This window comes from Fringilla coelebs, assembly GCF_963513975.1.
Source record: "Fringilla coelebs genome assembly, chromosome: 2".
NCBI lineage: Eukaryota > Metazoa > Chordata > Aves > Passeriformes > Fringillidae > Fringilla > Fringilla coelebs.
Window position 1 is genome coordinate 92,341,373 of NC_140029.1, and position 129,094 is coordinate 92,470,466.

At 47.1% G+C, this 129,094-nt stretch overlaps 2 protein-coding genes across 2 annotated transcripts; one reads left to right on the forward strand and one right to left on the reverse strand.

The window, feature by feature from the left end:
* Positions 1-34,245: 34,245 nt before the first annotated feature.
* CASQ2 (calsequestrin 2) lies at positions 34,246-69,161 on the forward strand. The gene is made up of 11 exons (XM_084224098.1): positions 34,246-34,687; positions 48,635-48,719; positions 50,151-50,251; positions 52,455-52,566; positions 54,261-54,334; positions 55,106-55,236; positions 59,377-59,422; positions 62,100-62,154; positions 62,794-62,894; positions 63,278-63,352; positions 67,010-69,161. Exons 1-11 carry the CDS (start codon positions 34,454-34,456, stop codon positions 67,217-67,219), a joined length of 1,224 nt encoding a protein of 407 aa, XP_084080224.1. The 5' UTR covers positions 34,246-34,453; the 3' UTR covers positions 67,220-69,161.
* An 11,647-nt stretch (positions 69,162-80,808) lies between these two features.
* Positions 80,809-114,855, reverse strand: VANGL1 (VANGL planar cell polarity protein 1). Its single transcript, XM_084226893.1, has 7 exons — positions 114,609-114,855; positions 112,739-112,865; positions 108,796-109,403; positions 89,558-89,691; positions 86,165-86,297; positions 83,971-84,205; positions 80,809-82,773 (listed from the first exon to the last, which is right to left on the reverse strand). Exons 1-7 carry the CDS (start codon positions 114,689-114,691, stop codon positions 82,513-82,515), a joined length of 1,581 nt encoding a protein of 526 aa, XP_084083019.1. The 5' UTR covers positions 114,692-114,855; the 3' UTR covers positions 80,809-82,512.
* Positions 114,856-129,094: the final 14,239 nt, after the last annotated feature.

A 129,094-nucleotide genomic window follows, 5' to 3' on the forward strand; every position in this document is an offset into this window, starting at 1 on the left:
CACTTAACTAGGAGAGGTTTTTTTTTAAACTTGTTGTTATTCTGATCTATAGTTGAGTCTGAAAAGTACTTTGCAAATCGTTTATAAGGGAAGTAGTTTCTTTGTGTGTGTATATGTGCGTGTGTGTACACATGCATGTGTGTGGGAGTGAGCGTGGGTGTGTATGTGTGTGGTATATTTTTAGGAAAGGACATTTTTTCCTAAAAAAAAAAAGAAAAAAAAAAAGAAAGAAAAGTAAATCCAGGACTGCTTTCCTTTGTGACAACCAAAAAAATTCTATAACCTGAAAATGTTTCATGTTCTTTGCTGTGAATCTCTTAAAACAAGAAGCGCATTTTAGGGACAAAAGAGAAAAAGAAAAAAAAACCACATCTGCTATCCAAAGATTTTAGTCTTTTTCAGGGTTTTTTTGTGTGTCTATGTTGCTTTATATAATGCAATATTTTGTAGTGAAAATAGATAAATCTGGTTTCTATCTGATGCGTTTTTCATATCTCTCATGAATGGTGAGCTGTTTTGCATATAAATAAAAGTATCAAATAAAAGCTGTTTTTTCCTAATTATTTTTCCCTGTTGGTCCTTCTGTAAGACAGACATGAGATGTCCTTATGAATAAGGATTGCAAAGGCTTCTCAAGTCGTGCGTGGGAAGCTTCAACAGGTTACCTGCCTCTTCCTAGGGAGACTCAGACTGCAGTCCCTCCACCACAGCTCCCCTGCTCCAGCTGCTCTCAGCAGGCTGCCCTGCCCAAATGCAAAGGAGACACAGAACCCTTGCTGTCACTTTCTCCCAGTCTCATCATGACTGGCATCTGGTCACATGTTCCAAAGTTCAAGCTGTACAATCCAATCTGATGGTTGTAAGCACCTGTTTTGCTACCTCACTCTTTGAAATGTCTGGCTTTGCCACCCAAATGTATGTGTTGTGTCCTGCCTGAGTGCACTGGGTTTTCTTTCTCTTATTTAAATTCATCTTTGATCTCTCTCTGACCAGGTCTTATTCTACTGAAACCAAGGAAAAATCTTGTGCCCTTTCCCACTTTAGAAAACCTCAACCATAATTTTTCATACAAGGCTTCATTGCCAAATCTTGTAATTCGAAACCTTGAACAGATTACAGACTCAATGGCAGACAGGTTATTACCTGAGTAATGTGAGACTGTCTCATTTATTAAACCCTTTCCTTGTTTCCCACAAGAGGTTAATTTTACCTATAATGTGAATACTGCCATTGACTCTGGTGGCTGCATCATCCATTCTTACTTGCTGGAGAGATAAAACCCTCCCCTCTACCCCATTTTTATGGCTGACACTTTGCACAGCGATTTAATTAAGTGTGGTCTTGACCAGCTGAAAAGCTGCATGCAGAAAACCTGTCAAAGGGACTGTTAATTCCATTTCCTACAAATACATGCTTGCCATGTCCCAAGGGAGCACACACTGGTTTGGTAGTTCAATGCACAGGTTTTCAAATCCTGCATTTCAGGGCCGAAGTAACTCCATCAACTTTGGAGTTGGCTTCCTTTGGGACAGGTTTTTTTCTTAGGTTCAATATCAGGGCGCTGTGTTGAGTTTGATGTAATTGACTGAGTGATATTATAAATCCTGCCATCCAAAAAGCCTTCATGCTACCAGCATTTGGAAGGACTTAGTTAATGAAAAGATAAACATATTATTTCCTTCTTGACCATTGGGTTTTAGGGGGAAAGAGTGCTCTGCAACACCTGAGTGTAAAGTATGATGGCTGCAGTCACTGGCATTTGTAGGTGTCAACTCCACATTCCCCCCGGCCTCACTTCCCCTTCTGGGGGTCTCGCACACATGTCAGAGGCACAGGCTGAGATAATGCTTGAGTCTCAGGTTCCCAGCCACGTGATCCTGTGCCCAAGTGAGAAGCCAGAAAGGCTGCTGTGTTGCGAGCAAAGAAGAGCACAGCATGAAGATGTGTGGGAACAGGCTCAGGAAGTCGGAAAATCTTGTGGGCTGTTCCATTCTTACCATCCCTGAGACAACAGAGAGCCTGACTGCACTCAGACGCAGAGCAGCAAGGGCTTTGCTTTTGGTGGTATCCAAAGGGTCAGATATCAAGTTTAACCTGCAAAAGTGTCAGGGCACTTGACCTGAAGAGATGTGCTTTTCTTCCCAAGTTTTATCTGATGTAAGAAATTGCTTTTTCCTACAAGTCCTGTCTCACTTCCACACACTCAACACCTTGTTTAAATCCTGTCCCCACCATAACATCACCCCAACTACTTCTATTTTTCCTGCTGGCATCAAGAAGGAAGCTCATTCCCATTTAGCAGTTGATGAGTGTTGAAAACAGAATGTAGGTTTTGCTCCCACATTCCACACCTTTTTTTTTTTATTCTTAAGGAGCTGAATAGTATGCACAAGCTACAAGGCCCATGGAAAAAACAAGGCTGCATGGCCAAGTGCTCAGAAGTTGATTTATGAAGAATGGGTAAACAAATTTAGCTCCATCTCATTGCAAGTCTGGGTTAAATAGCAATAAAGTCTAATTATATAATCAAAGTTTGCCTATGTCTATGTTCCCTCAGCAATAAAGGAATGAATGACCTTGAATGACAATACTATAGGAGGAATGGGGTTGGAACTGCTGAATGGAAGTTTATATCACATTCAGTCATTTCAACAATTGGAAGGGAAGAGACACAGTTAATATTTCCTGATATTTTAGCTATATTCAGATACTTTTCTTTCGCAACTGAAGGGGAGCTCATCCTACCAACCACGAAAGAAAGTGCACTTAAAAGGCAGAGAAGGCAGAGCACTACCTCTGGACCTTTAGCTGATTCTAAAAGAGGGACTTTAGGCCTGAGCAGAATACAATATATAAAACATTTAAAACGTTATATAAAACATATCAAACATTGAATGGAAACCTCCAGCATTCACAGAGAGCAAGTAGCTCTAATAGATAAACCTAAAATATCCCAGAACAAGAGATATCCAATGCGTGCTAACATTGGGTTATAACACCTATTAAGACACATTTTCAGGCCTGTATGGACTCACAGGGACATGGTGCAATACACACTCACATGCTTTCATTAGGAAGCAGGGCAGCTAATGCATTCATCTGAACCCTGGGAACAGATCCTGACCCTGATACAGCAAACGAGGACAGACAGCAAGCCAAAAGTAACTCCTCCAAATAAACATAATGGTTTTGACAGGACTGTACAGCTAAGGGGAAACTGTATCTAGTACCATACAGTTTCCTAAGAGATTAAAAGATCTCAAGCAAAAAATATTCCAAAATACAGACTTGAATTTATGCTGCTGTTACATATGCACATACAAAAGGAAGAATTTCTGGGCATAGACCATCACTGTCCAGCAAAGTGCATGGTACTGTGCATTCAGGATCACATTACTCCCCAGCCACAAAGTTGTGTCTTATTGTTTGTGTTAAAAAGTGTTTGAGCCAGGTAGGATATGACCACTGATACTTACAGCAGATAGATTCTGAGGGTCTTGGATGTGATTTGATATCTTTGCTGCATTTCTAGCAAAGGGAATGTGTGTGTGATTGGGAATAGATGGGGGGTGGGGAGTGAAGAGGATGTTGTATATGAAACCCAACAAAGAAATGGATCTTTTCCATTATATAGCTGTGAAGAAATAGCAGAGACATTCTATCTATCTCTTCACATATCTATCCATCTAGCCATCCTGTAACCCAATTAACCCAGTTCTTTTAGGGTGAATAAATGTGTTCTAATATCAGCCATTATTTTTCAGTACTCTCAGTTTATTCTCCAGAGTGGGACAGATCAATAACCACAATAGCAACCGACCCAAAAGGAAAAGGCAATCTCCTGGCGCTTCTTATTTATTTCTTCAGAGCCGATTTCGTTTTTCCTGCCTCTTCCCCTGGTGACGGATTTTGCCTTTCCTGCCCAGAATGGCCGTGTTGTTTTATCCTGAGCTCTATTTGCATGTGAGCTTCAGATTCATCTTTGGCTCCTTGCACGGTTTGGGATGAGACCCTCCTGTCCCCAGAGAGGGGGGCAGGTGTTGCTCCAGTCGAGCGAATGGAACCAAATTACAGGACCGTCTGTCGCCTCCTCTGGGAGCCGGCAGAGGGAGGGGAGGAAGGGGAGGGGAGCGGGATGCCGTACGACAGAAAAGAAAAGCAGAACATCATACTGATGCCGATAAGAGGTTGAAAACACGAGTCACCCCAGCCCACAGCCCCACCCAAAACCATGCAGCAGCCACCTGAAAGAGAAATGTCAGGAGCAGAGACAGAAATAAATTGAGTCACTGGGCTGGAATAGCTCAGGCTCAAAATGAAAGAGAACTCAGACCCTGTCCACTTTCAGACACAAGTGCAGGAACAAAGTTGCTGTTTTTCTCAGCTAATGGCTGTGCTCTTTGATGTCACCTCCTCTGTCCTTTCAGAGTAGGCTCCTCTGCTCACCACTGCTCTCCACCACGTCCTCACAGCCTAGATCTCACAGCAGCTCCCGTGCCCCTCCCTCCAGCTGCTCCTTCTGGCCTTCCCACAGCCACCCTGCCCTTCAAGGTCCCTGAGAGAGGCACAACTGTGCAGAGGCGGTTCTGCTCCTCTGCCACCCCACCAGCCCATGCCCTACAGTGCAGCCAGTCCTTGCTCTCACAGGGAGCTGCTTGGTGCTCCAGCTCAGGGCTGGTGTCTCACTTCTCATCCAGGCAGACTTCTACTCAACTGATCTGAGAGAGGGGATGTTACAGACTTACAGTTCTCAAACCCACTTATTTGCTTAAGGCATTCCTAGCAAATTAATAAAAGACCCCCATCTACCCCACCCCCCACCTTGTGTTTGCTGTTTTTTTTGTCCCAAACTCTCCTAGATATGAGTGCACACACACATTGATGTATGCAACGATTGCTCTCAGAGTGTCTGGGGACAGAGTCACTTGAAAAGCAACAGGTGACAGTCGTTCTGCTGTTCCTCACTAAAACAAGGAGAAGATCAGAGAAGAAATTTGTGAAGAATTCAGAGGAGATTCGATAAAAGACAGGAAAAAAGGTGCCATTCGGAGTACTTAAATCAAAGCAAAAACAGCATGGAGTGAATGAATGGCAGAAGAAGCCAGGTCACATAGGTGGAAGGGCCTCATCAATCAACAACTGGGCATAAAATAAAGGATTTTCCATGAGGGTGGTGGGATGTACATATGAACCTGAGGTCTACACCAGGGCATAACAAGGAACAAAAGGCACCTGAAAAGGTAGGCAGCAAACATAGGAAGGGATGGCAGCAGGAAGCGTGAGAAATGAGAAAGATATGAGCGGCTGGGTAGAGCTGCTGGTATGGGGGGATGGGGGAAGATGCTCCAGCAAAGTCAGAAGGAGCAGCTTGCTTGGGGGTTAAAAACGAGTTCAGTCCAGGAACAGACAGGAGCCAGGCAGGAAGGGAACTGGAAGGAGTTGTTAACTATACATTCAAAACTATTCAGGAGAGATCACCACAACTATAGTCATGGCCAGAGGGATGGACTGGCACAGTAACATTTTTTCAAGGACCAAAAGACAAGGGGTTTGTCATATAACATCTATCCTCCAGAGAAATTCTTTGTCTCCTTGCTCAAAACAATTCTGTGCATAGAAGTGGCAGAAGATTTGCAAACCCTAGGGCTAGAGCTCAGCAAGAAAAAGAAAAGAAAAGAAAAGAAAAGAAAAGAAAAGAAAAGAAAAGAAAAGAAAAGAAAAGAAAAGAAAAGAAAAGAAAAGAAAAGAAAAGAAAAGAAAAGAAAAGAAAAGAAAAGAAAAGAAAAGAAAAGAAAAGAAAAGAAAAGAAAAGAAAAGAAAAGAAAAGAAAAGAAATGCAGAACAGAGCAGAGCAGGAGAAAGCAGAATTCCACTGTGCGCAGTAACAGCATTCAAACACAACTCTATACCACATATCAGACCCAATATTCCCAATACCAAGAGTCTGCTGACCATTTAAGCAGTTTCAAGATTTAAGACAGGCTCCAAGACTATCCCAGAAATGATCCCTACAGGATAGAGCCACAAAGCTGTATTGGACTTTTGTTATTCAAGATAATAAAGACAAGGACTGACCATGAAAAATTGCAGAAGGACTGTGTGAGACTGATAAAATAGCACAAGAAATTCAATCTAAATAAAGTGATAAGGTGATGCATGCAGGGAAGAACATTTCTAACTTCACATATCAGTCCTGAGCCAAGCACAGAAGCAAGATCTTGTAGCTATGATATATTGCTTCATGATAACATCAGCTTGGGTCTTCGTGTCATGGAAAAAGAAAATGAAATGTAAGATATTATTATCACCATTGAGAGAATAGAACAGAACAGGTAGAGAGCAAGGTAGAGAGCATCATTATGCCGTGCATAAAACCAAAGTAAGTCTGTATTCTGAGTTCTATGTGCAGCTCTGGTTCAGTCTCAGTAAGAGCAAAGTAAAAGTCCAAAAGCATCTGAGAATGGCAGCAAGGGTAATACAAAGCATGGAATAGCTTCCATGCAGCAAATGACTAAGTAAAAAGGATTGAGCCAGCAGTGATTGTACAGAAAGCCATCATATCACAGTTAATAAGGGAATGGTGGAGAGGGATCAGTTGTTCCCTGTCTCATCCAATGTAATTTGATAACAGGAGGCATCAAATGAAACTGTTGGATGCCAGGCTCAAAACAAACAAAAGGAGGTGCCTTGTCACACCATGTGCAGTGAAACTGTGGAACTCTTTCCTCAGGATGTTGTGAAAGCAAAAATATTACATAAGTTCAAGGACAGAAGCTCACAAAATAGAAATCTGCTGAGGATTTTTAAATGTGTAGAAGTTCCTCCCAACCCAGTCTCTCCTCAAACCACAAATGGCTGAAGGGCAGCAGAACTTTAGCAGGAAGTATCACATAGACCTCTGCTATTATGATATTCCCCAGGCATCTGCTTTGGCTCCCATTTGCACTGGGATGTTGGGATAGATGGATTTTCAGGTTAGCTCAGTCTCCATCTTCATGATCTGAAGGAAACAGATCTTTGACAGATGCCTTGGTCTCTTTGGACCTGAACACAAAAGCTGTCTACAAAAGCTGTCTGTAAGGTGAGTCCTCAGTGGGCCAATGTGACAAGATAAATGTAATCTTTTACATAGGGAGGGAGGGAGGACTTGTTCCCTGGGACAATAAGCATAACAAATGTGGTTTTTCTGAAAGTCAAAAGGTTGGAGTTTGATGTCAAACACATAAAGGTAAGCTCACAGCAGTTCCATGATCTCAAAGGAGTTACCTATGATTGCCACCAGAGTAACAATCCTAGAAGGATCCTGAAGATAATCATGGTATGGTAGGATGGTCAAATGTAGGATGGGGCCTGCCTTGAATTTGGACCCAATCTCCTTGTCCTGACATATTTTTCAGACTGTACTTTGACAGGACTGCCTTCTGAACATGTAGGTTCTATTAGTCAGGGTCACAGCTTCTTATCTTGCTTGAATTGCCCCAAGAAGATCAAAGCTCTGGAGACCTTAAATAATATTGATCTAGCAAAGTGTTTGAAAGAAGAAAGGACTGCTGAGAGACTTGAAGAGTTTAGATTCAGCCACTGTGTTCATCAGAACCTAGAATTTTGGTATACTTCAGATTCAAACCTCAAAAATGAGGATGAAACAAGGAAAATGAAGGGAAAGTTAAAATTATAACAGAGAGAGGAGGAGTGAAAATAGTGGTTTTCATGAACTATGGGAGTAATGGACAATCATCTTCTAAGCTCATCCCAATGGGGCTTTTTTGTGTGATCAGAGGTGTCTCAGACAAACACCCAGTCTCAGACTCCATAAGCAGTCATTCAGAAAATTCAGTACAGAGCAGCTTAAATCTTGTGGCCAGAGACCACCTCCTGTATGAGGCAGATCTTGCTGACCAGCTAGGAAGGGAGTCTACAAAAGTGGTTTGGGGGCACTCAACCCATTTTCTTGATGGGGACACAGAACACAAAAAGGATCCAGAGATTCAGAAATTATCTTTAAACACTAAAGTCACTTTGCTGTACGTAATCATATGACTGTCTCAAAGACTACACTCTCTAATTCAGGTTCTATCAGAGAAAGTATTGCTTTCAAAGAAAAGTGTCTTTAAAAGCTGTAGAGCAGGCCCCTTGTCTCTGGCAATTCAGTGTTCCCCACACAAGGCTCATCACTGCCTAAGGATTTCTAAGGGAGACCTCCCAGCTTTCTTGACCCATGAAGTATCTCCTGACAGTGTCCAAAGTAAATTAGCACAAAACCTTTCTACGCCATTTGCCTTGTAACAGTATCCAAGATTTGAACTGATTTGAACCTTACTCTGTAAAGGTGAATTTACCTCACTTGACCTTTTCTTGAATCATTCTTAAAGCACCTCTCAATGGTGCATTTACAGTGCGTGCTTGAACTACAGACATTCATAATACCTCCTCTGTATCATTTCAAGACATCCAGGACTCTTGCTACCACACAATTTGTTTCTCAGTAGCATCCAAAAGGTGAAAGCACAACATGAAATGGGATTCAGAGTACATATTTAACAAGCTCCCAGAATACAGAGTGTTGTATGGAGCCAAGGCCAGGGTCAAATCCTGTCAGTCTCACAGGGATTCTAGCACAAGGCTGCATTGTAGAGCCAAAGGGTAGAACCCTTGTGTCCTTTTTTAAACATCCAGATATTGTCAGCAGCCTCTTAAATGCCCCCACCAGAAAGCGAGGTTCAGGTGGGAGCTGACACAGGTTGAACTATTGAGGCAGATCCTAGTGGGATGAATATTTTGAAATCTCAGAATCTGAAACCCAAGGAGCATTAATCACCACTGTCATTCCATGAACCAAGGACCAAATGCATGGTGAAACTTGCACATGGCCTAGCACACAGACTCTCTAGGGTAGGGTTAAACCATGCTGGTGGGATGGCACAGAGAAACCTAGCTAGCATTGCTTGCTAGCATAAACAGGCTGTTATAGCATTCACTGCCTGTCTAGTCAGACAAACCGCATTTAATTACCGTGCGTCCAAGTTACAGTAATCTGGATGCAGATAGATCTGAAGTAAATTGAAAGGAAATGGATTTTACGTTACAATGTAGAAAGGAAAAGCACATTAAGATAAAGATGATTAGGTAGATTGGAAGAGCCTTGTAAAAGATAATTGCATTCAAAACAAGACCATCTTCAGCAGGGGAATTTCTGTCATGTGGAAGTTATACTACTGTCACACTCAAGAGAAGTGTCCACACCAGATTGGCTCCTTCTTCCCTTGCATGGTGACTCCTTGAGTTTCTCTAAGAGTTGCAGCTTCTGGCTTGACTGACACCAGCAAAGCCATTTCTCTAAATCTCTGAATCTCACAGCCAGTCTGGTATTTCTCTGTGTCTCACATCCTCCTGGGAGGCAACATATGCTCCCCTTTTCCACCCTTTACGTGTTTAGACTGTAAATGATCTGTCAGCAGTATAAGGACCTGACCCACACAGCAGGAGAATATGCAACCTGCCCAGTCCCACCCTGTCTGTGAAGCTGACCAGTCTCATCTAGCTTCATCCCACCATGAGAAGTGCCTAAATCCTTGGCTAACACAGGTGCTCTCTCAGTGCCATGAGGTGACAGAGCCACTCTGGTACATGCCTCTGGAGAAACAAGTCCTGCTCTTACTGATTGAAAGTAGTCACATGGGGATTTAATCACTGTGCCCAGCAGTGAAATCTGAAAGAGATAAAAAAGGGAGCTGAGCAGCCTGTATATGAGCATCTGCAGTCAGCCAGTTTGTTAAGGCACTAAATTCATTCACCAAACTAGGAGCCAGCTTTCAAATAGATCAACATCCCAGGCTGTTTTGATCCAGAGCTGTGGGTTACCCTTGCTTTATTGCTGGCCACTGCTTTATGAGAGCAGAAACTGTCTCTAATTATGGAGTGTGAGTAAAAGGTTGCACCCTTCAGCAAGCACTCAGAAGCAAGGAGGTTACCATCATTCTCTCCTGGAGGGACTGGTATAGGATGACCTCAGTCTCCATATGCGCTGCACCACAGCTGATTGTCACAAAAGCCAGTTACTGATGTGCTTCACCATATAATGGGATCCCTGCTTGACATCCCTGCAGCACAGAACTTTGAAAAAATTTCTACAAAAAGCAGAAATATCCAGCGAGCCTCTAGATTAGCTGATTCAACAATGCTGAGTCTATTGTGTCTTAATGTCTCCTTTGAGAGAGCAATGGCACGGCTGGCAAGCAGCAGTAAGTCTCCTTGTTGTGGTCACATAACATCAACTGTCTCCTCTTGATCCTGCTGTCTTTGTCTGAGGCCCTTCCAGAACATAGAGTGCATCAATCCAATTTCATTTTCACTCATTTTCACTTATTTCTTCACTGGATGTATTCACCTGTCTTCCATAGTAGCTGAGCTAAACTCACCATTTGCAACTTTACCTCTGATCATAAGGATGCATAATAACAACTCCTGGGTCCATGAATCACATATTACTTTTTTTTAGCTTGGCTTTTTCTATGTTAGAATCACCAGGGACTCTGATTCTCAGTGTTCTTGTCAGGATTTTTCTTGTTCTTCAGTTTCCTACTGACCATGTGACAACCGACACTGCTGAGGTACTACTCTGAACTGTAGCAGTGCGAATCATCTGTCTGAATTTGGGTCTGTGTCCATCCTCAGTAAGTACTTAAGTACCCAGTCTGATAGATTGTCGAGTACAGATATTTTGGTACCAGATATATTGTATCCAGGAAAAATCACTTCTATACATTTGGAACTCTCTTGCTGGCTGACAGTTACCTGGTTTTGGAATGGGTCCTTTACAGTTTTTTGGAGTCAGCAGAATCTATGGGAGCAGATTTTGCTTCACAGTCTTGTTCACTTCAGCCTCCATAAACCCTAAGCACAGCTGGCACACAACACCTCTGAATTCTCATTTTGAGCATCTCATGATTACTTGACTGATTTCCTTTAGGAATAATGGGAAGAACAACACTTTCAATGTTCTGTAACCTTGCTGCCATCCTCCTGTTTATCAGAGCCGGTACCTGCTGAGGAATTGTCTGTGCTGGGGCCCTGTCCAGGCCTGACATAAACAGCATCTTCCTCAGTGTCTACAGTTTGATTGCTGCAATCATACCCTTAATGGTCAATACAGATCAGCCTAACAACCTTTGCTCTATTTTTTGCTTCTTGTGGTATCACACAAACTAGTATTTTTGTTCGTTTCATTTACAGTAATCTTACTATTTCACTCATGATAATCCTACTATTTCTGTTACTTATCCCTAGATATTTGACAGCTTCATCAGCTTCCTTAATGATACTGACATTCTGATGCCAGCATGAAACTTCTTTGGCTCTTCTCTTTGATTTTTTTTTCAGTTCCTGAACACCTTTGATGTAATTCTTTGAACATATTTATTCTTGCCTACCTGGCTGTATTAACTTGTCTTTCAGGCACACCATTTCAATCATAAGAAAGAGACCATTTTGCTAATTCATCTGGAACCTCTAGCTTTTTCCAAATTTGCTCCTAGTCACCAGTCATGCTATTCATATGATCTTTCCCATATCCAAATACCACCTCTGCAGACCTAAGTATCCTAATATCACTGATCTTGCTGTTATTTTCCTAGGAAGCAGGGTAAGATATGAAACATGACCTGAATGTCAGAAGAAGGAAAGGATGTTTCCTAGAAAGGGTGTTGAACACATTGCCAACAAACTCTCTGTTTTTCTAAAGCCTTGCGCCGGAAGCCTGCTGATACATCACACCCAGGGAATATATTTGAGGATAACAAACAATGATGGCCTGCAGTGAAAAACATTTCCCTTAGTTTATTTGTTTCACATCAGGAACTAATGGAGAATTTTATCTAGTTCATCTATGACAGCAAATAGCTACTTCATTGACTTTTCTCAGTGATTCCTGATGCTCTAAGTCCATTTGGTTACACTTTAAACCATTGGTGAAATGCAAAAGAAACTTTTCTGTGTGTCCCTCTCAGTTGTATTCCCACAGTCTGCACTTGTAGTACCCATCACCAAGGCAATCCCACACAGTTAAGCACATTCCAAGGAAAACACAGCTGAGGGCTGTGCTCTGAGGGGATGGGTCAGGCGCTTCGGTCATACATGTCAAGGATGGACAGGCAGTTCAGCTGTTAAACTCTGACAAAACTCTATTGCAAAGTGCCAATGAGATTTAATCTGGTTTTCTTTGGAGACTCACAATCTGGCCAAACTGGGACAGTTTTTCAGGCTATGACAGAAGTCATATCCCCTGCAGTGGAGCTCCTTTCAAGCCAAATTTCTAATCTCTGCTCCACAGAAACTTTAGATCTTCTCAAAGAAAGGCACTGCTAGTCAATTTTAAACTACACATACATCTGTTTCTTTTTCTCTAGCCTCTTTCCAAGATTAAACTCAGCTCCCTCAACCCAAACCACCAGAGACATCCACCATGGTGTATCTCAGCCTCCACAGTTACATTCATCTGGGTTGTAAGACTCTGGGAACAGACTCTTAAAACCAGCCTTGTAGAAAGCATTGTCAAAACCTCCTTTTTCTTGTTTTCTACCAATAGCTGTAGCAGAAAGCAAATACAAGAGCTGAAAGCAACAACCTATTGATCTGTACCTACTGCAATGCTAAAGACCCTATTTCTGCCACACTCATTTCTCTGTCTTTTCAGTAAGCCAGCTACTACCATGAACCTTTCCTCTTTCAACCTCTGCATGCACCCACCAGCACATTAATCTACAGAAATAATTTCTTGCGGTTTTTTGATGGATGAATTCAGCAGAGGCCTGTCCTGCAATACATCAATGGTACACAGTTAGCCCAGGCTCAAGGGTCTGCTTTCTAATGATAGACATAAGGGCAGCCACAGTGTGCAACCTACGTGTGAGACGGATACCCTTTGAGAAGAAGTGTAGAGATGAGAGAGGATGTGCTGCTCATGTAAATTTTCTACATTAGATTAGCTTCCAGCATCAATGCTAAAAGCAGGTTGCTCCCAATTGTTAGGATTCCAAAGAAAAAGGACACAAAGGAGCAGTGTTAGATGGTCCTATGATCCCTTCACCTTGTTTAATCCCTCCCTGGAGAAGAATAACTGATGACTGCTGAAACCGAGCAGCTCCTGTCTGAAAGGAACATATCCCTCCCTCGTTTGGAGTGGGAGATGTCAACCAAGGGAGGATTTCATCCCTAAGGAAACAGCTCCACCTGTGTGATTGAAACAAGATATGAGACACTTAGAAAGATTTCTAAAGCTTGCATGAGCACAACCACTGCTTGTACTCATTGCTTTTCCAATTTATCTATTTGCATTTCTATTAGTGTGAACAGATCAGATTCACCTTTTTCACTGGTTTTGATACGTTTAATTTCTTCTGGCTCCCTCTCTTTGAGACAGTGCACCCTGGAGTTAAGCACCCACATACACATCAATGAACTTGCTGGATGGGTAGGGGATGATGGACACATTTGGTGGGATTTGTTGTGTGCCACTTCTGAAAACAAGGCAAAGACAGTAACACAGCACTAGAAATCTTACTTGAAATGACTCTTTCTGAAAATCTCGGCCAGGATCAGGTCTTGTGTTTTGCAAAACTCTCCTCTGCCTCCAGACTGATTATGTTACTTCGGTGTATTTATTACAACCTGGGTGCAATCAGTTCTCATGATGAATATCCCTTTAGCCGTCCAATACCAATTACTCATGTGCTACCTGCTCAGTGGAAAAGAACCAGTGAATTTCATTTCTTCACTTGCCAAAGATTTCCCTACCTCCTTTTCCATAGTTACGTTTCTGGAAGCGCTTTTTCTCCTCTTTTATTTTAGTCCTGGGTGTCCCCTGAGCTCGGTGATTGCATTTAAAACAGACACAACGACATTATGAAGCATTAAACTAATGGCATTTGAGACCATTTTTCTCCCGTAAACCATTATGACGTCCCTGGAACGGCTGGCAGAGGGCTGAACACCAGCGCCGCCATTCAGGGCTGCATCCCTCTCTGCCACTCGGTACCCACTCTGGGATTCGAGGTGCCATCTCTTGTGCTTCTCTCGCTGTTACAGCCCCCAAGAAAGCTGTTTTGATCTTCAGATGAGTTGTTTGGCACGACCATAATGACAAATACGTGAATGGGGGGTTAACCATGAATTGCAAAGTACCTATCAAATCCCCAAGGTGGAGAGGAATATATCTTCCTTCACACCCTTTTGATGTATAGTTAATTACACGAATCTGGAACTGTTACCATGTGCAAACAGAGTGAAAATTGACTTTCTAAGCCATCCCTGGCCCCTCTGCATATGTCACTCGCTCTAGCCCAATATCACGCTCTGTCTGTACACACACAAATATATAATCAGTACAGGTTCGGACGCTTTTTTTGGATAATCCAGCATTATAAAACATTAGAGGGAAAGAACGGAATGTAGCATCCTTCAGGCCTGATGCAGCTTTTCTAAAAAAGAAGAAAAAAATCCTTATTTTATATTGGTTGTTCTTTCTCTTGCCTGAATAAAAGCTTTAGCACAGCTTGAAAGGGTTGCATGTGCTGAAATGTAGCCCAAGGATATGTGTTATTATCCATCCCCTCTTGACCAGCAGGGTCTCAGCTCTCTCTCCCTTTCAGCCTTTTGTTTGAACAGATGGGATTGGGGAACGAAGGGAAAGAAAGGCAGTCTGTTCTCATTAACGCTCCCAGTACACAAACACAAACCTGAGCACAGGGGACCTACAGAACAGGACTGCTTCCACTCCACACATATCCACTGAGACCATATGTACCCGCACACAAAGGCAGACAGAAGACCCACATCGAGCCAGCAACTAGGCATTTACCAAAGATGACTCCTCAGCAACTATTTAAAAATTATTTCTTTTAATAGAAGTCCTTATAGGTCATTCATTTTGTTTTTTTCTTTTTCAGCTGCCCAATTTAAAAAATAACCTTCACCGATGCAGTGTTGAGGGTTTTTTTAAAAAAAGATTGTTATTAAATCAGCGTAACACCTGATCTGGGAGCATTGGTTTTGTCTTGGTCTGATATGAGCTGTGTAAAGAGGTTTCAGGCTGAACTTGCCAGACTAAGGACAAGGTTTGTGTAGCTCAGTCTCCTGGCATGGGCCAAGGCTGCCTCATCTGGAAAAGGTGCTCAAAAACCTGCTGTCCTCCATGATGGACTACCTGTTCATTAAGAATATCTCATGAAAACACTGTGGCCAGGGTAGGTTACAAAACTTCAAAGCTGGGTTCTTCCATTTCCCTCATGGCTCTTGCATATTTTTGCATATTTACTGATAGATCACTTGGAAGGCCCACTTAAATAAATACTTGAAGCTTTTTTTGCATTGGGCATAGTCATTGGCCTCAGTGATCTCCTGTCACAGTGAATGCCTTCATGGGCAGTATGTGAGGAAATGTCTCCTTCCAGCAAAGCTTGACTCCTCACTTTGGAAAAGGGCAAGCAGCTCCAAGCTCTGCAGCCTGGTGGCTTACCACCCCATGACAGCTGAACAGAGATCAATGCCTGCAGCCTGTGATAAACTCAAAGCCACTTGAAATAGCAAAGATGGGGAGGTGAGGTAGCTTCCTCAGCACCCCACTGCACACCACACATCCATCACACACAGATGGCTACCGCAGTGTGGCTGACATGTGGCAAATCATTAAGCTGCTGTACTGCAGCCACACACTGGGCTCAAGCCATACTTGGAGCTGCAGCAGAATGGGTCTCTGTCTGAGCATGGCAGGTTCCTCCAGATACAGAGTTTCCTCTGCTCCCCTTTCTGGGTGGTGACTATCACTGCAGTGCAGAAAGCATTTCCGGGCGTCTCGGGTCTCCCTGCTTCTTCCTTCCTCTCCAGGTCAACTCTGTCTCAGCTCTGTTCACCTGCCCTCCCCTGCATTAAACAGGTCAGACCTGAAAGGAAGATGTGCCAGGTGTCCGCAGCTGCTTAACAAGGACCTCCCAGACCAGAAGCATAACAGACACCAAGGTGGCTCTGAAACAAGCACTGGTGAAATTAGTCAGGAGCCAATTCCCCAAATAGGGTCTTTGGTTAAAGCCCCTGACTGATCTTTGTAGTTGATCATATTTCCCAAGGAGCCTCACTACGCCCTAAAGAACACCATATTATTACTTTAGGTGTCTGGTAGCCAAGTGAGTGAAGTTAGAGGATGGCTCTCCAGCTACAGTAGGCTGCAGTGAGCTGGAGACATGGCAGGCTCTTTCCTCAAGTGTAGAATGAAACACCCGTGTATTATGTCCAGCATCAGGTAGATCTATATTTCATTACAGCCCCAGGCATTTGACATGTAGTCTCAAGAAAAGAGAGCTGTCATTTTTTCCCCAGGTATTGTGAGCATAGGGAATGCAGAGCAGAAAATGAAGTGGTTCTCCCCGCAGGGCTGTTTGCAGAAGATCACAGGGGAGCCAAGGCAGAGGAGCATTAGTACCTCTGTTCGCAGGCTCTCACACGCTCTCTGGGCATGCAGAGGCAGGTTTCCACAGCCGCACACCTCCTTTGAACACCACTGCACACACACGTGCTCTGCAGGTTACTGCCCGCAGAAGAGCGGTTGGCAAGGCACCAACCAGCTTTTTTCCATGAACTGTTGCCCAGTTTCCATAAATAACAGCAGCCGGGGGCAGAGCCCAAATGCAGCCCCCTGCTACCCAACCACGGACTGGCACAGAGCAAGCTAAAGGCTTGCAGGCAGCAGGTCCAGGTTGCACGTGAGCTGCACCATGAAGGTGGAGGCCCTGCACCGCACCCCATGGCACAGCACCTCAGGCACAACTGCTCTCAGCAGCTGAAGCATAGCTCATGTCCTGCAGCACTTCAGCACCGTGCAGAGCACAGCTAATGAACCTGGAGGGGCCCACACCAGCAGAAAGCAGGCGTAGCACAGCTCTCCTCAGTGATGGTGGCACAAGTGGCATGGAGCTACTTGTGCCAGCCCTGGCTCCCTACTAAAGGGAGTCAGGGCCAGGACACATTACTTGGAACAAGGCAATGTTCACAAGAAACCCCTAGATCTCTGTAGCACACCTCCCAGTGCTCCCAGCCCAGGACTGCACTTCACATCATCTTTAATTACACTTTAGGCAAGCAATGGTTAGCAGGAGAGACCAAATCACCAACCACCATTTTCAGTAGGCTGTAAGAACAATATTGTTATCTGGAGGTTGACACTTTGCCCATTAGCATGTCTACATGGCATCATTTATCGAAAATAGATTCTATTCCTAAAATCCCATTTAGCCAACCAAGGAACACAGGCCCGCAAGCTCTTCAAAGCAAAGCACTTGAAGTTTGGGCTTGGCAAACATGACACAGCTCAGCAGCATGCACTCTTCTTAGCAAGAAATAGCAATGCTTTCACCCAGACCATTATAACAAACCCATCCCCCCAAACTTAAGAGAAAGATCAACTGAAGTCTAGGAGTATCGAGGTTCCATAGTTTTCCTCTGTGTCTTTAGCACAGGCAATTTAAAAAATTCAACTCTTGTGTTCAACCCATACCAGAAAAGCAGCCTGGAATTTGAAATTACACATTTAGAAAAAACTCTTTGCCAGGAAGTGAGTTTCAGATCAATGAAAACATTTTGCTTCACCCTAAATAAAGCCTAAGCAAGAAGCTGCTTGAAAATCAACTATTAATACAGAACATTTCAATAACCTGGAGATGTTCGACCTTTAAATTACCTATCAGGGCGCAAGTATCTGTGTACAATGAAAAGGGGCTCAGAGCACCACTGCAAAATCAGCAAATGTCTTGGGCTGTGAGTTATCCAGCTTCATCCAGTCTGTGCCATGGAAAGATTGATCAAACTCTGCTCTGTGGATATTTCCAAAATGTCCCAAAGCTACAAAAGTAGGCTTGACAGCGATCCTCCTCCTGGTAGCCAGACCTTTTCCCTACACAGCTGCTCCTAGTCACGCTTGGAAACAGGATACTGACAGACAGCTCTTTGGTCCAATAGAGTTGTCACAACATTGTGTGTGATGTTTTGCTCCACCATGTACTAGAGAGTCTCTTTCAGACCATCTGTGCCTCAGACCACAGGACAGCACTGTGCTACCTGAGCCTGCAGTGTCACAGGAGAGGTCAGCAACCCTGGTGCCACCAGACAAACCACTGCTTGATCTCCATTCTCTGGCACTTGCTTGCATCAGTTCTCAGCAGCTGGATGCACCCAGCTGTTCCCCAAGCTCTCATATTGTCTCAGATTCATGGAACAGTTCACAGAAAAATGGCCAGAGTGCCACCACCAATGGGACTCAGGGAGTTAAATCCCAAATGCCACCTAGACCCATGACCAATGCTACCAGGAGTACTCCTTGGGCCTGTATGATCTTCATTGAAGATAAACCTGTCTATACCCAGCTGAAAAGGCCCAGGGGATTACAAATGAAGGCCAAGGAGAGTGCTGTCACTGTTAGTAATGCTATCCACATTCTAGACTACATCAGGAGGAAAGTGGCCAGCAGATTGAGAGAAATTATCCCAATCTGCTCCTAAGCGCTGGTGAGACTGTGCCTAGGTTCTGTTTGGACCTCCCAGGTTCCAGAGGGATGTTAAAAAACCTGGAAGAATCAATTGAGATGGTGAGGGTCCTGGAGAAAAGGTTTTAGGAACTGGGCTTGTACTCTGGTGAAGAGAAACTACCAGGCAATATAAGAGCAGTCTACACTTATTCCAAATGGAGCCCCAGAGATGATGAAGCCAAACTCTTGTACAGTCCTAGTCACCCACAATGTGTGGAGACAGTGCAGAGAGGCTGAAGGGAGAGCTCAGTGTGACAGCTCCTAAAAACAGGAGGAGCCATTCAGGAGCCAGAGCTGCTGCAGGCAGAATGCAAAGTTTTCCTGGGATCAATAACCAGAGGTCTTAGTTCAAGTCAAGGGTCAAGTGTTTTCATTGAGCTTCAGAAGTTGTGGTAACTCCTCTGTGTAACACACACTGCTCCAACTGTGCAGAGGTGTCTTTAAACTGGTCCTGGCTCTAGGACTTTTTGCATTATGTCCCTCATCTCCCCACATAATTCCTCTCCAAGTGAATGTGGAAACGTGACCATCTTAATTCATCTATGGTGTTTAGACTTGGATCACAACTAATACAAAGGGGCTGGAGACAGCAAGTAAAACACCATCTGTTCATTAGCTTTGAAAATTGCATAAGCCCAAAGCCAAAACTTCACTTCCTCTGAACTCTGTAGAACTGCAGATATGGATGGAGATCTGAATCTTGTGCCTAGCTGATCCAAGTGCTCCTAAGTGGCAAGTGGTGGGGGAGAATGGGATGGCTGCTGGACTGCAACTCCTGGCTGCTGTCAGTTCCCAGTATTTCAATGCTGCCTGGCCTGACACACGCTCTCAGTGAAATAGCTGGAGCTGGGATGCTCAGCTGGAACAGATCAGCCTTGCTGCCTGGACTGGTTTCTACCTGACAGCTCACTCTTGCTCCCAGTTACACACATATCCAAGGCACCCACTGACACATACTGAGGTGCCAAAGAGTGAAAGAAAAGGGAAACTGGGGTGAGTAAGGAGGCTTACTTGAAGACAGGTCCCACTTTGCTCCTTGCTTCAGGACCCAGTAGTCACAAGAACTCAGCTCCCCACCAGCTGGCTCTACATGGTGGCATTCAAGCCCTGCGTGTGAATGTGATTTATGGTCCTCAAGAAAAACTAGGTCCTTTGGTCCCTGACAGTGGGTGCACAGGGAGGACAGCAGAGAGAACAAGCCACCCTTCCTGCTATCCAAAATAAAATCAGAGGGATTGGCAGTGGCAAAACAGGCAGGAGGAGCAGTGGCCCCTCTGTGCTGTCTGGACTATTTCCCAGAAGGGACAGCAAGGCCTGTGTAATCAGGCTCAGCTGGTAATCAGACAAAGTCCAAACTAGCATAAAGACTAAATTATCCCTTAGTCCTTCCAGCTCAGGGGAAAGGATATTGATAGGGGAGGCGAGGATGGCTGCTGGACTGCAGCTGCCAGCAGCAGCCCATGCAGACAGAGAAATATCTCTCTGTCTATATATATACACCTAACCTGCCCCTCGCCCCATTGTCATTTAAATAGCCGGCGCCTGGCGTGCAAAGGGCACATGCAAATCCCAGCGCCCTGCTCAGCCGCGCACCAGCATCGCTGCGGGCACCCCGCGGCCCTCGGGGGGAAATAACACCATCTGTGCCCGCCAGCGCTGCCTGGAGAGCCCGCCGCTCCTCCTGTGCTGTGCGCCCCGACCTGCCCCTCTCTCCGGTGTACAAAGAGGGAGACTGATGCCAGGCTGTCTGAATTGGTATGAAAAGGGGCCCCAGCAGACAAGGCTAAACCGGAGCCCAACTGGCCATGTAGCTTTGTTTCCATCAGTGCTGGAAGAACGTACAAAAAGCATCCCACCGCGGAGAAGGTGGGGGTGTGCCTTAGTTCTGGATTCAGCCTTACGGGAAGGGTTTATCACACCCCTAAAACGCAGCAGACCCATCTTTACCTGTTCAAAAATCACAGCTGCCTAAGTTACATGACCATTTTAAAATCATAAGATTTATATTACATAAATAGACTTTTATGTGTGCATTTGGCTGGGAAAGGGTGAGCTTTTTTACATTTTGGTTTTTGACTCTTTAAAACCCTGCCATACGTCATGGCTTCAAGCTGCCCTCTGCAACTTTGGGGACCAGGGGAGGCCTCAGAATTTGAAAGTGGAAAGCCAAAACCTTGATTTCACTCTAGCAGTTACCTCCAAAGTCCTGTGACTCCCTGCCACTCCTTCGTACATGGCAGACACTCTGTCAGCTGCACAAACACAGTCCATGGGGACCACTCTGGAGCCCAGACCCCTGTATAGGTCCTAGTTAAAACACAGAATTTCATCATATGTAAGGCTGGAAGAGATCTCTGTAGATCATCTGGTGCAACCTCCCCACTCAGGCAGGGTGGAGAGCACACTGGACAGAATCGTGTCCAGATGGTTCTTGAATATTTCCATGGAAGGAGATTACACATCCTCTCTGGGCAACATGTCCAGTACTCAGTAACCTGTACAGTAAAGAAGTTCTTCCTCATGTTCAGGCGGAGCTTCCTGTGTTCCAGTTTCTGCCTGTTGCCCTTTGTCCTGTTGCTGGGCACTACCGACAGGAGTTTGGCTCCATCCTCTTGGCATCCTCCCTTCTATTTGAATACATTGATAAGGTTCTCTCTGTCTTCTCGAGGCTGAACAGGTGCAGCTCCCTCAGCCATTCTTTACAAGGCAGGTGCTCCCAGTCCCTCAATCATCTAATCATCTTTTCCACTGGACCTGCTCCACGACGTCCACATCTCTCTTGTCCTGAGGAGCCCAGAACTGGACAGGGCACTGCAGATGCAGCCTCGCCAGGGCTGAGCAGAGGGGCAGGATCACCCGCCTCGACCTGCTGGCACTGCTCTTCGTAAAGCACGCCAGGATACTCCTGGACTTCCCGGCCATGGGCGCACACTGCCGGCACCATCACCGAAACACGGCGAAGGTGCCCCTAGAGCCGGACCCGTTTTCTGAACGGGGCTGCCGAGGGGTCGGGGAGCACCGAGCGGGCGGGGCAGGCCACGGCACGGCACATGCGGCATCAGGCGCGGGCTGCCCTGCTGTCCCATGGCGGGCTGTCCCTGGTCACTCGGACTGTCCCTGGTCACCCGGACTGTCCCTGGCGCCTCGGGCTGTCCCCGCCGGGCTGTCCCCGGTCACCCAGGCTGTCCGAGCTGTCCCCGTCGGGCTGTCCCCGGTCACCCGGGCTGTCCCCGCCGGGCCGCCCCTCACGCCCCGCGCGCGGCAGCCGGGACGAGGCGGGCGGGGCGCGCGGCGGCACGCGCGGGGCGGCAGCGCCACCTGGCGGATCGCCGTGAGGCGGCGGCCGCGGGCAGGGGAGGCGCGGCGGGCACGGCGGAGGCCGCAAAGGAGCGGGGGGGAAACAGGGACCGGCTGAACGCGAGCATCTAAAGCTGAGGAATAGCCGAGGGTCTCAAAAACACGACACTGGAACAGGTTGCCCAGAGAAGCTGTGGATGCCCCATCTCTGGAAGAGTTCAAAGCCAGGCTGGATGGGGCTCTGAGCAACCTGGTCTAGTAGAAGGTGTCCCTGCTCATGGCAGGGGGTTTGGAACCAGATGGTTTTTAAGGTTCTTTCCAACCCAAACTGCTCTGTGCCTCTGTGATTCTGTTACAGGCCTCTTCCCATCATCAGATTCAGCAACAGTTTGCAGCCATCCCAAGGAGGGAGGCGAGGTCTCCAACTTTCTGCTAACCTTCCACCATATCATCCTACAGTTTGTGATTTTCAGAGCCTTCTGTGGCTTTTCATGACAGGTTTTGTGCTATTACCCAAAAGTTTCCATTCCAGTTTTCAAACAGAGATGCTTTTAGAGAAGCTTTTCTCTCTTCTGTGACTGCAGGTAAAAGCTTGGGCAGAGGCACCTGAAGCTGCCATGCTGGAGAAATACCATGAGCAAGACGCTTCTCAGATCCCCAGAACTAGATGATCTTTAAGGTCCCTTCCAACCCAAAACATTCTGTGGTTCTGTGGTTCTAGGTCACAGTCACCTCCTTTGCCTGTGTTGGAGGAGATAGAAAGATCAGTCCCCGTCTCCTGCCATGCCAGGCTCACCCATACATGTGATACAGGGGCTATGTCCCCCCACCAAGGACACTCAAGAGCCACCAGCTCAATCTGAGGACCTGATCATCCTGCAGTAGCTGTTCTCAGTGTTCTGACAGCTCCTAGCTAAAGCAAAGTCACTTTTGAGCTTCAGAATTTGGCTCTTAATTTAGACCTCAGCATGTAGATTCTGGGTCTGCAAGGAGGGACAGCCTTTATCAGCTACAAAAAGGCTGATCTCCCAGAGACTTTGATAATTAAAACTTATTAATGTGTTTATAGTTGCTAGTTTGTGAGAAACTGTTGATGGCTGGCCATATACTTCTGCGCAGCCCAGCTTCCCCATCACAAATCAGCCACTAGCAGAAAAGAGAGCAGAATCCCATTCCATTAATTGCATCATATCATTTAAGAAGCTTTATCTAGCTAAATCTTGAAGGACCTTCAGGAGTTGGGCTCTGATCCAGGAAAACAGTGACCCACATACTTAACTTCTAGCAGAAGGGCAGACCTAATGGGATGCAAAATTAAGCACAGGCCTAAGTGTTTTTGCTGGGTTCAGGGCCATACAGACTAACACTTCAGAGAAGGTCAACATCTCACAGCCTGTCAGTGTCAGTGGGGAGATAGATGGAGTGCTGCTTCCTAATTTTACTTATGCTAATAAATTCCCCACCTGTGTACAGTAATTTACAGGCCAAAAAAAAAGCCAAGCTACTGACACTGGATAGCTATAAGACAGCAGCTGGTCACAGTGTTTGGTTCACTGGAGTTTAATAAGTGAAATCTCTCAGGGCTGGATAACTCTGGGCAGGTTTGGCCGCTCCTGCAACCTCTTCCTGAGTATCAGGCTCCCCAGGTTTCCTTCAAAATGTTTCCAGTAAAAGTGTGTATGTGTGTGCGTTTGTGCATGCCTGATCCTCAAGCAGCGGTCTCTCAGCTCTCATCTGAGACACAGTTTAGGTACAGGAAGGGAATTTTGGATAAAAATTAAAATATTGTAGTTCAAAATGTCAAAGGGCATATTTTCAGTCCAAACCATTCTGTCGAATTAAAACACACTTTTAAAGTACTTTATCTTGCAGGATCTGTGGTTTCTGCCACACTCTGGAGAGTTTTAGCTCTGTTTTTTTTTTCAATTAGCACTTCAATTAATGTCATGGAAATCCTGCCTGAGATGATTGCTGAGTAGTCCCCTTTTCAGCATGTGCAGTTATTATCCTGACACTGTCAGGATAAATGATGCTGTTCAGCCACATAGTTCTGTATATGATCACAACATGTGGAAGTCAAAAGGACTAACTTCACTCTTACATACTCAGGCTCTTCATCAGATTTGAAAAATTTTAAATTCATCAGTGACTCAGGCCCTGTTCTGATTCATTTAGCTGCCTAAATCTCTCTCTGTGGGTCTGAACTGGACAAATAGCAATCAGAACAAACTCTAGGAGCAGGAAAAAACATCAGGGTTTCACATCTTCATGAAACTAGCCTTAAGTATCTAATTGGCTGTTTAAACCCCAAAAATCTGCTATTTGCAAACTAAATAATGATCCTGAAATGGCTGCAGCTTGAAATTGGTCTTTAAAAGCAGCTAAAAAATTGGTCATAAATCTGCAGGCTTTAACTCTGGCAAAACAGTAATATAAGTAGTGCAGAAAACACCACTCTATGGTGAGGCGGGTATTTGTGGCTTTGTCAAAACATCCCGGACAGCATAATGAAAGCTCTGTAATCCTCCTGGAAATCTTTCCCTCTGTACTGAAGGAAGGAAGGAAGGAAGGAAGGAAGGAAGGAAGGAAGGAAGGAAGGAAGGAAGGAAGGAAGGAAGGAAGGAAGGAAGGAAGGAAGGAAGGAAGGAAGGAAAAGAAAAAACCCAACAAGAAAAATACATTGACCAGGGATGAATGGGTATCAGTTATATTTACTAAAATGAAGCTATCTTGGTTTCCTGCTCAGTCCTTACTGAGTTTGTGCTCAGTAAGGACTGGGCACAAACTGCTGTGCTAGATCATTTTAGATCCTCTTTTTTACATGTGACATTTGCCTGACTGCACTAACTACTCCAGCTCAAATTACTGCATCCCTGCCTTGTATATCCACACCTGCTAATCCAGGGAGCTTTGTAGGAGCTTACTTGCGGCCATCAGCGTGCGGGCACTACACACAGCTGTGACGTGCGGCTCCTGAGAGGTGGAAGAGCCGAGCTGGCAGGGCTGGTTCCTCACCCCATGCATGTGCTCTGAGACACAAGATGATGAGGAACACCATCAGCCTACAGCCTGACTTCTAAAACCTGTCACATCCTACAAGCTGGCTTTTGTCTCCTGCCCATCAAAATACCCCTCAGTCAGGGATCTTCAGCATTCACTAGGACCATGGCACCCAGCAAGGGACCTGTTGAGAGCAATGTCATGGCTTGCTGCCAAGCCATGAGGAATGTCTGAATGTTGGCCACAGGCTGGCATCTGATCTTCTCTTTGGTGCAACTCTATTTGGAGTGTACCATGTGGTACAGCTGGCAGCTCTAAGAGTCACTCTGAAGACATTTTTGATGAACTCAGAGCAGAAGGGACCAAGCTGGAGCCATGCCTTAGTTTTTTGTGATCCTCCTTACCCACAGTACCTACTAAAATGCACCTGAAGAAGAAAACTCTCCACCTGCCTGCAGACAGCCTGTCTCCCACAGTTATGCAGTGGCTCCCACTTTCCCTGGAGCACTAGAGAAAGCCACACATTTCTTGCGTAGAGTTTACACAAGAAACCAGGCACTGTGTCTCCTGTGCACCCTGTTTCCTCATGCCCTTCACCCCCCAGACCATTCTGCCATGCCCCTCAGCCAGCCACCCCCAGGTCTCATCTGCAAAGGGGTGGGAGGCCTCTTGGCAGGCAGGCATGGAAACAGGAGCACAGCCTGTGGAATGACTCCCTGCTCTGGGGGAGAGCTGACCTCTGCAAGCTGACACGCCATGCCGGGGCAAGTGTTATAAATACGAGTGAACCCAGCAGCCCTTTATGGAAACCATGATCCAGGCTGCAGCTCAGGGGTGCTGCCAGGTGGTGCTTAACAAGAAACCTCAGGTTAGAAAGAAAACCCAAACCATGCTCTGGTATAACACCTGCTAGCCCCAGCTTGAAGTGACACAACTACTGCTTTTTCCTCCAGAAAAGCATTGGCTGCATGTTTCTGGGGGTGTTGGGCTTTTTTTCTTTCTTTCTAAGGACAGAGCTGGTGCAGGAGGCTGCTGCTGAGGTATATTCCTTCTAGCAGGGCTCCTCTGAGCATCCAGCCTACCCAGGGGGAGCCTCTGCTTCCCAGCCTCCGCTTCCCAGCCTCCGCTTCCCAGCCTCCCACAGCAGACACAGCCAATGGGTCAGTGCTCTGTCCCAGAATGAAGAGACTCTTCATCAAGGCAAGCCAATGTTTCTTCAAGAGTGGGTGGCCATTTCTAAGGAGGGGGCAAAAAGATTCAGAAGCTGCAAAATATTTCCGCTGCCCAAATGTTTCTGCTACCCACATGAATTGTGGGTAGTGGCTGATTTTCAGTGTGGCAGATGCATTTTTTCAATAAGGCAGAGATTTTTTACAAGCACATGTAGTGATAGGATGAGGGATAATGGTTTTAAACTGAAGGAGAGTAGGTTTAAATTACCTATTAGAAAGAAATCCTTTACTCTGAGGGTAGTGAGGCACTGGGACAGGTTGCCCAGAGAAGCTGTGGATGCCCCATCTCTGGAAGAGTTCAAAGCCAGGCTGGATGAGGCTCTGAGCAACCTGGTCTAGTAGAAGGTTTCCCTGCTCATGGCAGGGGTTTTGGAACCAGATGGTTTTTAAGGTTCTTTCCAACCCAAACTGCTCTATGCCTCTGTGATTCTGTTACAGGCCTCTTCCCACCATCAGATTGAGCAACAGTTTGCAGCCATGCCTAAGGAGGGAGGCAAGGTCTCCAACTTTCTGCTGACCTTCCACCATATCATCCTACAGTTTGTGATTTTCAGAGCCTTCTGTGGCTCTTCATGACAGGTTTCATGCAATTACCCAAATATTTCCAGTTTCACATTTGAACAGAGATGCTTTAATGGAGAAGCTTTTCCCTCTTCTGTGACTGCAGGTAAAAGTTTGAGCAAAGGCACCTGAAGTTGCCAGAGAAAGATGTTTCGAGCAAGACACTTCTCAGATCTCCATATTTCTAGGCTGACTTAAGGATCCAAGAGAAGGAGATACTTGAGTCACTATGTGTGAATTCTTGGGAGCACTGTGTAACTGTACCCAGCTACATACCAATATCCATGGTGAATTTGCTGCCAGTAGGACTTACTCACATGGAAGAATTTGAAAAATTTGCAAAATTTGCCTGGCACCAAAAAAAAAAAGCATGCCCAGAGGATGCATAATGGACTGCCTGGAAGACATCTAGACAGCCTGGAAACTTATTCACCCCAGAAATGCAAGTACCTGATAAATTAACTTTTAGAGAGACTCAGGGCCATCCCGGACAGTATAAAACCCAGTTAGAGGAGAAGAAGAAGATAAAAATGGAGCAGAAATTCAAGAGCAGCAAATCCTCTCTGTCTCCTTACAAAATTAAGGAGCGTGCTAAGCTTGTCTGGCTCATCATTCAAAAGGAATGAGGTTCCTGGTGGCACAGTGAGCTCACCCCAGTGCTTCCCAGCCTGTCAGCTGTGCCCCAACAGGCGTCACTGTCCAGGCAGGGGAGGAGGAAGGTTCTGAGGGGCAGCACAAGAGGCTGAGAGCAGAGGAGAGCTGAGCAGCCACTCCACTGAAACAGGTGTAAATCTGCTGGGAACAGCTCCGTCAGCAGCAGCAGGCGCCACACCACTAAATTAAACACCCCTCCAATCATCAAGATGTCATTAAATATGCTCATGCCCTCATGGCTAGGAGAAACCTGAGGTACAGGTGTCACCCCAGACCTGTCCAGCCCAAATGGGTGTGTGTGCTCCGTGTGGGCTCCATCTTTTAGAGTCTTCCCTGGCAGAGCTGGTAGGAAGCAGTGCCAGTTGTTAATGCGTGCGTGCATGGGTGCGTGCAGACAGACACATGGACACAGGCTCGGACATACCGATCATGGCCAAGGCTGGGCAAGAGTCCAGTGATCCCATCTCCTCCAAGAAAAAGGCAGGGGTCTGATGGAAATGGCTGGGCTGTACGTGCGATAAGATTTTTCAGAAGGGAACATTCTGCGTCAGATTATGTGCTTTATTTCTTTAAGTTATTAATAATTATTAAATTATTATTATATTATTTGTAATTGCTGAGGTCCCTGGGTCAGAGCTCAGTCTGCACCCCAGTTCTTGGGGCACCATCTTTTGGGCCAGACTTTCACACTAGCTCATGACTTGGCTGTGGATCTCTGGGCTTTCACAGAGATCTCAGCACCTCTCGCAGGAACATGCCTGGCCTGGTTTCTGAGCCAGCTCTTCTGAAAACATGGTCAGCAGTAGATACATCTCCTTCTCCAGTTCTCCACAATGCCAAAACTTTCAGGAGCCCAGACCTGACTCAGGCTCCTCGCCTACCTAAAACACTAATCCCTGTGAGTCTGATGTCTAAGCACCTTGCAGCATCATATCATGCCTGGACCATGCCGGCACACTTCACATGGAAAGGTTTTTCCAGAACCCTGTGGGAAGCCTGTCACTGTGGAAAACTTGAACATCCATATCCTATCCACAGCCCCTTCCTGTCCCTCATGAAGCACCCACCCGCAACTTTCCCCTCGAGGGGAGATGCTGCCACTGTCTCAGGGGCAACTGCTTTAACTCCTCAATTGTGATATCTCAGTAGAAGAAAATGGCATTAAACAGGGCAGGGTGAAGTGAAATGGTGTGGTGGTTTTTCTGAAGTAGGGTGCATTGGAGATATCTGGGGAAAAAAAAAGGACCTCTCATCAGTCAGATTAAAATTGCTATGCAGGCATCTGCACTGACAGCAGCATATTTTAGGAGTTTATACATCAAACAAAGGTTGAAGGTCCCAGCACCAGATGCATGCCAGAGCCCTTCTTGCTCCCAGGTCCTGCAGAAGAGAAGATGGAGAGGAGCTCTCGGCAGGCAGCACTGTGGCCTGTTTTGTGCAGCATGACTGGAATAGTTCTGAGTCACAGCTGGAGGGCCCCAACTCATTGTGATTACCAGCAAAGAAAAGATTTTACTAACCAGCCTATGCCTGTCACATACACAAAATTCTCCCATTCTGGTGGTACATGCAGGAAGCCCTCCAGGGAGCCCCTCTACCCATTCCAGAGTGAGTTGCATGTGGACAAATACAACCCTGCTGCCACAGGCTGGCAGAGCTCCCAGCCCAGCTGGGAGGGGTAGGCAGGTCACTGCCTCTGTGTCCCGTTGCAAACTATCTGCCACCTTTTCCAGTCCACCCCATGGGTTCCCCAACCACCACAGCAGGTTGCCCTCAGATGTCCCTTGTCAGACCTCTGCATGAAGCAGCAGCCTCGTCTCCTTCCAGAATTTCTCTTAACGCTTTTCATTTTCAATTAGTTTCTTTCTCTTTCCCTCCCATTTCTATATATGCCAATGGGCACATTTCCATTTGGCCACAGTGATGCCTTAGTTAAATCCTTTCTTGCTGTGTAGAGATTATTAGCTCATTAAGAGGTAACTATCCCAGTCCTTCTGGGACAGTCCCAGTTTTGACCTTCTAAATTACTTTTTGACATGTACGAGTTGCAGGTGCCAGACGAGGTCCTAAAAGCAGAGAGGTGCAATGATCCCCCTAACGAGGCACAGACCAACTTTCCTCTGGGGAGCACAATGCCTAAAAAACACAAGATTTTTTTTGAAATGCCTGTGTGTCTGAGAATCAGTTAGGACTCTTGGATTACCTTCTTGACCTTCCCTTTACAACTTCTATATAATTTCATAGAAGTGCTTTTGGCTGTCCTGTATTTGTCTTTCCTCATCAAAACCAGTGTCCATGAGTCAGAAAGGGTTTATAGCATCTTCTTATCACGCAGGTCCCAAGACACCTCAGTAAAAGTAGTGTCAGGTACTACAAAGATCTCTGGCTTTTTGTAACAGGTGAAAAAGGGAGGGAGTGCCAATGATACAGCTCCTCTGCCTTGTACTTGCCTGCCATCACTGGCATGACTGCATTGGAGTACAAGCAATGTAAAGCACCACAAAGAACTTACCACCTTTCAGGGCTGAAGGGAAGGGAGAGAGAACTATGTTTTATACACTGCAGAGCTTTTCTCAGGATGACAGTCTTCCGCTTGGTCTCTTTAGGAAAGTTCAGTGTGTCTCTGAGGCTCCCACCCTGGTCACAGCAGTACCCTGCAAGCTATTACCCGCTCTGACCTTGCTTGGCTAGCTGGTGGCAAAAAGCATATTTTCTGAATACTCCTATCTTGCAAAACACACAAGGTCTTAGAAGCTTGAAAAGAGATTAGCTAAAGCAGAACCCTAAATCCTGAAGCCCTGGAAAAAAGGCTCACTGAAGCATTTGGATCAGCAGTGGCTGGGGACGTCTTTTACTGTGTGAGACAGAAAGGACAGTGAAGGTGAGAACAGCAGCATGGAGTGCAGCTACAGTGGCCAGGAGGGAGGAACAGCAAGTGTATATCCCTAATTTATTATACAAGCAGGAAAAAAAATCAAGAAGAAGGAGATTTTTATTTGTCCTACATCTACACCCTGCATTTCTGCAAGCCTGAATTGAAGGGATGAGGTTTTATTGTTTTGAGCTCTATTACTGACTACCTATCCTCACCAAATTGGAAGAAATAAAGTAAAATCCTACTTCAATGAATGTCAGGGTTGGTTTTGCAAGCTAAATCCCTGGAGCTAGGATTTTGCTTGATGGATGGACCCTGAAAGCCAACAGCAGTGAATAAACCAACAGCAAGTGTTTCCTCTTAATTACCTCTTTCTTTGCCTCAAGTTTTGGACCAGTTCTGAAGGTTGTTTAAACAATATGAACACCGGTCAGGGTGGACAGGCAGTGAGCCCTACCAGCTCATTCCTCAGAAAGCTTTCAGGGAAACATCTCTGGGACAGTTAGCTGGGGGAAAGCATTGTTCTGGTTTCTTGAGGCAGAGCTAAGAGAAGCAGCAACAGAATGGATGAAGGAGTCAATGGCTAAGTAATCAGAGCTGGGAGGTTGAACCTTGCAGTCAGCTTGTATCAAAGACTAACAGATGCCAGCTTTGCCAGGAAATGAGATATCTGAGCTGAAAGGCAAGTGTCCCGGGATTTAGTTCAGACCATCTTTCCCTCGTGTGACACTGCCCACAGAAACACATGTGTTGAAACCACAGGCAGTTAAGCGGGATCAGGAAGACACTATGCAGGAAGAGAGCACAAAGTATCTGCAGTGAACAGAGGAGTGCAAAATCCGAAGTTTCACAGAGAAGCCTGGGAAATTTCTTTGCTCCTCTTATCCTTCCCTCCTGAGGGGAACTGCTATTGCTCCTACCCTATGAAAGAAGATCTGACATGCACAGAAAACTTATGTCAGTGTCCTGTAGAAATGGGCCTTCAACAAAACTCAGGTTGCCCAAATGCATGGGGTCTGTACACTATACTTTTCTTGACAGTGAGCCTGGCCCAAAATTCCAAATTTAAAACATTATCTGAGAGTGAATGGACACGCTTTGAAATTCCAAGGAGTTTTACTTCAGGGATTGAGATGAGCACATTTCAGTGTGCTGCTGTTAGCACCGAGAGATGATGAAGAGAAAGGCACAACACTTATGGCCTTTGTCAGGTTGTGGGAGCATCTGCTTCAGTCCCAGTTCTGCTATTCCCCAGGGGAAAAAACCAAAGAAATTCTGCTCAGGTTCAAGTGTTTAACGGCTGTTCTGAACATCCCAAAACACATGAATCCAAGCTTTCAGACCTCTATTGGCAGGGCTGCAAGGAGAACATCTGCTTTGACTAAAGTTTATTGGAATTAAGAATTTCGCGTGATTTAGGCAGTTGTTCCGACTTTGAGGAATTCGCCATTACTTCTGCCTTGGTGAACAAGGTGTCTTGAATTTCATATAGATGCGGCTACAGCTAGAAGACCACAGCAAATGTTCGCTAGATTTACCTCTAGCAGCCCCACTGAGGTTCTGACTGGAGACACTAAGAGATGGATTCACTGGTGACCATGACACCCAGGGCTGGTCTGCTAGAAGAATTTCCTTTGATGTAGAGGTGAAGCCTAAAAATCACAAATATTTGCTATTCATGCCACAAGCAGATAAACGAGATTCACATGGGGCTAACGAAGCAACAATTTTTGTGAACAAGAAGCATTTTGTTCCTTTTTTGATAGAAAAAAAAAGAGGAGAAAATGAAAATTGGATTATATCTATTTTTAGGCAGATTAAAAAGTTATTCAGACTAGAGAAAAAGTGCATCAAAAATAGCTTGAGCAATATCAAAGTAGAGCAGTTGCTGAAGATCTACAAGAATAAAGGAGGTCAGGAGCCTCATAAGCCAATTTTTGAAGTAGCTGCGAACATTTCATTTTCACACCCCGTCTAATGTGCTCGTGCTTTAAAACATATTGTGACATCAGTGAAACCTGCTCTTGCACCCCAAATCCATGGGAGTCCTTGAAAGGCAAGCAGCCAGCCTAATGTATGCCCAGTCATCCCACAAACTTGGTTATGTGTTTTACATCCTAAACAGTCAGCATAAACTTAACCAGCCACTGCCACCCACAGTGACACAAGACTTGCGTCTCCCACTAAAAGCAATTCAGACTTATCTCTCCCTCTAAAAATGACTGCCCCTGAAGTCTGCCTCTAAGAAGTGTATTTTGGAGGCTTGTCTCGCTTTGGCTTTTACCCAGATTCCTCAGGCTTTGTCATTAGGACTTTAATTTGACAGCAAATGTTGAACTTCTGAAAAGGCTTTGGAAATAACAGATCAGAAACAGACAGATTTGGAAACTATTACCCAGAGGGTTTCAGTCAATATGTTGTGGGCTGTTCAGGTGGGAAGTGAAAGCTGACATAGAAGTGAGGGATGTGGGGTCCTAAGTCACCCAGGAGACGTGTTTAATCTGCCCAGGAAAGTGTTCTAGTCACTGTCCCTGGGGGTATTTAAAAGACATGTAGATGTGATGCTTAGGGACATGGTTTAGTGGTGGATTTGGCAGTGATTGATTAATGGCTGGACTCAATGATCTTTAGAGTCTTTCACAACCTAAATGATTCTGTGATTCCGTAATTGCTAAGTAATGCTCATCTTTTTCCCCAAATGTTGAAACAATCCCAGAAATACAATTAAATGGAAACAACTGCATTAAGGGATATTGTCTCTTCCCTATTGTGGATGGAGCAAAGCTGTGATGGAGCAGCATGCAAGGAAAAGACCTGATAAGGCCTCTTGTCTGCACATCACTTTGGCAGGGGGAAGGGAGCCGTGCCCCCTGTCAAACTCTTCTCTGCCAGCCCTTCAGCAGGCCTTTTCCAGTGGATCCATGCCAGCCCCAGGGCTGGCCTGTGGCCAGCTGGCCTGCCTCCACCTGCCTGTTGCTGCCAGTCATGGGTCAGAGGTGACACCGTGGTCAGAGGAGGGAAGAGCTGAGGGACTGTGCCTCTGAGCCGCTCTCCCCCAGCAGCGCTGTGCAGGTGATACAGCAAAGCAGCTGCTGGTGCTCAGCTCCCACAGAAGGAGGAACTGGCCACCATCCCTGGGACATGAAGAAGGAGGAATATGCAGGACAGCTTGCTGGGAAATGCAAGAGGGTTTTGTGAAAAACCTGCTCCAGTCCAACAGGCAGGCCCCAGAAAGGGCGGCTGGCGGCGATGGTGCCATCTGACCATCCTCTTGAGGAGAGCCCTGCCTCCTGCCCCAAGACACTGGCTTGGGCACATGCCTCCCACCTGTCAGCCCCCTTAGCACGATAAAGTTTAACCACTCGCCAGAAATGTATGTGGCTTGGGAACTGCTGTGAAAATAGGAGGCTGCAACATAAGCTTCCCTCTGCTTTTGGATTACAGGTCCAAGGGCCAGCAATTCTCCAGCTGCCCCACAAGCAGAGAACCTGCTTCAGAAAGCACCTTGAATGTTAGCTAGCAGCTTCAAATGGTGCTCCAGGCAGGAGAAAGAAATCCCAGGAGTGTTCACCTCCTTTGCTGCTGAGGAAACAGGACTTTTCCTCTAGTGGTGCAGATGAGGCTCTGAAACTGTTTAACCTGAGATCTGTTATCAAAAGCTTAATCACTGTGATGCCCAAAGGAATATAAAGAGAGATACCCTTATTATAAATGGCAGTAAATTTCTTCTATTTTTGTCAATTCCTAGTAGGACAGCCTGTGCCTTGGTTCCCTGTGCGAGTGAAGTCTGTACCTTCTTAAACCCTGCCTGCATATTCCCAGGACCGACATCTTCCACTCCCTCCCTCTTGCCCACTCTGTCTCTCTCAGATGATGCAGAGTGCCAGCAAGTCCCTCAATGGTGTCATATCTGTCCTTTTTATTCATTGCAGGGTTTATTTTTAGCCTGAAACAACTGCTTCCTAAAAATGGAGTTCCTAATGACACGGGAGCTGGACACAGCTATGTAAGGTATCCAGGGCTTGGCCTGACAGCTTCTCCCGTCTGTCTCTCTCTTTGTTGTGAGTACAGGACAGCAAAGTTTGCCGCTCCCCACCAGCCTTGCAGTGTTTGGGCTCAACACTAGGAAAGCAGCAAAGAGAAACTTAAAGAAACTAAGAGAAACTTAGTTCAAATTTTACCTGGACTCCTTGATCTCCCTCTCGTCTCAAATCAAGAAAGAGGGGGACATTAACCCACCCTTTGCTGCACTCCAAGGGTGCCCCTATGAAGGCAATTTGCTGGATCCTGGCAGGTTTTTACCTGCTTTTCTGCTGCAAGGCAGAAGAGGGACTGAACTTCCCTACTTACGATGGGAAAGACCGAGTGATCGACCTGAACGAGAAGAATTACAAGCAGGCACTGAAGAAGTATGACATGCTCTGCCTGCTCTTCCATGAGCCTGTGAGCTCTGACAAGGTCTCCCAGAAGCAGTTCCAGATGACAGAGATGGTCCTGGAGGTAAGTGCCACTGCATGTCCCAGTCAGGGTCAGTACCACAGCACTGCTCAGAGTTGTGGAGAGGAGCCACAGGACAGGAGAGTCAAATGGTCTCATGCAGGGGAGGTTGGGCATCCAAAAGTTTGTTTAGTTGGATTTCAGTTAGCCCCTGCCTGAATTCTGCAAAGCCCAGGAAAAAGACTCTCTTGTGCTCTTCTCAGTTTGTTGGGAAATAGCTTTTCTGGATTGTCTGTCAGAAATTCAGGCAATAGCGAGTAACCTTGTGAACCTCAGAAACATGAACTCAGCTCAGCTCAGCTTTTCCAAATCTCAGCACCTGAGTCCGTAGCTTGAAATTTTTTGATCCTTTCTCATTCTGTGCAAGCCAGTATCCCACTTGTATTCTGGATTGAGTCCCATTTTTTATCCCACTAGCAGCAGTCAGCCAAGAAACCTTATCAAGCTGTGCAGCAAATGGGTGTCCTAGCTCCCCATCTCAAAAGCTCCCTGCTGGTGCAGCATTAAATCCCTTTTTGTTTTCTGACACTTGGTTGCCTGCTTGGAATCAGTCTATAGCTGCTTGTTAATGCAACCATTCTCTTCTGTGCTGGAAAAAGAGTGTTGTTAATTCTTTCGTGAACGAATGATTCATTAATCCTCAGTAAAATAAATCATGGCAAAAGTGACAATGGAGATTTGTAGCATTCTTTCTCGTATTGTAGCTGTAATCCAAGGAATCATACAGCTGCAAGTCTCGATTGTTAGGTGCATGTTTTTTACCAGGAGCTTGCAAATATTCCCTCTTAACTAAAAGACATATTTGAAAAGAAAGCAAATTCAGAATTGCAGAAGAAACACCTCAGCTTTATTTGTCCGATCCAGAGAGAAAATGCATTGCACCCCTGAGAGTGTAGGAAATGTGAATAAGAAAATACGCTTGCTCAAGGAAAGGACCCAAAAAAGTTCAGTGTCAAGTTCAAGGTCTGCTGCCCTCCTCAGCAAGCCTGATGACTGCCAGAAAGAAAGGTCCAAAAACTAACCAGATTTTACTCACCTGTCAGGCAATGGCTACTTTCTGCAGGTGAGTGATCAAATAATATTTGGCAAAGAAAAGAAAAAAGTAATGCTTGAACTCCAGCTGAAATGAGTATTGTTGGTAGTATAATGACATTGTTGTTTAATATGATAGCTATTTTGTGCTTGATAGGTGTCAAACAGTTACTAGATACATATTTATAGAAACCTGACAGAAGCATGTCCCATCCCTGGAAATGTTCAAGACCATATTGAATGGAGTACTGGGCAACTTGGCATAGTGGAAGGTGTCCCTGTCCATGGCAGTGGCTTTGAACTAGATTATCTTTAAGATCCCTTCCAACGAGGCCATTCCATGTTTCCATGATTCTATGGTCTGATGTCTACCATCAGTTTGAGTCCTCATGACACCATCACCCATGCTATCAAGGGTGCAACAGCTGCAATATAATCTGGCCTTAAGCTTTTATTTTTCAGGATTGGATTCAGCCATGAGTACATTAGCTTATGATTCTGGTGATTTATTTGGTTTCCAATTGCTCTCTGCTATGGGCTTCTTATGTGACCTTGGGCAACAGACTGAGGGTTAGACCTGCAGCAGCCTTTACATAATTGTAGTGCTCCAGTCCCGTAGTGCTCAGCTTCCAGCTAATGGTGCCACACACCAACTAGCACTTGTGGCTTTGACCTCAAAATTTCCAAAGCACTTGCAGTGCTGATTCAGTGCATGTATCACAGTTTCAGAACGGTCTCTCCCCTGGACTGGGAACTGCAGCAGCAGCAATCTGACTGCCCAAGCACAAGAGAAATCTGCAGACTGAGCACTTCTTTGCTTCTGTCACCCAGAGGGAATCAGAAGGGGAGAGGGTCTCAGAACACAACAAAGATATATTCTATTCTGGATAGGACACAGGCCAAAATGGTGCTACAGTTCCCAGTTTCTGTATGTATTTAACCATGGGAGCGCTCTGAAAGGAGTGGGCAAGCCAGGTTGTAATCTGCTTCTTCTTGTGAGAACATTCAACTCCCTCAGTTCAAGCCATAAGGTGTTGTACCATAGAGGGCCACTCTTAATTTTCCTTGTCAGAGCTCATTCAGCTGCTGGACTTCACTGCATGTTCACCAGCACAGGGAGAAGGAAAGAAATGTCTGCAGTGGCTCCTTGACTGAGATGTGGAGCTGTTTGCCTGTGAGATGAACTGCCTGGGATCATTATTCCTGGAAGCAGTCAGCAGCTGAACCCAGGTCTCTTGTAATTTGAGCAAGTCTTAGAGTAGTGAGCTGCTCTGTAGGCAGAGGAGCAGTGACAGGGCTCTCCTTCCAGCCAAACCTGAGAAAAGTTCACTCAGGAAGGTTTAACATATCTAATTTCAGTAGAGGGGTCAGGACTTGGAGTGCTGAAGGTCCTTTACACCTGAAATGAAGTATCTAAGAGGTAAATACTCCAGCCCTCACTATTTCCTACCAGATGTCTTGGGAGGTTCCCAGCACAGGGCGCTGCCTGTGATAAGATGCTTCTTTCTAGAGCACCTCATGTTTTTCCATCTAACTTTATTGACAATTTTCCTGCTGTTTCAGATTGAGACATGCTGCTTTCACAGCCTGGCAATACAGTGTGTCTTTAGCCCCTTTCCATACAATGTTATCAGTCTCCATCCTCAGAAATAAAAGTGAGCCTCCATCCAACACACAGGCAGGTGTGGAGCGAAACAAAGGTCTGAGCTGGTGGTTAAGGGCTGTTACATCAGATTGTCTCATAGACATGCATGGGTGGGCACATAGGCTTAAAGAATTTAAGCCCAGAAAACCCCCAAATAGTCTATCCTTTCTACTTCTCTCACATGTGCCTTATAAGAAATGTACAATTCCAAAGATCAAAGGCATGAAGAATTATGTTAGACACCAGAGAAAGAGAGATCCACCATGGCTTCCTTGGAATATGTAGCTCATCAGTAACAAGCTCAGACTGGGACCTCTCCCAGGAGTGAAGAACACGTGAGGCTTTCTCTTAACTGGGTCCTTTGAAATTCCATGGGGGCTCAGCTCATATGGCAACATTTCCTTCTTTCAGGGCACTTCAGCCTTTTCTCTTCCAAGTCTTTGCTCTTCATAAAACTTGCAATAGCTTCATTATGTTTGAGATCACTGACTCTGGAAAGTTTGGTTTAAAAGGGCCAACAGGTAGAATGCTTATTAGGGAAGGCAGCTGATAGGGGAAAGAGAAGAGAATCACAAGGCTCACATTTACTTAAGAAATCAAACTGACAACATGATAGCACATCAGTAAAGTTAAGCACTTATTTAAGGATTTTACTAAACCATAACTACGTACAGCAGACCAAGAAGTGATATAATAAGAAAAATTTCCTTCCAAGAGAAGCATGTAGGACTGACTGACACTGTTGAAAGCTGATGATGCACACCCACTGTCACCAGAAAAGGGATGATGTCATCAAGCTGATATTGCATTTGGCACAGCACATGGGGTGTTCAGCTCCCTGTATCCAGGTATACTGGATCAACAAATTCCCACGCAGCCCAGGGTCACTTTCCAGTTTAGAAGGGGAATGAAGATGACGATCATTATGAAAAGGTCCTAACAGCTCTTACCACCTACACTGCTGGGTGCCACCTGGTCCCAACAGGCTCCAGCAGCAACTGAACCCCTCTGGCAGCAAAAGCAACTCTTTGGACCATTGTCAGTTCATGACAACAGCTCCAGGGGTGGCAGTGCCAGCCCCTCAGGTCCAGATTGGAAAGATGGAGGCTGTTGGTTTGGTCTGTCAGGAAAAATAGCCAAAGGACTGATTTGAGATGCCTACTGCTTTCTGGGTAGGATGGAAAAGAGTTGGGGAAGGACTGTTCTAAGAAACCCTGGGCAGAGATATCATGAGCACAGGCTGTTTCTCAGCTCAGGTTAAAGGTTTCCTTTCCTTTTGTACCTTTCTCCTAAGACTCCACTCTGCACCACTGGCTACTGGAAAGCACCTGCACCTTGAGTAGGGAAAAGCCTCCATACAAGGAAATGCAGAGTTTGATCCAAGCAGTCCCAGAGCTAACAGTAGCCATTCTTACCCTATGGTGATGTTTGCAAGAGCTCTGCATGCTACATGAGGTGAGCACAGTGAAGAAACGAAACAGCCAAGCAATCACAATAATTGTTTAAGAGAGAAGTAAAAGAAAAAGCTACTTGTCCTAAATGGTCTCAACTTTAATGAAGAAAGGTTAAGAGATCAAAGCAGTGAAGCTGAGAAATACTTGTTCTGCTTTTTTTCTCCTCTCTATCTTCTCTACCGTGTTTCACCCTGTCTCCTACCATCACTTCTAAGACCTTCTTCCTTCTCATCTCTGAATGTCCTAAATAGGGAGTTTGGCCTTCCAGTGGGCCAGCCCTTGTCTCTAGGAATCATGTAGCAAGAATAAATGAGCATTGCTGTTAGGGGCTTTCCTTTTGCACTTGAGAAGCTCTCTCCAGCAGCTGAGGGGTTCTCACTATCATAGCAGGCTGCCTGTGATGCACTCTGGTATCCTCTTTCTGCTGAAACTCCCTCAGTCCCAGCTCCCCTGCCATTCTTCCCTTGCCATCTGTGTGCATGTGTAATATCCTTTAAAAAGAGAGGCTCATCAAGCCCAGATAATTTAGTCCCTTCCATGCAACAGTGCCCCAGGACTGAAAGTTCCTGGAGAACTGGCCTAGCACAAGCCAGTCTGATAAGAGGAAAGAGAAGAGGGATGTGGTACTTCCCTCTCCAGATGAGGCCTAGGATGAGTGCAGCCTCTAGCAATAAATGGCAGAACAAAGTGAAACTCCTGAACATATTTGGCCAATTCTGTAACACATGGAAACACAGCCAGTATCTCCCTGTGGTGTGAAAGGGAAAGAACGATTTTGAGTCCAGTAAAAGGCAAAGATCAAACTGTGCGTAAGCTCTACCTTCTTATTCATTTATTTCCAAGTGCTGAAATTACTGCAGCTTCCAGCTCAGGATGGAAAAAGTAGTACAAGATCAGCTGGTTTGGGGGTAGTTTCACTGATATGGTCTTGAATTCTCTTGAGAGCAGATATTTCCATGAGAATTCAGAGCCATGTAATACATAGCAAGAAGTCTCTCTGCTTCTGATGCAACACAGAATAAAGTTTTATCAGTTTAGGTCTGTGTACTTTATCCCAAAAATCCATAGGAACCAGGAGATAAGATTCTACTTTATCCCCATCTCTAGGTATAAAAATATAAAATCTTAAAAATATATAAAATATCAGTAAAAATAGAAATATAAACCCAAGCCCTTTCTTTAAGCACTCTTTTCTGTTTGTTTCACAAAGTCAGATTTCAGACATTTTCTTTGAAAATGGCCATGTTTATAGGACAGTGCCTCAACACAATTCAGTGTCGAGGTATGAGTATAAATATGGATATGCAAGACATGTTCGATGAGTGTCTCAAAAATTCTCCTTTCTCTGGGTCCCTACAGAACAAGTCCTCAAGGTGAGAGATGAGGGACATCTGGCTGGATAGATATGCGTGCAAGAGCCTGTAATGAAAGAGGTGTTTTGGCTTCTATGTCTACAAAAGAAGTGCTTCCACTACAGAGAAGTTAATGTAGAAAATAAGGAAGGGAAGAAGGAAAAGAAAAAAAAAAATGTGCATTGATTACTTCCCATTTGAGGCCATGTAAGTAGGTCTCAACTCAGCAACAGCCAGCGGAGTACTGATTTTTAGCAGTAGCACCCAGGAGGTTTCACTCACTGACATGCCAGTCACAAAAATAGGTTACAGAAAGAAAGCTCCCTGTTTCACAGATGGGCGCACTGACATCTAGGGACAACTGTGTACCTTGATCTTTCTGTGTAAGTGTGGCCAAAATAATTTCCAAGGCTGAATTACCTATTATTGACATGTTTTTTTTCTTTGAAGTCCCTCTGTCAGTTCCAAGTAGTGACTTTGGACAGGCTGCATGAGCAACATCTCTCCTAAAACTGCACTTTCACAGCCATAAATGTGCTTTGAAAGGCACCTTTCTCATCTGCTAAATTATGACTGGGGAGGGCATGGTACCAACATGAGTTCTTCTGACATGAGCAGAAACCAGGTGTATTTGCAGGATCTAAAGAATGCAAATGTCTCCTGGAGATATGGCAGACCCCTGTGGGCTTGGGCTTGCTTTGCTGGCAGAGTACAAGGCCAAGTCTACTCACGTTTTGTGGCCCCTCTTGGCCCTGAAGTGTGGAGCTCTTATCACATCCCAGCTGTTGCAGACAACCTCTGTAGGTATGATAGAATCGTGGAATAATTTAGATTGGAAAACACCTCTAAGATCATTGAGTCCAGCCATTAACCCAGCACAGCCCACCACTAAACCATATTTGAGTGCCACATTTACCCGTCTTTTAATGAATTCCAGGCATGGTGACTCCACCACTATCCAAAGCAGCTATCCCAGGGCTTGACCACCATTTCAACAAAGGAATTTTCCCTAATATCCAATCTAAATTTCCCCTGGTGCAATTTGAGGCCATTCCTATGTAAGACCTTGAGCTGCATGGAGACTCAGAAATTTCTGAGCCACTCCTCCCTTCAGAAATACGATTGAGAAAAAATGTGGAAAAGTCCATCCACTTCCTGCCATGCTAGTCAGGTTCCCCTAAAAGTGCCAGCAAGGGTTCTCAGTGTCTTTCTGCTGGGCTGGTTGTCAGGAGGCAGGGTCTCACTTTTGTAAAATGAGATGCCTTTCATACAAATGCAAAATGGTTTGGATTTGAAGGGACTTTAGAGATTACCTAGTCCCAACCCTCCTGCCATGGGCAGGGACACCTTCTACTAAACGAGGTGTGACTTCCTCTTCAGGGTGGATCATCCCACCACGTTGCTCAATGGCCCCTCCCCTTGAACGCTGCCAGTGATGGGGCATCCACGTTTTCTCTGAGCAACTTGTTCCATTGTCTCACCAGGCTCACAATGGAGAATATTTTCTTGGCCTTATCCTGAGTGAGGGGCCCAAGAAGGGCTAGCTTGAGCTCACACTCAGAGGACATGTGTGGTGTTTGTGGTTACCATTTCAAGTTGTCTGCCCCGGACCCTGACATTTTGCAGGAGCTGACGGCAGGCCGGGGCAGCTGTTGCTCTGTAAAGCAGACTGGGTAGGGGTGGCCATGCCATGCTCGCCCACCCTGACCTTACTCCAGAGCCTTGGTCTGCCAGTGCCTTTCATCTAAAACCAAAGAAATCAAAACCCATGACTGCCCTTCCTTCGTGCCTGAGCTTCATTTGTGGGAAGAATGGAAAGGGGATATGATAATTCCTTTTAAACACCCGGGAGGGAGAAGAGCTATTTAAGCACAAAGCCTAAGGACAAATGGGCTATGAATAAAACAAGTCTGGAACTACAAAGTCCCGAATCACCAGAGGAGGAAGGGGAGAACAGTCCAACGAGTCTTAAATGGACACTGACTGCTTTGTGACAGAGATTGAATGACACAATTCTGAGTGATGACCAAAGATGTCCTTTTGCAGCCTCTGTCCCTAAATAACAGGCAACCAAGCACGAAATCCATGGCCTAGGAAACAAGTGACTTAGCAAGGTCCAAGTTCTCCTTTCTTTTTTTTTTTTTTTTCCTTTGCACATTGGGATTTACCTACATACATGAGAAAGGAAAAAACTCGCCCAAGGAAATGGAGCGAGCAGCAACCAAGAGCTCAGTTCCCAGGCAGTGGCTCCTCCCCTCCCCGGCACCGCGGAGGGTCGGCGCTCCTTCCTGAGCAGTGCTGATGGTGCTCATTCCTGCGTGCTCTCTGACACAGCTCCGGTGAAGGCCAGCTGCTGTACATGATATGTTCTTTTTCTGGGAACCCTGTCCGGCCCTGGCAGGAGACACTGCCATCAGCTAGCAGACCTCTGACACCTCGAACCCAGTGCGAGGAGGGCTGTGTATATTTAAAGCTTTCTTCAGTTCTTATTTCTCTCTGCTCACTCCTTGGGAAAAAGGTCTTTCTTGTCTCAAGGACCACTCTGTTCCCCCAGGGCCCTGCCTTGCTGATCCTTCCTGTGTATGCAGGATGGGAGCTCCCAGCTCTCGCCCACAGCATCCCGGACTCTGGGATTTCAGAGGTGCTGGCTTACACTCACTTGGGTCAGAAACTGGAGAAATCTGGCTTGTTGCTGAGAGCCAGAGGCATAGGAGTGACACGGGCATGTGTAGGTGAACGGGCTTAATACCAAGTGTGCCTCCCTCCTGCAGCGCCCACTAAAAGCACCCAGCTTTCTGCCCTGCATGGGCTTCACAGCAACTTCCAGCCTTCAGTTTCAAAGCGGCTTTTCTGAGGCCAGAAGGAGAACCAGGGAGCAACAGCCTCGCTTTTGTCAAGGACAAGGACAGCCCCCAAACTTCACTGTCAGTCTCTGTTTTGGAAAGGGCAGCTTAGTGGGGTGGCCTCTGCCCAGTCCCCGATGCCTTGGGCAGCACACACACAGAGACACACACACACGTCCCTCTCTGCCCTTGACACGCAAGTTGTGCAGCTGAGTTGCCAGAACATCTGCGATGCCGTACCAGCAGGGACCGGCTGGGAGCAGTGGCAGGTGGCCCCTGCACCCATGGGTGCTCGGTGGCACGGGCACCAGCCTCGGTCCGCTCGCGGCTGGGGAGGCTGTGCTTTGGCTTGCAGCTGGCTAAAATTAGGGATGCCAGGAGCAGATAAAAATACAGCCCTAGCTATGTGAAACCTTTAGAGAGGCAGGCAGAGAGCACGCTGCCGTATGTCTGACCCCTCTGAGCGGCTGCGCAACAATTAATGCTCCAGGGCAGCATTTTTGAAGCATTACCTGTGAAAGCCAGCTCTGAGGGAGTGACCTTTGCATGTTCCATATTTGGGGACTTGCCTTTTAGTCCAAGGAGTAGTGATCTCTAGGAGGGGGGGTTCAGCCTTTGCAAGCAGCTCAGGTGGTGGAAAAGTGTAGTAAGGTGGGACCAACACACTCTCCTTCAGACCCCATTGCCAGCAAAGTGACTTTTCTAGTAGCAGCTGCTCAGCAGGCTTCTGGCCCTGCTCTTTGAGCACCATGGTGCTTCAGGACAGCCTGAACTGTGGAAAAGTCCAAGTTATTACTAGTGTGGTATGCAAGGGGGTGCTAGTGGGGACCGCACCGCATTAGAAAAGAGAAATAATGGCCTCTGTTCTCCAAGAAACTGCCCAATGTCTTAAACAGAGTTGCCAGCTATAGTGTGTAGGTGGGAGTCCTGCGTAAGGATTCAAAACTTCTGGGGGAATACACGAAAAACTTGCCATCTCCTCCTGCTGTTTCTGAAAATAAAAACATAACATTCTGGCATATAAAATCATCATCATTTCATCAACCATGTTCTGACCATCAGCATGAACTGCAGAATTAAAGAGAGTAATAGAGAAGCAGCAGAGGAGTGTAGATTGCTTGAGGGACGTTTCCTCATCATCTCCTCTTGCCCTTCTCTCTGCATTGCTGGAGTTTTGTTATTCCTCCACTGCTAAATAGCAAAACAGAAAGCTCCCCATGGTTAAGAGAAGTGTACTCATGATGGCTTTCAGAGGCACCCAAATGCCCCCAGCCCTTCCTCCCAAGCCTGAGCAGCTGGGGAAGATGAGCCTTATTGTCTGTGGGAGCTCTGGGCAGGTGCTAGAGAAGTGGGAAGAAAATCCAGGCCAGAATGCCATAAGGTCACTTAACAATGAAAACTGACCATGCTGAGGCAGCCACTCCTCCCACCCCCATTTTTAACTCTCTCTGAGGGATTTTTGTCTGCCATTTAGCAGCAAAACTGACAAGTGCAAAGTTTGGCACAATCATTGCTGCCTGCAGCTGGAACAGGAGCATGGTCAGGCAGAGAGTGACATTTCTGCTGCTGTATAACCTGGGATTTCAGAATGACCCTATGGGACTGCTTAAATCTCCCAGAACTTCCCAGCATCACACCTGGGCTCAGATAGGTACAGTGGGTGTGGAGCTGAGATGCTGGGCAGGGAGCTGAGCCTGTATCCATATCCATTATTCTGAGAGCCTGTAACTGCTGACACCATCCAGGATGAGAGGGTTCTTGCACACTTGGTCATACTCAAGCTTCAGTTTGGGCTGGGCCTCTCGCACATCCCAGAGGGCCATTCACCCCCTCACACTCCCCCAAATTCAAGTATGGTTATTGCCTGAGGGATATGGGGGAAAGGAGTAGTGCTGCCAAACTCCCACCTCTTTTTCCCAGTGCTGCACAGGACACAGCCTGGAATCCTATGGGTACAAAGTATGCATTGCAAGGACTTCACGAACATGAGAATAAGGCTGCAAAATGTTTATGGGACATGAACTTACAACCTACTGGGCTCTTTGCTCGTGCTCTCAGCCAGCTCTGCCAGCCCAAAGCTCCTGCTCTGCCTCCTCAGGGACTGCATGATCTGTTATGTCCAGTTCTTCCAGGGCAGTTTCTACCCTCCATGTCACTGTGCAGCTGTTGAAGCTAAATTACGTGCTGTAGAGATAGAGGCTGACACAAAGGCAAGGGCTCTGGCTGGCCAAGACTTCGAGCAATATGAATTTAAAGGCAGGAGGAGGAGGGGCTGTGCTCTTAGATTACAGATGCCTCTGTCCCAAGGTTCTGAGCCAAGAGGATTGTCAAGATTAGAAACATTATCTGCATTCAAATCCCACTAGCATTATGGAATCAGAAAATACTGTAAGGGCATATATAAATGCTTGATACTGTAATCAGTAGGGGGAAATTAGCCATACTGCTGTACCTCTGGCATGCTCCATATTTTGCTGCCTTTTGTGGTTCAAATATAGGTGTGGGAATGTATTGTCATGTATGCAAAGGTTAGACTCGCCTGCTGCAGGGAAAAGCAGAGAAAGCAAGGCCAGGAGCAATGCCCAGCCCCTGCATAGCTTGCACTTGCAAATGCCACCATAAACACCCTGCAAATTCTCCTACCTCCAGGCTCTGCTGCAGTGGGAAGGGCTCCCAGAAGTCTCCCATTGCACAAAGATCTCCCTGTTGTGAGACCCTTCTCTGGAGAGGAGCTCAGGCTGTACTGTTCTCCTCACTGTCTCACTGGCATGAAAGTCCCTGCTGAGGAGGCAGGCTGCCCACTGAGCTCCCAGCTCTGCCCCCTCAGGCACACTCACACACCATACACAAACACTGTCCTGTATGTCCAAACTGTTGCACATCTCTGGGGATGAGCCTCTCCAGAGGAACACCTCCAAACACTCACACCCACCATACAAACACCTCCAGGAGACAGTCTTGCTAGATACAGTCACACAAGCCCTGCCAGATAAACAGGCACACCTCCAGCATTACTGAGACTCTTTTTGATGACTGAGCACTCCCACAGTCTCACACAAAGAGGCTTTCATCACATCATCCACGTTTTCTTGACACTTTTTTCTAGCAAGCTTCCATGCTCACAGCTACAGAACTGCACCCACACCACTCCAAAGAGCTGCCTTGTGTGAGCTGCATGCTGACATACATGACTTTTGATCAATGCCTCCTCTCTTGCACACATCCCTGCTCACATCCAACCACTTGTCTGTAGCAGGTGTTGCAGCTTTTCTGCATATTTCTGACCTTCAAACACTCACAAGAAACCCTAACCACCTCCTGTGTGCAGGAGTCAAGAGCTACTGGGCTTAAACTGCCCTGTGTCTGGCACATGGCTGACATAACTGTAAGTAACTAAATCAAGTATGGGCTGGACTAGACATGACTGAACAAGTCTTCTTCCCTTGGCCATGCTATGTTTTCCTCTGGTCACAGAGCAGCCAGAGTCTCAAGGGTGGTTCTCAGGAAACTCTTGCTGGTGTAGACAACCACCAACAAGCAGGGACGTGCTGACAATGTCCCAGAAAGCTGTTGGTCCTACAGGCTCCATCCTTTTGTCCAGTCAGGACAGATCCCCATAACAGGAAACAGAAAATCTCTTCTCTTACCACCACTCACGAGCAGATGTCCAGAGAGTTCACGAGAGGTGTCCATCTCTAATTGCAAATATAGGGCTCCAGCTGCTCTCAGGTGCTTTAAGGGGAACTGAGCCACCAGATGGGATGCTAAACCAGACCAGTGCCTTATCAGCCTAATCAATGGATGTACAAGTACAAACCAGTGCTCTGCCCCTTTTAGGCAGTGTCCACTGTAAGCACAAGCCCTGAATCTGCAGCCTTACCTTCATTTCAAAGCACTGGCAAAGAGCAGGGAAACAGCACTGACACCCCTGTTTCCTGTGTAACACAGGCACCCCTTTTGCCTCCCGTGGTGGCATTTGCCCCTAAAGACAATAGGGCAGGTGACTGCAGGGGAATCAAAGTTGGAGCAATGTTGTGGTGATCAGTGGAGTCCTTTTCCTCCTGGAGGGCTTTGGGACAGCCCTGAGGACGTGGAATTGGTGGAAGGCAGAAAACAACTGCATTCTCCATCTCTCCCATTTGCTCAAGCAAGGTCTCTGAGCCCTGATCACCAGGCTGCCTGCCACCATCCCCCAGATTTCAGGGACAGGCTGACAGCACAGGGATCTGGCTGGCCCCATGACACCCCGTTGCACAGGCGGGGTGGCTGCCCCACCACTTTTGCTCCCCAGCACCTCTAATCACTGCTCACTCCCGCAGAGGCCTGGCACAGACAGAATCTATTTATAGCTGGGGAGCTGAGGGGCCACGTGGCCAGGGTGGCAGCACTGCCGGGTGACATTCAAACTGGCTTTGAGTCTGGGGGAGAGAGCCAAAATGAGCCAGGGCAGGGGGGGAGCTTCCTCATAAATCAACCCACCATCTCTCTGGCCATGGCTTTCTTCTGCCCCCCTCCAGCCTCCTGCTGCCAAGCACTGACAGCTGTGCCCTAATAGGGACATTCCTGCCCCAGAGGCTTCTGACCCCTCATCTCCATCATCCCCCGCCATCCGGCAGGGCTGGGAGGAGGAGCAGCAAGAAGACCATCAGCATCAGAGGCATTTGTGCAGCAGGAAGGGAGAGGGAGGAGGAGAAGCCTCTTACAGCTGCTTGGTGATTCTCAGAGCATCATTACTACCTTGTAGGGTCTCTAGTATGCTTGTGGTGGGGCTGTCAGTCATCCAGTGCATAAGTGGATCCATTTACCAGGGTCAGTGCATCTCTAGGAGCCAGTTTGGAATTCACAGGGTCTCACCCGGGGTCATTCTTACCACCAGGCCCTTGCAGAGCGTCTCTCCTTTCCTCACATATCTATTTTCACAAAACAGGCAGGAACTCGATATCTTCAAGGGGCCCCTTCATCAAAGATGGTGGGAACAGGGTGCAGTGGTTTTGCAAAGCTGTGAGAAGGTGAACAGGAGCATGGCTGGGCTTAGATGCATTTCTTGAGTTAAAACAGGGGATCAGGATTTGGGGCTTACTGAAGCCTAGACAGGAGGTATGACTTCAAGCACTTCATAGGAAAAGGAACCTGCTTTGGCCACCCCATCACATGCATGAAGAAAACATGATGCTGCAGAGTCCTGCACGCACTGCTGCCTGGCACCATGCACTTCCAGAGTTCAAATATCCATGGTGACAACGTCACATTCCCCTGCAGGAGGCCACCAAGGCACCAGAGAGGTCTTGCTTTGTGTTGGTGGCACAGGACTTCCTTCCAGCCATCCCCCCTGCTTTGGTGTCCCCAGTTCACTTAGGAGCCCCCTCCTGAGGCCAGTGTCAAACAGCACACGGCAGTGCCAGCAAACTCCCTGCTGCAACACAATGGGAACAAACCCAACCCTTGTGACCTCTGGGTTATCTCAGCAGAGAGGCAGCATGTGACACATCCCACCCATTGGTGCTGTTCAGCAGCAGAATATGGGTCACTTGTGTCTGTCATGTCATGCTAGCAGGGCATGATGCCCTTTAGCGACCCTGTGGTGTTAACATTACTAATGTTGGGCTCTCTGCTTCCTCCCACAGCTGGCAGCTCAGGTCCTGGAGCCCAGGAGCATTGGCTTTGGGATGGTGGACTCCAAGAAGGATGCCAAGCTTGCCAAAAAGTTAGGTGAGTCCCAGGTCTGACATCTCTGGAACAGCTTGGAGAGACTGTGGGAATGATGTGCCTATGGGAGTCCCTTAGAGGACAGTCCAATCCTTGTTACCAGGATGGGGAGGATGATGGTGGCACTTGCGCACTGACCACCTGCCCACCCCAACAGGGGCAGGATCAGGGGTGGGGGTGAGGATGAGAGAGACAAGCCAAGACCCTTCCAGAAAGGCAAACCAAACTAAACCAAACCAAGTGAAAAAGAAAGTCAATTCATGCTGAAATGATGACAGGGTGTAAGCTCACAGCTTTCTGTGCAGAAATAGTAAATGGGTGCCACGGAGTAACTTCCTGCTCTTCCTACACAGAGACAGGAGCGACACAGCATTGCAGAACCAGAACATATGGGGAAAACAGTCCCCCAAATGTCATCAGCCCCATGACCCAGTGACCCCTGTCAACCACTGGGGCTGCCACAGCCTTGCAATGGCTTGGCAGTCAGGTGCCAATCATTCTGGCTTGTTCCCCAGAGTGAAAGAGGAAATCTGCTTTAAAGGTGGGCGGCTGCTGCATTGCCCACCCCTGGACACAGCTGCCTTCCCGGGCCTGGCAGTCCCTTCATATTTTAGCCCACAAAGCAATACAGAAATACTGTGTCACATTAATACAGCAGTACACAAATATACCACTAAACCTAAGGTTTAAGCATACTGGACTGTAATTTTCTTTCCTAAATTAGAGGCTGGGAGTGCTAATGGGAGCTAAACTAAAGACAAGAGCTTCTGCCTCTCCAAGAAACAAGCTACCACCCTCCTTGGCCAGTGGTACCCTGCCATCCTGCATTGCAGGAGACCAGTACTGTTGATTTTGGAGCCTCCAGCAAGGTTCTGTGGCACTCAGTCCTCAGTCAAGTGATACAGCATTGAAATCTGTCACCCTGCGGTCTGTGGTATCTCTATCATCGGTTTCTAACCCTTTTGCCAAGGCCAGCTAAGCCTCAGACAGTTTGAAGCTCACTTTCAGGTCACTGGTTCACTGCTCACATAGTTCACCCTTCTCTGGACAGTGAGCACAACCCGAATCAAAATCCAATTTCCTTATAGTGACAGGTTGTTAAAATCTGGGCTGCCAGTTAGAGCCCAGTATTTACTGCGAGATAGACAGCCAAGCTAAAACAAGTTTCTGCTGCAGAATTTTTCCAGCTGAGACCAAACTGTGACCTGAATGAAAAGTTCAACATTTGGGAAGAAGTTAACGCCAGTTCTGGCTGAAGTTTGTCCCCTGTGTCATGAAACATCAGTCAGGAGATCACTCAGGTTGTTTCTAACACAGCAGACTGGCAATTGCATTTTCCCAGGAGGAATTGCTGGGATAACAAGCAAGACACTGCACTAAACATACTTTTAACAACATGTTAACCACTTATTGTTTCCTCTCTTCTTCTTTCAGGCTTGGTTGAAGAGGGAAGTCTCTATGTCTTTAAGGATGAGCGATTGGTTGAATTTGATGGGGAACTGTCTGCAGATGTCTTGGTGGAATTTCTTTTGGATGTAAGTACGGATAAGCTCAGAGCTACATAAAACCTCTCAGAGAAGATCTTGCAAATACTTAGTTTGCTAAAAAAACAAGTGTACCTTTGTTTGAAATTTCATCCCTGCTTGCTATTCACTGGTAGAGATGGCATTTGATATCTTCCCCTATCTGATCATGAGATGCCAGGAAAGGTGGTATCCTTATGTGCTACTAAACACTTTATATCTTAGAGACAACCTCCCCTCTTTCCTATATAGAGTATATTTGAATGGAAGTCAGCTACAATCCTTACAACTGACTGCTGTTCACCCACCTCAGTTAGCAAGCTCGCTTGCAAACACTTTGCCATTTGCAACATCTTTCACACATTTTCTTTCTTGTTTTAAAAAAGAGATATTTTCAAAAAAAATAATATCCAAGCAGTAGTGTTCTCGTAGAGCAACTAAAAAGAGCTCAGAGCATTGAAAAACGCTTGTGTTGCAAACTATTTGCCCATTTCTAGACACAAGCAACATAGCATCTCCTCAGTGAACTTGCCAAATTGCACTGCCACTAGTGAGAGGAGACCAGGGTCCTAGAACTAAATGGTCTTGGGTCATTTTGTGCATGGGCATAATGATGTACTCACCTTTGTGCCTAAATGCAAAAGCGATGATGAATTCCACATCTATATGTTGAACTTGTCTTTATTTACATTTTATTCCTAGGAGAGGCAACAAAAGCCTTGGTCTTTGCTTTATAAATGAGAACATTTTGCAGTGGCTTGGCTTTCCTTTGAAGTGAGGCTTTCTTTGTAAGTGGCCATGCAGTAACGCAGATAAGGGAGGTAAGGTGAGCAGCAGAGCTGGCAGGGTTTGTTTCCCAGGGTGGCAGGTTGCCTACATGATCACCTGTGGTTCAGGACTGCTGGTAAGGAGAGGCATGGCAGGGATTTAAAACAGGTCCCTAGGACCTCAGCTCTCCCATGACAATGTCTGTGGCTGCGTGCGTTGGGTGTTGTGACCAAAGCACATGCAAGTGGCTTCAGGGACAGAAATGGGCATCTGCCCTACCCATAAGGGCCACAGACAGGGCAGAGCTTTGCCATGACCCTGCAGCAGTGGGATCCCAGGTTCCCATGGCTCAGGCCACTGTGGCAGCAGGACATTGCACATGCTGCTGCAGGCACAGCAAAGGCACAGCCTCACACCGGAGCATCACTCTCAAGGATGCTGTAAGGCACTTCATGAGGTTTTGTTTGCTGTGTCACTGAAAAATCATGTTCTGTGAAAAAAGAAAGAAAGCAAGGATTTCTGGTTTTGTGTTTTGCACTCAGGAAGGAAAATACCTGGCAAAGCTAGAAAATAAAACCAGACACGTTTGTGGTGCCTTGGCAGCCTCATCTGAAAAGTAAAAGAAACCCAGACGTTCTCTAGTCCTCTGTAGGCAGTGGCTTGCCTGCTTTTTTTTTCTTCTAGTGAAAGCACACTTGATTTACACCACTATTGCTGGGCAAAATAATCAGACTGAACCTTTTCACCAGCAGTGACTAAAGTTAAGAAAAAAAGAGAAAAAGTTAAGAAAAGACAAACAAAGTTTGGATCAATGACAGTCTAAAGTGCCAGACAGGTCTTCCAACTTCCTCATTAACATGGTGATGTGTGTAGGACCAATGAATAGGTTTAAACTATTTTGCACAGGACAAGGATCAGCCAGGAATATTCACATCCAGACTTTCTACTGATCCAAACCACTGTTTGGTCACCCTCTAGCATGCTGGTTTTAATGTTTTTCAAAAGCAAGATCTTTGCAATAACCTCTTCCAGTAAACCACACTTGAAAAAAAAAGTATATATAGATTTAGATACACAGGTATCATTCACAGGTGTTCACAGTGATCATACCAGCTCCTTTCAACTCGGCCTCCTTAAAGCCAGCTGCAATTGCTACTCCTTATCTCTCACCAAAGTAGGTCCCTCAGCATTCATTTGGGTTACCCAGTCCCTATCAGCCTCCCTCTCAATGCTTCCACCTCTGCAGTGAACCTACTGACATCTCCCTTCGAAGGTGACCTGCTTCTCTCAGCTCCTCACATTAAGGCAGAGAGCACTAAGCAGGTTTTCCAACAGCAGAGAAATTGGGTGACCTCTTTCTCCCTGCTTAGGCTGCTTGAGACACACCCTGCCAGGCATAGGTTGGTGCTGCAAACCACTGTGTTACCACATGCATTTGTCATGGCAGTTGCTGGAAGACCCCGTGGAGGTCATAAACAGCAAGCTGGAGCTTCAGGCCTTTGACCAGATCGACGACGAAATCAAACTCATCGGCTACTTCAAGGGAGAAGACTCAGAACGTAAGATAAACGTGTTCCTCGTGGGCCTTGGAGCCTGCCTGGGAGCTCTAGGGGCTGGGCACTGGTTGTTCTGCAGGAACATGAAGGGTGTGTGGTATATGGCAGCCTGTGACAGAGTGAAAATTGCTGGAGGATGAGTGTGTTTGCAGGCAAGTTTCTGATGGTCTAATGCGTGAGCCCGGTCCTACACCAACATCAGTGACCCTTCTGTAAGGTGTCTGCTGGCAAGAGAAGAGAGCCATAATCCAGGGGCTCCTGCAGTAGAAGTGAGTTTACCTCACCCAAAAATCAGCTGAGTTACAGTTACACTGAGAGAGGAACTAAAAGGACCAAAGTGCCCCTTCTTGGGAGCAGTGAGCCCAAAGGATCAAAGGAGGAGGGAGGGAAGAGAAAGGGGGACACGCATTAAATACTACCGTGGTGAGCATACAGCAGCAGTGAGCAGGGCCTTTTGGAGCAGCCTGGCATAGGCACTGACTGTTCCTCCTTGCTGACCCCCAAGACTGGGAAGAGGCTGGTCCCATGCCCTGAGGGATGTGCAACTCAGGGATGTCACTGTCGAGTAAGAAAGGAGCACAGACTCCAAGCAGGCTGGTTTGCACAACAGCAGCTTTTATGTGAAAAACTCTTCTCTTTTCATAAACAGTTTTGACACATCCTACTTGATTAGCTAATTAACAAAAACATATTTCTCACAAACAGTCCTTAAGAAGAACAAAAAAACAGAATCAGAGAACACCACCTGCAAGTTGTTTATGATAACAAGTTGTCATCATTTCTCTACAACTCCCTAAAAAGTCTCGCAAATCTGCAGTGGGAAAACTAATCTCAGTTTCTCACTCTCTGACCAGGCTGTCCCATCTACACAGGGACCATTCTGGGCAAACCCAACTTTCACTAGCCTAGAAAAATCCTCATGTGAGAATCTCCCTGTCAAGCCCTGCAGTCTCATCTGCCAGCCCCAAGTGCTCTCCCTGCTATCTGGGCAGTGCTGGCAGTGTGCACCCCATGCTGGCATGTCTTGCCTTTAGCAGAAAGACAGGTATTCCTAAGTGAACAAACCACATATCTCCAGGTCTGCAATGCAACAGCCCACCCACCTCTCCATTCATCTTTCTCAACTTGGGCTGCAGGGCAGCTTGGGCAGGGCTGTGATCCCAACACTGTTCAGTAATAATGACTTGGAAGAAAGGTGGGAAATGCCTGTTGTAAAATCCCCGGGCAGGCTGAGAGCATCTTTCCTGCACCCTGAGGCTCAGGAGGACCTGGTAGCAGTTCCAGTAAAACTCACTTGGTTCCTGCCCCATCTTCCTGCAGTGGGAGAAGCCTGCCCGATCACACTTGGTGACTCTTTAGGGAATGGCAGCAATCCTTAATGCTGGAGCAACTCCATGTATTTCCCAGCTGAGCCACCCCTGGACCTGCTTCACAGAGCTGCTGATTTCAGCCCCAGTTTAAGTATGGCATGCTGGCCTCTGCAGCTTTCCTGAACCCTGTGGGACTGCACAGCATGTTGCTGCACAGAAAATCATTCTTCTTTGTAAACCCTGGAAGGGTGGAAGAAACATTGGGCAATCATCTGATGGAGTTTGCAGTCATTTGTATTTGTTCTTCCCCCAATACCTTCTGGGCTGATCAGAGTGTGGCCAGCTGTCTGTGAAATATCTTCTTAATTCCCCCTTTTCCCCTTCCAGATTTCAAGGCATTTGAAGAAGCTGCTGAACAATTCCAGCCCTATGTCAAGTTCTTTGCCACCTTTGACAAAGGGGTAAGCATCCACACATCTTCATGGTAGCTCACATATGCCACCACCTGTTTGCTGAGAGATCAGGATGTTCCCAAATCTATTGTCTGGTTTCAGCTTCTCATTTTCAGCGTTGCTGGATTCTGTGGAGTGTAGTAATTACATATCCTCTGAACAGAGAGAGACATAGTTTTCCCAGGAAAATCCTGGGAAGCTGTGTAGAAGCTGTAAGAAACTTAGATGAAAAAAATTCAAACAATTATTATCTCTCTTTCTGTAACCATTGTTTATAGATACAGTTCTCCAAGGTGTGCTATTCATAGTTCACCAATGGTGTGAGATGTTTCTACTTTGAGACCAATCCAGTATCACCTTAGCAAGTCACATTAAACATTTTTGCCTTCTGATCCACCTGAAGACTGGAGTCTTCTTTCCATCCCAGACTCAACAGCATCAGTGGTGCTGGTGTCTGCACTGATATTTTGTCCCTGTTGCAAGACAGAAGGCAATTTCTGGCTCATGGAGGCAGGTCCTTATGTGGGTTTGGAATCCAGCCCCTCTAGGTCAGCAGGCCCTGGGCTATGGCTTTGCTCTGCCCCACTGCTTGACACCAGAAGTGTAGGGGGCATCAGTGGGTTTTTAAAGGAGGAAAGATCCATTCTATTTTGTGGGCCACCCCTAGGAGTGCATGCTCTGGGAGAAGCACCTTGATCTCAGCTCTGCCAGCAGCAAAGACTCGGGGTAGGCAAAGAGGCACATCAGGCTCTCTCACCTGTGACTTCTGCACTGCAACAGGTTGCCAAGAAGCTTGGCCTAAAGATGAACGAGGTGGACTTCTATGAACCCTTTATGGATGAGCCTGTTCACATCCCTGATAAGCCTTACTCAGAAGAGGAGCTGGTTGATTTTGTGAGAGAGCACAGAAGGTATGTAGCCTGCAGGATGCTCCTGGACAAAATAAGTGGGTTAAGGTGTCTGTCATTGTGACCTTGCCTCTCTAGGGCATGGCTCTCAGAAACATTATTTTGACAACTACTTTTGATGATTTTCTGACCCAGGTTTGAAATTGGGAAATTGCTGGTTTTTTCCTACTCCCAGAGGTGCAAGTATCTGTGCAGCAGTCATAGTTCACCACAAGGGAGCTGGGATAACACAGCTTCCCTCCTTCTGCTCTTCCTCCTCCCTGATCAGTCCTCACTCAAAAAGCACTGAGGCTGGAAGGCAGTGGAGAGTGAAATCCTTGCCCTAATTGCCCAGGCTTTTAATTTAGGGTTTGTACAGAATTAATTTAGGTCTGTACAGAAGATGACCCTCTCCAAGGCCTTTCAAGCCAAATCCAAATCCTGTCCAATCCCCTCCTTCCCAAAAGCAGCTTTACTGATTTACTAATGGGTGTATCCCTCTCCTGGTGTCAGATATGTCTGGAGGCAGTCTCTGAGCTCAGACCAAGCTCAGAGGAACCGCAATGGACTAAGAGGCTCCTGCTGACTGTAGGCACAGAGAAGAAGCCACAGCTGTTATGGCTGTGTTGAGCCTCATGTGGGAACAATGCTGAGCACCTACAGTGTTTGATCAACTCAGCAGGAGCTGTGGATGCTTGTGCTTTTGGCAGGCAGGTTTATTGCACAGTTGTTTAGGGACTCAGCTACAAAAATAGTCTTGAAGTCACTGAAGAGGCTGATCCTGTGTCAAAGCACAGGGTTAAGTATAGGGGCAGAACTACCCAGAGGTGCTGTGTTTTTATACCCTTAGAACCATGCTTCAGGAGAGTGAAACAGGCTACCTGCTGCTCCTACAACTGCCCTTCTCAGCAGACAATCAAGGGGCCAGATGAGTTTGAGAAAAGCAGGGCCACCTATGTGGAGAGGGGATCTCAAATCAGGCTCAGCTGGAGGTCTGTGTGCACACAGACATGAGATCATCTCCAGAATCTGAGACTCACCGAAAAATATGAAGGGTTTCTCCATCTTCCGTGTATCCACAATTCACTTTGCTGACTTTCTAGGCTTCTTGGCCTTAGTCCTTCCCATTTTCTTTTCCCCAAGCTCTTTCTGTCAAGCAGCAGCATCAGAAGGCTGATTAAACACAGCCGTCTAAATTCTATCCTAATAAGGCAAGCTCTTCACCAGCACAAAATTGCAGTGGAATTTCTCCAAGTCTTAGATATTTCAGGATGTTTTGTGGTGCTTGGTAGAGGCAAGAGGGTGGGCATGTATTTTCCAAGTGCCAAAGCTCAGAAAATTATTAAAAGGAGTCCATAAAACAACATGTCTGAAACCCCAAATCTGCCAAGGTGCTGCCAGGGCAGGGGAAGAAGCCTGGAGTGACAGTGATACGTTCCCAGTAGTTCACGCTGAGCTTCTCAGAGCAGAAGTGCTTCATCCTGCCTTGCCAGCAAAGGACCTAAAGCCACAGGCTGGAATTAGTCAGACATGGAGGTGATCTGTAGATGAAAATGAAGCAACCTCAGCAGGCGCCGTGTGCTGGTTCCCTATAGACAGCTCAGCTGGGCAGCTGCAGGCTGTGGTGGGAAGGTCCATCGCCTCCCCAGGAGGTCAGGAAGCTCAGCACCATGGGGTGACCCATCCAAGGCTGCAGAAATGGGTGTCCATCTGAGCACAGTGGTCACTGCCACTCCAGGGTCTCAGCCCAGATTTCACCCTCAGTTGCACAAACACAAATTACGTGGTGCAGTCTCTGGCTTGATGCCTCTTTCACATGCTAAATGCTGGGGTTGGACCCTCACTTGTCTGCAGTTGTGGTGTAGCCACATGGGGGCTGCATTCTGCTCTCTCTTACTTACCCAAACCCCAGTTGCCCCACTCCTCCAACACAGGGAAGTATCTAGAGTCAACACAGCAATCAGTACATGTGGGTGTGCCCAGATCCTTCCCACTGAGTTTCCTTTCTCCAAGAGCTTCCCCCAGAGAACAGCTAGAGAAAGTGTCTTAAAAGCCAAGTACAAGTACACCTACGTAATACCCATTCGCCTGATTTAATCTCTAGTTTTGGACCATCAACAATGAAAGGACTTGCTAGTTCAAAAGCTGTATCCCTGATCTTGTGTCTGGTGGCTATTTCTTCAATTTCTATAGCTCTTTTTACCTTATTTCTGTTGTGATGCTGAATGTACCAAATTGTAATGAGTTCAGCAGCTAAAATATGCATTGTATCAAAAGACCATTCTTATTTGTTTCATTTATACCTGCTGCCTAATAATTTCTCTGGGCACCTACTAACTCTTTTTTAAGAGGAACAATGATTAATACTTAAGGTAGGGAGAGAATCACAGAATATTCTGAGTTGGAAGGGACCTACAAGGATCATCAAGTCCAACTCTTAAGTGAATGACCTGTGCAGGGATCAAATCTGCAACTTTGATGTCATTAGAGCCTTGGCCATGTTCTAAGCTATTCACGTTTTCTTTACCGTTCCCATTTTTTAGAATACCTGCCAAAACCCTCTTCAGTCACCTCTTTCACAAGATAAAGAATTCTTATCTATTTAATCTTCGCCAAATAGAGGTCCTTTTATACCTTCCCTCACCACTCCCATGCTTCCAAGTGCCTTTTTCAACTGTCCACATCATTTCTGGGATGGCATGACCAGAACTGCGCATAACTCCACTGTCGTGGCTCACGGTGCAGCTGTCCACTGCCATAATGGTCTGTTTTACTCCTGGGTCATTTCCCAACTGTTTGCAACCTTCTTTTGGCCTTTTTCCTTTGGAACTGATTCTTTCTCAATTTGTGACACCTGGGCCCCTTTCCTGAGAGGCAAAAATTAATTACAACTAATTTAGAACCAATTGCTGCACCTGTACAATCAGGGTTGGTTCTCTGCAAGTGTGTCTCTTGCTGTATGTCTGTCTATCATACAGACCCAAGTCTCAGGAGATCTTCCACATCAACTCATAGTCAGGCCTTTGTTGGTTGCCAAAGAATTGGATATGATAAGGAAATGCTGCCATATTCCTATTTCCCATCTTTTTCAGATTATGTGAGGATATGCTGTGCATATGATCATGCCAAAGAATATGCTATGAATCTTAATTGGTGAATTCCCTCTGTCATGAAAACTGACCATTCATTTCCACTCTTCAATGTTATTAATCCACGGGAGATTCTCCTCCTGTGATCTAACTGAAGCTCAGCTCTGTGGCTCCTCAGGTCCATTAGGAACCTCTGAGATGTTCCCTTGTTTCCATTGCCCTGTTTGTCAGGCAAACTGAAGCGACAGGTTACACCTCTCACTTATTTCCCCTGGGTCTGGCCACTCCTACCAATCTGTTCTAAAACCTCACAGACGACACTTTGCTTTGCAGTAGGTCCTGGGGCAGGTCAGCCGGGGAGACCTGCTGTGCTGGGGATCGTCCCCAAGCAGCTGATACCCCAGCAAGCAGATGTGCAAAGGATGATTTGTGTTTGTCTTCTATGGCTTTGTGTTCCTTGGGTACCCCTCTAACACCCCAGTCAACTCTCAGCCTGCCAGGCTTCCTGCTACAGATGCGTCTGAAAAATGAATCTTTTTTCCTTTATGAACTACTTCTCAAAAAAAATTCTTTGACCAGTCTTAGAGTTTAAATTTTCTTGTCAGTAGTTGTTAGGACCCAAATTTTCTTCCCAGAGTTAATTCTGTCTTCTTTGCTTCCACAGAGGTGGGAAAGATTTCTGTTCTGAAAGTATGCTGGGGTGAAACCAGGAGAAAGGGGGGACAGAGCCCATTAGGAATGTCCCAGGGACTCCAAAACAAAAGTGATTGTTGTCTCATGCTCTCAGCACAGACAGAACAGTCTGCCATGTGTAGGACTAATTCATCAGCACATCCCAGCACAGAGAGGTGTCTCATCTTCCCAAGCAGAAATAGTGGCTGCAGTGACTCCAGTGGGGCCATGGGCAGGGTTTTATCACCAAAAATAAAGGCATAAATTGACCAACAGTGCCCCCATTCTTGCATTCAAAATGACTCCAGCCACCAGCCAAACATGCCATGCTGACCTTTCCCATGATGCTGACGTGTGGCAGTGCTGGATATGTCCTCCAAGAGCATTTCTGTCTCCCTTGCAGGGCCACCTTGAGGAAGCTGCGCCCAGAGGACATGTTTGAGACGTGGGTAAGCACGTGGGGTGGGAACCATCGTGTCCCCTGCCAGCCTCCAACAAGAAACTGCTGCTCAAGAGCTGTAGGCTCTGCCTGGGCAAAACATTACCTTTCCTTCCTTGCAAAGTCACTCTCTCTCTCCTGGGGAAAAGGGAAAGCCTTGTCTGCGCTGCCTAGTGCCTCACTTCAAGCAGGGTGCTCAAAGGCTTTGAGCAGCAGCGATGGAGAGCTGGGCTGGCTCCTGCTTGCTTCACAGAGGGAAGAGAGAGGGAAAGCTAAGCAGTGTGCCACGCAGGTGTGGGGCCTGTGAGTGATCCTGCCCAAGGATGCCCCATCTCAGCTAAGTGCTGAGGACATCAGAGCTGCTGGTGGGGTGATTTCTGTGGCCTGCTCACCGGGTGAGCTATGGACATTGTGCAGATGTCTCATGGAAACTCACAGAACCATAGACTGGTTTGGGTTCAAAGGGACCTTAAAGATCATCTGGTTCCAATCCCTGCTCTGGCAGGGACACCTTTCACTAGACCAGGTTGCTCAAAGCCCCATCCAACCTGATCCTGCACACTTCCAGGGACTGGGGCATCCAGCACTTCTCTGGACAACCTGTTCTAGTGTCTCACTACCCTCACAGTATGGAATTGCTTCCTAACATCCAGTCTAAATCTACCCTCTTTCAGTTTAAATCCATCCTCCTCCATCCCATCACTTATAAAACTACAAGAGCACTTGAACAATTCAAAATGGAAGTGAAGGCAGGCAGTACAGTTAATTATACAGATTTGAAAGCAGATCGTGTATTGACTGCACTTCTCACAGTGCAAGCAAGATGCAAATCAGCAACTGTGAAGAACTAACCTGCATTTTGGCCCCTATCCCACGCAGAGGACTCTTGGGGTCTGCAGGGGTGGGGAAGAGAAGGGTGAAAATGAAAGAAAAATTGTGTATAACAAAATTATCCCTTCACTGTGAGTGAATATGGTGTTAAAAGCTAGTCAGGGGCTCTCAAGTGCCAGATGAATGCTGAAAAACAAAGCTGAACAGGTGCTTTACAGACACTAAGGAGGATGCAGTCATTCTTCCAAAAGACTTGACACATTTATAACAGCATTTAGATGTCCCCGCCTTGGCTGTGTAACATGAAACGCCATGGGACTCCAAAGTGGCAAAAATCTTGGGAGCCTTTAATACAGCAAGGCGAGAGGTAATAAAACTGAACCAGGAGTTATGAGTCACTTAGGCACAATAGCTTTTCATTTTGTTTTGAAATACAGATTCTGTGTAGAACACAGCTTCCAAGATCCACCAAAGCCTCTCCAAGGTTTTTAATGGCGCTTCAGTGAGACCCAAATTACCCTTGGTTACACCAGCAGTGGTTTCACTTTCATACTGGCCATATTCTAAAACAGCTTCATGAAAAGTGTGAATTCCCAATGGTGGGATGCTTGCTCAACCAGCAGCCTGGGAATACAGAGCTTGCCTCTGCTACGAGCAGTGGGCTCATAGCTACAGAAGACAGGAGGCTGGATTGTGATCTCAGTGCCAGTTCACAACATCCTCACTGTCTTCCCTGGAGTTAGTCCAGGTTTGTTTGCTGCCTTGTCGGCCAGAATAGAGCTGCATTATATCTGTATATACATGTAATTATATATGGCATATAGAGATATGCTTTTTATTTTGCTGTCTGACAACGCTGCTGGTGAATATGAAGAAAAAGCAACAGTGTAAATTTTGCCAGCTGTAAGTGGTCTGAATCCCAAGTAAATCTGCCTGTAATGTCCCAGTGAAAACGTATTCCCTGAAGACGTCCACAAAGGCTGAGCATCCGCTATTGTTTTTAAAGATAATGTTTTCCACTTAATCTTTCAGGGGGTTTTTTCCCTTTCAGTATTTGATGGTGGCTTTTTCACCTCTGGGCTCAGAAGGGAAAAGAAATTAGCATTTAGATGGGAATTTTTGCTTGCATTAAAACCAATTGAAATGGAAACTGGGACCGACAGCGGGTGAGGAAGGCGAAACCGATCCATGGGATAATTCAGAGATGACATTCATAGCAGGCAGATGATGAACTGGCCAGCAGATCCATTGGCCTTTGCCAATATCATTACTCATGTGTTTCATGGAGAAAAGTAATCCACCAGGCTGTAATTTCTGTCCTCCACTCACTGGAACCCTGGAATGAGCCCCCCCACTCAATTTCCCTCACTGCTCTCAGAGACCCTCACCTAAAGCAGAAATACTTCACCTCCAAAGAGGGGCCCAAAGGAGCTGAGCATGCTGGTAGATATTCGTTTCCTTGCAAACCATCCCCTGGGAGCTGAAAATTAATGAGGATAGGTGGTCTCAGGCATGAAGGGGGAGCCTCTATTCTCATCCTAGAGAGCCCTTGACCTTTTCTGCAAAGAAGATTTTGCCTCACATCATCAGAAGCTCCCTTGCCATGCCATCATGGTGCCCACCTAATTTTTATCTGGAGAGTTTCAGCAACACTACCCAAACTGCCCCCTTCAGCACTAAATACCTTCATGAGTCAGCCCCACCTCAGCTCCATTTCTGGTTTCTCAGTGGGGCTCTAGTCAAGCCTCCCTTTGTAATTGCCCTTTCTGAAGGCATCCCACTGCTCCTATCTCCAGCAATCACCCAGACTCTGTCCTCCCTCCCCAGCCCATCAGTAATAATTGTGTTGTTTCCAGGAGGATGACATGGAGGGTATTCACATCGTAGCCTTTGCTGAAGAAGATGACCCAGGTACGAGCCCATTTTCTTCCTTGCATGACTCTCCATCCTTCAAGAAAGTATATTTTCATATGCTTTTTCTGCATTGTAAACACCTATTGGATGTTTATGCTAGCAGGTGTCCTAGCCAGGACTCAAATTTTGGATTGAAATGGATGATTGCCTGGGGAAAAAAAAAAAAAAAAAAAGTCATTCCCTCCACCTCAGTACCAGGATTTGCTCCCTAACTCTGCATCCATCTTGCAGTGCAGCCCTGGGAGAGTGCTGGGAGCTGGGCGTGGGATAGGCATGTGGGAAACACAAAGCCACCGACTCCTGAAAAGCCGTGGCATCGGTGCTTCTCAGAGCCATCAGCAAATCGGAAAGCTTTGGCCTCTTGGGGGCTCAGTTCCTCCTCACCACAAGAAAATAGTGACATTGTTTCACTCCACGGAAGGATTATGGGGCTTAATTCATGTGTAACTAATTTCAATACCCGAGGAGGATACTTGAAATTAAAAGCCTTATTATCAAAAGAAAGCGCTGGGAGACAGCATTTTAATGAGAACTATAAACAACTCCTGTGTGCACGGGGGAGCCAGGGAAGCTGGAAACCCCACAAGCAAAAAGTGCCTGTGCAGGAGAGCTGCAGTGGTTCATGTATCGTTTCAGATGGTTTTGAGTTCCTGGAAATCCTGAAGCAGGTTGCCAGGGACAACACCGATAATCCCGACCTGAGCATTGTCTGGATTGACCCTGACGACTTTCCTCTGGTGAGTGGCAGAGGCTCTTTGCCTTTCTTGGTTTAATTCATGGAAGGGATGGACATGACTGGGTATGTGGGGGTGAGCATGTGCACACACGAGTGCAGGAATTGCCCCAGGGAATGTAGGACAGGGAAGGACGGGAAACTGGACCACAGGCCCTTGAGAGCTGCCTGTTTGGGTCTGCCTCCTGAGAAGTGTTGTCTTGGGAACACCCCGGGAGGAGTCGGCGCTTCCCTTTGCCGCGTGTGGCAGCCCAAGCTGGCGTTCAGCCTCTCCTTTCCCCGTGCACACATGGATGCACATTCCTCACTGCCCAGCCCAGCTGACCACACTGCTGCCATGGAGCCTTGCAAACCCCCCTGACTGAGCCCTGTGTCTCCCTCCTGCAGCTCATCACTTACTGGGAGAAGACCTTCAAGATCGACCTGTTCAGACCACAGATCGGGGTGGTGAATGTCACAGATGTGAGTAGCACGTGCCCAGAAAATCCCGTGATCCTGGAAAGGTTGGCTCCTGAGGGACACAGGAATCAGTGGGATTTCCACTGTTAGGTGCAGGTAGAACAGGGAAAAAATCTGAGGGCCTGACCCTTCCCACATGCCGCAGGGTTTGTAACACCTCTGATGCCAGGCTTGAGGGCTTCAGTCTGAGTGTGTTTCTGCTGCCAAATCACACACAAACCACATCTGCTGGGACAGCACCAGCCTCTGTGGCTCGGGATTTAGGGCTTTGCCCAGGTTTCAAGATCTTGCATTTCCACCCCGACTCACAGCACTCACCTTTGTCCATTCCTGCTCTAACAGCTTGGGTGTCTTTGTGGAGAAAAAGTGTGTGTAGGGGGAAAAGAAAGCCGTGCTTAGGGGAGGAGAAGAGGAGTAAAAGGAGGTTGTTTTTTTCTACAGAAGCAAAAGGGCACAGCTTGAGTGTAGGAGGGAAAGATTATCCCCAGCAGATGACAGGGAGAAACTGCACAGCTTGAAAAAAGCTAAATAAATACACAGCTTTAACAGAAGTACAGCATAAACTGGTATTCAAAGGATCCTGCTGCTGTAAGGAGGGTGCACTGGGGCTCATCCAGGCCCTCCTCCCCTTCAGCCACTGCTGTGCAGGGAGTGCTGGTGGGATTTGGGTGGGAAGAGGAGACCTGCTTGCCCCATATTATGGCAGCGAAGGTTTCCACACCATCCCACAGGAGCAGCTGCAAAGGGAGACCTGCAGAGGCAGAGGTGCTACTTTGGCACAGCTGAGGGAGAAACAGCACCCAGAGCACCCACAGCTGTGCCATTGGGACAGCTTTCTAGCAGCTGGTGTTCTCACTGTGGTAGCCTTCAAGCCAGAAACCATGGGACTGACCTCGGGTTGCTCATCCACTGTGAGCTTTGAAGGCAGGTGGGAGAGGGACCCATCAGACCCTCACTGTTAGAGATCTCAGGAGAGCTGCTGAGTGCAATGTAGCAGCCCTGACACAGAGAGAAACCATTCTTTCCTCTTTCTGACAATAGCAGTCCAGATGAGCAGAGAGCCCATAATGCAGCATGCTCCTGCCTAAACTGTTACCTTAGTTTATTTTTAGCATTTAAGTGCCGGGTGTTTGTTTTAATATCTTTAAAATGAACCTGTGTGGGTATGTAAGTGTCTCTGGAAGCAAAAATCTCTCCACCACAGAAGTGTTTGTAAATTGGTGCTTGACTTCATGTTTGAAATTTGAGTCATAAGTGAACTTGATGTTTCACCAGAAGAGAACAGAGAGGGACTTAAAATTGGGACAAATGTGTGGGACTGGGTGCTGGTTTGGCTCAACACTGACCTTGCTTCCAGCCTCCACATCTCTCTCCTGCACTGCCCCAGAAAAAGAGGGACAGCAAGGGTGTACTGGATGGTTGTGCCTCCTGTTACAACAGATGCTGCAAGGCTGTAAACATGGGAGACCTGCTGGGGAAGGCAGAGCAATGGTGTCAGGAAGAGAGCAGAGCCCCTGGATCTTGCTCATCCCACTGAGGCGGTTGAGAGGCTGACTTGGGAGTCAGGGAGTTTTCAGCTCTGGCTGCACGTGAGCTTTTTGCCTGTAACAGAGCAGTACTCCACCAGACCATGGGGCAGACCCCTAGAGAGTGAAGACACAGTCAGTTAATGCTCCTAGCAGAATTGTTAAGGGAGAGACAAAAGGGAAAAGGGCCAAAATAGCACCTGTCACCTAAGACCATGAGAGAAATGAATGGACAAGCCAGAAAGAGAGCCCAAGTCTTCCAGTCTTATGCCCTTAATACAGTATCTGCCTAAATTATATTTACTGTGACTGGTCATGTTTAAGTCATGTCAAAGCTACATTAAACAGCACTCAATGGAAGTTCATGGAAGTGGAATTATCAGTGGCATGAGAATCATATAGAAAGCAGAATTAGGTAAGAACATATGCCTTATTATTCAGCAGTAACTCAGAGACCTGTAAAAACTCATGCATTATCTGGCTTTGATATAGTAAATGTTTCAGGCTGTTGATTACAGTATTTGCAGATTTTATTTCATTCCTCTTAAGTCCTTTCTTTATTTCTCAGGAGAGATTTAAGAAAGTTCTAGGTTGGCAGGTGATATCTAAAACAAACATTGAGCTCATTTTATTATTTCAGTGTTACATCACTGCATTCAGCCAAGTTACACAGGTACAAAGTGGGACTCACACAACAGAGTGAAAATAAACACTGCTCTTGGCTTCAGTGGACATAACCCTCGTGACCCCATCACTTCTGTAAAAACCTGCCAATGCAAACACCAGACCTCCCAGCAGCCCCAGCTGGCTCATCACGTTGTGGTGACTGTGGCTCAGGACTAGGGCCATGATGCCCTGAAAAATATCACTGCTTTATTTGCACAGCACCTTCTTGAGGTGAAATAGAGCCACTCCTCTTCCCATTATTTAAAAGTGTCACTTTTTTCTGCACAAACAGTCCTGAGGTTAGGAACATTAACATTTGAGTGAAGCAAGGACTACATGCCTCTCCAGGGTTCTTTTTTATTGCAGTTTTGGTGATTTAGGAGGAAAATATTGTATGGGAGACACAGCTTTCCTAGAGCAGAAATTGGTCTGGCTTTTTAGCAAGCTGTAAATCAAAGAGAATTAAATACCACAGACAGGGAAAGAAGATAACTACCAGCATTTGCAAAAGCTGATAGTTGTCTTCTGATATGTGAAGTTGCTTCTAAAATATCAAATGCTGAATGAGACAACCTCACAGTGCCTCTGCAAAACAGGAGGCTGATCCTGTTTTATGGTGGGGAGACAGTGAACAGAAAGGGGCTTATCCAGGCATTTACCCATGGAACCTATAGCTCAGCAGAGAACAAAACTTTCATTTCCAGATCTCAGAGACCAAATAATCTTTCTGTCTCTGGGTAAGAGTCACAAATTTGTGACTCTTCTTACTGAATTCTCCCATTCCTCTTGGTTTATGGAAGTAATGCAGACAGCTGGGGGGAAAGAGCAGGGGTACCTGCAGTCCAGGGCATTGGTGTTTCTCACCACTCTTCAGCTGAGATCAGTGGTGTGCACGGGAGCATGGCTGAGATGATCTAAGGGAAGGGTCTTCCAAGAGCAGGGGCCATTATCCACATGGAGAGTCCAGAGCAAGGTCCTGAGGCAAAGAAAGAGGTTGGGGAGAAAGGGTGCTGGCAGGGGGTTGTGAAGGTTCCAAGGAAGAGGTCCCAGAAGGGTTCTGGATCAAAGGAGAGAAACACTGTGATGTCCTGCAAACTGGGGTGATGCAGCACGTGCTGGCAGAGGTCTCTTTGATATCTCTTTATCCAGACTTGGAGCCTACAGAACTGTCCAGATAGAGTGAGGAATGCATCAGGTGGGCAATGCTCCTGCTCACAGCTATGGGCAGTAGGCACACATCTCATCAGGGCACACAGCACCACACACTCCTGAAAACCTGCTGACCAGTCCCACTCCCCCGGTCAGCACAGCAGCACTCCAGGGGGAAGTGGGGATCCCAGTGCATGGGCAGAGAGATGCTCTGGCTGAGCCTGCCCACAGGCTGTAGAAAGAGGGAGCCAATGCCCTGCATCCCACCTCTTCCCGGTGTCCCTGAGGGCAGCTAACCCCTCATCACCTGTCCCCACAGGCTGACAGCGTCTGGATGGACATCAGAGATGATGACGACCTGCCCACAGCCGAGGAGCTGGAGGACTGGATAGAGGACGTGCTTTCTGGGAAGATAAACACCGAAGACGATGACGACGATGAAGATGACGACGACGATGATGACGACGATGATGATGACGATGACGATGATGACGACGACGATGACGACGACGATGATGACGACGACTAACTGACTCTGTGCAGTTTGACTTGTGGGGCCCGAGAGCCCTGGCCCTGCGGCAGGTCCCTCCATTGGAAGACCTTTGTTTGAGCATCAGCAAGCGCCGCTGCTCCTCTTTTTCCCCCGGCCCCGCTCCCCCTGCCCTCGCCCTTGCCGGGAGCCCCTCGCCTGATTCCCAGCGGTGCTGAGCCACCGGGACTGCCCCTGCGGAGGGCAGCGCCTGCAGGCACCCAGCACCGCTGCAAATCACGCCTCCTTAGTAAGGACAGTAGGAATCTGCAGGGAATCTGCCCCCAGTGTCCCAGGGCAGGAGAAAAGTGCCTGCCTGCTTGCTGCCAGAGGGACGCAGGGAGCCAGTTTGTATTTTCTGTGTTCATCAGCCCAGCACTTAACATCCAAAGACCAAATCTCACTTCAAGACATAGGGAAAACCCTAACTGTAAAGTCTAGCCCTTTTATTAAACACAATGCCCTTTGCAGCTACTCTGCCAAGACCACTCAATCCTGCAAGTTCTGCTGTGGGAGTCTGTAGCTACTCCCTAACATGCTAAGAGCCAGAAGAAATGCTTTGGGAGGGGAGGGAGGTTTTAGGGATGCTATTAAAGTTTTCAGTGATTCCACATAACGACAGGATATTCTTGTCTGGCAGCGCAATGCAAACCCAAACACCGGGTCCCCTGTACTGAACCTCTTTCTTCTTGAAAGCTCAGGCCACAGCTGGAGTCAGTGCAGGGGCCCTGATATGAGACACAAAGCTCACGAGTTCCTGAACTGCTGGACAGGCTGGTCCAGCTCTGAGCCCAGTGTGAGTCCAAACCACTGAGTCTGAAGATCATGGCACTGAGCCAAACCAATGGAAACATCCACAGGGGCCCGCCCTGAAGCACTCCTATTCCCCATGACCTTCCAGCTTTTGCTGACTCTTCACCCAAAGCCCATGTAGCACCTTTTCCCAGGATCAAGATGTCAGGTGTGAACACATCCATCCAAACAGATAGTGGATGAGGTGTGTTGGAGTGTGAGCAGCAGAGGGATCCAAGCTGTTTGGCTTTTGAGTATTTAGTTGCACAGTTACTCCCTTCTTAGAGACTCAGATATGTGAGAAGCCTCTTTTGGCTGCAGGCTGAAGAGGAGTTCAGGGTGCCAGTTTGCAGTCAAGGGGTCACTCACAAAGCCCAGGGTCTGTACCACGGTCCTGGTGAGTGCAGCACCATCCATGTGCAGGTCACTGTGGCAGCATTAGGTCTCCCTGCTTTCCCTTGCTGGCAGATTTCAATTGTCTCAGCTTCTTCTGTTTGGCAGTAGTGCAATGAATGGAGAGCTCAGAGATGGTGTTATCTTTATAAATACATTTCTAGAGATGTTCTGCAGTTGTTCAGAGTTGCTAGCATAGGTAGTGTACACATCTCCTCTCTTGCTACAAACAAAAACCATTGTTCTGACCATCCTTATACTGGCTTAGGACAGAGGGACGTGATGTAAAGGGAAATAACAGTGTGAGAGACAGAAGAATCAGATTTACACAAATGTGAATCTTGATGAGAAACAACGTTTACACACTATATATTTCCTTTATCAGATGAACTGCAAAGCAAGATTTTACAGATTTTTTTTCTTTTTCCTGCCTGTTGATCAGTTTCTTTGACTCCCTCTCTACATTAGCTGAAATAGAAATTTGAAACTACTGGTATGAAAAAGCTGAAGTATTGATCTGTTCCCATATGTGCCATATCCCCTTGCTGGAAAATACCAGTATGAACAACACATAGCTGGATTTCTCTCTGTCTCTATGCGCTAGAATGAATACTGTGCTAACATGGTAGATGGCTGTAGGCCAAGTTAGCTCCTTGCTGAGCATCGAACCCTCAACATGTGCTTTTCAGACACAGCCTGTTAAAATAATAGACAAAGCAGCAAAGCCCCCAGGTCAACCATTTGCTCTTCTGTGCTTTCTTATGATTGCCTAGAGGATGAACCAAGTTTGTTCAGGGAGAACAATCAACTGGTTGCTCTGAGGTGTGGAATAACTTTCAAAAGTTTGGAAATTCAGTGTGCTCTTCTCATGGAGGTCTCCTCCTCTCTTCCACTCACACCCTACTCTCTGCTGGCTGACAGGGTGCCCAGCACTCTCCTGCTTTTTCCTCAAGGTTTGCTGGAGGAGCCCAGCTCAGAGAGAGAGTGAGCAGGACTCAAGATCTCATTCACCCACACTGGTAAGGAGCAAGAAGAGGCAGAAGTCACCCTCTGGCAGCCTCCTGGCCTGTGATTCAGGGACAGCTATTGACCTGAGAAAAGAACTAGCTTATCCTTACCTTTGGGCTATTCCCAGCAGCAAATCATGCACAGTTTCACCCTTTATAGGGTAACAGCCTGCAGTGGCCATGTGCCTCCTCATCAGTCACTCCAAACACAAAGAATAATGAAAAGTTTCTCTACTGCCTTTCCTTACTGGCACAATCTCCAGACATGCCGAGTGCCTGAGTGCTTTCTGTGTGCTCCTCTCCCACTGTGGATGCCCCTCTGCTCTCAAGTGCCCCACTCTAGCTGCTCTGAGAGGCACAGATTATCCAGGCAGAGCAGGTAGACCCTGCAGACAGCACTAGGGACATGTTCAAGTGCACAGGTGTTTCACAGGCACTTGAACACGTCAAAGCAAGAGACCTCTAGGGGGAAAAGAAATTAATAATGTAGAAGTGCGGAGGCTGAACTCATACTGGGGAGTGGTGCCAGTTGTTTATGGAAAGTTTCCCTTGAGTTATGCAGGAAAGAGCTAATCCTACAGCTGCCACTCCTTCATGGTGCCAGGGATGGGGCTGCCCTTTCCCCTCAGTCTGCCATTACAGTTCTCAGCATTGTCTTTGCCCACAAACAGGAACTGTTTATCATCAGCTTTCAGGACAGTCACATTAAAAGTTAGGAAAGCATTGCCAGAGGAAGGATTGCAGCAATGAGGATGGGTGGGCAGCAAAGCTTTTCCCATTAACACCTTGTCTGCCCCAGGATCCCAATGACCAAACAGCTGAAGGACACAATGCCCCTTGTGAAGGAGAGGGCAGCTTGAATTTGAGTGTTTTGCTTGCAGGGACAGGTAAGACAGTGGTATGGGGATGACACACAGGATCACAGGCCCAGGTGCTCCTGGGCTCCTCTGTCACAAGTAGGAACATTTGGCATTTAAAAGGCACTGGTGGCCCTGAGGAGCAAAGCCAGCCTAACCCTGCCCACCATACACTGAGAAGAAAGAGTCAGCACATTTGGATGAGGAACCTGCAAAAAAAACCCTTTATTAAAAAAATACAAATTTGTGTACATGGGCAGCACTGAGTGCTTAACAAGCACATCTCTCTTCACAAAGAGCTCTTTTGCTCCAGCATATTAACTAGACATATTAAACAGGTTTCTAGACAGATAAAGACAGGACTTGTATTTTGCCCTCATCCAACCACGATCAACTTCAAGCTGATCAGTTTCTTCATAGAATGATTCAATCATTTTGGTTGGAAAAGATCCCCTAAGATCATTGAGTGTGACCATTAACCCACCACTGTCAAGTTACTACCCAAAGTATTCCAACACGTGGTCCTATCTGTCCCCAGTGACAGTGAGGACCCTCCTAACGTGTTGTATGTGACAAGAACACCAAGTTATGTAGCACCTTCTCCCAGTCCCCAGACACAGGGCTGGAGGGCACAGCTGAGAGATTTGTCTGGGGTGCTGTACCACAGCACACCCTGTGCTGCTCATGGGCAACAATCAAGGGAGAAGGAAACCCATCAGGAGCAGCACACTGCAGCTCTCATACTGCAGCATGCAGGAGAAAGTTTCTGCCTTTGCAGCAGTTGCTGATGTAGAGGCTCTGTGAACCCAAAAGTGCTCCGAGTTTATGTCAGCCATTTGGGAAACAGCTGCAGGAGGAAAGGACACGGGAGGCACTCTGGAAAGCGCAAATTACTCCATGTTTTCAGGGTCGGCATTTTTTGTGATGTTTCTGAGGAGTGATGAGTCTCCTGTCTCCCTTGGGAAAGGAACAGCCCCATAGTGAAACCAGAGATCTCAGCTGCTTCCCGTGCCAGAATGAAGCTGCTCAGCCAGACACCAACATGAACACAGAGCCGAGGACACCGGCTGCTTCTCCGTGTCTGTCTGCACATCATACCTAAAGGAATGATGGATCCATCACAGAGACCAAACAGAAAACATCGCCTCTTATTCCCTGGACAAGAATTAATTAGACAGGAACGCATCACTTCCCAGCTGCCACTGACTTACAGTCCTGTGAGAAGAGGCCAAGATTGCATCTGGATTCCTCTCCACTGCAGCCAAGCTTTGGCTTTGAGGAAGTCCCACACGAGGCCAGTTGCACACCGATGCCTGGACTTGGGGGCTGAAGAGGAGGATGGAAAACAGGCAAGAAGCACCCCAGGCCTCTGAGGCAAAGCTCACTGCCTCCTAGCTGCTTTCACACCCCAGGTACATCCATGCCACACAGTGCAAGAGCAGCTGCTAGGCACTGGAAAGAGCAGAGCACAGCAGGACAGATGACTGCCCTCGGTAACGGGGCTGTGCCAGCAGGACTGTGTTCTACCTGGGACCCAAAGCTCTGGGTCAACCCACTGCACTGCAGCATCCCCTGCCTTCTCCCCACTCTCTTGTGCCACCGACCTCTAGCAAAGCAGCCCTCGGCTGGTCAGTACTTCTGGGGGACAGCCGTGGGATGACTCTCACTCCTCTTTGGCAGAAAATGACATCTCATGACAATGGGGACCGTGGGGCAGGGCCCAGGGCAGAGTCTTGGCCCAGCTCCCAGAACACTACGCCAGGTTTAAAAGGTGCTAAGCTGTTTAAAGGGGAAAAAAAAAAAAAGCGACAGAGCTTCCTTGCAGCTTGAAGACTCATTTCAGGAATCAGATTACAAACTGCCTTTGGGATGGAAGCAAAGATCCTTCCGGTGCCTCACTCCCTGCTTTCTCTTGCCAAGCCCCTGTGATAAAGGGGGTCAGCAAAGCACTCAAAGGGCATTGTCCCTAATGCTATGGAAAACAAGAAAACAGATTTCCCACCTTCTTTTCATGCATCTTGACATACTACTCTTCTGATCCTTACTGGCTCCCCGAATTTATTTTCTCTCTCCATTTCTGTGTAGTCCATGTTCTGTCCTTCCTTCTCAAGCCACCCCCACAGCATATGGTACTGAGGGTCACTGAAGGACAGAGCCCTTCCCTGCCCCTAATGCCCCTTCCCCAGCTCAGGGAGACAGCAGCCTCCCTCACACCACTGCCGTCAGCCTGTGCTGGATCGCCAGCTGGGAACAGGAGGAGGGACAAGGATTCCTTTCTGAGAGAAAGATGTCCAGACAAGGCTTTTATTCTGAGGGGGACAGGTGGGACATGCTCAGGGAAAAGCCATTCCACCAGCCTGGGCAGAAGTAGCAGAATCTTTTGGTGGACCTCTTCCCACTGTCCCAAAACCCAGAAGAGGAACCACAACCCTGTGACGGAGCCCTGATTGCTGTCACTGTGGGAAGAGACCACCAGCAATCACACCACCACACCATCTGGGCAGAGGACAAGTGTCATGGCTTCACAAACAAGAAATAAGCCTTGAGGGTTAAAGGAGCTGAGTTTGCTGGAGGGGGTATCCCACAGCAGCCAGAGAGCCACCTCCCTGCCAGAGACTCTCAGTGGCTGTCCTGACTGAGCCCTCCCTTGGTCGTGGGTGGTAAATCACTAAAATAGCCACGGGCAACCTCATGTGCTTTTGGATTTGGAGAAAGCCCAGTTTGAATCAGGTCCCTCCCTCAGTAACACAGCTGGAAAATAAAGTGATGTTTGACCAGAGAGCAGACCTGAAATTTGCCTGGTGTTGGATTTTGATTTTTGCTTTAAAATTCAATTCAACATTTGAAGAATGTTCAAATTCACTGCTCTTGCCAGTGACAAAGAGAGAGGTTATTGAACAACAAAAGTAGCTAAATGTTTGAGGAACATTTTAGTCCCCACGAGATGAAGTTGCTGAAGGAATTTGCACAGCTTCCCACAGTCTAGTTACTGAATTACTAAACCAGTTTCTCACAACCACTTACAAAGCAAAATTATAATCAACTGTAGGATCTGGTATTATGAGTACTCAAGAATGAGCTTTTACAAAATAGAAGCTAAAAGGTTTGCAGATCTGTTTCACATCTGTGGCCCAGATATAATCAGCTCCTTCTTGTTCCCTCTTCTAAAGCATGCCCACAGCATCTGACTTGTGCTGAAGAGAGGTCCAAGGGCCATACCATTCTGAATGTCTCTTAAAACTTTCAAAGAGGCTGAATCAAATGTGCTTTGTCAAACACATCTCCCTTCTCCCCATGCATCCATTTTTCATTTGTGCTACCTGTTTAAATAATAAGAAAAAAAAAGGGAAAAAAGACAAGCAAGACTAGATGTTTAAGCATTTGTAAACCTGATTCTTGCCTTTGTAAGAGACTTTAAATGTTTCAATTTACAGAGTAGCTTCATGCCTAGAGCAATTTGTGGTGTCTCAGGTTTTTTTTTTTAAATCTTTGTGCCTTCATGTTCCTAAGGATGCTGGAGGGAAAACCCACACCCTAATCTCTAAAGTCTCTTCCACTGACTTGACACTGCCTTGTGTTACTGTCTTTCTGCAGGCTTTGCCTCTTGCTCTGTATTTTGATACATAAGCAAGGTGGATGCATTGAGCATCCTCAAATGCACATCCACAAGGTAAAAATTTTCTTCCTCCTTCCTCTTTAAGCTGCATTTAGTGCTGCCCACACAGAGCCCAAAGAGTGATTGTTCCCTCTGTCCTGGCTGAGGTCTCTGCAGCGAGCACCTGTTCTCCTCTCCTGAGGGCAGCACCCTTGGACTTTGGGAGGCCACCAAGCAGCAGTGCCACCATGGAGGGCTCCTGGGGGCCCCAGGCTGTTCACATTAACGGAGCTGCAACCAGAGCAAGCCCCAGGTCCTGTCCAGTGTCTTCATTCAGGTCCCCAGATTCTGGAAGAAGGGAAGATCAGCTCAGGGCTTTGGAGCAGGCTGGCAGTTTTGCAGCACATCCCAACCTGAACACAGACTAGGATGTGAGCAGTAGCTGGGGGGGGGAAACCCAAACACCCCACAACCTTTTACAAGTTCATTATGGAGAGGGACAGGGAGATGGGGACAAACAGGAAAACAGCTTTCTTCCCGTTTAAGGCACTCCCCACTTTCCTAGCACCACATCAGCATAAACTAGCACAGCAGCTCGCAGCAGGGCTGCAAAACTTGTTATAGCTTTTCAAAGCAACTCGGGTAACCTCGTTCACAACTAATGATTTATGCACATGCCAAAACCCACTACACCATCCCTGCTTCTGCAGACACCTTGTGCTCAGCGCTCTCTTTTCTCTCAGCACCTCCTGACCCAGCAGCCCATGGATGGACACGTGAAAAGGGAATGGATGTCCTTGCCCCAGTGGATTATCTGTCAGTACCGGAAAGGACTGTAACCTAACCCCATCCCCTTCCCAATCCAACATAAACTCAGGAGTGCTGTTGAAAGCCAAATCAAAGCACTCGGCTAAGCCAACTCCCAGTATACCTTCCCTTCCTGGATGCTGTTGTGAGACACCATGTCCTGCTGAGAGATCCCCTTCCCTTGCACCCACCCCACCTGTTCCAAACCCCAGGACCCCTTGGAAGCCTTTGGAGTTCACCCCCTCCTGTACTTCCCAGGAGTTGAGAGCTGGGGCTGAGACAGCAGAACCAGTTCATTGCACCAGGAGGTGTTTAGGGGTTTGAAGCCCTGCCGACCTCCACAGCCAGATGTCTCACTGAGCTATTAATTCAGCTAACAATATCTGTATTTTATGCATATCTGTGTTTTATGAGTAAGTTCAACTAACAATATTCAGCTCACATGGTGAGGTGCTGCTAGTGCTTCAAGCAAGGCTCTGGAGCCAGCTGATGAAGGTGACAAATCCCCTTCTTACCCCATTTGTTAAGTCCTGACTGGATGTGGCCGCTTTGCCCCACAGATTCCTCCTTCACTCCCCACAGCTGATGTTTTCCCGGTGTCCACAGCTGTGAGGCCTGGTCCCATCACCTACCAGAACCAATCAATCTTCATGTGAATTAAGCCACAGCTCAGCCACCAAATACCCACAGCAGTGGCTGGTGCTGTGCTGTCTCAGGACAGCCAGTGTCCTATGCCCATTTGGTCAAGAAGGGCACTGCAGGAGAGGCATCTCCTCCTCAAGTCCAGTATGTCCTTCAGGCAAAATGTGCTTACCTCTGGTTCAGGATGCCAGGTCCTTCCAAGTGGTTGGGTTTTTCCAGTAAAAACCTCCATCCCCTTTCTGACAGAGGTTTGGCTCTGTAATACATAACCCAACGTTGCACCTGAGGCTCCACCACACCTCAAAGGTCTGAGCAACTTCAGTGAAAAGACTTGACCAAACCAGATCAGCTCCCTCAGCTCTAATTTCTGCTGAGCTACATACCACAGCCCTTTATGATTCAGGTATGTGAGCTCTGGGTGAAGGCCAAGGGAACTAGTCCCTCTAGCAAAGCCTGTTCCTTCCATCAGCTTCCACAGCCCAGAGCAGGACAGAAAGCACCACAGCTGGCAGCAGTCAGATGTTGATTTGGTATCAGCACTACCCCAGAAATGAAACAGAGCGTGCTGAACTCACATGTAAAGACACAGCTCTCAAGGCTAAGAGCCCGGAACGAGGCTGACAAGCCCAGAATCTTGTTTATGCCAAATTCCTGCTGCTTACAGCTTCCCATGACACACCTGCAGCCGACTCCCACAGAGCCTTTCCTCCACGGCTCCGGTCCAACAAGTCAGGTCTTCCTCTGGTGGGCAGGAGGGCACCAGCAACGGCTGCAGCCCCATCTCAGCCTTGGCTGGGCAGCAGCAGTGCTCTTCCCTTTCCCTGGCCATCTCTGGGAGCTGACCTGCAAACACGGCAGGGCTGGGTGCTGCCAAAGCACCGGTGGGATGAGAGGGACAGATCAAAAGCAAAGATCAAGAGAGGGCAGGAGGCAGAACAGAGCACACCCCCATCCCACCCTTCCTGCTTCCTCCCAGGCCTTAGTTCAGCACTCTCTAGCCCAAGCAGAGATTTACCCATTTATGTCTGTGCTGCTCATCTTCACAACTGCTGCACTCTTTTTCACTGAAGAGCAGCATCCTGTGGATTTTCCCAGCAGCTGAAGGCACCAAGGAGATTTGCTGGCCTGGCCCGAAGAGGGGGCACCAAAGAACATCTAGACAAAAGAGCTGCTCCCACCATTCCTTGGGCACAGCTGAGCCCAAGGAAAGCCCATCTTTCTGAGCTCTTGGTGTGCTTGGAGATGGGAACTGATGGTGGGGAAAGCCACACCCAGAGATGCTGCTGAGGTGAGATTCTCTGCACCTTTTTTTAGCAGAGCACAGGCTTGCATCCACACAAACAAGGAGCACTGGCTTTTCTGCCTCTCGCCACTCCTCCTCCCCACCAGAGCCAAATAAGGAACTCGGCAGCGAATCCTGCACTTCATAATTTGTGTGCAAACTCTGAGGACACAGGAGGCAGAAAAACCTGTTCTCACTCCACTCATGCCCCCCCACCACCCCACTTCCCCAGCTGCATTTGCTCCCCATCATTTGAGATTTCAGGTGTTCAAAGCAGTCACTAGTCTTCCTTCAGGAGTGATAAATGAGTTTGCATTTTACTGTGGCAAGGCAGACCAGAACTGCCTAGAAATGAGGGTGACAAAAAGACAGCCTCAAAAAAGCTAAACCACATGTTTGGAAGGCCCCTCCTGCCCACAGCTAAGGAATGCTTGGAGACCAAAAGAGCTCTTTCGTCTGAAAGGGTAAAAGAAAGGAGTGGGACAATCAAATCTGGTTTCAGTTTATTTCCAGAATTTTACTGTACAAAATATGCAAAGTGTAAAACAGTTTTATGTTTCAGTTTAAAAAACAACAAAACCCCATCCAGCTATAACTTAAGAGAACCCAGCTTGGAACAGAACAATTTACAAGGCTAAACCCACAGTGCATTAATGTCACAGACACCAGGAATTTGCTTACTTAAGTTCACGATTAGAAAAGAACAGAAAGACCATGTACCACTGCAGTTAAAGTCACATGTGCAAAGAAGAGAAAAAAGAAAGAAATGCTGGTTAGTGTCTATTAATTAGAAAACCTTGGCAAAACCCTTCTTACTATACACAGTGTGTGTAGAAAAAGTATTACACAGTGATAAAGGAGGGTGAGGGAAGGGCATTTTGCACCCACCCCCTTCCCCAAGACACAATAATGCTGAATCAAAGAAACAGGCACAGGAGAGTGTAAGATTCCTTCACAGTTATGCCTGTTCAGGTAGTGGCCACAGCATCTCCCTGCTGGAGATACCCCCAGGCATCGTCAGTGCTGGTGAGAGGTGCCTGGGAAGCAGCCAGAGGGAAGGAAGGAAGGAAGGATCCTCTCCGTCCCTCCCTCCCTGGGCAGAGCACACCCAGGGCAGGGCTGGCTGCCTGCTGCCCACAGGGCTCTGTGTGCACCAGGGATAAAACAATGCAGTCTGCTGGAGGGATGCAGAGGGGCGGGCAATGCCAGCTGTTCCGCTGGGCGATCCGCACCGCTCACGGCCGTCGGAAACGGCAACTTTTGGTCATCATCGATGGGAGGCAGCAGCCTGAAGGCAGGAGGATGCACACTCCTGCAGGAGACATCATGGCCCAAAGCCATCTCTTTCAGAACAGAAATTTGGGGGGGGTTCCTTTTTCTTTCTTTTGTTTGTTTTCTAAAACCAGCTCAATTCCAAGAGCACTTCCTTCTTAAGGACAGCTAAAACACTGAGCCACCAAGTCTGGCTTGAGGCTTTAAACACATTTAATGTGCACACCAGAGGGGGAAAAGCACACAGACACACAAGCTGAATGAGAAAACACCTGCACACACACCTCATGAGCAGCTGAGCAGCACTGAGCCCATGTGAGGAGCCAGCTTGGGACCAGACTACAGCACTGTTGCAGAAGATCGCACGACTTTTGTTTACCCTTTGAAAAGGGCAGAATTACGAGTTTGGGTGAGCAAGATGAGATTGGCTTGAATAGGTTTCCATGTTTACCAAGTTATGGATCTTTTCAGTTTCTTCAGCAGCAAGTGTTGGAAGTGAGCACATCTCAAACAAGACCTTTCAAAGTTACTTATGTGGGGCAGGACCAGCTCCAGATATTCTTTCCCTACAGCTTTTGGCTGAACTCAGCAACAGCAGATTTCCAAGGCGTTGCACAGAGCCCCCCATCCCAAAGGAAGAGGTCAGAAGGCTTCATAAGGGTTGGGTTTGTTCGGATCTCCAAACTTGAGCCTTACTGTGCACTGCCTCCAAGCTTCCAAGAGCAGACTCAACACCTCCCAACCCTGCAGATACGCTGTGGAGGGGAGTGCTGCAATGCTTACACTTCCAAGAGTGCTGCCTGCTCAGCTTCCAGGTGTGGGAAAGGACACTGAGATCCAGGGCAGCCTCACAGAGTCTACACCCACCCGCAGCTGAAGTCACATGGCAATGAGAGGCCAACAGATGTGACAACAACACCTGCCCGTGCCCAGTTACAGGACTGGCAAAGTATTGAGAGTAGTATCTGCCCCTACACTCCTGGAAGCTGCAAGAAATTCAAATATTTCAATTTATAGCCAGGAAAGAGAAAGCCAGCCTTCATAGAAACCCACAGCCATTTCCATCTGCTCTAGAACACTTGAAAGTCTCAGCTGCATCTGGTTTTGCAAGATCTCAGCATGGCTTTGGATTTAGGCTGTAACAAATCCGAGAGAAAAAAACCCCAAAGCCTTTTAAGTATCTGAGCAGCATACTTGAGTTACAGGAAACGTGCCAACATGGAAGAGAGGAGTGGGGCACCACCACTCCTGGCTGGGCAGCACAGCACCCTATCAAATGGTTCAGCTTCCAGCGAAGGATGTCCAGTGCAAGGATCATCTCCAAGGGGGACAATGACCACTCCATCACCAACAGGATGATGTTAAAAAAGCTGAAAAAACATTTGAATTCTAATAAAACCTCCCCACCATTCCCAACCAGGTACAAACATCCAGACTGGGAGAGAGAAAGGAAAATATGTGCAAGGAGACAGTGCAGGATAGGAGGGGCATTCAGAGGAACAGCCTGCACTTGGCTGGCTAGCCCTCCAAGTAGTATTTATGCTCAGCTCTTGGCAAGCTCGGCAGAAGTAAGGGCTGCAGGAATTGGATCAGAGCTTCATTCCCTATGACTCCATTCTTACTCATTAGCTGGCTATAAACAGAGTTAAACAAACCAGTCCGCACTCACCGCTCAGTATCTTTATAGAGTTTGAATTCCTACGGATGCCACAGATCCAACCATGGATCTCAAAGCACTTGAAAGCAAGTTGAGTTTAGCCTCACAACACTCCAGTGAGGTAGGTATGAGAGTGGTCCCCTGATTTTGCATGGAGAAGGGAAGCAAGAGAGACCCCAAAAAATGTCACTAAAAATATCAGAACAGGGAATATCCAGGAATCAGTCTGTCCTCACCTCAAGGCAAGCTGCACCTCTAAAGAGACCATCTGAGAGAGTCCTCTCCTTCAGATTTCACCAGGAAAAGCATTCATGCTGCTGATAAAAGGAATAGCATTTAATGTAGGAGTTGGCCCCTGTTGACAGTGTCCTTTTTGGCAGCAGGCAGAAAAGGCAGTGTTGAACCACAGCACAAAGATGAAGAAGCAGACCCAGACCGAGCACATGCTGCTTCCGTCTGGTTCTCCATGTGTTAAAGGATTTAACAAAATTAAGACATGAGTTTCCTGAGCAGATACTGTCAGACAACCCCTCCTCATGGGGCAGGGAAAAGGAAAGGGGAAGGAAATCCTGGGAAAGTAAAAAAGTTTTGCAGATGTGCCTGTGACAAGGTGCTCTCACATACAAGGCACACCCAAGCCCTCGGCAAGGTGGTTCTTGTTCTGGCTTCACAGAAATGAGCCAACTCAGCCACAGGCAGTAGCCTCCACACAGGTATTCAGCGTTCCACAGCCTCCCAAGCTACTCCCAGTCTCTCCCACCCTGCTGGTTATGCACATCATAAAAGCCAGGTGTAGGCATCTTCAGGAGAGCCAAGTGTAAGATACTGTATGTTCACTTTTTTTTCTTTTCTTTTAAAGGAACAAACCAACCTATTTTTTCAAAGTAAACACTGCAAAGGCCACAGTCAATAAAGGAGTCTCCATACAGACTACCAGAAAGCCTGATCTGCCAAAAAACCCAAACACTGAGCTTAGAGAGGGGAAAACACTACCTACTTCACATCCTTTAAGGTAAAAGGGCATAATCCCATCATGGGCTGTGCCATCCAGTTTCTTTACAACCACATCTGGCACATTACACGGACTAAAAAGGATCCAGGAGACTACCACGTGCTTGTAAAAGAAAGCTGCAGGAAACTGCAGGTGTCACTTGGATGGGAATCATCACTTTGGACCCTCACTCGCCCGGGTGCTCCCTTGATCCCAGGAGAACTGTCAGACATACCTCTCCACTGCTGCTGAAGCTGGAAGAGGATGGACCCTCCTGCCCTGTTCCCAGCATCCCTTTTTAAGGCGGCTGCTCCCTGTGGACACCAGCCAGCCCATGCCTGCCATGGGAAGGGCTGGGAAAGGCCAAAAGGGACAGGAGGGGCTGTCACAGCCCTCTGCAGAAGACTCTGCAGGCTGGAAATGAAAGGCACTGACTGGAATTAGGGCCTTCTTGGTTAAGACATCCATATGGAGGGCAGGCTAGATCCTGCCCGATAAGAAATATTTGCATGGCAAAAGACTGAGCAGAATAAATTGATCATTTACATTCACATGGATCTCAAGGGACCTTCAGGTCACTGCCAGCCTTGCAGCTGGCTCCAGTCACTCCATGCTCTGCGCTGGCAATCACACTTCAGACACCGATTTGGGCTCGCCATTAAAAACAAACCTTCCAAACTCATGTGTGACTAAATTCACGCATGAAAGCTGCACTGGTGGGCAAAGGCAGCCTCACAAACAAAACTGCATCTCTCAGAAGCAGATCCCAACGCTGAGCAGAAACTCCCTCAGTACAGCAAGGCCAAGAAAGGCAGGCAGATTTTCAACATTCAGGCATTGTTTGGTATTTCTTAGCTACAGCAGAAGGCGTACGGTGGGGAAGGACTCATTGCAGTGTTTTCAGAGCACAACAGTTCTCCAAAGCAAGTGAATGGGGCACAGGTCAGCCTTTCCCTGGCTCCTCTCCTGAAGGAGGGAAGTGTTTCTGCCCCTCTTTTCTCCAGACACACTTGAAGCTGGCTAGAGAGGGAGGGGCACATTCCTGCCTGCACCCCCCCCTTCCCCTCAAAGAGGCTGTCAGACGTAGGGAGGGTCTGTGATTTACCTAAGGAGGAGCCAGCTACTTACTGACCCTGTCCCAGTGCAAATACACAGCCTTTGCAGGTGCAAAAGGAAGCAGCAGTGCCTGAAGAAACATTCAGAAAGCCAGACAGAGGAGACAGAAAAAGGAAGCCTTGGGCCTGCCTGAGAAAGATGCTGACAAGCAGGACAGAGAGAAGCAGAGGAGAGGTAGCAGGGAGCCGTGACATGAAGAACAACTTCACTAACAAGCACTGATTCAGGAAAAAAAAAAAAATTGAAGAGCTGCAAATGGGCTGATCCAGTTCAAGACAAGCAATTTCACAGAGGGTGAAACCATCCCATTATGCCCATACAGGTCTGGCACTGACAGAAGAGGCACGTGGCAAGGAGAAGAAGAAGAATAAAGAATAAAAGTCTCCTCACACCCCCACCCTTTGATATCCCCTCCTCCCCAAGTGAGGAGGGACTGTGGCACCCTGTGCCAGGAGATTTCTGTGAGGGACAGGTGAGCAATGAGCCCTCAGGAGCAGCCACAGGTGGCAAAAGCAGAGACACAAGGGTGCAGGCGTGCATGGTGTAAGGCAGCGCTCCAGCAACAACTCTGACACTGCAGCCGTGCAGAGAAAGACAGCGTGAGATTTACAGGATGCCTGGAAAGAGGGGCAAAGAAAAAAATCTGTTCTGTCTCCAAGGCTGAGCTAACTGAGCCAAGTTGCCCTGTTGCCTCTTAAGATACTTCTTCCTAGGTAAGATATCCCAACTCCCCCCTCCCCTTTCCAAATAAAGTGCAGATGGTCAAATATTACTGGTCCATCATCTGCCAGTTTCAGTCAGCATTGGGGAAATTAAACCCAAAAGCACAATATTGAAAAAAACAAAAATAAAAATCTCCCAACAACCCACCCTCAAAATCCCTTAGACTGAAGTCTCAGACTGTAAGCGGAGGACAAATTTATGAGATTTAGGGTCTATGAACTCTTCTGAGAGTTTGATGAAGGGGATTTTTTTCACATTAACAACAAGGCTGAAGTCCAAGCACTTGAGGACAAACACGACGCCGTCTTGTAAGCCGCTTGTGACTGCTTCCTCGCTGACCAGCGTCCACTGCTTGGAGAACCAGCGATCCCTGTCATACTGGAGGGTTGGGCCTGGGTTGAGGTAACGCTCCAGGAATGCCTGCCAAGAGCAGGACACACGTTAGCACCAGCCCCACAACTCACCCTGCTCTCTTCCCATCCCCAAATACAGCCGCGAGCACGGGCTTGCCATGCTGCAAATTGTTTCAGCTTTAACACTTCAGAAGACATCTTCTCCCCAGTCCCTCTCAGCTTTTCAGGCCCAGAAGTAGACACAAACATCAGGAGATCTTCTTTCAGTCCATCCCAGCAAGTTTGCAAAGTATAGCCCTGACTTCTGCCATCAGCACAGCCGTCTGGCAGCAGTTCAGTAGAGCAGAGGTCATTTCTCCTGTACCAGCCCCATAAATGATCCCAGAACTACAGTCCCAGACAGGATAGTGGCTTTCTCCTTCGGGCCAAGCTAAGGTGGCAAACAGATGTCTCCATGTTTTCAGCCTGAGGGTGCAAAACTGAAAACAGAATGCAAAATGCCATTTGACCTTGCTTGTATTTTAAAGTCCCTCTGCAATCCTAATGGCAGCAGAAATCCCCTTGCATACCTGGGCAAGGTCCCAGGTGGCTCACAGTGAGAGGGTGCTAAGCCCCACATCTTGACAGTGTTTCTGCTCTTAGTGCAGAAAGTTCTGAGTGAATGTCCAGGAATAAACTCTTCCCTAGGACTGTGGGACATTCTTAGAAAGGAAGGTAGAGCGTGGGAGGGGAATTGTGTAACTCGTCTCCCTTATCATTCAGTCCTTCCCTGTGTCTGCAAGTCAAAAGTCACAGCCTAGGCATGAAGCAGCAAACTATGTTTGATCAAGCAGGTCATGAATTAGAAACACTGTCAGAGAGACAGAGATTTAGGCAATCATTAGCAGCCCAAAATACAGCAAGGCAGAGGGGGCAGAAAACCAAAAAGATCCTTTGCAGGGTGCCACCTGCATCATCCTGCTACGAGAAGCCAGCTGGGAAAACTCCTGTGAATCAAAGCTACCCTTTCAAGCATTTATTAAGCATTCCCTTTGCCAAACTGGATTCAAGAAAAAATACCTCACAGGCACTTTCAGAAAAAAAGACAGAAGACACTGCAGAGGAAATATTACTTCCCCTCAAGACCTGATGCAACCTACACCACACTGGTCAGTTCACAGGGAGCAACTACTAAAGCTTCACTCACCTCCCTTGACAACTTTATGTTCTGCCTGCACACACAGATGTGCCCCCCCTTCTCCCTCCCTCCTGCAGCATTCATTACCTTTGGTGTCATGTTGTTGGTGATGCAGAAGGACAAGTGTTGCAAGATGCTCTCCATGCTGTGGTACTGCTGCTGGCGGGTGGTGCGAAGGTACTTCTGCAGAGCTCTCGCCATGGAGGGGAAGATGGCCTGGGCTGCTTCTCGGGGGTCCATCATCTCTCCTGGAGCTTTCTGCTGTTCCTCTGCCTGGAGGCGTTTGATGTGAGTGAAAGCCTCTTCTACTGCAACCACGAGCCTGCAGCAAAAACATCAGGGCAGCAGGAGTCATAACAAGAAGTAGGATGGATCTGTGGTTAAGGCAGAGCCTGGGAGTCAGGATTTACAAGGCTCCTATTCCCACCTGCCATCAAGTCACTGCCTGCCACCAATTTACACAAAAGCTTCTCTACTGACAGTCTGAGGGGTAGACAGCAGCTCTTCCTTCCTTGCCCAAGCCATCCAGCAACTGAGGGCAATAAACCAGGATTAAGGTTGCAAAGCTCTGAGCACTGCACTTGGTTCAGGCAGCACAGCACAAACATCAGCGACGTGACTCAAACAAGGCACAGCTGCCCTGGCCTTCAACAGGGATCTGAGTACAGCAGTTCCAGCACACGGGACAGGTGGGCACGCAGGGGGAGGCTGACCACACCCCAGAGTCACCCAGGACACAGCCTGCTCCGAGACACTCCGGGCTCACAAGCCGCAGTCTGCTCCCATTTCTACCAGCTGGGCACAGAGCTCGTGCTGCCCAGTGACTGCCCTGCACCCCTCCACTGAGCAGCAGGGGTGAAAACACTCCTCCACCTTCACTCCTAACACTGTAGCTTAAGGCATCCTCTGCAAACCACTCCTGTGTTGGCACAGGTGAGCAAACACAAAGCCCACACCATAAAAGGGGAACAGGTGTCTTATGACACTCATTCCTTCATACTGGGCTAACTTGCAAGTGAGGGGCTAGACTGCGGCTAGTGAGGAAAAAACAATAATGGAAGAGCCACCCAACAGAACTCTTCAGCCCCTTCAGACAGGACTTGTTTTATACTTAATTTCCTCTCAAGTCACCAATGACTGTCCACAATGATCTCAATACCCAATGCATCTTAAAGCCAGGGGCAGCTGCCTCACCACAAGCAGAAGTACAGCATACTGCATTCAGGCTGTACATGAGGAACAGCACGAGAAGTCCTCACCTTTGCCCATTTTGTTTAATTTGACATGGGAGAGGTGGGGGTATAAATGAGTTTTAAACTCCTGGCCTGAAACATCTGGCCTTATGTAGTGACTGATGGTCTCCCTTCTGACTAAGCAGTTGCTCCAACCAAACTCAGCAAGCACAGGAGATGTGCCCAAGTTAGGATGCTACATTTCACAGAAGGGCAAGTTTAAAACTTCCTATTGCTCTGAGGCTGGAAGAGGACCTAAAAGACAGAGGCTATAGAGCACAGGTCAGACTGAAGCAGGCAAGGAGAAGACACAGTGCCAGCACTTTCCCAGTGAAACACACTGCCAAAAGAAAACTCAAAACAATTCAGCTCCTTCCAGTTACGACACATTCCTTCCAAACACAGCTCAGTTCAGGGGAGCCTGCCCATAAGCAACTTGCCTCAAACTGTGAGGTATGCTAACTACAGACTGCAATTAGGCTCCTGAGCAAACAGGGGCACTGTCTCAGATCACCTCAACAAAGCATCAACTCTGCAGCCTAAGCATGACTGGCAGAAGATATATCTATGTTCAAAATAAAATGTAACTGCTTGTGGTCAAGTCTTTCCTCCTCAACTCACTGAAAGCCAGGCAGACTGCCCCTCTGACTAGCCTCAAAACACAAATATTCTCCTTACCTATGAATAGGCAACACCAAGCACTCCACTGATCCCGTCCCTGGACTACTTCAGCTGACAAACTTGGGCATGAGCAGGAATAATGGGATTTCCTGCAGCAACTAACTACAGACTTGTCAAGCACTGGACTGTTCCCCAAGCCACGACACTGCATTAGCTTATCCACCTCGTATACCTGAGCTCGGCCGCCTGCACGCTCTTCTGATAATTCCAGTTGCAAGCTGCCACCGTCCCTAATGTACCTGTGTCACAAGCTCCCTCCCTGTGACAGATTTACAGCCAGCCCTCCCTGCTGGGCTGGGGGCACCTCCAGGCTCGGCGAGCCCCGGGTGGCCGAGGCTCAGAGCAGCAGCCGGGGCAGGGGGCTTTACCTGGCGCGGCGTTTCCTGACGCGGCGCTCGTGGTCGGCCTCCTCGTAGTAGAGCTCGTTGTGACTGGAGTCCCTGCGCCGCGCGGCCGCCGCGATCATGGCCCGCGACTGCCCCGACGCGTTGTTACCCGGGCCTGCGGGGGCAAGGAGGGCACACAGGAGACAAAGGCAGTGTCAGTGCCACGGGGCTGGGGCTGGACACAGCAGCACCCCAGGGCAGCTGTCACTGTGCTCCGGGGCTGCAGCCTTGCCAGCCAAGGCTATAAACCATTCCCTGGTCCTCAGGAGCTCCGGCAGAAACCCTGCGAGGCAGCACAGGCTTAGAGAGGGCGTTCTGGCACGTGGACAAGGGAAGTTAGTTGGGATGGAGGGTCTCACACAACATACACAAAGGCAGAGCGAGGTGAACATGCCAAGGATGCAACTTACCCCCCAGTATATATGCTTTCAGTTTGAAGGCAAAGGCAGCTGGAGCATATCACATTTCAGCATCAAGACAGTGTGAGAGCACAAAAAGTGAGAAGTTGGAAAGAGGAGAGAGACAAACACAAGAACATAATGAGACATGGAGATGAATAAATGAAAGCCAAACTCCAGACAGTTATTCACAAGAAGGGGAAACAGGATGCCAGGGACAGCAAGGTCACCTTCAGACAAAGCACAGGATTTCCCAGAAGGGCAGATGCTGGCAGAGCAGCAGTCCCACAGTAGGGTAAGATGGGGTCTATATGTGCAGTAGCTTCTCATGGCACTCTGAACAGCACCTGCCATTACAACTCCAGCTGCTGTTAACAGATCCTCCACAAGGACAGGGAAGCTGCAATCTGCTCTGTAACACCCAGTCGGTCCACAGAGCTGTCTACTACAAAACCTTAACTAGTGACCTTAAAATACAGTACTAGGTTCTTCAACTCTCCCATGAAACCCTCAGCTCTGGCTTTTCAGGTAATTAAGGTAATAGGGAGAGCAAAAAGGTTGCTCCAGAAGAGTTTACAAACTCTTCTTCCCAGATAGAGGGCAGAGGTGGGTCTACCCAAAGCTAAGTGGTAGTCTAGGACTAACTCCAAGCCACCAAGAGCTGATTTGTGCCAAACTGCTCTGGCCCACACCCTCAGCTGGCAGTGGTTAAGGGCAAATCAATTGCACAGACATGCTCAAAATTATTCTGCTCAAGCAAGGGCAACTCTTTTTAATTTTTTTCCTAAAAAGCCCAAACCAGATTCCAAGACAGAAGCCTGAAACTCACCAGTGGGAAGAACAAGCACAAATAGCTTCTTAAGAGTCTAAACATTTCAGACTTTGTTTGACAGCCCTGAAATGGAGGATATGACTCAAGGGAGACACTAGCTCCCAAATTTGGGTTACATCTGTAATTTGCCTCATCAACTACACCTGGCAATGAAAATACTGGTTTTGAAGGTGAACCTCCCCACTCTGCATAAGAGAGATTACAGCAATATGTTTTTCTTTCCTGGCTGCTGCAGTATCAAATACAAAAGCTGTCAACAAATTAGGCTGCCTTAATAGCATTACTGTCTCTTTACAACAAGGGTATAAGAGACTGTCAGGCTGCCAGGGTAAGCTGCAGCCAGGACTACACTCTGCTTTGTAAGATGGATGGAATCTTCTTAAGGACATGCTTATAAGCCTGAGATTTCCATGTCCACAAAGGCAGCAGCATTGCAAACAGAACAGCCCAGGCAACCAGTACTGCCCCAGAAGGGAAGGCAGGAGTTTCCAGGCCCTGGCAGGCTCACAAGCTTGACACTTGTAAAGGCTGCCAGCCACATCTGCAGCTCGTTTCTGGTTCCTCCTCTTCTAACGAAGCCTCATGAGCTAGCAGCTTCTGAGCCACTCATAATATCAGACTGACAGTCTTTCTCTGAGTCCCACTGTCCCAGCAGGTGCTGCAGGAAAAGAGAGCATGCCAGCTCCTGAAGAGATGCTGCAGTGCAGGAGAAGACCAGCCAGCAATCAGAGTGGCACACCCTGCAGCCAGCCTGGCAGGCTGTGGGGTCTGAATAGTGTGCAGACACCTGGGGCATCAGGAGGCCCTCACCTTCCCTACAGCAGGCCTCACTGAGAGCAAGCAGCTGGAATGAATGATTGCACCTCTAGAAAAACAGAGCATTTCTGTTTGCATGTCTGACTCCTTCTGCTCTCCAACACAACTCAAGCAAGAGCAGCACTCCAGGCAGCAAAGAACACATGATGGGCAACTTGTCCTTCCCCTTCCTCTGTCAGGATAGGAATATCTCACTGTAAGGATCTAAACCTCCAATTAATGTTATGGACCCAGGAGTGCTGCATGAGGTTGGAGAAGCCTTTAGAATAAGGTCTTTGAAACTCACCAAAAATGAAAAAAACCCAAACAAACCAAAAAGGAAAATGAAAACAAAATATTCCACACCCATAAGGCACTGAAACTTTGTTGAAAGCAAAAGAATCATGTTTTTCAATATGACAGATATTCTTCATATTTCTGTCTCCACACCGCGCACACAGAGCCACCTTGCCCAGCTAAGTCCCTTCAGTCTCCTCTCCCCAGCTCTCAAAGCCTTGCAATGCTAACAAATTCAAGGGCAGGACGTGCCTTGGCAACATTCTGTCACACGACTTCAGCCATCCTTCACCATAAAAGCTTTGCAACTCAACTTTGACTCCTCCAAAGGAATGTGCACCTCTATAAGGGCTGCTGGGCACACCCTGCTTAAAAAGCATGGCTTTCACCGATAGGGTTTAAGAGTGTCAAATTATTAAGTCCAGTTTTCACTGCTTTGAGCATCCACATATCCACCCATCCATCCCCTTTTCTAAAGCCCCAAAGCTTGAAAACGGTTTGTAAAACAGGCAAAGCTCAATGGGGATCGTTATCTGTTTGAATTTCCATGGCCACGGGTGAGCCAGGCTCATTTAGTGTGGGGCTGCAGGCTGATGAGCATCACCTTCATCAGCAACTGTTGCTTATACCGTGGCTCCTTCACCTTCCTGAAGGCTGCATGGGAAAGCAGCACAATAAACGACTGGGGAACTCATTTAAGTTAAAAGTTGTGTTTATTGTCCTATCACAACTAAAGACATGACCCAAGGGTGACAAAAAGCAGAGGCTACTTGAAACAAGCAGTGGTGCTGAAAAGTGTCCGGCCACATGACAATTAAACCCGACCCAAAACCTGGCCATTTCACCTGGCAAAGACAAAAGCCTTATTGTGGGCTAAACACATCTGTAAAGTCATCTGGAACTGGCAAACTCAGCACTGCTAGGAAGATTTCCAGCAAGAGACAAGGACTTGGCAAAGCAAAAAGGTGAGAATGCGTGCATAACAAAGCATAAAGTAAATCCAGCCCTTCCCCGTCCCACTCAGTCTCAGAGATCACATTTTACCTCACCTACCATCAACATTGTAGACTTTCAGGCCAGCCATGTGCTTGGCTGCTCGGGATTTGGAGGCTGTTAACAAGGCTGGGTTGTAGACTGTGAAATCTCGGTAGTAATTTTCCAGAACCACCAGTGCAGCTCGTTGGATGCTGAGGAAAGAAGAGAAAACAAAATAAGATAACACCCCTCAGATTGAAATAAGCTCTCTTATTTCCATAAAATATAAAAAAAATTAGGAAGGAAGAATAGTGATATTATGCAGAGCTGTCACACCTACAGGACCGTGCAATACACAAAATATTAATTACTCTCTCTAGGACCTGAAATTTCATTTGAGATGCAAGATAAGTATCTCTGCCCTCAGCTCAATAGGAGGATGTCAGGAAATCCCTAAACAAGGGCAGCACACAGAGTGAAGCACTAGTCTGCCTGCAGCACGGGAAATGACAGAACAAGAGCTCAGTACAATCCCTGTGCTGCAGAGACCTTGCTCAGGCTGAAAACCACAACAGCACACGGGTTTTGCTGTAGCTGGCCAGCTTGGATGGAGGGACCAGCTCCGGATGGATGCTTTTCCCTCCGAGTCACTTCCAGCCGCACCTCGCAGCTCCCCGGACCGCCTCCATCCCAGCACCGACAAGAGTGTGATCTCTGGAGCTTTCACAGCAAGATAAGATCGCTGCCTGAGGAATTCGGCTGCCAGAGACAGGATTACTCAGTATTGCTTGTTAAATCCCTGGCTAGGGACAGAATGAGGAGCAGCGACACTCCCTCCATCCCTTTGAAGGGATGCCTCTACATAAAATGACGACACATGGGAGCAAAACAAACACACGCGCCAGCAGCAGGAAAGGCTCAGCCCAGAGGTATCTTGCTTTGCGATCATTTTGACATCGGAGAGAGATGTCTGTAGGCGCCGCTACCAACAAACAGGGCAGCACTTCAAAACAAGCCCGGGCTCTGGTGTTTAAGGATGCGGGAATAGGACACAGCTCTCTCCACGCTGCTCTGGCTCTGTGCCTCAGCGTGGCACCGGCGCTCTCAGCAGATCACCAGGATCACCCACTCAGCCAACGGGAGTTCGCCAAGGACCACGCTAAAAGTTATTTTTGTGCGTTCGAAACTGAAGTGTAACTGCTAACACATTTGTTGCCAGTTAATTGGAAAGGTCACACTTACCAACAAGGCCTCTCCGAAGGAAAGCAAAAAAGTATTCTCACACATGTTACAACACAGGAAGAAAACATTATAGGGACGGTAACACGGGAAAATACGACATTAACAGATTAAGCCCTAAATTCAGTGCTCGGCATATTCTGTGTGTGTTCCCAGAGGAGCAATTTAAATTTTCCTGTGCTTTGTGCTAATATTAAAATTCTGCATGACACCCAAGTAATTTAAACACACACACTCATCCCACCATCCTCACTCTACAGCTGCCACACTCCCACCGATCAGTGAATTAAGCACAGATGCCAGCCCATTCAAGAGATTCTGAGAAAGAAGAACAAACCCAGACTTGTTCACTGAGCAGCTTCATCAGTCAGTATCATGGCACATCAGCATTCACTTGCTGTGTACCTTTGAGATGATGAATTTAGCTTTTGAAGCAAATTCCATCCTTAGGATAGTTTGGAGGGATCCAGGTAGAATGTCTTAAAGAAGTTTTACCTTTCAGGTGCCACTCCTTCATATTTCCTCAGCTTACATTTGGTAAAAGCAACTCCACTAATGCACTCAGCGACTGATTTGTGATAAAGAGCCACTAGTTAACTAAGGAAACAATTTTCCTTTGATAAAGAAGTACAGACTGATCCACTGCCAGACACACAGAGATGCTGATACTGAACAGGTGAAAGCAGTTTTATTTCTCCCTGCAAAGTTCTGATTTCTACTGTGAATTTGCTGCAGCCTATAAACAAAATTTCATAAAAGTAATAATGTGGCAGAAGCACATATTCCCCCTTCTGACTGCATTCAAACATGATCAAGTTTTTCCATCTCGGCTTCCCAGGAAGATAAAACTCCATAGAGTTTCATCACAAAACACTTTGTTTGGAAAATTAGGACCAACTCAAAACAGGAAGATAAAAATGAACAGAGTTATTCTCTGTTAATATACTGTACTCATTTCAAACAGCACTGGAACTTCCATCCCAGCGGTGGGAAATGTTTGGGAGCTCCACTGACCAACTTGGTCTATTAGGGCAAAACACAATGCATCACAGCAGAGAATAATTTATTTTTATACATACACATTTTCCCTGGATCCCACCAAGAGCATTATCATCAGGATGCCAGCTTTCCCCACCCAACATCCCTTCCATCCCCTCATTAAAAAACCTTCCCCACCAATTCATTGGCACGTGCACTCAAAATCCAAACATAACAAAGCTTTTACATTGCAGCAAGCAACGATTGTTGTTCTGAAAATTAAAGCCCGGGTATTTGTTGCTGATGCAAATCCAGTACAGGCTCAATCCCACACATGAGATACCCCAGTCACACAGAGGAGTCTCTCTTCTGGGAGAGAAAGGTAATAAACATCAGTTTCCTGAATTTCTGCCAGCCCATTTCTGTCTCCCATGTAGTCCATCCTAAGCGTGGCAGGTTAGGAAGACAACTACAACTCTTGAAATTCTCTGTCACAGGAAAAAAAAAATTAAAAGCTGCAGACAAGTAAATTAAAAGGGCCGCAATGATTTGCAAGAGCAAGGAAAAGGCTGAATCAGAACCTCCTGGGCTGTCTTGCCCAACCTCTGCACCCACATCAAGGGCAAGGCTCACCCTGGCCGGCGCAGGACAGCCAGCCCTGCCCCGCACGGTGCTGCAAAGAACAAGAACCTGTGCCCGGCCCGGCCCCGAGCAGGGCAGGAAGGCACCGGGGCTCTGCTCAGAACCCCGCCAGCAGCCGGGAAACCGCGGGCACGGCAGCGCCCAGGGCAGCCCGCAGCAGAGCAAGCGCCTCGGAGGGCAGCCCGCTGCCTCCCGAGAGCGATCCTGGGGCTCCCCAAGCTGGGCAGACCCTCGGCTGCGCTGTGAGCAAGGTGGAGCCGGGGCAGGAAGCCGCCTGTCCAGCCACACGGCAGCTCCCGGGGGAATGAGAGCTGGCAGCCTTCCTGGAGGCCGCGTCTGGAGAGGCGGCTTCCCCGCGGCGCTGCCTCGGGAAGAGTTCAGCACCATGTCGGTCACTGCATTCATTCACCCGCGTTTCAGCGAGCCGCGCCGGGGCTCCGCTTTTGTTCAGCGCTTGGAAAGAATGGGGAGGGGCAGGAAGAAAACGAACAGAAAGTTTCGATATTTAATCGCCCGTATGAAAGAGGTCAGAGCGAGGATTGTTCTCACGTCCCATCGAGAGGGTCTGGCAGCCCGGCATATTTCCGGCATTGTAGCAAACTACCAGAAAAAGCATATCACAGAAACACAGAAATCATCACAGAAAGGCTTGGGGTGGAAGGGACCTTCAAGATCATCTAGTTCTAACCCCACCCCCCTCCACCCCCGCCACGGGCAGAGTACAAAAATCAGGACACAAAAAGAATTTCCATGGAACAGTTCAGATTCAAAACTTATGGCACAAGAGGAAAACGTCTTGCACGACCCAGCAGCCGACTGGAAACAGTTTTCCTGGCAGGCAGTGTCGGTGAGGCTCTAGGCTTTGGTGCTCTGCGTTTTGTGCAGTCGGAGGGTTGCTTGTTTCTCGTGATTAGTTTCACTGCCCTGGAGAAGGCCATGTCACAGCATGCTGCCAGGAGCGAAAGCAAACAAGCAGACCCAGCAGAAGCACATAGTACCCCATGGCATTTGGCAGCAGAGAAATGCAGAGCCCTTTACTAACAGTAATGAATTAACTTTTACAGGGCATCCAAGGAAGTGGAGGAGGGGACTATGTGACAAAGGTAGCAACTATTTTTTTCTCTCCAAGGGGTAAGTCAGGAGCAGTTTTGCCTGAGTACTTGCTGCTACAAAAGATTTGAATATTTGCAGTTTTGCCATATCCTGTGCCTCAGAGGCTACTTAGCGTTTGCCTCCTGTGACACAACCGTGACACAATTGAACTGTGACACAACTGTGACAACACTGAAATTGGCTTTTCTTAGTGGATTTCTAGGAAAACAGTCCGATACTATACTGAAGCAAAGCACAAGGAAAGAAGCCTGTTTATATCATCAAAATACTGGCTTTGGACACTGGTGGGTTCTAGGAAAAGGGGTTTGAGTTTTATGAAGTGGTGGGAAAGAGTTGGTGAAAATAAAAAAAAAGGAGAGGAAAAAAGATTAAAAATTGAAGCCACACCTCTATGCACCTGTCACTCACATGGTTTTAGCAGTTTTGTGCTTTCCTGCTAAGCTAGAAATGTAGCCTTTCATGGTACTATACCAAACATCAGGAGACACAAAATCATTGAGGGCAGAGGAGTGCCCCACACTTTTGCAACAGATCTATGTACACATCCAGAAAGAGCTGAGCTGTTCTACCAGAGCATTCTTGCTATGGATGCAGATCTTGCAGCATCAGGGTTTAGAGTGAGCCACACACACCTAAAATACACAGGGACAGTCAGAGGTTTGATGACTGCTGTGCTAATTGAGGGCTGAGGAAGCCTGGGGTTATTTAATCAAATGGTTCCCAGCATAGACTCCTCTCCTCCAAACAAGGTTTTTTTAACATTCCTCAAAACAGGCACGGTATCAAAACAAGCCAAGGTCTCTGGGCACATTAAACACTTGCCACAGCCAATTGGGAAGTTCGGCACCGCAAAGAAAAGCTGAGAAAAGATTCCACAGCCTTCCAAGGAGAGCCAGCTTTGCCTTACCAGATGCCTCCAGCCTACAACTGCATCGAGCTCGCCTACTGCAAGAGATACTGAGGTCTCCTGGGGCACTGAGCTGCCCATCCACAGCACTTTGTACTCTCTAGCAGCGCTGTCAGCTCACACCCAACAGGCTCAGAGCACTGCTCCGCCCTCCCTTGCAGTACAACCACGTCTCCCTCCCAGAAAACTCCCTTCTTTCCCTTTCTCATACACTTTTGCCAGAGCACAGAGCTAGGGCTCAAGTTCCTGATCCTTCACCCTGTTGGACTGTTTTCCCAGAGCAAAGTCAACAGAATGAGAAATAAAACTGGAAATAGACAATTGAAGTCAAACTGCTTCCCACACCAACATCCCTGCTGAAGATGATTACAGAAGGGATTGCCACCATCCTCAATGCAGACTTACCTCCCTGCTCTGCCTGTCTCAGCTACAGGTGAGGCCAGCACAGGCTGCCCAGACAGATGGCCCTGGGCAGCACTGCCACACCAAGCAACACCTTGGAGCAGGGCTCCCAAGAAGACCAAGGTCATGCAGAAGCACTTGGCAGTGCTGGCAGAAGCACAAATGCCTTGGCTACGGTTTTGTCCCCTCCAGTAAACAGAGCCCGAGTCAGATCTCAGCAGAGATGCCAAGACAAGGAACTTCTCCAGCAGCTGTGGCCAAACAAGCAGAGCAGAAAAATGCCTTTTGATCGTCATAACTACAAGAGCATTTCAGTTTGGTGCAGTCAAGAGAACAGGACTGCAGCTCCTAAGAAAAGGAAAACCACATTTTCTTGTCAGACAACCACAACTGAGATCTCCACTTGGCTAAGGCAGGCAAGCACAATCCTCGCCCTCCCTGGCACCGGGCAACCAGGACACAGCAGGTTTGTTTTAGATACCCAACTTCTGGCATTTGGTGAGGCAGGGAAAAGAATTTGCAAGGCCAAACCTTTATCAGGGAAGGGAAGAAAATCTCATCATAGTAGCAGGTTGTCGGCCTGATGGCAGCACAGCTGCTGCCCCCAAGGAAGTGAACATCCATCCATTAATGGTGTCGTTTATATGGAACCCAAACACACAAAAGGTTTGCCCCAGTTTTGCAGTGACCCATCTCCATATTTTCTCTTCCCTCACAGCCTTTTTTTAACTACATGGAAGGGAAAGGAAAGGAATTTAAAGTGTGTCCTCATCTACATGCAACACTGGACATCTGAACAACACATGACTGCTGTAAATTTAAGGAAAGCACCAGCTGAGTTTCTAACCACAGATCTCCCCTCTTCTGCCCTGTGCAGTCCAAGATGCATTGCTCTCCAACAGACATTTAAAGTTTCATCTTTTGCAAGACAAAAATCAGAACCAACACACCAGCTGAGCAATACCATCGTTCACTGCTGATGTAGAAGAGATTTCAACATAGATATTTTCTGAATGAGAGAGAGAGAGGAGTAGAATTCATTTTCAGGTTGGGTTTTCGGTTTGTTTTCCCCAAACCTCAAAAGCAGCCTAGTGAAAACCCTCCAGTACAGGTGAAAAAGAAAAGGATCTCTGCAAGTCTACTACTAACTCTGCTGTTACATTTGAATGTTTTTATTTTGAAGGGAAACTGTGAGTATTTTTAAAAACCAGGATTTTACAGGAGGGCATGATCAAACTTGGGGGCTGGGGGGAAATAACTCCTTTACCTCATACAAAGCAAACAAGCTACTTACTTAAGCCTTCCTGAGGAATCCTATAAAGGCACTCCCAGGCCAGCACTAAAAAGATGCTGCTACTCAAGTACAGAGCACGAAGTTTTAGCCAGCAGCTATAAAACCCCAGCAAACCCAATGGCATGCTCCCACTGCAGTTCTCCTTCTGAGAAACTTCCAAGCCTTTTACCTCAGGAAGTTAACTGGTCTTCAGGGTACCAGCACACAGCCTGAATGTTTTCCCCAGTCACCTTTATTGGTAGAACCTCAGAACTTGATTAATGCCTTCCCAACAGCTGCACTGCCCTTCTTTCCACTTCCAACAGCTGAAGGTGGCAGCTAGTATAATAGCCTAGGAAAAACCCCAGAACACAACTGGTAATATGTAGTGAGTAGGAGGAAGAGGAGGAGAGCACAGTCCTCTCACTCAAGGAGTGGTCCAAGAGGTCCAATAATATGATTTACCAGGAAAGAACAATCACTGTGTTGGGGTCAGATGCTGTGACAGCACCACACTTCTCTTCCTCAGTAACACCATGAACATCTCATTTCACGGTAGGCAGTACCAATGGACACAAAGATCATAAAGACACATGTTACCTCCAACACCATGTTCAACAGACAGAACATGAAATAAGCTGTAAAAGTCTAACCTGAGTTTTAGAAACAATGGAGGTTCTGGAGCACCAGAAGAGCACCTTCCTATGCAAGGCAGAGGACTCTCTTTGGAAAAAAACAAGATTTAATCCCTTGCTGAGACTAAGCTTCCTGCCAGGTTCCCTGTATACAATTCTAGGAGGCCTTACTGCAGCAGGTCAACCTAGGTAACTGGAAAGGTTGCCTTCCAGTCCCCCAGAGAATAGAAAAGGGAGTTTGACATACGGCAAATTCACATGGCCCCAGTTGCCACAGCCCATCCATGGGGATGGGTGAGTGTACAACAAGAGCAGCTTCAGGAGCTGCATCTGAACGAGCAGCTTGTGAAAGCCTGAAGATGTGGTGCAACAAACTTCTCCCTCAGAAACTGAGGAACCCAGATGCCAGGAGAGCAGGCTCCAAAGCAAACTGCCCACATCCTCTTATGCCAAGATCACCTCTCCAAGGGGAGCAGCCTGTGTGGGGAGGTGCTGTCAAGCACTTACCATGCAGATACCTAGCAAAACCACTAAATCCAAATGGTATAGCTCAGGGATTAGCCAGGGCAGCTTTCAGGCACTCACAGCTTGGGCTGCATTTGAGCCAGTTCCTCAGGCCCCAATGACCACATGCAGATGCCCCAACAGCTCTCAAACTAGACATCCGCTTCCCTTTGATGCCATACAACACCTTCAAACAGAAAGAGAACACTTGCCACCAGCATCTCATTGCTCCAGGGTCTGCTGCAACACAGACAAGAAACATGAGAGGCAAAGGAGCTGCCTGTGCCCTGCCATGTATCTGCCGTGTCCCAGACACCTGCAGTGAACCAAAACAACACCTGGCCAGACATCCACACCTCAAGCCCCACCCAGCACCCTCAGGAGCCACTAGTAGTTTAACTGGACCTGGAGAGCAGCAGCTACTGGATCCAGCAGCTAGAGCTCAGAAAGGGGTTTCCAAAGGTGCTGCTAGCACACCAAACATTTGTCTCCATGATATGGTTTTGCCAGGTGGTGGGGGTATCCACCAGGGAGCTAATGAGAGTATTATCTTGCTTATTCCTGAGAAAAAAAACAGAAGCAAACCACCAGCTATTGTCTGCTCACACTAAAGTAAAGCCAAAACTGTGAAAGGCTTTCTTCAACTGAGGAAATGGGCAGTTTGGGAAGGAAAACAGTGCAAGAAGAACATTAAGGGGACAATTTAAGTGAAAAGGTGATGGGAAGAAACTGCTGATGAGCTTTCCCCACAAACTTGCACAGCATAGTAGACACAGGCACCCCAGAAATACACGGGTGTTGACAAAGAAGGGACAAGTTGCCTTCCCCAGGCACTGTGGGTCTTGCATCCAACTGCCAGGAGTCCAAAGGGATCCACTTGTCCACATCCAACTCGACACAGACCCATGACCAATTTGAGAGAGTCAGGGACACTGCTGAAGCCAATCTTGCAGTTAACATTTGCACAGCTGAGCAGATTATTGAGGCCAATGAGCCCTGTGGAAGAAGACCTGCATGACCCAAGATAATAATTTACAAAATGCAGTCTCACAGCTGGAGATAGGACTATAACAAAACTCCACAGAAGTAAGCTGCCATCCATTTGTGCACCATGTCCAGCTCTGAATCTTCAAGGACATGACCTGAGGTGCACCAGACCAATCCCTCATGCTTGGCCCAAGGCTGGTCTCCTGTAGGTCAGATGGACAAGGGAGGAGAAACAAGGACTTGGAAGCTCTCCCTTCCCCAAAGCTCAGCAGAGGAGCAAACTTTTGCAGACGGAGCTGTGTCCCACCAAGGAGGGCTCCTGCAGACTGCAGGAATCTATGGGGCCTGATGGGATTCATGCAATACTCCTCAAAGAGCTGGCTGATGTCACTGAAAAACCTCTCTTGAGGATTTTTGAGCAGTCACTGTCCTGATTTTCAAGAAAGGCAAGAAGGAGGATCCCAGATACTACAGGCCTGTCAGTGTCACTTCAGTGCCCGGTAAAGTGATGGAGAAGATTATTCCAAGAGGTATTGAAAAACACCTGAAAGTGTGATAACAACACAGTCATCCCTCACAGCCAGCACAGCTTCATGAGAGGAAAGTCCTGCTTATCAAACTTCACTTCCTTTCATGACAAGGTAGCCCAGCTAGTTGATCAAGGGAAGCCAGTTGGTGTCATCATCTTGGATTTCAGTAAAGCTTTTGATATTGTCTCTCACAGGATTCTACTGGACAAGGTGTCCAGCATTCAGCTAGATAAACACATCATGTGATGGGTGAGCAAATGGGTCAGGCACAAAGGGTTACAGTCAATGGGGTGACATCAGACTGGAGACCTGTCACTAGTGGGGTTCCACAGGGCTCCATCCTCAGTCCCAGGCTCTTCAACATCTTCATAAGTGCCGTGGACATTTATGGAAGGGATACTAAGCAATTCTGCAGATGATACAAAACCAAGAGGAACAGCTGATGCCCTTGAAGGCAGGCAGGCCCTGCAGAGAGACCTGGGCAAATTACAGGGCTGGGCAATTACCAACCATGTATATATAGTTCAACAAGGGAAAGTGACAGATTCTGCACGTGGGATGGGGCAATTCTGGATGTACAGACAGACTGGGGAATGAGATGCTGGACAGCAGTGCCACAGAAAGGGACCTGGACATCCTGGTCAATGACAAGTTGAATGTCAGTCTGCAGCCCTGAGAGAATTCTATCCTGTATCTTTCCCTCAGCTCCACTAAACCTTTCCTCCATCACCACAAGCCTTTGCAACCATTAAACACTACAAGGGTAGTTAAGAAGATGGCAGAAATTAAGGTGAGCAAAATAATCCAAGCAGAAAAATACACACACAAAGTGCAAAGCTACATGGATAATAGAGACATCAATTACCAGTTCCCCAATTCCACCAGCGCATTGCTGTGCAACTAGACAATATTTCTTTGGGAGGGGTGAGGAAGGATCAGGCTGTTGACAGGATTTTTTTGTGCAGCAGCATTAGCTTAAGAAGTGATGCAGAACTATGATCAAGCATTTATGTAATTGAGGGGTGTACTGAGTATTTCTGAGGGAGGTGTAACCTCTTTCAAAAGTTTCTACACACTTGAGGTTGTATTTAGATTTAGGGAGTTTCAAACAAGTCAGGGGGACAAACAATACCCAGGTGTGCTTTACCTGCTGAACACAGGAGTTAGGAGCAAGAGCACGAGATTACCCTGCATGCAAGGGTGGGCTAAGACAGACACTTAGTGCACACACAAGGGACAAAATATCAGACACCCCCAAACCCTGAGCATCAGGGCACCTGTCAGCTTCCAGCTCAAGCCCGTGTCCTGCTCAAGCACCCAGAAACCCTGCAGAAGTTGGGAACATATGGGACCTGGATTACCATTTCCAGTTCCTGGGAGCAGCATAATCCATGACAGTGATGCATTTCCTCTTTCCAGCATACACACATGCTATGCCTCTGATTAGTCTGAGCCTCAAATGAAAAAAAGAAGATGCAGGACCTGGCAGGTATGGCAAGAATTTTGTAAGAGTCTGCATTTAAACAAGATAATTTAAAGCCTTTTCATGCTTCAAATAAGGCCAGTCTTTAGCCAAGGAATTCTGCAAGCTACATGAATAGTGATGAAGTAACTAAGGGTGGGGCTTTTTGTTAGTAGCTTTTTTGAGGGTGGGAGAAGGGGTTAGTTGCTGATTTAGAGTGTTCCTTTTAAGTCAAAGCTAAGAAGTACAGCTTTAATTCCAAGGAAATAACAAAGTGTTCAAAGCTTCTACTGGCAGTGAAACTCCAGTCCTGCAATAGGACTTCACATTTAGATGCCTCAGCCATGAAACATCAGCATACAGCTCTTGAGCCTACAGCTGCCTGGTCAGATGCTCTCTCAAGAAAGAGGACCATCTCAGGTGGGGATTCCCAGGTGGGGATGGGATTAATGTGGCAGGACTTTGAATGAGGTTTTCTTTTCAGTCAATAGAGCAGCTTTAACTTGTTCTAGGGCTCCTCTAAAAACACCTGGGAATGCTGTTCTCCTGCAAGCCACACAGACAGGCCTGAAGAGGCAGCATCCATGTTAGCCACTAGCAGACCTTTGTACCCAGACATGTATCAGCTCTCAGACCACAGCCCAGTCTTACCTGCACAGCATCCCTCCACCACACAACATCCATCACAAAGCTCCACCCCAGCAGCTTTGCACAAGCAAGGGCCACCTGATTTTATAACCAGCACTCAGCAACCCTACGAACAGCACTGGAGCTACAGGGACGTGACCTGGAGCTCCAAGCTGAGAGAAAAAAAATCCAGCCCCAGCAAGGATACAGATAACCTTCTACCAGGACTAGAGGAATGCAAGCCAGAGTCAGCAGCCTGAAGCTCCAAACCACAGCCAAGGTCCTTACTGCTGTGCCAGGAATCTGTTTTCCTGTCAGCCAGGGAATAGCTCTCCCCACATTGTCAGCTGATGTCCCCACTTGACCTACACTCAACAAAAGAAATTTAAGCACTGAAGTTCATTTAGGCATGTACTGGAGGGGCAATCAAGTTATAAGTGAAAATACTGCTCTCAATTTTATAGTCATTAACATATAAAAAAATTTAAAATTCTATTACTACCACAGAGCTCCCTGTTAACTTTTCCTTACTTCTTCAGGGTAGAGTCAGGAATTAGCTTCCATATTTATTGGACTTTACTTTTGCTATATGAGAATTGTAAATTCCTTGTCCTCTTAGCAAAACTGAGCCCTTTTCCCCCAAAGGCACACAGCTCACTTCTTTGCAGAATAGTTCTATTTCATCATTCACCACAAGAAACAGACCGCCAAAGGTTGAGGGTAGGTTGTTTTTTTGGTTTTTTTTTTTTTGCAGCATTTGAAGATAAAAGTACCTTCACGGCCACAAAATTTGTTCGGCAGCTTAGAGAGCCCATCTGTCTCTGTGGGTGGTACACACAGGCACTTCAGAGGGCACGGACAGCAGTGGGACAGAAATTCCACAACAAACCCCCTAAGTACAGGGTAGGCTGAAGTGCATACCGTTCTTGGACTTCTGGGCAGTGCTGGTTTTGAAAGACAAGCCAACAAGAAAGGAAATCCCTGCAGATGAACCCAATGGCATTTCCTCCACACCGTCTCTTTGAGAAAGAGGAGCAGCTCCTCACCAGGGAGCAAGTAACACTGTACCGGCCATGTGGGTTAATAATTGACAGCGGGCACTTCACCTGCAAGTAGGCTCGTAAACTTTTAAAGTATTAAGTATTCCAAAAATGCAAGACTGCTCCAGGGTACAACAATCAGCCTGCACCACTTGCCCTTGCTGCTGGCGCATCTGCAGGAAATAAGACTGGTACCTGGCCTGGCGTCTGGTGCAGTCAGCTCACACTCCTCCTGGTGAGGAGGAGAGGAGAGACTGCGTGTCCACAGAGGGTGCTGGGGGTGATCAGGGATCAAGATCAAGAAAGGGAGAAGGGTAGAAAGATGTGGGCACTTCAGTTCCCCGAGCTCTCTCCCCTTTATCAAAAGGAGAAGCAGTTCCATTTGAAAAGCCATATGTGAAAACTGAAAACTGTATGCAGAGAGGTAAGAGGCTAGGAAAACATGCTCCTTTTAGAAAAGCACACCCTACACGTCTTCAGAGACAGACTTTACCACATCAGAAACTCCCAGACAAGTTGTGCAGTTGTCAGTACTTACAGTCCATCCTAGACTTCCCCTCGCCTCTAATGAGGAGTACCTGGAGATTGCTGTTCACTTCTGTCACAAACAAGCACCCTCTTAATGAGGTGTTGCTCTGACCCATATCATAAGTCCTAGCTGAACTTTGTTGGCAACACACCCCTTGCACCACCAAACAGACCCTTGTAAAACAGAACAAGGCACCATTCCCATAACTCATCTGGAACATCAAAGGAGACTGCTCCCTACTCTGCAGGGAACAACACTTTGTGGCTGAAAATCCCTCCCTATATAGGTCATTAACAGTTCGTCCACAAGTCAGAGCTTTCTTCCCTACTCCACGACTACTTCATGACATGGGGTGTTTGAAAGGTGCTAATGCTCAACTGCCCACTGTGAACAAAGTTCAGCACTTTCAGGACTGGGAGCATGGAAAAGCAACCCAGATGGGCTGCAAGAAGTCGCAGAGATGATGAGTTGCAAAAAGGTGGTCGTAAAAGCAGTTTTGTGAAGTGCTGCTGGAAGGACATTGGGTTGGGGGGGGGGGGGGGGTCACAAGTCTGACACCTCTCAGTACTAAAGAAGCTGCTCTGGAAGAGACCCCTCAGTTTCCCCAGGAGCTTCACACTTGCAGATGCAATTAACACCCATTTAGCCGGCTATCCCAGAACTTCTTGGGAGGGGAAACTGATCAATGCTTGCGCTCATCCCGTTTGGTGATGGGCAGGAGAAAATCACACAAGTGGGCACCAGGATACCTTGTACAGATTTCAGGACAGGGAAAACGAATTCAAGAACAAGGCTAATTTCACACAGGCTGGAGGCTCTGGCAACAGAGCTGGTCTGCAAAGTCTGTGTAACAAGCTGTTGCAGCAAGTTCCAGCAATCAAAGCAGCAGGACAGTTAATAATATGTTTTGCTACAGAACAAGGCTGAATCTGTTTCATCAGCGTGCATCACTACAGAAGATGGTGAGGTTGAAGAAACCCCAAGGAGAAAGGAGGCTCAGTGTAATTCCTCAGGTCCCTGGGAACACAGAGCAAACAAACTGCACACGGGGAGAAGGAAAAGACTGGAGTGTCTCCAGCAGGATTTGGTTCGGCAGGTAGAGCACTGCACTGTGGCACACCAATGCTTGTCCTGCAGTCCCTTCTGACTGCCCTGCTGGAAACAGAAATATCCCAGGAGTGTATGTGTGGGCTCGGTCCTTCACCAGAAACCAGCAAGATTTCAGCAGCTCTTGCTCAGGGAAGAGATCCAACTGCCTAAACCCATGGTTACAACCATGCTAGAAACAGAAACCAAGGTGTCTTTATTCCATGGAAGCTTTCCTTTTGAGGAATAAATAGATTTTAAAACAGCATAAGAGTTGACACAACTCCAGACAAGAGGACACTGTACAGTTCAAATGCTGACCTCGTGCTCTTCATTAGCACCCTTGATATGGGGAGGTATACTTGAGCAACAAGATCAGATGTCAAGGCTTACAAATGTAGGCTGGAATACTGAGAAGCCTATTCCCACTCCTTAGCCTTCCACACACTCCCTCAGTAGCGAACAAAGTACCAGTGGCAACAAGGAATGCCTGACAAGAGAGCACTCATCAGATTAATCAGTAAGTACTGACAACATAGAGATCACCTTTATAAGCAACAGGTCCAACAAACACCCAAAGCAGCTGGGAGACAGACTGAATGTGATCCCCTTCCACAGAACATGTCAGTACCTCCTTCCTTTTGTGAGTGTGTGCAAGCCACCAGCTCCCTCAGCAAGGTATTAATAATTCCTGCAGGGAAGCCACTGGGTTATCAGAGACAGGTACTTGTTTTGAGGAAACAGCTGTTCCCTTTATTTTTAAACCACAGTTTAATTTAATTTTTAAACAACAGTTCAGCAAACATCCATGCAAATGGAGATGGGTAATAGGGGTACAGGGAATATTCAAGCACACCTTTACCATACAGAGCTGCTATTCTGAGTACCAAGCTTCTTTTGATTAGATTGACAAGAGAACACTGACCAGCTCACAGCCATCTGCAAAACCTGAACCCTGATGTCACAGGCTTCCCCATCAGCTTCCTAGCCGCCTGGTTCACAAAGGCTAGCCCACACCAGAAAGGACAGTGTCCTGGTTTTCTCCGGGATTGCGTTACTTTTCTTCCTAGTAAACTGATGTTTGGGTTGTTGCTAAGCACTGCTTACTCTAAGTCAAGGACTTTTCATTTTCCCATGCTCTGCCATTCAGTGACGAGTTGCACAAGAGGCTGGGAGGGAGTACAGCCAGGACAGCTGGCCGAAACTGGCCAAGGGGATATTCCATACCACAGAACATCATGCTCGGCGTATCAACTGAGGACAGCTGGCCAGGAGGCACCAATCACCACCTGGGAACAGGCTGGGCATCAGTCAGTGGGTGGAAGCAATTGTATTGAGCATCACTTGCCTTCCTTGGGTTTTATTTCCCTCTCTCTCCCCCCTCTTCATTACAATTACTATTATCAATGTCACTATAATTAGCATTATATTTTACATTAATTAAAATCTACTGTTCTTAACTCAACCCTCAGATCTTACCTTTTTTCTGATTCTCATTCCCATCCTACAGAGCGAGGTGTGAGTGAGGGGCTGTGTGGTACTGTGTGGTACTGCCAGCTGGGGTAAACCACCACAGACAGAAAAGAAGACCGAAACTCCTACTCCTTTAAACAGCCCGACACAAGATGAACCACCTCAGCCCTGCTCCTCTCATATCTGCTGCAAGGATGAGCAAAAGGGAGGAGCAGGACCCATTCTCCAACATTTCTAACCTCAGAAAACCAAGACTAACTATACTGCAGCCCAACATCCAGTCTATGTGAAAGATCAGTAATTACCACGTGTATTACAAGACATTCATTTTCTTGAGCTGTCTAGACTAGCAAAGCTCTAGGGTGGGAAAGAGCATTCACTGGATAGGAAGGCAACATGGTTAGCACCCTAACTACAGGAAGGGAAGGGTTTCTCCAGCAAGATTCTTCCTGCATAGTTTCTGAGCCATAAAGACAGTACCAAATGCTGGATGACAAGTGTCATCAGAATCCCTATTTACAGGCAAATCCAAGCTTCCACTCACAAAAGTATCGGCCTTTCAACTGAGAAGTTATCTACTCTTGGGCTCCCTCACCTTTGTTTCCCTTTGTTGTTGCTTTCAGAGTCTCGCCACCATTCCCACCCAACCTCCTGCGTTTTCTCAGGCTTGACCATTCCTGCATCTCTGCTGCTCCCTGCTTTTTATCCACACATACCACCAGAAAGCATTTGCCCTGTGTGGCAACCCTTCCCACCAGGAGCAGCAGAGCAGTCAGTGAGCTGAGACTTGGCACCACACTCATTGAGACTCCTATTTAATTTTTACCTCCCCCCTCCAAGCTCCTGAATCAATGCCAAAGGGAACGTTCGTTTTGGCAGTCAAGTCTCCCAGAAGAAAAGTTATAGCCAAAGTGCTGGGGGTGGGACCAAGACAGCCTATTAATAGGCTGATTATAATATGAATTTGGGGAACTAGTCCCAAATATGCTTACCCTCCTGGACCTAGGGCTCTCAGGGGTGGAGTGGAATACCTAACTCAGCAATTTCAGCTTCTTTACTGCATCTGCAGCCAAGGAGGGTGGAAAATCCTGTCTGTACCCTGCCTCGCAAAAACATGGTTTGCCAGAAGGGCGGCTGAGCTATTGTTTTCTTCCCTTCTCCCCAGAAAACAAGTTGCTCTCATACTTACATACCAGCTCCCTCTGCCTCACCAGAAAAGACCTAGAATTGGAAAGCTGCCATCTTGGATTAAAAGGGGTGATATCAACAATCTTGCTGTGAATAAAAAAATCCAGAATGACTCCAAGAAGCAACACTGAACAATCTAAGATGTTTCAAGTCTCTTCTCACCACCAGTTTCTCCCGAGCACACTAGACTGCTGAGGAAGATAGACTCCATGAATTGTTTGTCATCAAAACTTTTAAGATATTTCAGAGCATAAAGAGATAAAAGGTTTTGATTTCAGGAGACAGTCAGGTTGCTATACCTGCAAAAGCAAGCTGCTTCCTTCCAGGTGGCAGCTCAAAACCTCTCCAAGACCCCTTTAAAAGTATCAGGATGAGGCAAGCATGCATGGTGGAAAAGGAATCCAAAGGCAGCAGCAAGTGGTACATGCCTACTCCAGCATAGCTAGAACCACCTCTCCAGCACACCCACAAGGCTGCTTCTCCAGCCTTCCTGAAATCCAGACTGTCCTTGCATGTCTTCACATTCTGCCACCAACAGACCTTGCACTCCAGTCCCATGCCTCAGCAAGAGATTATAGGGCAGAAGGCAGCACCTCGTGACCCCAACCTACATTTCATCAACTAGCATGACAAGACCTTAATGAAAACTCTGCAAAATTATGCTGTGAAGATGATCAAGTTCTAATTTTTTAATTTTTTACAAACATCTCACAATCCTAGGCCCTTAGAAGATGAAGGAGATATTAACTACATTCACATTTTACACAGTTTGTCACGTTGGAGCCGCACTCTTTATCAAGATCAGAAGCTCTTACACACAACACACAGAGAGGACAAACTCTTCCTTAGCTAGGAGACACCTGGCCCATGATCAAACCTACAGCTTTACCTTTGTAGCAGTAAATATGGAAAGATGCACAAGATTTCAAAACACATGTCAATACACATTATGCTCATCTGTCAAACAAAGGAAAAAGCAACACTAGTTTAGCATTATCAGACACGCTTGATGAGTCTCTTCTGTAACACAAGACACTGGAGCATCCATGTGCTACATGGCTTGCATTCAATTTTGCAAACAAAACTGAAATCAGCTTGCCAACAAACGAGAAGTCACAAGTTTTCATACATCTCAGATTTTATCCTAACTTTTACAACTCTTTGCTGCCTTAGCATCGCCCAATACATTTCAAAATCCTGCTGCAAAGATTTGAGAAACTCTTTGCTGCAAAGAGTTGGAGAAAACATTGCTTCTAACACATGCACTATTAAATATTCAGGCCTTCATTCTCAAGCAAATTCTTTGCCTCCAATGGCAAGTTAGACATGCAGACTTTGGCAGGTGTAGGATCTCAATTCCTCTGAACACAAACCCACAATCTACCACCAAGCAAACTCTCTCATACCAAATCTGCTGTGAGTGTACATATGGGTAAATACAGACACATACCAAACTTTCTCTGCTGAATTCACTTATGATTGAACTGCCTCATCACACCTCAAGGCACGATATTGTAGCACAGAGAAACTGGTACTCATCTTTCCATCTCTCTCATCATGTAGGTTATACTGGATCACTGACCACAGAGAATTAAGTTCAAAAAAATTGATTTCACAAGAAAAACCAAGTGATTTTTGAAATCCTGAAAGAGACATTTAATTAAGTCAATTGGTACACTTCCAAGGGCTCTCCCCTTCATATTTTACAGAGAAGGAAAACAAAGCAGAGTCCAGACCTACTTCACCCAACAGGCCTCGAGTTCTTCTTTACCCAGGAGAAAACTCTTGGACTTCAGCTTCAGCCACTAAATCTGCTTCAAAGCAATTCCACTGCTAAGCTAACGGCTGCAGGAGACTGCTCCTACATCCACTTAAACCAGCAGATGCTAATCTCTTCATCTGACACAGATACACATGCCATTGGGGTCTGGACAGGATAAGCTGAACAGATGTTTAAGTGCACATTCAGCCTGGGGAATCATCTCCAGAGCTCAGCTGCCAGCCTCACAGGACACAGGAACTAAGGGATTTCTGGAGAGCTTTGTAGGACACAGGAACTAAGGCAATTCAGACACCTGTCCTTTTTTGTACCGTTGCTGAGGGAAGCACTAATGCCAGCAAGGGGGTGGAAGCGGGATGTTTGTGTCATACCTATGGCTCCCAAATACTCCCAGGTACATCCAACCCATCAAACTGATCCATACCTAATGGCAAAAAGAGCATCACGCCATAAAACCTTCAGCTCCTGCCACATGGCCTGGCCTGCTGTCAAGAGTATCTGAGCAGTAATGCTCTGCATGGCCTGAAGGGCTGCTCCCAAAGCAGTCAAAACGCACAAGGCAGCCCCAACTACACATGGAGAGCTCCCCATTTTCCTCCAGGAAGGAGACAGGGAAAGAAGCCCAGAGAACGATCCTAAAGATCTCATCAGGCATCGCCCATTGACCATCCCAAAGTAATGACATCAGCTTTTTTCATTTACTGAAATGCACAGGACTCCTCTGAGGCAAGTACAGCCTCTCCCACACTCAGAGAGGGGGCAGAGAGATTCAGTTTGGTAACTTCGGAGGGACTCTGGAATTCTTCTGGGGAAAGATTCATGAACCAGCAACAACAGACACTCAAATGCAGCTGATGCTTCACACCGCAGCAGAGCCACACTTATCTACACCAGCAGACTCCAACAAGTCCTTGCACCTACCTGAGGTGTCCCAAGCTGTAGTAGCGCGACTCTCCGTCCGTGGAGCGAACCACCTTGACGGTGAACATGGGCTGCAGCTGCCGCAGCTCCAGCAGCACGATGGCCAGGTAGTGGATGAAGAGCAGGGCGTCCACCAGAGACACGGCGTACTGCACTATCCCTTGGTAGTTGGTGTCCTTCGAGTCCAAGATGCGAACGCCGTAGAAGAGCCAGTAGGAAAACACAAAGAGGAAGATGAGGACCAGCAGAAGGGCCCGAAACACAAACACCCTCGGTAGGTCTGCCTTGGGTTGGCGGAAAAAAAGAGCCCAGGTCCCGATCAGGAGAATGAGGAGTTTAAACGCCACAGAGATGAACAGTCCCTCGCACACAGTACCACACGGCTCCAGATCATCTCGCCACAGGATCTGGGGTAACAGAATGAAGGCAATGGGGGTAAGGAAGACTAGGAGTCCGAGAACAGCTGCCACTGTTAAGCCCAGGTAACGTTTGCAGTCCAACCCAACGCTGTCTTCCAGATCCTTACTGATCCGGGCAATGTCCTCCTGGGAAATACTGTGCTCAGAGGTGCCTGTGATTGCTGTCGTGGTCTCACCCCAGTTGTCATCCTGAAGGAGGGAGAGATAAATAGAAATAACATTGAAACAATCAGGCTGTTCCTTCCAGATGTTCTATTTTTCTTGCCTGGAAAGATTGCTATGACGGCCTTAAGTTCCAGAAAAAATATACAGCAAAATCAACACCTTAAACATAGTGAATAATCAACCCTGACAATTAGTAAAGGTTTGGAAACAACAGCAACTTGCCCAAGCCAGTGACTATAAACATTAGGTGCTAAAAGCCCATAACTGCAGAGCAGGTTGCTCTGCTTGCTGTGCCACTCACTGTATCCCTAGAGGTTCTTCTTCCAGCACATTTAACGAGTTACATGACACAAGTCTTGGAAACTGTAGTAATCACCAGTTCCCATGTCCAGGGCAAGGACTAGTATTCTTCCAGCCCACAAATTCTGCAGTGCAACTGCACCACAAAAGCACCTGGAAGGGAAATTTTCATTTCAGCATTTCAAGCCAGTTGTTGTTGTTACACAATCAAAAACATGTTCACACATTATTTTTCCATCCGTAATAGAAGCAACCACACCTCCAGCAAGTTCCTCCACTTTGTTGTCTTTTATTCTCCTCTACAGTAGCACTGCCCTCAGTAGCTGACAATCTAATAAAAGTTTAGCTAAACCAACACATTACAGGTGATCACAGAGGATATTTTCAGGTATGGGGCTTTTAAGTTTAGAGGATCCTAGACTGCCAAGTAGCTCTGGTATTACAATCCAGGCCATTGTCAGAAGCCACTTACTCACAAAGAGGCTTACCTGAAATACAGTCACCATGCTGGCAAGTTTCAGATTGCGTTACGTGTTCTGAAAGTCTCATTTCTTCCCAGCTAACATCAGACAATGTCTGCATTGGTTCTCCCATGCTACAATGCCTCCAATTGCTCCTTCCAGCTGCTGGCACGGCCAAAGAGCTACACTGACATGTATGGATTTGACTCACAGCTGCTGCTGGAGTGACTCATGCACATGGAGGCTCCTGATGCTTCCCACAAATGCATGCCAAAGAGTGGCAATGCAAGTGGCTCTGCTGCTTGGCACCGGGCACCTTTGTAGCCACAATGCTCATTCAAAACCACATTTTTGCTTTTCTTCCTAAGAATATCTTCCTGCAGCCTGTGTCATTAATAGGATTTACAACTTCCCTCAGACTTCTCCAACTGCACATGCTGACCAAAACAACTTATTTGAAAGAGACAGGCATAATTTCAAACCTTTATTCACTTCTTTTTAAGTACTAGAGGAAAGAGCCTTTGGGGAAGGACTAGACTGAAGCAGCAGAACTACTTGGAACAACTCCCAACTCCATGGATTTAACTTCTAATGCACTCCAAGACATGAATACCTCCCATGCCTAGAGCAGTAGGGTTTTGAGACAGACCAACCACAAATAGTCAGCATCTTGAATTAATATGAGGGGTTTTTTGAGTCACTTCTCACCAAAGCAGAGGCCCCGGAAGAGATCTGCATTGTAGCATATCCTGAAAGGCAGCATATTCCTACCACATTGTACTCTTTAACAGCACCTCTGCAATTCAAGCATTTCAACTATTTTATGTTTATGCATTAACTAGTTCTGCATAGTTTCCTCCACTTGATGAGCTGCAAAATTGTGCAGAAAAGAGAAGGGACAAGAACACCAGGGCAGCTTAAGGCTACATCCCAGAAGACAACAGGCAACCCTAGTCACAGTTTAGCCCTTACAACTCTTGCCACTTGAAAAAGTGGACTGCAGCCTAATGCAAAAAAAAGCACATTTATATGGAACCACAGACTCAGAGAATGCTTTGGGTTGAAAGGGACTTTAAAGATCATCCAGCTCCAACCCTCCTGCCATGGGCAGGGTCATCTTCCACTAGACCAGGTTGCTCAAAGCCCCATCTAACCCAGCCTTGGAACATTCCCAGTGATGGGGAAGCCACAATCTCTCTGTGCAATCTGTTCCAGTGCCTCACCACCCTCACAGCAAGTAATTTCTTCCTAATAGCCAATCTACACCTACCCCCTTTTCAGTTTAAAGCCATTCCCCCTTGTCCTATCACTGCATGCCCCTGTAAAAAGTCCCTCTCTGGCTCTCTTGTAAGCTCCTTTCAGATACTCAAAGGCCACATAATAAGGTCACCTCAGAGCCTTCTCTTCTCCAGGCTGAACAAACCCACCTGTCTCAGCCTCTCCTCAAAGGAGAGGGAATATGAGGCTAAATCTCTAGTGGTACACGGCTGTTGAACCTAACTGAGGACACTCTGCTCCCTAGGAGAAAAGTCTGGCTCACACATCAACTTACTTAGCTTTGGCTTTAATTGAGGAGGGCTGCATGAAAACAAGGACTTAGGAATTCACCAGCACCTTTAGAACTATTTGAAATAACAGCTGGGACTCATGAAAACAAGCAACTGATTACAAAATACCAAATTACAGGACATGAAATGAGCACACCCCTAGGTACGTGAAAACTGTTACAAGTACCACCACATACATTTTGGCTGGAAACTGCACACTGGGGTTTTTTTCGGGTTTTGTTTTGGTTTGTTTTTTTTTTTTTTGGGGGGGGGGGGTTGTGTGGGGTTGGTTGGTTTGTTTGTTTGTTTGGGAGTTATTTTGGTTTTGTTTGTGTTTTTGTTTGTTTGTTTTGGTTTTTTTTAATTTTTGTTAAGGCAGAAGTGGAGCCCCACAGCCAAGGATTAACAAACTCCAAAGCCAGCCCAGGAGGTACTGAAGCATCCTGCATTCTAGGCCTTGCAGCACCAGGCATTCTTTGAAAATGAATATGCACCTTTACATCTCTTGCTAGAGCAGAGCACTGGATCCATCCCAGGTACAACCTAAATGAAGCATTATTCTAGTTTTTACCGAACCCATTGTTAATGTACCAGCTTTATCTGAGTCCACCCTCCTTCACAGCTATTTCACACTAGTTTCACACCTCTTGATTCCTTTCCCTATTGGAATCCTGGTTCTAACGCACTTTACAAGATTACCTGAAGCAAATCCTGGTTACAAACTGAAATACACGTACAGCTGAAAGAGCTGACCTGAATAATGCACAGTGAGACGATGGAAACAGATGTTTGTGTAGAGCTTGGCAGATGATACTCTGGAGAGAGAGTCAAAGTAGTGCCCAAGGAGTTGTCACTGCACTGGTGCTGTCAGAAACAGCACCCTCAGAACAAGACAGAGACCTTGGCTGTATGCGTGAGCAAAGGGCACCCACAAGCCATGATTCTTTACTAAACAGCATGCAAGCAATTCTTTTCTCCCCACCGATGAGCCAGCCAGCCCATGCTCTGTCCCACAGCTCGCACTGCAGGTTTGCTCTCACGCCCTCCTTACCTGGCCCTCCTCTGCCCGGGAGGCGTCATTCCCGAGCAGCGGCTCTGCAGGAGGTGTCTGGATGGTGACGGACTTCTCAGACCGACTGCCGTCTTTGCTTCGGGGAGATTTGTGTCTGTCCCGGCTCCTTTTTCAAACAGAGGAGGAGGAGAACAGTGTTACCAGTTACTCTATGGAGCAGGGACCGAAAGGCACTGCACCCCTACTTACAGCAGGTGCCCCGAGCATTAGATCAGTCAGGTCTGTCCTTCTCTTGATCAACACAGACTCAGGCTGCGACAAAACAAGCTCTGGAGGAGGTAGAAAGGGACCTTGCCCAGAGAAGCTGACAGCCTGGAGGCTGGGACAGACCACCCCCTCAGTGACAGCAGAAGGGAGGACAAGGATCCATGCCCACCACCTCATGTTCTCTTACAACAGCTTCCCCATCAGTGCTGTGCTTAAAAGGAAAGCCTGCACGCTCCAAACAACTGGCAATTCCATTTGGAATTCACTGGTCTACACAGTTCTCCACCTACAAGAAAGTGTCTTGCAGGGACATGCCCAGTTAACACAAGGAATTAATCAATACAGCTTTAGTTCCTGCAAAGCAGAGCCTTGTCATCTCTGACCTTAACACTGTAGGACAATTGGTGAAGGTTATTTCCACTGGTTAATAACCTCACGTTAACCTCTCACAAAGAAAGCAAGAACATCAAGGGTACAAGGCCAGTCTTTATTTCCAGAGCACCCTTGCAGACCTCACAGCTTCTCATCTGAGAAAGTCTCAAGATGAATTAAGCCCCACCAATCTGCTCACCAATGCTTTCCTCCCTGTTCCCACATGGACAGGAAAGCAGCCTTTGCACTGGAAACCCTCACTGTGCTCAGGAACTGGCTTAACACTCATGAGTATCCCAGCTCTGCCTCTCTCCTGGAATTACCAAAGCTCAAAGGTTTCAAGGGATGACACTTTTTCCAGTATAAGGGCTCAGGATTTTTATGTTGTTTTTGGAACTCTGAAGGCATCTTTCCACATAGCATTTTAAGTTTAAAAAGGCAATCTGTATTGGGGGTTGGATGCTAAAGAAGGGAAAAAAGGCAAACAAGACATATTTTACTCGATAACTGGACTGTGAGCAAAGAGACTTCATGGAAGAATTCTTTTTCCAACCACACAGGGTAATTGCTTCCGAATTGCAAAATTATTTTGGACCAAATCAGTAATAAGTTGCAAACAGTAAGTGGCACATATTTTACATCTAAAATGAAGTATAATGTAGGAAAAAAAAAAAGAAAACGTTTCCAAATAACCAGAAGTTTCAGAGCAGATGGGTTTTCAGGCTGTTGAACTACCACAACAGAAAGGACCTGCTATTCAAGTTCAGAAAAGCCGGACTTCTAATCCAATCAACGCTGATAAAGGACTTGTTGCCGACTCAAGTACCACTCAAATTCTATTTAAAAAACCCTCAACACACCATTAACAGAGTAGGCTGGAGGAGGGTGGGGAGAGGCAGGAAACCTTATTATTAGAGAATAAAGAAATGGCATCAGAAGACAACTAGCAATTATCAATTTAGGAAGTCTAACATGTATTCTCCCCAGATACTGTACTCGCCCTTTAAGAGGGGAGTTAGGTGATCTTTTCTTTCTGCTGGCACCATCCCAATCTTTTTTGCCACACATAACCCTAGCATGCATCCAACAGGTTGAATATCACTGAATTAGCAGCTTCAAGTCTCCTCGCTGTGTTCCCCACGAGGACTTTCCACGTGTATCTGCTCCAGACATGTGGGTCCACAGATTTTATCCTGGCTTACAGGGTTTTTTCCCCATAGGACATCTCCTAACTTAGAGCAGTAAGTAATTAAAACAAACATTTCCTTACCCTTGTCTGTGAGCTTTTTTGGAGTGACCTGAGTAGTGGGAGTATCCCGAATATGTTGATTCTGTATCCATTGCAGCAGACATCGGGTGTGCACGAAGGGGCACAGATTTTATTTAGACGATGAGTTCCTGGTGCTCCTGAGGTGGAGTCCGTGGTAAAAGTGCTTTCCTGGGTACTCTTTGCTTCCCAGTCATCGGTGAGATCTGGTCCTCAGATACTGAGTGAGCTTCACTTAAAAGGAATCTGATCAGAGGGGAGGGGAGGGAGGGTGCTTGGCTTCTCACGATTGACCTAAGAAACGAGAAACAGGCATGGAAGTGCACTCTAAGCAAAGCAAGACATCATCCCTGCTGCAGGAATTCCCTCACTCTGGCCACAAATCACACTCATCAAGCCTGTCCTGCTCAGCCTCTCTTTCTGATCTAGTGAAATATATGCATTTGAAGAGCTTTAAATTAATTCAGTGCATCTGTTTTGCAGAGTTTAGCCCATTCATCTAAAAAGCTGGAAGAGACAGTCTAGGTCACCTGGTAGGGACAGTGACTTGGAGAAGGCACAGCAGCCTTCCATACCAAAATTCACCCACAGAACAATGACCAGGCTTGGCTTCGACACCACATCTCTTTTCCTGCACGACACAGCCCTAATAACCCCCCCTTTCAGAACAGCAGTATTACAGCCTATTTACACGGGGAAGGGGGTGGGGGTGAGGGCAACTTCCCTAGGAGAAATGCTGGAGAGAATCGGGCCACCATGTCTGAACCTGCTTTGTTTTCATAACTGCAAGGTGTGCCCATTATACAGGCATTAGCTACTATACAATCAATGGCACTGTGAACACCTCCCTCTCTTTGTAACCTTTGTCTCCAGAAGCTAATTCGGGCCTCAAAGAATTCAATTTTATTAAAAATCATCTCTAAATATACACATGCTAATAACACTGGGGAGAGTCGATTAGAGATCACATCTAGCTTATATGGGCCAATGCTTCCTACAATGTACTTCCACCTGGAACAGTAGCTGAAGTCACATCTGTAAAGGGCAGAAGAGGGTCATGCTTTTTGGAGCAGGGCAACATTAGAACAATTTCCAACAGTAACCTGCCAAAACCCCCAGCCCTGTGGGAAGGAAGGGTAGACATCATCGCACTTTCCAAATCCACATCCTGCGGTAGGTGAGAAGAGACATAGAAAGGAGGGGAGTTAAGGAGTTAATCACCAGTTTGGGGAAACACATGCAAATAGGGAAGAGGGAAGGGTTGCAGCTATGGACAAAGGTACCTTGGCACAGCCCAGCACTCCTGGGGCACACAGGAGCACACTCACATGCCTTCTGCCCAGGCAACTGCTGCCTCCAGCCAGCACAGCACTAAAGCCATGCCATGCTTTCAGAGTGGGCAAAGAGCACTTTAAAATTAAATCAGATCCCATAGTAATTTTCTGCTCACAGCAGTTTTTGAAGCTGTTAGCAATAACAAAAGGCTTTTATCCCTCTCCTTCCCCAAAGACAGAGGGACAACAGAAATCCTGCTTTGGCCAACTTTTCTTGCGAGCCCTAAGATTCCTCCACTAACACCTCCACAGAAGCTCGCAGCAGAGCAGAGAGCTCTACCACATGCAAGCAGTGCCAAAGAACTAAGCCTCTTCCCCACAGGGTTCCTTGGCTGGAGGTGCAACCTGCAACAAAGTAAAGCAGCACCCCACTGCATCCAGAGCTACAGGTCTTTGCACAGCACCTGGGCTTTCCAGGGCTCTTGGAAAGCAGAAAGGCATGGGGACCTTTTGTGCACAGGATTCCCAAGCTCTAAGGGCACATTGTACCCCGGAGAATACGGAAGGGATAAATAAGGATGGGACCCTAAGGCCCGGTTCCAGGAGGAAAGGAATGAGGATGGATTTAAATACAGTTAAAAAAAGCCAAGGCACAGCACAGTTTGAAAAATGGCATCATTACTGTACCAAGAATAAAAATCCCCCAGCCTAGGATGTGATGTTAACACTCGTTAACTCCCTAGGTTCGCACACAGCCTGTACCTTACTGCTCCGGCAATAGGCTCATTAAAGCTGATTTTTACCTCTACTATCCTGCTAGGCAACACAGAAAAATCCTTTCTCTGTGTTTGTCTTCCTCTGATAAATGGAGATGAGGCCACAACCCCCCTACGTTCAAAAGGCACGATGAGGAGATGGCTAGGCAGGACTTTACAGTCATTAGGCACCACAGACCAGAAACACCCTCAGCTGAACAAAAGGTGACAAGTTACTGTAGTCTTTAAACCACTGTTTGTGATGTTACTGGAGTCCCTTTGAGAACAGGCATTACCTTTACAGATACATATCACTGCATTACAGGAAAAGGAAAAGCAAGGAGAGGTGCTGCATACATCAATAAAGGTTACATATTTTTCTAGCCCTCTAGGAAAGCATAAACTCTCACCCTTTTCCTCTAACCACACAAAAGAATTTCCCCCCCAAATCCCAGGTAAAAGAATCAGAGCTGAGGCAGGGACTGGGAATAGAGCTCCTCTTTTGACCCCTCTCATCCATCAGCACAGGACCATACTTCTCTGGAGGCCTCTGGGAACATTTCTGCAGGTAGAGGCTGCTGTGGAAACGCACAGGCTGCCTAGGCAGGTACCATGAACAAGCATTGCCCATTTGATGGTGAGTGAAGTAAGGCATTGCTTGGGCACCAGGCAGAAAAGACCAACACAGGACCATCAGGGCAGGCTGGATCATGCCAACTTTCCTTTTCTGTGTAAGCAAGAGCAACCGTTTTGACACAGCTCTGTGAAAAGTCAACAAGGCGGCCCCCAAAAACTATCAAGTCTCCTGGATCACCATCAAAAGCAGTAATCTCAGAGGTATTTTCCAACCGAAATGACTCTACGATGAACTCGGGGACTCTGCACCTCCTCCTTGCCCCAACTGCAGGATACACCAGTGGCTAAATAGATCTTCCTGTCGAAACACTCACAGGCCAGTCAGGAACAAAATACATCTGCCCAACCTCAGCCGCAAAAAGCAGAAGACCACTGGCTTTGCCTGGTGCCCAATAGAGACTGACTGTCAAGAAGGCTTCCTAGATTTGTCCAACAGAGGGTAGCCTGGATGGCTAGATAGACACCACTCCCAGTCAAGGAGGGAGGAGCACAATCCAAACACACACTACTTATAGCCATGCCAAGCCAGTTACCCACCTGCTGCTCTATTTCACAGCAGGAAGGCAGGCAGCCTTACACCTCAAAAGCTTCTGAAACTACTATGGAAGAGGTAAGGAAGGGACCAAAAGACAATTAACAAGCTAAACTACATCTCTGGGTTGGAGCTCTTCCAATGGTATAGACAGAAGTCAACACTGGATTAGCCATCACCTCAAGAGTGCCCACTACTAGAGCCTGAGGAGACCTAGAGAAGACAAGCTGTTCTTGTCTCCTTCATAACACAACCATATCCAAACTAAGCAAAGTCTTTACACACCTCCACTACTAAATCACTGCTAATGATGATTCCTACCCTAACCCTCTGGGCAAGAACAACTGTTCTGCTTAAAGCAGCAGCCCCATCATTTGGGGCCTCATCCCTTCACAAACGAGCGTGAATTCAAAGTACAACGTAGCCAATCAAAATGGCATCACAAAAGATCATTACATCTTGCAGGACTCTGCTGAAGGCAGGGTCTGTTTGCAGAGCTCCTGGCCCTGCATGAAACAAAGCTCTGTTGGCCTAAGGGTACAGTTGCACTGTATTTCAGCGTTGACAAGAAAGCTGGTGTAAGTAGCTTCCACCTCCGCACCACGGTTCACCACTCTTGGTTGTGTCAACACAATTCTCAGCAAGCAAACAGCACTGCTGGAAAACAAAACAAAAAAATCCCTTTTTGCCCCCCTGCCACGCTTTTGTCTTGGATCCTTCCCGTGACCTAGTTCACAGCACAGCTCAAAACATCAAACCAACATTAGGGTGAATAGCAGCACAAGCGAACAGCTAGAGGGGAGATGGGAATGCCTCCTGTGCCCCACCACGACAGTTGTATAAACTGTACATCCAGAACTTGCTCCCAGTAGGGCCAGCACTCTCACTCTGCCTTTCCCCTACTCACTGATGACAGAAAGAAGCCAAGTACTAGATGGAAAACAATGGAAAGGGCACCCCAGAGCAAATTTTGGGACCCTGTGCTGGCAAGGAGGACTGCCGCACCCTGCATGACAGTAAAGAAATGCAGTTACCCCGGAATACCGCAGAGATCACTGTAATTACAGTTTTTACGCAGCTACACAACTCATTGTAACTCCCTCTTTTCATACGCTCATAAATCTCAAAAAGAGTTCTTTTGAATTGCTATTTTCCACACTGGAAGCCCAATCCTATTTCCAATGAAGTTTGCTTTGTGATCGTCTTCAAGGGAGAGCAGTTTGGCTCCCAGCCCAAGAGAAATTTAAAAGAGCAAGTTACATCTTTAAATCAAAGAGGGCAAACGCAAACAACAGCTCCCTTTACATCCCATGCTTTCCCAATGGATTTTCCCCTGTGAAGTTGAGGCAAATAACTCCAGAGCAGCTCATCTTTGAAATCTTTGCACAGTTTGAATCTTGCTCTGTTTAAAACTTGCAATCAATTAGAGTTGGTTTACCAGTCAGTTCATGAAGTTGTATGTATTTGGAAGTGCCATCTGGAGCGCAAAGCAGCCACAAGTGTCCGTGAGGATGTGTGCAGAATTCAGCTCCAAACGCCGTCAGCCTCACTTGTTAAACAGCACCAGCTGTCTACGGGGTAATGGATGCCCACGAGCTATTGCACTGAGAAATCTTTTTTCCCCTTCATTTAGTGAAACGAAGAGCTTTGCAAATCAAACACACCGAACCTCAAGCGCTGAGGGTTCAAAAGTAAAAACAATTAAGACGGCTAAGCAGTGAGGAAGCTTTTCCAACTCCGGCGTTGGCCTGGCTGCACAGTACTGCTGCAGCACACTCCCATTATTCGCTCCAGGAAAACGAGAAGTTGCGTAACTTCAACTGCAGACATAGTAAGACCTATGAGCAATGCCACAGGAACCTCTTGCTTTTGAATTTCCTGAGCAGGCCCCAGTCCAGCAACTTGATCTGTAAGCACATAAGTTCATCCATGCTCATCTACTCGCAGAGCCAAGACTTCCAGTTTTAACGGGCAATGAGCTTTGGGAAACAAGGTTTTTCTAAAATATTTGTATTTATTTTTGTGTGTCATGAAATAAGGCCAATTTTGGCCATATATATATATATTATATATATATATATATATATATATATATATATATTTATATATATATTAAAAAAAACTAAACCATGGCTTTTACTCAATGGTGGAGGCTCTTGATTTGCAAGCCCCTCATTCTAAAATACCCCTGTTTAGTAGTCAGCAAATTCAAGCCCTTTAGCAATAGGTTCTCTTTTCTTTTGCTTCTCAGAGGCTCCTCAGAAAGATTTCAAAGATCCCCTGGAATTTCCAGCCCTAAAGGTGAAAACCATTAGTCCATGACATGGGTATTTCAGAAAGAAAAGCCACTTGGTTTATTGAAGCAATCCACTGTTTAATCACAACATGCAGCAACACAGGTCTGAAAACACAGCAATTGACAAGAGAAATACCCAGGCAAAACCACCACTCAAGTGATTGGAGTTTCCAAGCAGTAACCCCCAGCCTCTTGTCCCCCTGTTACACAGCTGGAAGCTCTCTACATGGGGCCTGTCTGTGAAGAGGGGACCCCCTGGAGAATGTCCTTTGCCCACTCCAAGAGCCACATCTGTGCTGTCCAAGTTTCTGAAGCATCTGAGACTCAATCATGCAAACTACACCTCAGTGCCATCCTGTCAGGCTGGTGAAAGCTTGTGCTTCCTCACTCATGGGTCTGTTCCATGCTGCCAGATCTTCCAGCGTTCCTCTTAACCCCAGAGCCATGCAACGTGGCACAAGGTAGTGTGGCCTCAACCTCAGCACACCAGAGCACTCATTTTCAGTATTTGCTTTTAGCCATAGCACTTAGATACTGAGTTAGCATTAAAAGGTATGAACTGGAAAAGGTTTCTCTACTGAAAGAGCACTGTCTTCTTTAACACACTTCATATCTGCCTACATTTTCTATTTAAATTTAGAACAAAAAAGAAGTCTACAGACCCTGAGAAAATTCCCAGGACATAGCACAGTGGGACTCCATTCTGTGGAGCCTTTCTATATCTCCCTCATGCTCAAATCTGTACAAGTCCAATGCCATTCTGCCCTTGCAGGGAGAGAGGGCAAAGGTGTTGACCCCTGAGGAAATAACCATTGATTTTTAATTTGACCCAAGTCAGAAAATTCTGACATACAGGCTAATGAAGAATTAAAAGAAGCACTAAGATTGTTTTTACACGGGTTCATTTTCTTTTTTCGAGCAATGGTACCAGACATGGAGCAACAGGAGCTTACTATTCCCACCAGCAGAACTGGACATCACAGTTCTCCACTCAGGTCTGCCTCTCAGGCAGCACAAGCCCTGCAGCAGCAAAGTCACATTTCTGATATCATCCTTTGCTTTGGTTGCAAGAGGTGGGGGTGTAAGGAAGCCAGGCTGCAACAACACAACACGCAGTTCTGCTAGTACAACTGCAGTCATTTGGTAGTGCTGCCCTAGTACTGTATCCCAGTCTCACAATGACAGGAAGCCCTCTCCAGGTGCACATATCCATAAGACAACAGCCACCAGGAACAACTGCCACTGCTAACCAAAACCAAAAGGCCAGAAGCAACCACTGGGAGCTTCTGGTCAGTGGCTGGGAGCAGTTAGATATTTGCCTGGCTGGTTCCAGTACAGCCTGGGATTATTCCAAAATCTTAGCTATAGGGAACATTTTTAAAGGAGGCTTTCTACAAGACTCCATTCACATTTATTTTTCAAAATTAACAGCTGTAGTGATCACTGAGCCAACACTGGCCTCGTAGCTGTGGCCAGCTACATAGCCAAACCCCAGGAGGGGAAAAGAGCCAAGCATGGTCAAAACGAAGCTTTTCAAAGGTGGCAAAGCACTGCTAAAGCTCCCTTCTCCACAACTCTCCTCCTTGAAGTCAGGCTGAGCTCACAGGCAATGATATCACAGAACATACTTCATAACATCCTAATTTGCACTTCCAGACAGCGTGACTCCATTTCTTAACTCTTTAGAGCTGCACAGATCTTGTGGGCAGTTCATTACTGACAAACGCAGGGTCAAAAAAATCCCACTGCTCAAACAGTCACAGAATTGCCCACCTGCCTCCTCAGATCGAAAATGCTGCCATCAAGTCACTTATGCTTTCACCGGCTGTGCAATTCAAAGGGTTCAACCCTTGGCATAAGAGAGTCAGTTCACCACCTTGACAATCTTCTGAATAAAAAACCAAATCCCCTATGTTGTTTCGCAGCAGCTCTCCTTCCCGTCACTCCTGCTCCCCCTCCCGTGCTGCCCAGCGGGATGAGCCCAAAGACAGAGCGGTTTGTTTCACACGGCGTGGGCAGGCAAGGCACCACCAGCAGAGCATTCACACCAGCGCGGAGCCTCTCGCACGAACAGCACACGGGCTCCTTGCAGGGCGAGGTTCGGCAGCCAGAGCGCTGCTGCGCCCACAGCCCTCGCCGGCACCGAGCGGCTTCTCCCGGGATGCCGAGATCCCGGACCCGCCGCCCCCGCAGCCTCACGGCGGGCAGGCTGAGCCCCGGCCGGCAGGAGGGAGGCCCCCGCCCGCCTTCCACCACCGCCCAGGCACGGGAACCAGCGCGCAGCGCGGAAAGCGCCGGGCAGGGCAGCGGGACGCGGCGGGCTGGCCCGGCAGCGAGCACCGCCGGGGCTCTCAGCAGCACCGCCCGGCCGGGCACGGACCCTGCGGCCAGGCGCGGGAGCCGGAGGCTGCCACACCGCCGCTCCGCCGCCCCGGCACCGGGGTCCCGCCGGCGGGAGGGCGTGGTGGGGGCAGCGGCATCACCCCCCCGCACCGCGGCCGGCCCCGCACAGACAGACGGGCGGATGGACGGACTCACCTCCCTCCCGCGGCCGTCCCATGCTGCTGCCGGCACCGACCCGACCCTCCGCCGCCGCGCCGCTCCCCGCCACCTTCCCCGGCGGCGGCCGCCGTCGCTGCTGCCGCTTTCCGCTTCCTGTGCCCGGCACCGCCCCGCATCCCGTCCCTCCCCCGCCGGAGCCACCGCCCCCGGGCGAGGCTCGCCTGCCCTGGCAGCGGCCGCCCTCACGGTCGCTGAGACTCCGGCACCTAAACCCCCCCAGGAGCCGCACCCTGTTGCAGCCGCACCTGGTGGGGCTTTGCGGCGGGACCCGCTACTCAGCCCCCGAGGCCCGATTTGACGCTTGAACCTCTCCCCGTAGTTCAGCCTCCTCTGCACCTCGGGGCGTACACACGCTCCTTCACATCTCCTGCCCCTGCTTTCCGCACCGCCATCCTCCTTGCTCCCGGTGCCCAGCCCATGGGCCCCGCAGCTCTTCCAAGGCAGCTCTCCACCCAGCCAAGCTCCTCGCCTGTCCTATGCTGTCACCTTCTCCTCCAAGAGAAAGATCAGTCCCTTGGAGCTATCCCTCCCAGACTACGGTGTCCTTGAATTTCCTCTAAGGCTAAGTGTATTGCCAGGCACTCTAATGCCTCGCTTTTGGGATGGCTTGGTCTGTTCCTCCACCCAAAGCCTGCAGCTGCAGCACCCTTTGCCCCTGGTCACAAGAGGACTGCCATGAGGAAGGGCCTCCTGCCACCCAGGGAGAAGGGCCTGGTTTGCCTGAAGCCTGCCCTGGGCACTAAATTCCTGGCACCACGTGCTCTGGGCAGGTGGGAAGGAAACAGGAGAGTCCTATGTTAGCACAAGTCACTTTTTCTACATGTAAATGTTGCTATTTCATTTCACCTTTGGGTTGTCTTACCCTTTAAAAATATTTAAGTTTCCAGGACATACAATGAGCTAGCAACTGGGAATGTATGAAGAAAATCTAGACCTCCTAGATTCCAGTCCTGCACTTTGAACTGCTCAGGAATGACCCAGGCCACAAATGGAACAAATGCAGAAGAAACAAGTTATTCCTATTAGATAGTGTATGTTTTGCATTATTGTGGCTTCTGTAGATGGCATCTTTTATTTTTTCCCTACACTTTGCCTTCCTTCTCTTTTTCCAAAATAATGCCACAGTTTTATTTGTGGTGCTTGCCCCCTACTCAACACTCACAGCCCACATAATGACTTCACAATGAAACAGTCAATCAGGAATGACAAGAAACCTTTCAATATCACTCTGATTTGGTAGTTACATTACCTCCTATTTTGCATGGCATACATCCCTACCCAACCCTGTGACTGACTGGAAGAGTCTGATATCAACTGATAGGCTCCATCTTGTATTATGCATCGGCATGTGTCTAAACTTGCCCAAGGCCTGAGCACTCTGCTGCATTCCAGGGACTGTCTCTGCCCTGAAAAGCACCTGACACCCTGCTGAAAGCCTGCCTCAGTCTCACTGCCTGCGGAGGCTGATGGGCTTGCTCTGTCCTCAGAGGAGGGCGAAATGTGACAAAAGACAACAGGGTTGAGCTTAAGCAGGACACACATCTGGGGCAGGGCAGAGACTTGGTCCAAGGAGCCAGGTTTTACCTATGCCATGTAGAGGAGATACTGCCCTGCCTGAAAGGCTATGGAAACTCAGGGGAAATCATCAGCAAGGGAAAGAGGCCTTTACCAAAGGTCTTTAACTAGACATCTTTGAAACCAACAAAAAACTCTACTAAATCTATTTCTTTTCCTACCATGTTGCCCCAGCAGCTGCTCAAGAAGATTTAGAGGACTTCTCAATACTCGTTTCACGGTTTAGAGCAGCAGGACTTGTTGCAGTACCCCACGGAAAGGAGATTGCTAGGGATGTACACAAACCTCAGTGAGAACCAGCACCCATGCCCTGCCCAGACTTGGTGCAGATACCTGTTAGACCCAGCAGTGAAGCCCCTCACACCTAACTAGGTCAAGGTGTTACACAGAAGACTGGCAAAGAAGGAACACAGTGAAGATGGGCTCAGGGGGAGATTCTGAGATATTGTCCCATGCTTATCTCTCATCATCTGTTCAAACCTCTGAGACATGAGGAAATGTTTTGTATGAGTCAAGCTACCTGTGTAGTAGGGTCATAGCTCAGAAATTTGTGAAGTGCTCTGCTACTGTACACTACTGAATAGGTAAAAATAGAGTTGATTAGGGTTTTCTTTAAGGTGCCTGAATGGATCTTACAGAGTCACAGGAGAATTGTTTTAGTTGGAATGGACCTATGGAGATCCAGTCTTTCCAGTCAGAACAGGGTCAACTAAAGCAGGTTGCTTGGGGCTGTGCCAGGCAGGGTTTTGAATATCTCCAAAGACAAAGAGTCCACAAGCTCCCTGAGCAACCTGCTCCAGTGTCTAACACAAGCATAGTAAAAATGGGGTTTTTCTCACATTTAAATGTAATTTCGTGCATCTCAGTTTGCAACTGTTCCCTCCTTTCCTTTCACTAGGTCCCACTGAGAACAGTCTGGCTCCTCTTTTTTACTCCCTTCCAACTGGTATTTATACATAGTGATATACATTTACACACATCAACTCCACTCTGAAACCTCTTCTCAAAGCTAAAAAAATCCCAGCTCCTGGTGTGTCAGTGGACTCCAGTATGTCCATGTCAAACAAAGTTGGTCTCTGGTCCAGAGTGTGCTTGTAATGCAAAACACTTACACTGTTTTGTTCTCCTCTGCCTTGATCTTTACCTGTTCCTGCTGGAACAGTGGCCAGGAGATGTTTTAGAAAGGATTTGTAAGTGCTTAAGTATATGGTCTGGCCCTGCTTTATGGCATGATCTTAGATGCACACACAGATAGGTGAGGAGCTAGGGCACACATATGAAGCCAGGCCCAAACTGTTTCATGAAGTGGCACACAAGAAAGGGAGATGATTTCAGATTCTTCATCCATTTCCATAGCAGACTTGAGATCATTTTATGAGATGATAAATACCTTTGATTTGCTCCAAAGTTGTCTCTCTTCTATGGAAAAAAAGCAATCCTTATCATGTGAATGTCACTGCTGCAACCTCAAATTCACTGGAAGCAGAAGAAAAAGGATAGTAGATGCCCTGCACTTATTTCAGCAAGTTAATTAAATAATTATTTTCTGCTTAAGCCACCAAAACCAAGCTCTTAGCAGATTTTACAAAAAGTAACTTCTCTCTTTCCTTAACTCTCTGTTGATTTGCTTTTTTCAACAGCAACATGATTAGCATTCTCATTTCATACAGCTCCTTGAGGGGGTTGTTTCTATCCTTAGCTTTGAAGAAACACACAGGAAAATGTTACAAGTGTTCTAGAGAAGACACTCATATATAATTCCACTAATCCATCTACTGCATTCCTCAGTCTTGGACTTTTCACTGTGAAAAGCATGAGTTAGACAGAAAACCAGAGAGACATGAGGCACTTTCTGAATTGGGGAATTATCCATTCTTATGGCAAATCCTTTAGGGTTTTGAATCATTCTGCCTTACAGTCTGATTTGCTGATCACAGTGCATCAGCACCTGCTATTCACTGAAATCATCTGAATAAAGGTCTACATTCTCTCTTCCATATACTGTAAAGCAATGGGAATTTTCACACAACTTGACATGTATGTTACACTTCTAAGTCATCTCTCAGCTCAAAAGTTTGCTTTTCTTTTCTGTCCAGGACCTTGGCTTCACTTATTTTTAAATGAATCAATCTCCTTATCCATATATTTTTCTATTGATCGTTTTTGTGGGTCAGATTCTGTTCTGTTTGGAGATACACACACTATTTTTGTTTAGATACTGAGGCTGAATTCAGTGTAGATTTTTTTCATCACCTTGGAAACCAGTCTTCTTCTTTCCTCAAAATCCAGGCTCCACCTTCCCCAACACACAGTGACATATCTAGATAATTTTTGTTTCTGACAAAATTCAGTGACAAAATCACATGTCTACGTACGTCCATGAAACCTGATTGATTTCTGTGCTTGGTATTGCTTTTACTACTTCCTGAATAGAAGGAAAAGATCATTCTCAAGTTACAGGCCACTAAAGAGAAAATTTGTGTGCATAATGCCCTGAGAATCAGAGGCAATGCTTTGTCAAGAAACACAAGCGTGAGCTGAGCCAGCACAAGTATAAATGTCACTCTGAATTACAGCCTGCTTTTATATAGCATCAGCTGGAGCCTCCAGCACGGGGTGCAAAGTTTTTTCCTGAGACTGGATGTCATTTCAGACGTCCTATCTGATGAAACTGCTCGTACAGCCAATCTGAGCTGTGCATGGTCGTGCTCTTAGCCGCTGACCTCACTCCAGCAGCTTACATCCAAAGTTTACTTAAACGTGCAATGGCAGAAATGCACAAGGTGCCACTTTTCAGCTCTTCGGCTGCAAAAAATCTAATTTGGAAGAAGAGAGAGAGAGAGAACAGAGGGATATGACTACAAAAGAACTCCTTCCTTCCCTTTTGGGGTGGTTGCTATTTACAAAGGGAAAATGCATAGTACTGCGCAGCTGAAGAAACAGCATGACACATTTATTTTGTATAGCAATTTGTATAAAAGCTGCTGAGCCCTTTATGGAATTAATTATCTGAAATACATATTTCTGCCCAAATAAAGAGAAATGGTGATGGGTATCAATACTAGAAAAACTTCACTTTGCTGAGATTCTGCAAAACCCCATTCAGGATTGAGCTGAAATCTCACTTCCATTTCAAAGCAGACAGAGGTAGAGCTTTTCTTTGGGTTCAGCAGATTTAAAGAATACTAAAGAACATTGTCAAAAAAAAAAAAAAGGCAAAAAATCCACAACAAAGTCTCCACACTCCAGAAGCATTTCCTAAATAAATTTGAAGGGAACAAAATAAGGTAGATTTCATCCATACAGTTGAAAAGGACAAGAGAGGACAAGAACCTGATTATTTACTTGCCCCTGAGTTAGAGGGCTAGAATCTGTTACATACCACGCCTTTCCCTGTGTGTTACAGGTACCCTGTAGACCTTAAGGGTAAGGGACATTAACAGTCAGCCCTCCTCTCCCTTGTAACTCTAGTCAATCATAGCAGGGTGGGGGCACAGGACACAGGCTGAAACGAAGGAAGGCATGAGTCCTCAAAAAGGAATGGCTGGCCATAGTGAGGGCAGACACACTACTTCAGTCTGCTCTGGGGGACCCAGCCACAGGACAAATCCTCTCTTCATGTGCAACTGGTGGCTAGAGAACCCATAGGTGCGCATGAAGCTGAGGAACAAGACTGCACACACTGGAATACTTGGGAACTAAAGTTTTTAACAAAGGGCAATAAACATGCAGGAAAAAGAAGAGGTGGAGGAACAGAGCCTTGAGTCTGCAGACTGAAATTATGTGTTCAGTCAAGCTGCCAAAGAAAAAAGCGTAATTGGTGTTTTAATTCTGGGAAAGAGGGAGCGTTTTTTCCAGCCTGGAGAATCACTGTGAGCTGCTGCAGCTGATTAACAGTGCCACCAGCCGGCCTGCTGGAAGAGGGCCAGTTTGAGAGACTGGGGAAAACAAGGTACATCCACCCACCACCTCTCACCCCTCCAAGCCCTCACAGTCGGACTCTGATCCCGCAGGCACTCTGCCAAATGCAGAGGGGGCTGTTCCTGGGAACAGCTGCAAGAAAGGTCTTACCCACAGAGGTGCTGTGCAGCACTGGCTGCCCTCAGCTCCAGCAGGGTCAAAGGAGGTAATGAATCCCATGTTTGGTACAGCCAAGAGTAAAGGACAGAGTATCCAGCTCAGGAGGGGTTCTCCTCATGTGGAGCACACCAGTCAGCATGAGGAGCCATGGCAGGCCTGGAATTATTAAATAAGCAGATGGTGCCACAGGGGCAGTGTAAACGCAGCCAGTGAGATCTATGTTGGCAATGAGATATTTAGGAACATACTTTCCACTGCTTGTGGGGTGATTTCCTATTGGAAGATGAACTTCAAATTCAATTAAGTTTGGCACCTTACAGTCTCCCTGGTCACAGCACTTATTAGGAGAGTGACTAATTGCCTAGTTGTACAAAAACACCCTAAAAATATGTTGGCTAATAGTAATGACAACAATGTGAAAACCAGGGAAGTTCTCTTGCAGTAGAGCAAAGCCAACATCAAAAACTCTGCCCTAAAAAGTGAATCAAAGGGTCATGGAACCTTTCACACAGTTTTTTAGACAGCAGTAAGGAACCAGTTTTGCCCTACAGCTGCAACAAAAAGCTGTGTAATGAAATAAGAGGTGTGGGAGAACAAAAGGTATCATTTATAGTCAGTCTTAAATTTTGGCAGCCTTGCACACCTTCCCAAGGATACTGGTCAGCATTGTGCTAGACTATAACCACATGATTAGGTAGCTAAATTTTATATTTGAACAAAAGCAAGTCAAATGGATTTCTGAGAAATGAGAAGAGTTTAAACAGTTTATCCTGTGTGGT

Coding starts and splice junctions, on each gene's coding strand:
- CASQ2 (XM_084224098.1), top strand. CDS start 34,454: ATGAAGGCAATTTGCTGGATCCTGGCAGGTTTTTACCTGCTTTTCTGC. Junction 34,688..48,634: donor TGACAGAGATGGTCCTGGAG/GTAAGTGCCACT, acceptor TTCCTCCCACAG/CTGGCAGCTCAGGTCCTGGA. Junction 52,567..54,260: donor CAAGGGAGAAGACTCAGAAC/GTAAGATAAACG, acceptor TTCCCCTTCCAG/ATTTCAAGGCATTTGAAGAA.
- VANGL1 (XM_084226893.1), bottom strand. CDS start 114,691: ATGTCTGCTGCAATGGATACAGAATCAACATATTCGGGATACTCCCAC. Junction 112,866..114,608: donor AAAAAAGCTCACAGACAAGG/GTAAGGAAATGT, acceptor TGTTTGAAAAAG/GAGCCGGGACAGACACAAAT. Junction 82,774..83,970: donor CCAACAACATGACACCAAAG/GTAATGAATGCT, acceptor TGCTCTTGGCAG/GCATTCCTGGAGCGTTACCT.